The sequence below is a fragment of the Chiloscyllium punctatum genome, chromosome 31 (genome assembly GCF_047496795.1).
Source record: "Chiloscyllium punctatum isolate Juve2018m chromosome 31, sChiPun1.3, whole genome shotgun sequence".
In the NCBI taxonomy this organism is placed as follows: domain Eukaryota; kingdom Metazoa; phylum Chordata; class Chondrichthyes; order Orectolobiformes; family Hemiscylliidae; genus Chiloscyllium; species Chiloscyllium punctatum.
Genome location: NC_092769.1, coordinates 72751277 through 72895455, shown reverse-complemented (window position 1 = coordinate 72895455; position 144179 = coordinate 72751277). Strand labels below are relative to the sequence as shown.

Genomic DNA, 144179 nt, shown 5'->3' with positions numbered 1-144179 from the left:
CCGATACACCCTGGTTTGGCACTGACTGATAATCCCTGGTTTGGCACTGACCGATACCCCCGGTTTGGCACTGACTGATACCCCTGGTTTGGCACTGACCGATACCCCTGTTTTGGCACTGACCAAATCCCCCTGGTTTGGCACTGACCAATACCCCTGGTTTGGTGCAGACCAATACCCCTGGTTTGGCACTGACCAATACCCCTGGTTTGGTGCTGGCCAATACCCCTGGTTTGGCACTGACCAATACCCCTGGTTTGGCGCTGGCCAATACCCCTGGTTTGGCGCTGGCCAATACCCCTGGTTTGGCACTGACCAATACCCCTGGTTTGGCGCTGACCGATACACCTGGTTTGGCACTGACCGATACCCCTGGTTTGGCACTGACTGATATGCCCTGGTATGGCACTGACTGATCAGCCCTGGTTTGGCACTGACCAATACCCCTGGTTTGGCACTGACCGATACCCCTGGTTTGGCACTGACTGATAAGCCCTGGTTTGGCACTGACCAATACCCCTGGTTTGGCACTGACCAATACCCCTGGTTTGGCACTGACTGATAAGCCCTGGTTTGGCACTGACCAATACCCCTGGTTTGGCACTGACCAATACCCCTGGTTTGGCGCTGACCAATACACCTGGTTTGGCACTGACCGATAAGCCCTGGTTTGGCACTGACCAATACCCCTGGTTTGGCATTGACCGATACCCCTGGTTTGGCACTGACCAATACCCCTGGTTTGGCACTGACCAGTACCCCTGGTTTGGCACTGACCAGTACCCCTGGTTTGGCACTGACCAATACCCCTGGTTTGGTGCTGCCCGATACACCTGGTTTGGCACTGACCGATAAGCCCTGGTTTGGCACTGACCAATACCCCTGGTTTGGCACTGACCGATACCCCTGGTTTGGCACTGACCGATACCCCTGGTTTGGCACTGGCCAATACCCCTGGTTTGGCAGTGACCAATACCCCTGGTTTGGCACTGGCCAATACCCCTGGTTTGGCACTGACCGATACCCCTGGTTTGGCACTGACCGATACCCCTGGTTTGGCACTGGCCAATACCCCTGGTTTGGCACTGGCCAATACCCCTGGTTTGGCACTGACCAATACCCCTGGTTTGGCACTGACCGATACCCCTGGTTTGGCACTGACTGATAAGCCCTGGTTTGGCACTGACCAATACCCCTGGTTTGGCGCTGACCGATATGCACTGGTTTGGCACTGACCAATACCCCTGGTTTGGCGCTGACCGATACCCCTGGTTTGGCACTGACCAATACCCCTGGTTTGGCACTGACCGATACCCCTGGTTTGGCGCTGACCGATACCCCTGGTTTGGCACTGACCAATACCCCTGGTTTGGCACTGACCAATACCCCTGGTTTGGCGCTGACCGATACCCCTGGTTTGGCACTGACCAATACCCCTGGTTTGGCACTGACCAATACCCCTGGTTTGGCACTGACTGATAAGCCCTGGTTTGGCACTGACCAATACCCCTGGTTTGGCATTGACCGATACCCCTGGTTTGGCACTGACCAATACCCCTGGTTTGGTGCTGACCGATACACCTGGTTTGGCACTGACCGATAAGCCCTGGTTTGGCACTGACCAATACCCCTGGTTTGGCACTGACCGATACCCCTGGTTTGGCACTGACCGATACCCCTGGATTGGCACTGGCCAATACCCCTGGTTTGGCAGTGACCAATACCCCTGGTTTGGCACTGGCCAATACCCCTGGTTTGGCACTGACCGATACCCCTGGTTTGGCACTGACCGATACCCCTGGTTTGGCACTGAACAATACCCCTGGTTTGGCACTGGCCAATACCCCTGGTTTGGCACTGACCAATACCCCTGGTTTGGCACTGACCGATACCCTTGGTTTGGCACTGACCGATAAGCCCTGGTTTGGCACTGACCAATACCCCTGGTTTGGCACTGACCGATACCCTTGGTTTGGCACTGACCGATAAGCCCTGGTTTGGCACTGACCAATACCCCTGGTTTGGCGCTGACCGATATGCCCTGGTTTGGCACTGACCAATACCCCTGGTTTGGCGCTGACCGATACTCCTGGTTTGGCACTGACCAATACCCCTGGTTTGGCACTGACCAATACCCCTGGTTTGGCGCTGACCGATACCCCTGGTTTGGCACTGACCGATAAGCCCTGGTTTGGCACTGACCAATACCCCTGGTTTGGCGCTGACCGATATGCCCTGGTTTGGCACTGACCAATACCCCTGGTTTGGCGCTGACCGATACTCCTGGTTTGGCACTGACCAATACCCCTGGTTTGGCACTGACCAATACCCCTGGTTTGGCGCTGACCGATACCCCTGGTTTGGCACTGACCAATACCCCTGGTTTGGCACTGACCAATACCCCTGGTTTGGCACTGACTGATAAGCCCTGGTTTGGCACTGACCAATACCCCTGGTTTGGCATTGACCGATACCCCTGGTTTGGCACTGACCAATACCCCTGGTTTGGTGCTGACCGATACACCTGGTTTGGCACTGACCGATAAGTCCTGGTTTGGCACTGACCAATACCCCTGGTTTGGCACTGACCGATACCCCTGGTTTGGCACTGACCGATACCCCTGGATTGGCACTGGCCAATACCCCTGGTTTGGCAGTGACCAATACCCCTGGTTTGGCACTGGCCAATACCCCTGGTTTGGCACTGACCGATACCCCTGGTTTGGCACTGACCGATACCCCTGGTTTGGCACTGAACAATACCCCTGGTTTGGCACTGGCCAATACCCCTGGTTTGGCACTGACCAATACCCCTGGTTTGGCACTGACCGATACCCTTGGTTTGGCACTGACCGATAAGCCCTGGTTTGGCACTGACCAATACCCCTGGTTTGGCACTGACCGATACCCTTGGTTTGGCACTGACCGATAAGCCCTGGTTTGGCACTGACCAATACCCCTGGTTTGGCGCTGACCGATATGCCCTGGTTTGGCACTGACCAATACCCCTGGTTTGGCGCTGACCGATACTCCTGGTTTGGCACTGACCAATACCCCTGGTTTGGCACTGACCAATACCCCTGGTTTGGCGCTGACCGATACCCCTGGTTTGGCACTGACCAATACCCCTGGTTTGGCACTGACCAATACCCCTGGTTTGGCGCTGACCGATACCCCTGGTTTGGCACTGACCGATACCCCTGGTTTGGCACTGACCGATACCCCTGGTTTGGCACTGACTGATAAGCCCTGGTTTGGCACTGACCAATACCCCTGGTTTGGCACTGACCGATACCCTTGGTTTGGCACTGACCGATAAGCCCTGGTTTGGCACTGACCAATACCCCTGGTTTGGCACTGACCAATACCCCTGGTTTGGCGCTGACCGATATGCCCTGGTTTGGCACTGACCAACACTCCTGGTTTGGCGCTGACCGATACCCCTGGTTTGGCACTGACCAATACCCCTGGTTTGGCACTGACCGATACCCCTGGTTTGGCACTGACCAATACCCCTGGTTTGGCACTGACCAATACCCCTGGTTTGGCACTGACCGATACCCCTGGTTTGGCGCTGCCTGCTGCCCAGACTGCGGTACTAACCGATCGGCCGGCTGATGCAATGGCCGTCTTTCACCTTCAGCTTGTTCTTCTTGAAGGTGCCTTTGCGTTTCTTGACGTTCGGTTTCTCGGTGTTCATCTGGTAGATGAGGAGGCTGAGCTCCCGCTCAAAGACATCCCTTTCCCACTGCAACAGGGCATGCTCCCGCTGCCGCAGGGATTCCTCGTGTGACTTCTGCTGGAGAGCCGCCCTCTTCAACTCCTCCTCCTTGCAAAGCAGCTCCTGAAACATCAAACAGAGTCGGGGGCTGGTGGGTGGAGTCGGGCTAGCGGTCGGCGGTTTCGGCTACACTAACCCTATTGCCATCTAACCTCGACGGCGACCCACGTCCCCCAAGCCCCCGATCCTCCGATCTTAAACCTCCCGGCAGAGGCTCCCAATCCCTCTGGGATGCAGCGGGGATATTCGACACCAGGGTGAATCACAGAACGACAAAGCGCAATCCCACAGGACGCCAGGGGTGCCGCCTACAACCTGCTTCCTGCAAATCACAATCTCCCCACGTACCCTTGCCCCCCCCACCCCCTCACTCCCCCCCCTACCCCCTCACTCCCCTCCCCACCCCCTCATTCCCCTCCCAAATCCCTCACTCCCCCACCCAGACCCCTTGCTCCCCTCCACCCCGTCACTCCCCCATCCAGACCCCTCACTCCCCCCTCACTCCCACAGCCCACACACTACCCCCACCCCCTCACTCCCCTCCCCCTCATTCCCCTCCCAGCCCCCTCACTCCCCTCCCCACCCCCTCACTCCCCCAGCCTCCTCACTCCCTTGCCCAGCCCCCTCACTCCCCCAAACCCTTCACTCTTCCCCAGCCCCCTCACACCCCACCCCAGCCCCCCCACTCCCTTATCCAGACCCCTCACTCCCCTCCCCCTCATTCCCCTCCCAGCCCCCTCACTCCCCTCCCCACCCCCTCACTCCCCCAGCCCCCTCACTCCCCCAAACCCTTCACTCTTCCCCAGCCCCCTCACACCCCACCCCAGCCCCCCCACTCCCTTATCCAGACCCCTCACTCCCCCCCACCCCCTCACTCCCACAGCCCACTCACTCCCCCACTCCCTCACTCCCCTCCCCAGCCCCCCCCACACCTCCTCACTCTTTCCCAGCCCCCTCACTCCCCCAACCCCTTCACTCTTTCCCAGCCCCCTCACTCCCCTATCCAGACCCCTCGCTCCCCCCCACCCCCACACTCCCACAGCCCACTCATTCCCCCACACCCTCAGTCCCCTCCCCAGCCCCCCCACACCCCCCCTCCTCACTCCCCCACCCCGTCACTCTTCCCCAGCCCCCTCACTCCACTCCCCACCCCCTCACTCCCCCAGCCCATTCATTCCTCCTACACCCTCACTCCCCTCTCCAGCCCCCCCCACCTCCCCCCACCTCCTCGCTCTTCCCCAGCCCCCTCATTCCCCTCCCCACCCCCCACTCTCCACCCAACCCCCTCACTCCCCTCCCCAGCCCCTCACCCCACCATCCCCTCACTCTTCCCCAGACCCCTCTCTCCCCCCACTCCCTCACTCTTCCCCAGCCCCCTCACTCTCCCCAGCCCTCATTCTCCCCCACCCCTTCACTCCCCTCCCCTGGCCCCTCACTCCCCCCAACCCTCACTCCCCCAGCCCCCTCACTCCCCCCACCCCTCACTCCCCCAGCCCCCTCACTCCCTCCCAGCCCCCTCGCTCTCCCCCACCTGCCTTGCTCTCTCCCACCCCCTCGCTCCCCCACAACTCCTCACTTGCCCCCACCCCCTCACTCTCCCCCACACACTCGCTCCCCCCACCCCCTCACTCTCCCTAGCCCCCTCGCTCTCCCCCACACACTTGCTCCCCCCACACCCCTCACTCCCCTCCACCCCCTCACTTTCCCCCACTACCTCACTCTCCCCCACCACCTCACTCCTCCCCACCCCCTCACTCTCCCACACCCCCTCACTCTCCCACACCCCCTCACTCTCCCCAGCCCCCTCTCTCCCCCCCCACCCCCTCACTCTCGCCCACCCCCTCACTCTCCCCAGCCCCCTCACTCTCCCCCACCCCCTCACTCCCTTCCACCCCCTCACTGTCCCCCACCACCTCACTCCTCCCCACCCCCTCACTCTCCCACACCCTCTCACTCTCCCCCACCCCTTCACTCTCCCCAGCCCCCTCAATCTCCCCCACCCCCTCGCTCCCCCCCACCCCCTCGCTCCCCCCCACCCTCACTCTCCCCCAATCCCTCACTCCCCACCACCCCCTCACTCTCCACCCAGCCCCTCACTCCCCTCCCCACCCCCTCAATCTCCCCCACTCCCTCGCTCTCCCCCACCCCCTCGCTCCCCCCACACCTTCACTCTCCCCCAACCCCTCACTCTCCCAGCCCCCTCACTCCCCCCCACCCCTCACTCTCCCCCCACCCCTCGCTCCCCCATCCCCTCACTCTCCACCACCCCCTTACTCCCTTCCCCACTCGTCTTGCTCCCCCCCCCACCTTCACTCCCTCTCCCTTGAAGCCCATACCTTCTCCTTGGCCCTCAGCTCGTTGAACATGCTCTGGATCTCCAGCTTCCAGTCATCCTGCATGGAGTGGAAGGAATCCCTGAGGGATATCCAGTAGCACCTGCTCCTCAATGGCCATCAGCTGCTCCAGGATCGAGGGTAAACTGAGGCCGGCGATGAGGGTCCTGGTCCCAGCAATCTGTGGGGAAGGGGAGAGGGAGAGAGAGAGACAGAGACAGAGACGGAGATAGAGAGAGACGGAGATAGAGAGAGAGAGAGAGAGATAGAGAGAGACAGAGATAGAGAGACAGAGACAGAGACGGAGATAGAGAGATGGAGAGAGAGAGCGAAAGAGAGAGAGAGAGAGACAGAGATAGAGAGAGAGAGAGAGAGATAGAGAGAGACAGAGATAGAGAGAGAGAGAGAGACAGAGATAGACAGAGAGATGGAGAGAGAGAGCGAAAGAGAGAGAGAGAGAGAGACAGAGATAGAGAGAGAGAGAGAGATAGAGAGAGACAGAGATAGAGAGACAGATGGAGAGAGAGAGCGAAAGAGAGAGAGACAGAGAGAGAGAGAGAGACAGAGATAGAGAGAGACAGAGAGAGAGACAGATGGAGAGACAGCGAAAGAGCGAGAGAGAGGCAGAGATAGAGAGAGAGAGAGACAGAGAGAGAGACAGAGAGAGACAGAGACAGAGACAGAGATAGAGAGAGAGAGAGAGAGACAGAGACAGAGACAGAGAGAGAGAGACAGAGATAGAGAGAGAGACAGATGGAGAGAGAGAGCGAAAGAGAGAGAGAGAGAGAGGCAGAGATAGAGAGAGAGAGAGATAGAGAGAGACAGAGATAGAGAGACAGATGGAGAGAGAGAGCGAAAGAGAGAGAGACAGAGAGAGAGAGAGACAGAGATAGAGAGAGAGAGAGAGAGAGAGACAGAGATACAGAGACAGATGGAGAGAGAGAGCGAAAGAGAGAGAGAGACAGAGAGAGAGACAGAGATAGAGAGAGAGAGAGAGAGAGACAGAGATAGAGAGAGAGAGAGAGAGACAGAGATAGAGAGAGACAGAGATAGAGAGACAGATGGAGAGAGAGAGCGAAAGAGAGAGAGAGAGAGACAGAGATAGAGAGAGACAGATGGAGAGAGAGCGAAAGAGAGAGAGAGAGAGAGATAGAGAGAGACAGAGATAGAGAGAGATGGAGAGAGAGAGCGAAAGAGAGAGAGAGAGAGATAGAGAGACAGAGATAGAGAGAGACAGAGATAGAGAGAGATGGAGAGAGAGAGCGAAAGAGAGAGAGAGAGAGAGACAGAGATAGAGAGAGACAGAGATAGAGAGAGAGAGACAGAGATAGAGAGAGAGAGAGAGATAGAGATAGAGAAAGAGAGAGATAGAGAGAGACAGAGATAGAGAGACAGATGGAGAGAGAGAGTGAAAGAGAGAGAGAGAGAGACAGAGATAGAGAGAGACAGAGATAGAGAGAGAGACAGAGAGAGACAGAGATAGAGATAGAGAGAGACAGATGGAGAGGGAGAGCGCGAAAGAGAGAGAGGGAGAGACAGAGATGGAGAGAGAGAGAGAGGGAGAGAGAGAGAAGCAGAGAGAAAGAAAGATACAGACAGAGAGAGAGAAACAGAGAGAGCAAGAGAGAGAGAGAGAGAGACAGAGATAGAGAGAGAGAGAGAAAGAGAGGCAGCGACAGAGAGACAGAGATGGAGAGAAAGAGAGGCAAAGAGAAAGAAAGATACAGACAAAGAAAGAGACAGAAAGAGAGCGAGAGAGAGACAGAGACAGAGACAGAAAGATAGAGAGATCGAGAGAGAGAGACCAAGAGAGACAGAGACCAAGACAGACAGAGACCGAGGGAGAGAGAGAGAGAGACCAAGAGGGAGAGAGAGACAGAGAGAGACAGAGAGAGAGAGAGACCGAGGGAGAGAGAGACATAGGGGGGAGAGAGAGAGAGAGACAGAGAAAGAAACAGAGAGAGAAGGTGAGTTCTTGTTGGATCTGCGATATCGAAACCGAAAAGACAGCAAGCCTTCCCAGACACCCGCGGCCAAGACCAAATGTTTTGTGATGCTGTGGGGCATGGGACAGCTGACATACGCACAGCAAGATCCCACCAAACAGCACTTCAATAACGAGCCAGATAATTCTTTTCTGGAGGTAATAACAATGACTGCAGATGCTGGAAACCAAATTCTGGATTAGTGGTGCTGGAAGAGCACAGCAGTTCAGGCAGCATCCAACGAGCAGCGAAATCGACGTTTCGGGCAAAAGCCTTTTGCCCGAAACGTCGATTTCGCTGCTCGTTGGATGCTGCCTGAACTGCTGTGCTCTTCCAGCACCACTAATCCAGTAATTCTTTACTGGAGTTGATTTATTTCCAGCATTGAGGGAATAAATCCAGAGTGTCGGAGGCTGAGGGGTGAATGTATGGAGGTTTATAAAACCATGAGGGGGCACGGATGGGATAAATAGACAAGGTCTTTTCCCTGGGGTTGGGGAGTCCAGAACTAGAGGGGCATAGGTTTAGGGTGAGAGGGGGAAGATATAAAAGGGACCTGAGGGGCAACATTTTCACCCAGAGGGTGGTACGTGTGTGGAATGAGCTGCCAGAGGAAGTGGTGGAGGCTGGTACAATTGCAACATTTACAAGGCACCTGGATGGGGACATGAATAGGAAGGGTTTGGAGGGATATGGGTCAAACGCTGGCAAATGGGACTGGATTAGGTTGGGATGTGTGGTCGGCATGGACAGGTTGGACCGAAGGGTTTGTTTCCGTGCTGTCCATCACTATGTATAACCACTCCCCCATCCCGAAAACAAATAAAATGGCGGCCCCAGGGGCACGAAGCAGGCGTTAACGTCTGAAAGTGGCTCTTCTGACAGCGCGGGTATTCCCTCGGCCCAGGGAGTGTCAGCTCTGATGAGTGTGTCTGAAGCCCAGAACTCCCGCCATTCACAGACAATAGGGTCAGACACAGAGCCACATGGAATGCCAACCAGGATCGAAAGAACACAGAGACCTGACCAATGGTCAGATTTCGAGTGGGTCTTAAAGATGGAGAGAGGGAGAGAGAGAGAGTGCGAGAGGTTTAAGGAGGGAATCCCGGGGCTCAGGGCTCCAGGCAGCTGATGGGATGGCCCGCAGTGGTGGAGCAACGGGAATCAGTGTTAGGGAGGGGGGTGTAGGGGCTGGAGGGGATTCCAGAGATAGGGAGGGGGGGTGTAGGGGTTGGAGGGAGGTTACAGAGATAGGGAGGGGGGTATGGGCTGGAGGGGGTGTAGGGGCAGGAGGGAGTGACAGAGATAAGGAGGGGGTGTAGGGGCTGGAGGGGGTTACAGAGATAGGGAGGGGGGTGTAGGGGCTGGAGGGGGTTACAGAGATAGGGAGGGGGGTGTAGGGGCTGGAGGGGATTCCAGAGATAGGGAGGGGGGTGTAGGGGTTGGAGGGAGGTTACAGAGATAGGGAGGGGGGTATGGGCTGGAGGGGGTGTAGGGGCTGGAGGGGGTTACAGAGATAGGGAGGGGGGTGTAGGGGCTGGAGGGGGTTACAGAGATAGGGAGGGGGGTGTAGGGGCTGGAGGGGATTCCAGAGATAGGGAGGGGGGTGTAGGGGCTGGAGGGGGTTACAGAGATAGGGAGGGGGGTGTAGGGGTTGGAGGGGATTCCAGAGATAGGGAGGGGGGTGTAGGGGTTGGAGGGGATTCCAGAGATAGGGAGGGGGGTATGGGCTGGAGGGGGTATAGGGGCTGGAGGGAGTGACAGAGATAGGGAGGGGGTGTAGGGGCTAGTGGGTGACAGAGATAGGGAAGTGGTTTAGGGGCTGGAGGGGGTTACAGAGATAGGGAGGGTGTGTAGGGGCTGGAAGGGGTTACAGAGATAGGGAGGGGGTGTACGGGCTGGAGGGGGTTACAGAGATAGGGAGGGGGTGTAGGGGGCGGAGGGGGTTACAGAGATAGGGAGGGGATGTAGGGGCTGGAGGGTGTTACAGAGATAGGGAAGGGGTGTAGGGGCTGGAGGGTGTTACAGAGATAGGGAGGGGGTGTAGGGGCTGGAGGGAGATACAGAGATAGGGAGGGGGTGTAGGGGCTGGAGGGGGTGACAGAGATAGGGAGGGGGTGTAGGGGCTGGAGGGGGTGACAGAGATAGGGAGTGGGTGTAGCGGCTGGAGGAGGTGACAGAGATAGGGAGGGGGTGTAGGGGCCGGAGGGGGTTACAGAGATAGGGAGGGGGTGTAGGGGCTAGTGGGTGACAGAGATAGGGAAGTGGTTTAGGGGCTGGAGGGGGTTACAGAGATAGGGAGGGTGTGTAGGGGCTGGAAGGGGTTACAGAGATAGGGAGGGGGTGTACGGGCTGGAGGGGGTTACAGAGATAGGGAGGGGGTGTAGGGGGCGGAGGGGGTTACAGAGATAGGGAGGGGATGTAGGGGCTGGAGGGTGTTACAGAGATAGGGAAGGGGTGTAGGGGCTGGAGGGTGTTACAGAGATAGGGAGGGGGTGTAGGGGCTGGAGGGAGATACAGAGATAGGGAGGGGGTGTAGGGGCTGGAGGGGGTGACAGAGATAGGGAGGGGGTGTAGGGGCTGGAGGGGGTGACAGAGATAGGGAGTGGGTGTAGCGGCTGGAGGAGGTGACAGAGATAGGGAGGGGGTGTAGGGGCCGGAGGGGGTTACAGAGATAGGGAGGGGGGTAGGGGTTGGAGGGGGGTTACAGAGATAGGGAGGGGGGGTAGGGGTTGAGGGGGGTTACAGAGATAGGGAGGGGGTTTAGGGGCTGGAGGGGGTTACAGAGATAGGGAGGGGGTGTAGGGGCTGGAGGGGGTTACAGAGATAGGGAGGGGGTGTAGGGGCCGGAGGGGGTGACAGAGATAGGGAGGGGGTGTAGGGGCTAGAGGGGGTGACAGAGATAGGGAGGGGGTGTAGGGGCTGGAGGGGGTTACAGAGATAGGGAGGGGGTGTAGGGGCTGGAGGGGGTGACAGAGATAGGGAGGGGGAGTAGGGGCTGGAGGGGGTTACAGAGATAGGGAGGGGATGTAGGGGCTGGAGGGGATTACAGAGATAGGGAGGGGGTGTAGGGGCTGGAGGGGGTGACAGAGATAGGGAGGGGGAGTAGGGGCTGGAGGGGGTTACAGAGATAGGGAGGGGGTGTAGGGGCTGGAGGGGGTGACAGAGATAGGGAGGGGGTGTAGGGGCTGGAGGGGGTTACAGAGATAGGGAGGGGGTGTAGGGGCTGGAGGGGGTGACAGAGATAGGGAGGGGGAGTAGGGGCTGGAGGGGGTTACAGAGATAGGGAGGGGGTGTAGGGGCTGGAGGGGGTGACAGAGATAGGGAGGGGGTGTAGGGGCTGGAGGGGGTTACAGAGATAGGGAGGGGGTGTAGGGGCTGGAGGGGGTGACAGAGATAGGGTGGGGTATAGGGGCTGGAGGGAGGTACAGAGATAGGGAGGGTGTGTAGGGGCTGGAGGGAGATACAGAGATAGGGAGGGGGTGTAGGGGCCGGAGGGGTTACAGAGATATCGAGGGGGTGTAGGGGCTAGAGGGGTTTACAGAGATAGGGACGGGGTATAGGGGCTGGAGGGGGTGACTGAGATAGGGAGGGAGTGTAGGGGTTGGATGCGGGTTACAGAGATAGGGAGGGGGGGTAGGGGCTGGAGGGGGTTACAGAGATAGGGAGGGGGGATAGGGGCTAGAGGGGTTTACAGAGATAGGGACGGGGTATAGGGGCTGGAGGGGGTGACTGAGATAGGGAGGGAGTGTAGGGGCTGGAGGGGGTTACAGAGACATGGCGGGGGTGTAGGGGCTGGAGGGGGTTACAGAGATGGGAAGGGAGTGTAGGGGCTGGAGGGGGTTACAGAGACATGGCGGGGGTGTAGGGGCTGGAGGGGGTTACAGAGACATGGAGGGGGTATAGGGGCTGGAGGAGGTGACAGAGATAGGGAGGGGGTGTAGGGGCTAGATGGGTTACAGAGATAGGGAGGGGGTGTAGGGGCTGGAGGGGGTGACATAGATAGGGAGGGGGTGTAGGTGCTGGAGGGGGTTACAGAGATAGCGAGGGGGTGTAGGGGCTGGAGGGGGTTACAGAGATAGCGAGGGGGTGTAGGGGCTGGAGGGGGTGACAGAGAAAGGGAGGGGGGTGTAGGGGTTGGAGGGGGGTTACAGAGATAGGGAGGGGGGTAGGGGTTAGAGGGGGGTTACAGAGATAGGGAGGGGGGTAGGGGTTGGAGGGGGGTTACAGAGATAGGGAGGGAGTGTAGGGGCTGGAGGGGGTTACAGAGACATGGCGGGGGTGTAGGGGCTGGAGGGGGTTACAGAGACATGGAGGGGGTATAGGGGCTGGAGGAGGTGACAGAGATAGGGAGGGGGTGTAGGGGCTAGATGGGTTACAGAGATAGGGAGGGGGGTGTAGGGGCTGGAGGGGGTTACAGAGATAGGGAGGGGGTGTAGGTGCTGGAGGGGGTTACAGAGATAGGGAGGGGGTTTAGGGGCTGGAGGGGGTTACAGAGATAGGGAGGGGGTGTAGGGGGCTGGAGGGGGTTACAGAGATAGGGAGGGAGTGTTGGGGTTGGAGGGGGTTACAGAGATAGGGAGGGAGTGTAGGGGCTGGAGGGGGTGACAGAGATAGGGAGGGAGTGTAGGGGCTGGAGGGGGTGACAGAGATAGGGAGGGAGTGTTGGGGCTGGAGTGGGTTACAGAGATAGGGAGGGGGTGTAGGGGCTGTAGGTGGTTACAGAGATAGGGAGGGGGTGTAGGGGCTGGAGGGGGTTACAGAGATAGGGAGGGGGTGTAGGGGCTGTAGGTGGTTACAGAGATAGGGAGGGGGTGTAGGGGCTGGAGGGGGTGACAGAGATAGGGAGGGGGTGTAGGGGCCGGAGGGGGTGACAGAGATAGGGAGGGGGGTGTAGGGGCTGGAGGGGGTGACAGAGATAGGGAGGGGGTGTAGGGGCTGTAGGTGGTTACAGAGATAGGGAGGGGGTGTAGGGGCTGGAGGGGGTTACAGAGATAGGGAGGGGGTGTAGGGGCTGGAGGGGCTTACAGAGATAGGGAGGGGGTGTAGGGGCTGGAGGGGGTGACAGAGATAGGGAGGGGGTGTAGGGGCCGGAGGGGCTTACAGAGATAGGGAGGGGGTGTAGGGGCTGGAGGGGGTTACAGAGATAGGGAGGGGGTGTAGGGGCCGGAGGGGCTTACAGAGATAGGGAGGGGGTGTAGGGGCTGGAGGGGGTGACAGAGATAGGGAGGGGGTGTAGGGGCTGGAGGGGGTTACAGAGATAGGGAGGGGGTGTAGGGGCTGGAGGGGGTGACAGAGATAGGGAGGGGGTGTAGGGGCTGGAGGGGGTTACAAAGATAGGGAGGGGGAGTAGGGGCTGGAGGTGGTTACAGAGATAGGGAGGGTGTGTAGGGGCTGGAGGGGGTTACAGAGATAGGGAGGGGGTGTAGGGGCTGGAGGAGGTGATGGAGACGGGGAGGGGGTTTCGGTGATGAAATGGTGGAGGAATTTGAAAGTGAGGGGGACAGTTTTATAACTTAGGCGTTGCCTGAGCAGGAGCTGCTGCCTATCTGTGGGTATGGCAGGGTGTGTGTGTGTGTGTGTATGTGGGCACAGTGCTGCCAAGCGAGCTGGCATTGAGCTGTGGGTCAGGGAGGTGCCCGACTCTCACTGGCACTGACCTGCCCAAGCGTCTCTCGGTGCTGCTGCCGGTGTTCGGCCTGTATGTTGCTCCCAGGCATGAGTGAGGAGTAGGCCCCAATCCACAGGCCATGATGTAGCATGGGAGAGGAGGCGGGGGGGGGGGGGGTAGGGGAGGGGGGTACAGTTTACCACTCACCAGCCATCAGCTGAGCAAAAGGTTCTGGGCAGGTCGACGGAATCGGGAGTGTCAGTTTATTGACCGCAACTCCGTAGGCCACAGCCAAGCCATCGATCCCCCTGTAAGGGACCTCTCCGGTTAACAGCTCCCACAGCAGCACACCATAACTACGGAAAGAACAGGGATCCCATCAATCCACCGGACACCGCTGGCATTTACATCGCATCTCGGAGCAGACCGACCGACCCACTCAGCAAAGTAAGCGTACAAAACCCCGACACCGAGTCCCGTAAGGAGCTACTGGGCTCGCCCTGTCACCCAGGTCGGTTTCAAGCAACGCCTTAATGGACACGAGAGAGAGAGAGAGAGAGAGAGAGCCCTGAGCTCAGGGTGGCTCAGGCACAGCTGCTGATTCAGGGAGCAGCGATAAGATCGCTCGTTCTCTCTGTAGTAAGAACTCGGAGCGGCAGTATGCCATTCTGCCCCTCTACTTAATACCATTCTGCCTCGGCCTCAACTCCACTACCCTGCCTGCTCCCATAACCCTTTACGAATGAAAAGTCTGTCCATCCCTCCCTCCTTGGTGTCCTGGCATCCACTGCGCTCCGACGGAGTGAATTCCACTGAGCCGTGGTCCTCTGAAAGACCATCAGATACAGGAGCAGAAATTAGGCCATTCGGCCCATTGAGACTGCTCTGCCATTCAATCATGGCTGATAAATTTCTCTACCCCATTCTCCCACCTTCTCCCCGTAACTTTGATCCCCTTGATACTCAAGAACTTATCTATCTCCGTTTTAAGCATACTTAGTGACCAGGCCCCCATAGCCCTCTGTGGCAATGAATTCCGTAATCTCTGGCTGAAGAAGTTTCTCCTTATCTCTGTTCCAAAGGGTCTTCCCTTTAATCTAAGGCTGTGCCCTTGGGTCCTAGTCTCTCCGACCAATGGAAACATCTTCCCCATGTCTGCTCTGTCCAGGCCATTCAGTATTCTATAAGTTTCAATTAGATCCCCCTCATCCTTCTAAACTCCATTCAGTACAGACCCAGAGTCCTCAAACGTTCCTCACATGTTAAGCTTTTCATTCCTGGGACCATTCCCGTGAACCACCTCTGGACCCGCTCCAGGGCCAGTACATCCTTCCTGAGATAGGAGGCCCAAAACTGCGCACAATACTTCAAAGACATCATTCCTCCTCATCTCTGTCTTAAACCTGCTGCCCTTTTATCCTAAAAGTATCACGTCTCGTTCTGGACCATCCCAACCGAGGCAACGTCGGCTCCGTGTCTACTTTGTCGATTCCTTTCAACAGCTTCGAAGATCAATAAGATCTCTCGTTCTTTCCAAAGTCGAGACAGAACAGGCCCCAGTGCCTCCCTTCACAAGGCTCATCCCTGGAGTCAGGCCAGTGAACTTTCTCTGATCTACCTCCATTGCCTTCACCTCCCTCCTCAAGCAAAGAGGCGATGGCCTAGTGGTTAATATAAACACCCAGGAAACGTCTCAGGTTCTGAGTTCAAATCCTGACGGTGGAGTTGGAATTAATTTTTTTTTAAAAATGCCTGGAATCAAGTGACCACAAACACATTGTTGGAAAAACCCCAGCTTGTTAACTTTAGGGAAGGAAATCTGTTGTCCTTACTTGGTCTGGCCTACATGTGACTCCAGACCCACAGTGGTGTGGCTGATTCTGAATTGCCCTCTGGGTAATTAGGGATGGGCAACAAATACTGTCTTAGCCAGTGACACCCACGTCTGGTGTAAATCTAATCTGCTTCAAGTGAGAGATGCCTTTGGTTTGTTTGAATGGAGTCAATCTCCAGTTGGATACGCAACTGTTCAGAACCAAACTGTATCTGTGACTATGCATATAAAAAGCCACTTTTTCATGAATAAGGTATATTTTGAAATAATGTTTTAAAAAATTAACTAAGAAGTTACAGGGCACAAAATTGTAAGCAATTTTTTGCTGTATTAAATTCCCCTACAGTGTGGAAACAGGCCCTTCGGCCTAACAAGTCCACACCAACCCTCTGAAGAGTAACCCACCCAGACCCATTTCCCTCTGACTAATGCACCTAACACTATGGTACAATTTAGCACGGCCAATCCACCCTAACCTGCACATCCCTGGGCACTATGGGACAATTTAGCACGGCCAATCCACCCTAACCTGCACATCCCTGGGCACTATGGGACAATTTAGCACGGCCAATCCACCCTAACCTGCACATCCCTGGGCACTATGGGACAATTTAGCACGGCCAATCCACCCTAACCTGCACATCCCTGGGCACTATGGGACAATTTAGCACGGCCAATCCACCCTAACCTGCACATCCCTGGGCACTATGGTACAATTTAGCACGGCCAATCCACCCTAACCTGCACACCCCTGGGCACTATGGGACAATTTAGCATGGCCAATCCACCCTAACCTGCACATCCCTGGGCACTATGGGACAATTTAGCACGGCCAATCCACCCTAACCTGCACATCCCTGGGCACTATGGGACAATTTAGTTTGGCCAACCCACCCTAACCTGCACATCTTTGGACTGTGGGAGGAAACCCCACGCAGACATGGGGGGAGAATGTGCAAACTCCACACACACAGAGGGTGGGATTGAACCCAGGTTCCTGGGGCTGTGAGGCAGCAGTGCTAACCACTGAGCCACCGTGCTGCCCCAATATTCTAGCGACAGTCTGACTAATGTGTTGCACAGTTCGGCAAGACTTCCTGACTTTTATACTCCAATTTTTTATATAATCTGGGGTTGGGGGGGTTGGGGAGGGTGGGGGGGGGAAACACTAGACACTCCCTCCCAGTAAAATGCTGTGAATAACAGAATGGGCACAATAACAGGTACAAATTCCACCTCCTTTCCCTGACATTGTGTCCATACCCAGGAGCATGCCCGCTGGGTACAGTCTGGTACCATAACCCCCTCCTGCCCAAGGGCACCGGTTGAAGCCACACTTCTGGCTACCTGATAGTGCCACGGCCACACACACCTCCCCCCCCCCCCCCCCCCACCCACCTTGGGCTGCCGCGACCAGCGGGTGGGATCTTGCTGTGTGCTAGAATGGCACTCTGGCCAACGCGGGTGACGCTGACCAATGGAGGAAGGTACCCGTTTTCACCAACCCCCCCCCCACCGGGCGACGGTGGGATTTTACGACCCATGCCCGAGGGGGCTGGGCAAAGGTGAGTCCGCAGCGTGGGCAACCCCCCCCCCCACCCCACCCCACCAAACCGGGATGGAGGCGCCTGGCATCATGGCATCTCACCTCCATACGTCACTGCCCTTGGAGAAAGTGGAGGTCTTGATCACCTCAGGTGCCATCCAGGCGTAGGTGCCCGCGGTGCTCATTTTGGTGGTCTTGTGCCACTCCCTGGCAAGGCCAAAGTCAGTGATCTTCAGCGTGTTGCACTCCATGTTGTCATCGTTGATGGGCTGGGATAGCAAGACTGCAGACACAGAGAGAGAGAGAGAAGTTAAAGAGAGCAGGCAACACTTAATGGTAAGGTCCTGGGCAGTGTTGCTGAACAGAGTGCAGGTTCATAGCTCTTTGAAAGTCACAGGTAGACAGGATGGTGAAGGAGGTACACTTGGCTTTATTGGTCAGCGCATTGAGTATAGGATTTGGGAGGTCATGCTGCAACTGTGCAGGACATTGGTTGGACCACCTTTGGAATATTGCATTCAAGTCTGGTCTCCCTGCTATAGGAAAAGTGTTGTGAAACTTGAAAGGGTGGAGAAGGGATTTATAAGCATGTTGCCTGGGTTTGAGCTGTAGGGAGAGGCTGAATAGTCTGGGGCTATTTTCCCCGGAGCTGAGGGTGGAGGTTTATAAAATCGTGAGGGGCATGGATAGGGAGAATAGCCAAGGTCTTTTCCCTGGGGTGGGGGAGTTCAAGATTACAGGCACCTAGTTAAGGTGAGAGGAAGGTGCTATCTATGAAGAGAGGGTGAGTAGATTAGGATTGTTTTCATTAGATAAAAAGGAGATTGAGGGGGGGGGACCTGATTGAGGTCTACAAAATCATGAAGGGTGTAGACAGGGTGGATAGAGAGAAGCGTTTTCCCAGAGTGAAGGATTCAATAACGAGAGGTCACGCTTTCAAGGTGAGAGGTGAAAAATTTGGAGGGGTTACACGCGGCAAGTACTTTACACAGAGGGTGGTGGGTGTCTGGAACGCGTTGCCAGCAGAGGTGGTAGGGGCAGGCACGGTGGGTTCATTTAAGGTGCATCTGGACAGATGTATGAGTAGGTGGGGTTCAGAGGGATACAGATGGTTAGGAATTGACCGACTGGTTTAGACAGTGGATTTGGATCGGCACAGACTTGGAGGGCCGAAGGGCCTGTTCCTGTACTGGAAATTTTTTTTGTTCTTTATTTTTCTCTGGGGTGGGGGGAGTCCAAAACTAGAGGGTATAGGTTTAGGGTGAGAGGGGGAAAGATTTAAAAGGAACCTGAGGGGCAGCTTTTTCACGCAGAGGGTGGTACGTGTATGGAATGAGCTGCCAGAGGAAGTGGTGGAGGCTGGTACAATGACAACATTTAAAAGGCATCTGGATGGGGACATGAATAGGAAGGGTTTGGAGGGATATGGGTCAAATACTGGCAAATGGGACGAGATTAATTTGGGGATGTCTGGTTGGCATGGAGGGCCGAGTTGGGCCGAAGGGTCTGTTTCTGTGCTGTACATCTCTATGACTCTAGAACAGCGGGAGTGCAGTCCTTGGAGAAAGAGGCATGCCACTAGGATTGACAGGAGGAGGAATCTCTTCACTCAGAGAGCGGTGAATCTTTTAAATTTCCCACCTTAGAATTGTGCACCCTTCATCCTTCAATATATTGAAGATGGTCGCCCTGCTACAGGAAGGATTTTTTAAAAATTAGAATCCCTACAGTGTGGTAACAGGCCCTTCAGTCCAACCCAACCAGACCCATTCCCCTACATTTACCCCCTGACTAATGCACCCAACACGATGGGCAATTTAGCACGGCCAATTCTCCTGACCTGCGCAATATTTCGGATTGTGGGAGGAAACCGGAGCAAACCCACAGAGAATATGTAAACTCCACACAGACATTCGCCCGAGGCAGGAATCAAATCCAGGTCCCTAGTGCTGTGAGGCAGCAGTGCTAACCACTGAACCACTGGGAATATTAATAAGCCGGAGAGGGTTCAGAAGAGATTTACCAGGATGTTGCTGGGTGTGGAAGACTTAAGTTAGAATGAAAGGCTGGGACCTTTTCTCACTGGAGCGTAGGAGGTTGAGAGGTGACCTTTATAGAGGTTTATAAAATCATGAGGGGGATAGATAGGGTGAATAGCCAAGTTGGGGTAGGGGAGTTCAAGACTAGGGGGCACATTTTTAAGGAGAGAGATTTAAAAAGACATGGAGGGGGGGCAACCTTTTACACAGAGGGTGGTTCGTGTGTGGAATGAACTTCCAGAGGAAGTGGTGGATCTGGGTACAAATACAAGATATTTGGATAAGGACATGAATAGAAAAAGGGTTTAGAGGGGTATGGGCCAGGAGCAGGCAGCTGGGACGAGTTTAGTTTGGGATTATGGAGTTTAGTTTGGGCTGAAGGGTCTGTTTCTGTGCTGTATGACTCTATGGAGGTGGTTAGATTGGACCCTCAGGCAATCAGCGGGGGTATAGGGAATGGGCAGGAAGGTTTAGTTGAGTACTTAATAGTGGAGCTGTTACAGGATATTCAACTTTATGCATCACAATCATTTCTGTGCTCTCCCTCGCTGGGCCTGTTTAGCCGCTGCGCTGTTTGTCAAAAGGGGGAACTCCCGAACTTGTCTTTGTTTTTCAATGAAAGTTCACTCCCTCCCTTCCCCTTCCCTCAAACTCCAGTTTCCAGACAGCAGAGTGGATCTGTTCCAGCCCTTGCAGTTCGCAGTCCCGCCACCAGGCGTCACCCTCCCTCGGCCCGGGGCCTCACCAGCTCTGAGCCTGTGGGAGGGAGGAGGGAGAGGGATCCCTGAACTTGCTCCACCAGGATCCCCCTGTCGCTCCCCCTCTCCCTCACTCGACGGGATGAAATCGACGGCTGCGTTTGAACATCAGATGACAGAAATCCCATCCAGCTCCCAAGGCACGGTGCCAAAAGCAGCCATTCGGCCCACACCTAGCCATTCCACACCGGTTACAGCCACCCAACTCTTGTCCAAACAGGTCGTTTCAGTCACCAGGCCGTCCTGAGTCCACGCTCTGATTTCCCCAGTCCCCCATTCTGAGACTCTCATTACAAATGGGCACAGCACGGTGGCTCAGTGGTTAGCACAGCAGCCTCACAGCACAAGGGACCTGGGTTCAATTCCACCCTTGGGCGACTGTCTGTCTGTGTGGAGTTTGCATGTTCTTCCCATGTCTGCATGGGTTTCCTCTGGGTGCTCTGGTTTCCTCCCACAGTCCAGGGATGTGCAGGTTAGGGTGGATTGGCCGTGCTAAATTGTCCCACAGTGCCCAGGGATGTGCAGGTTAGGGTGGATTGGCCGTGCTAAATTGTCCCATAGTGCCCAGGGATGTGCAGGTTTGGGTGGATTGACCGTGCTAAATTGTCCCATAGTGCCCAGGGATGTGCAGGTTAGGGTGGATTGGCCGTGCTAAATTGTCCCACAGTGCCCAGGGATGTGCAGGTTAGGGTGGATTGGCCGTGCTAAATTGTCCCATAGTGCCCAGGGATGTGCAGGTTTGGGTGGATTGACCGTGCTAAATTGTCCCATAGTGGCCAGGGATGTGCAGGTTAGGGTGGGTTGGCCGTGCTAAATTGTCCCATAGTGTCCAGGGATGTGCAGGTTAGGGTGGATTGGCCATGCTAAATTGTCCCATAGTGCCCAGGGATGTACAGGTTAGGGTGGATTGGCCGTGCTAAATTGTCCCATAGTGCCCAGGGATGTGCAGGTTAGGGTGGATTGGCCGTGCTAAATTGTCCCATAGTGCCCAGGGATGTGCAGGTTAGGGTGGATTGGCCGTGCTAAATTGTCCCATAGTGCCCAGGGATGTGCAGGTTAGGGTGGATCAGGCATGGGAAATGGAGGGCTACAGGGAGAGGGTAGGTTGGTGGGTCTGCGTGGGCTGCTCTTCAGAGGGTCAGTGTGCTGTCAACGGGCCGAATGGCCTGCTTCCACACTGTAGAGATTCTATGATTTTGTGCCTTATTTCATGTCTTTCTCTTTCTCCCCAGGGTGGATAAGAAGGCATTTAGCACGTTTGCCTTCATTGCTCAGTGTAGGAGTTGGGACATCATGTTGAGGTTGTACAAGGAGGCCCCTCTGAAATACTGTGCCCAGTTCTGGTCGCCCTGTTATCGGAAGGATGTTAATAAGTTGGAGAGGGTCCTGAAGAGATTTACCAGGAAGTTGTTGGGAATGGAGAGTTTGAGTTATGAGGAAAGGCTGGATAGGCCGGGACTTTTTTCCACTGGAGCGTAGGAGGTTGAGAGGTGACATTATATAAGTTTATAAAATCATGAGAGGTATAGATAGAGTTAATGGCAGGTGTCTTTTTCCCCAGGATGGGCGGTGTCAAGACAAGGGGGCACATTTTTAAGGAGAGAGGAGAGAGATTTAAAAAAGACTTGAGGGACAATTTTTTTTACGGAGGGTAGTTCATGTGTGGAATGAACTTCCAGAGGAAGTGGTGGATTGTGGGTACAGTTACAACATTTAAAAGACATTTGGATAAGGACAAGGATAGGAAGGGGTTTGGAGGGATATGGGCCAGGTGGGATGAGTTCAGAGTTTGGGATTGAGCTCGGCATGGACCGGTTGGACTGAAGGGTCTGTTTCTGTGCTATATGACTCTCTCTCTCTTTCTTCCCCCCCCCCACTTTCTTAGCGTTCCCTGCACTCACAAGGCAACATGTAAATTGACACGGCCAATCCACGTGCTCGATTGGCCAATCGAGAGGCTGGGACATGTAAAAACACGCTCCAGCACAGGTATCTATACAAATGCATCCCAACTTGCCTCTGGAAAAGAAACCAGAGTCAGGAGGAGCTACAGGGTGGTTCTTTCAGTCATTCACGAACGGTGCTGACTGGGTCCAGCATTTACTGCCCGTCCCCTGTTTCCTGAGGGGGCAGTTAGGAGTCAACCACCTGGTCAAGGATCTGGAGTCACGTGCAGGCCAGACACCTAAGAATGGCAGATTTCCTTTCCAAAAGGATATGAGTGACCCAGATGGGTCTTTACGAGCGTCGCCATTTTATTCCAGATTTTGACAGAATTCAAATTTCAGTATTTGACACCTTGTCCCGAAAACATTAGCCTGAGTGACATTACAACTCTTCCGTGATTAGGAGGCTCACCACAGGATTCTGGGGAGAGGGCCCTTCACACAGCCCTCAATACATTCAGACACACAGCAGAGATCTAAGAGACCCTTCAGCCCATCGCGCAGACCTCAGAAACGACCCACCTATTCTAATCCTGGTCCAAGGGTGCGGACACGGCAGGTTTACGTGTACAACAACAGATCTGATAGTTAACCGACCAGTTCAGAGATGCTACGACACACCTCAGAGACAGGAACACTACCACTGCCCCACAAGAGCCCCTTGCTAACAATTCTTATCAGCAGACATCAACTGGAATCCTCTCCCCGTAAGGAGATGGCTGAACCTGTGGAGTGGGGCGGGGGGCAGTGCATCCATCGTTACAAAACTGGGACCTGCAACATTTTTCTCAGGGACAGGCTATTGAGAGAGTTGGGGGCAACGCGCAGTTAAAATGCAGATTAATCTTGATTAAACAGATTGGCAGGAACCAAGCCAAGGGGTCAAACGGCCTCCTTCAGTTGGGGGGAAATAAACTAACGCGTTTCAGGTTTTGAACTGCCTCAGATACTGGAGGAGAGGGCAATTTTCCTCACACACTCTCTCTCCTTCACCTGCCTGCTCAACCCCTCTGCTTCCCCCAGACAGTAGGGACCAGAGGGCAGCGGCGATCGAGGAGGCAGTGCCCGATCCCACAGGACTGGCAAACAACTGCTGCTTGACAGATTTAACCCGACCTGACAGAAGCTGACAGTGCCCGAGTGACAGAGTTTCGGTCAAACCAGCAGAGTGAGTTTCAGGGAGCTGTGAGTGTGCCCTCGGGGGATTCCAGGCTGCACCAACCAATCTGACAAACACTTGTTTCCTGTTTTCCTCACGAGAGGAAGAAGGATTTAAAACGTCACCAGAGAGGAGGGAGAGGCAGAACCTCACAGAATGCCTGTTAAACCGAGTCAGGCCCTGTACAGCATTGAGATGCAGTTTTACTGGGGACAGGCCTGTCGCTGTATAACACTAGGGTATAGTACTGGTAGGGACAGGCCTGTCACTGTATAACACTGGGGTACAGTACTGGTGGGGACAGGTCTATCACTGTATAACACTGGGGTACAGTACTGGGGGGGACAGGTCTGTCCCTGTATAACACTGGGGTACAGTACTGGGGGGGACAGGTCTGTCCCTGTATAACTCTGGGGTACAGTACTGGTGGGGACAGGGCTATCACTGTATAACACTGGGGTACAGTACTGGGGGGGACAGGTCTGTCCCTGTATAACACTGGGGTACAGTACTGAGGGGGGACAGGTCTGTCCCTGTATAACACTGGGGTACAGTACTGGTGGAGACAGGTCTATCCCTGTATAACACTGGGGTACAGTACTGGTGGAGACAGGTCTATCCCTGTACAACACTGGGGTACAGTACTGGTGGAGACAGGTCTATCCCTGTACAACACGGGGTACAGTACTGGTGGGGACAGGTCTGTCCCTGTACAACACTGGGGTACAGAACTGGTGGGGACAGGTCTGTCCCTGTACAACACAGGGATACAGTACTTCTGAGGACAGGTCTGTCACTGTATAAGACTAGGGTACAATACTGGTGGGGACAGGTCTGTCACTGTATAACACTGGGGTACAGTACTGGTGGGGACAGGTCTGTCCCTGTATAACACTGGGGTACAGTACTGGTGGGGACAGGTCTGTCACTGTATAACACTGGGGTACAGTACTGGTGGGGCAGTTCTGTCAATGTATAACTCTGGGGTACAGTACTGGTGGGGACAGGTCTGTCCCTGTACAACACTGGTTTACAGTACAGCTGTGGACAGGTCTGTCACTGTACAACACTAGGGTACAGTACAGCTGGGGACAGGTCTGTCACTGTACAACACTGGTGTACAGTACAGCTGGGGACAGGTCTGTCCCTGTATAACACTGGGGTACCGTACTGGTGGGACAGGTCTGTCACTGTACAACACTGGGGTACAGTACTGGTGGGGACAGGTCTGACACTGTATAACACTGGGGTACAGTTCTGGTGGGGACAGGTCTGTCACTGTATAACACTGGGGTACAGTACTGGTGGGGACAGGTCTGTCACTGTATAACACTGGGGTACAGTACAGCTGGGGACAGGTCTGTCCCTGTATAACACTGGGGTACCGTACTGGTGGGACAGGTCTGTCACTGTACAACACTGGGGTACAGTACTGGTGGGGACAGGTCTGACACTGTATAACACTGGGGTACAGTTCTGGTGGGGACAGGTCTGTCACTGTATAACACTGGGGTACAGTACTGGTGGGGACAGGTCTGTCACTGTATAACACTGGGGTACAGTACTGGTGGGGACGGGTCTGTCCCTGTATAACACTGGGGTACAGTACTGGTGGGGACAGGTCTGTCCCTGTATAACACTGGGGTACAGTACTGGTGAGGGACAGGTCTGTCACTGTATAGGACTAGGGTACAGTACTAATGATGGACAGGTCTGTCACTGTATGATACTGGGGTACAGTACTGGTGGGGGCTGATGCCCGAAACGTCGATTCCCCTGTTCCTGGGATGCTGCCTGACCTGCTGCGCTTTTCCAGCATCACATTTTCAGCTACAGTACTGGTGGGGACTGGTCTGTCACTGTACAACACTAGGGGCCAGTACAGCTGGGGACAGGTCTGTCACTATATAACACAAGGGTACAGTACTGGTTGCGACAGGTCTGTCCCTGTATAACACTGGGGAACAGTACTGGTGGGGACAGGTCTGTCACTGTATAACACTGGGGTACAGTACAGCTGGGGACAGATCTGTCCCTGTATAACACTGGGGTACAGTACTGGTGGGGACAGGCCTGTCACTGTATAACACTGGGGTACAGTACTGGTGGGGACAGGTCTGTCGCTGTATAACACTGGGGTACAGTACGGGTGGGGACAGATGTGTCACTGTATAATACTGGGCTACAGTACTGGTGGGGACAGGTCTGTCACTGTATAACACTGGGGGACAGTACTGGTGGGGACAGGTCTGTCACTGTATAACACTGGGGTACAGTACTGGTGGGGACAGGTCTGTCACTGTATAACACTGGGGGACAGTACTTGTGGGGACAGGTTTGTCACTGTATAACAGTGGGGTACAGAACTGGTGGGGACAGGTCTGTCACTGTATAACACGGGTACAGTACAGCTGGGGACAGGTCTGTCCCTGTATAACACTGGGGTACAGTACTGGTGGGGACAGGTCTGTCACTGTATAACACTGGGGTACAGTACAGCTGGGGACAGGTCTGTCCCTGTATAACACTGGGGTACAGTACTGGTGGGGACAGGTCTGTCACTGTATAACACTGGGGTACAGTACTGGTAGGGACAGGTCTGTCCTTGCATAATACTGGAGTACAGTACTGGGGGGGACAGTTCTGTCAATGTACAACACTGGGGTACAGTACTGGTGGGGTCAGGTCTGTCGCTGTATAACACTGGGGTACAGTACTGGTGGGGACAGGTCTGTTAATGTATAACTCTGGGGTACAGTACTGGTGGGGACAGGTCTGTCACTGTATAACACTGGGGTACAGTACTGGTGGGGTCAGGTCTGTCAATGTATAACACTGGGGTACAGTACTGGTGGGGTCAGGTCTGTCAATGTATAATGCTGGGCTACAGTACTGGCAGGGACAGGTCTGTCACTGTATAACACTGGGGTACAGTACAGCTGGGGACAGGTCTGTCCCTGTATAACACTGGGGTACAGTACTGGTGGGGGCAGGTCTGTCAATGTATAACTCTGGGGTACAGTACTGGTGGGGACAGGTCTGTCACTGTATAACAGTGCTGTATAGTAGTGGTTGGGGCAGGTCTGTCACTGTATAAAACTAGGGGACAGTACTGGTGAGGGACAGGTCTGTCACTGTATAGGACTAGGGTACAGTACGAATGAGGACAGGTCTGTCACTGTATGATACTGGGGTACAGTACTGGTGGGGGCTGATGCCCGAAACGTCGATTCCCCTGTTCCTTGGATGCTGCCTGACCTGCTGCGCTTTTCCAGCATCACATTTTCAGCTACAGTACTGGTGGGGACTGGTCTGTCTCTGTATAACGCTGGGGTACAGTACTGGTGGGGACAGGTCTGGCACTGTATAACACTGGGGTACAGTACTTGTGGGGACAGGTCTGTCACTGTATAACACTGGGGCACAGTACTGGTGGGGACTGGTCTGTCACTGTACAACACTAGGGGCCAGTACAGCTGGGGACAGGTCTGTCACTATATAACGCAAGGATACAGTACTGGTTGCGACAGGTCTGTCCCTGTATAACACTGGGGAACAGTACTGGTGGGGACAGGTCTGTCACTGTATAACACTGGGGTACAGTACTGTTGGGGACAGGTCTGTCGCTGTCTAACACTGGGGTACAGTACAGCTGGGGACAGATCTGTCCCTGTATAACACTGGGGTACAGTACTGGTGGGGTCAGGTCTGTCACTGTATAACACTGGGGTACAGTACTGGTGGGGACAGATCTGTCACTGTATAATACTGGGCTGCAGTACTGGCAGGGACAGGTCTGTCACTGTATAACACTGGGGTCCAGTACAGCTGGGGACAGGTCTGTCCCTGTATAACACTGGGGTACAGTACTGGTGGGGACAGATCTGTCACTGTATAACACTGGGGTACAGTACTGGTGGGGACAGGTCTGTCCCTGTATAACACTGGGGTACAGTACTGGTAGGGACAGGTCTGTCCTTGCATAACACTAGGGTACAGTACTGGTGGGGTCAGGTCTGTCACTGTATAACACTGGGGTACAGTACTGGTGGGGACAGGTCTGTCACTGTATAACACTGGGGTACAGTACTGGTGGGGTCAGGTCTGTCGCTGTATAACACTGGGGTACAGTACTGGTGGGGACAGGTCTGTCACTGTATAACACTGGGGTACAGTACTGGTGGGGACAGGCCTGTCACTGTATAACACTGGGGTACAGTACTGGTGGGGACAGGTCTGTCGCTGTATAACACTGGGGTACAGTACGGGTGGGGACAGATGTGTCACTGTATAATACTGGGCTACAGTACTGGTGGGGACAGGTCTGTCACTGTATAACACTGGGGGACAGTACTGGTGGGGACAGGTCTGTCACTGTATAACACTGGGGTACAGTACTGGTGGGGACAGGTCTGTCACTGTATAACACTGGGGGACAGTACTTGTGGGGACAGGTTTGTCACTGTATAACAGTGGGGTACAGAACTGGTGGGGACAGGTCTGTCACTGTATAACACTGGGGTACAGTACAGCTGGGGACAGGTCTGTCCCTGTATAACACTGGGGTACAGTACTGGTGGGGACAGGTCTGTCACTGTATAACACTGGGGTACAGTACAGCTGGGGACAGGTCTGTCCCTGTATAACACTGGGGTACAGTACTGGTGGGGACAGGTCTGTCACTGTATAACACTGGGGTACAGTACTGGTAGGGACAGGTCTGTCCTTGCATAACACTGGAGTACAGTACTGGGGGGGACAGTTCTGTCAATGTACAACACTGGGGTACAGTACTGGTGGGGTCAGGTCTGTCGCTGTATAACACTGGGGTACAGTACTGGTGGGGACAGGTCTGTTAATGTATAACTCTGGGGTACAGTACTGGTGGGGACAGGTCTGTCACTGTATAACACTGGGGTACAGTACTGGTGGGGTCAGGTCTGTCAATGTATAACACTGGGGTACAGTACTGGTGGGGTCAGGTCTGTCAATGTATAATACTGGGCTACAGTACTGGCAGGGACAGGTCTGTCACTGTATAACACTGGGGTACAGTACAGCTGGGGACAGGTCTGTCCCTGTATAACACTGGGGTACAGTACTGGTGGGGGCAGGTCTGTCAATGTATAACTCTGGGGTACAGTACTGGTGGGGACAGGTCTGTCACTGTATAACACTGGGGTACAGTACTGGTGGGGACAGGTCTGTCACTGTATAACACTGCTGTATAGTAGTGGTTGGGGCAGGTCTGTCACTGTATAAAACTAGGGGACAGTACTGGTGAGGGACAGGTCTGTCACTGTATAGGACTAGGGTACAGTACGAATGAGGACAGGTCTGTCACTGTATGATACTGGGGTACAGTACTGGTGGGGGCTGATGCCCGAAACGTCGATTCCCCTGTTCCTTGGATGCTGCCTGACCTGCTGCGCTTTTCCAGCATCACATTTTCAGCTACAGTACTGGTGGGGACTGGTCTGTCTCTGTATAACGCTGGGGTACAGTACTGGTGGGGACAGGTCTGGCACTGTATAACACTGGGGTACAGTACTTGTGGGGACAGGTCTGTCACTGTATGACACTGGGGCACAGTACTGGTGGGGACTGGTCTGTCACTGTACAACACTAGGGGCCAGTACAGCTGGGGACAGGTCTGTCACTATATAACGCAAGGGTACAGTACTGGTTGCGACAGGTCTGTCCCTGTATAACACTGGGGAACAGTACTGGTGGGGACAGGTCTGTCGCTGTCTAACACTGGGGTACAGTACAGCTGGGGACAGATCTGTCCCTGCATAACACAGGGGTACAGTACTGGTGGGGACAGATCTGTCACTGTATAATACTGGGCTACAGTACTGGTGGGGACAGGTCTGTCACTGTATAACACTGGGGTACAGTACTGGTGGGGACAGATCTGTCACTGTATAATACTGGGCTGCAGTACTGGCAGGGACAGGTCTGTCACTGTATAACACTGGGGTACATTACAGCTGGGGACAGGTCTGTCCCTGTATAACACTGGGGTACAGTACTGGTGGGGACAGGTCTGTCACTGTATAACACTGGGGGACAGTACTTGTGGGGACAGGTTTGTCACTGTATAACAGTGGGGTACAGAACTGGTGGGGACAGGTCTGTCACTGTATAACACTGGGGTACAGTACAGCTGGGGACAGGTCTGTCCCTGTATAACACTGGGGTACAGTACTGGTGGGGACAGGTCTGTCACTGTATAACACTGGGGTACAGTACAGCTGGGGACAGGTCTGTCCCTGTATAACACTGGGGTACAGTACTGGTGGGGACAGGTCTGTCACTGTATAACACTGGGGTACAGTACTGGTAGGGACAGGTCTGTCCTTGCATAACACTGGAGTACAGTACTGGGGGGGACAGTTCTGTCAATGTACAACACTGGGGTACAGTACTGGTGGGGTCAGGTCTGTCGCTGTATAACACTGGGGTACAGTACTGGTGGGGACAGGTCTGTTAATGTATAACTCTGGGGTACAGTACTGGTGGGGACAGGTCTGTCACTGTATAACACTGGGGTACAGTACTGGTGGGGTCAGGTCTGTCAATGTATAACACTGGGGTACAGTACTGGTGGGGTCAGGTCTGTCAATGTATAATACTGGGCTACAGTACTGGCAGGGACAGGTCTGTCACTGTATAACACTGGGGTACAGTACAGCTGGGGACAGGTCTGTCCCTGTATAACACTGGGGTACAGTACTGGTGGGGGCAGGTCTGTCAATGTATAACTCTGGGGTACAGTACTGGTGGGGACAGGTCTGTCACTGTATAACACTGGGGTACAGTACTGGTGGGGACAGGTCTGTCACTGTATAACACTGCTGTATAGTAGTGGTTGGGGCAGGTCTGTCACTGTATAAAACTAGGGGACAGTACTGGTGAGGGACAGGTCTGTCACTGTATAGGACTAGGGTACAGTACGAATGAGGACAGGTCTGTCACTGTATGATACTGGGGTACAGTACTGGTGGGGGCTGATGCCCGAAACGTCGATTCCCCTGTTCCTTGGATGCTGCCTGACCTGCTGCGCTTTTCCAGCATCACATTTTCAGCTACAGTACTGGTGGGGACTGGTCTGTCTCTGTATAACGCTGGGGTACAGTACTGGTGGGGACAGGTCTGGCACTGTATAACACTGGGGTACAGTACTTGTGGGGACAGGTCTGTCACTGTATGACACTGGGGCACAGTACTGGTGGGGACTGGTCTGTCACTGTACAACACTAGGGGCCAGTACAGCTGGGGACAGGTCTGTCACTATATAACGCAAGGGTACAGTACTGGTTGCGACAGGTCTGTCCCTGTATAACACTGGGGAACAGTACTGGTGGGGACAGGTCTGTCGCTGTCTAACACTGGGGTACAGTACAGCTGGGGACAGATCTGTCCCTGCATAACACAGGGGTACAGTACTGGTGGGGACAGATCTGTCACTGTATAATACTGGGCTACAGTACTGGTGGGGACAGGTCTGTCACTGTATAACACTGGGGTACAGTACTGGTGGGGACAGATCTGTCACTGTATAATACTGGGCTGCAGTACTGGCAGGGACAGGTCTGTCACTGTATAACACTGGGGTACATTACAGCTGGGGACAGGTCTGTCCCTGTATAACACTGGGGTACAGTACTGGTGGGGACAGATCTGTCACTGTATAATACTGGGCTACAGTACTGGCAGGGACAGGTCTGTCCCTGTATAACACTGGGGTCCAGTACAGCTGGGGACAGGTCTGTCCCTGTATAACACCGGGGTACAGTACTGGTGGGGTCAGGTCTGTCGCTGTATAACACTGGGGTACAGTACTGGTGGGGACAGGTCTGTCCCTGTATAACACTGGGGTACAGTACTGGTAGGGACAGGTCTGTCCTTGCATAACACTGGGGTACAGTACTGGTGGGGTCAGGTCTGTCACTGTATAACACTGGGGTACAGTACTGGTGGGGACAGGTCTGTCACTGTATAACACTGGGGTACAGTACTGGTGGGGTCAGGTCTGTCGCTGTATAACACTGGGGTACAGTACTGGTGGGGACAGGTCTGTCACTGTATAACACTGGGGTACAGTACTGGTGGGGACAGGTCTGTCACTGTATAACACTGGGGTACAGTACTGGTGGGGTCAGGTTTGTCGCTGTATAACACTGGGGTACAGTACTGGTGGGGACAGGTCTGTCCCTGTATAACACTGGGGTACAGTACTGGTGGGGTCAGGTTTGTCGCTGTATAACACTGGGGTACAGTACTGGTGGGGACAGGTCTGGCACTGTATAACACTGGGGTACAGTACTAATGGGGGCAGGTCTGTCACTGTATAACACTGGGGTACAGTACTAATGGGGACAGGTCTGTCGCTGTATAACACTGGGGTACAGTACTGGTGGGGACAGGTCTGTCACTGTATAACACTGGGGTACAGTACTTGGGACAGGTCTGTCTCTGTATAACATGGGGTACAGTACTGGTGGGTAGGGGTCTGTCCCTGTATAACACTGGGGTACAGTACTAATGGGGACAGGTCTGTCACTGTATAACACTGGGGTACAGTACTAATGGGGACAGGTCTGTCACTGTATAACACTGGGGTACAGTTCTGGTGGGGACAGGTCTGTCACTGTATAACACTGGGGTACAGTTCTGGTGGGGACAGGCCTGTCACTGTATAACATAGGGGTACAGTACTGGTGGGGACAGGTCTGTCGCTGTATAACACTGGGGTACAGTACTGGTGGGGACAGTTGTGTTGTGAGATTCTGCTTTTGAAGTTAATCCATTAAGCATCAGAAGAAAGTGTAATAAAACATTAAGCTGTCTCCTGTCATAACGTGAGAGTGATGCCAAATAAAATCATCTCCACAGCGGCTGTGATACCCAATAATCTGACATTGTGCAAACCAGACACAAGTACATGGCTTATACCCAGACCGTGAGGTTATCTGTAGCCCCCAAACTGTTCTGATCAACCCTGCAGTGACTTGGACAGTGAATCCTGACTGACGCGCCCAGGTTCCAGGACCCTGTTAGGTCTATTATGTCACTCTCTGTCAAGTGGCTGTTAATGGTCCCATTGTGGATAGGGCTGGGACCCAGAAGGGGTTCTGTTCTCTCTGCCCAGCTGGAGCTGATATTCAACCCTGGGCTGACGCTAGGAAGCGAAGCAGACGATCCGGCTCATTCCCGGTCGTGGGAACTTCCGCACAGTCGCAGCTCCCGTGGTCCTTGACAACGTCTCCACGCTTGCCGTGGCTTTCGGGATGCTCTCAGGCGGTGACATACTCCGAGCTGCCGGAATAACAGCGCCCCTTTTGATTCATCTCTGCCCCTCGTGCCAGGGGGTCGCAGGGAGCCATTGGCTACCATGACTTGTTGAGAGAGATAACCCCGGGCTGCGGTATCTGATCTCAGCACATTGACTGCCTCACTCCCCCCCACCCCAACCTCAGCCCGAGCAGGAAATGACACCAATATCAAAAATGAAGGGGAGTTCCTATCCCAACCTTTGGATGGGTGGAGCCTTGGGATATGGAGGGTACGTGCGAATTGGGATCAGGTTCACCTCCGCTGAAAATGTGTTGCTGGAAAAGCGCAGCAGGTCAGGCAGCATCCAAGGAGCAGGAGAATCGACGTTTCGGGCATCAGCCCTTCTTCAGATTCACCTCCCTTCAGGTTTAATGAAGGACCTGCTCTCCCAATCTACCAGAGAGGGGTTTTGGAGCAAATATTCAGCTGCATTCAACAGGATACTAGACAGGTGGGTAGAGTTACAGTGTCAGACTTGGGATTGGAAGGATGGCCTTGCATAAACCCCCCCCCCCCTCCCCCACCGACGCTCAGTTGCAGCAGTGTGTACCATCCACTGTGCCATCGCCCAGTCTCCTTAGACAGCACCTTCCAAACCTCCCAGAAGGCCGAGGGAACACCAACCCCCTGAAATATCGCCTCAGCATCACTACCCCCCCAACACACACACACACAGATACAGACACACACAGACAGACACACACACACACAGACACACACACAGCCAGACACACAGACAGACAGACACACACACACACAGCCAGACACACAGACAGACAGACAGACACACACACACACACACTGACGTGGAGTGTCAGTGGTCATTCCCTGAGCTCACACAATCCTGGAATTAGCTCCCTTGCAGCACTGCGGGTGTTTCCTACGCTGAAATCCGTGGATGTGGGCACAATTATAATGTTTTAAAGACATTCGGATAAGGTTTGGAGGGATATGGCCCAGGAGCAGGGAGGTGGACTCGTTTATTTTGGGATTATATTCGGCATGGACTGGGTCTGTTTCCGTTCTGTGTGAATCTATTAAGAAGGCAGCTCACCACCGCCACCCCCCCCACCTCCCCCCCACCCCCCCACCCCCCCCCCCCTTCTCAGACAGTACAAATAGATGTAACCCACATCCACCAAATAATACATTTTATATACGTTTTAAAAAAGCACTGGTATGGATTGGAGGGGCCGATGGGGGCGTGCAACAGGCTCGTTCCTGTGGTATGAATTCAGTCAGTGAACCAAATGGGTTGGGTTGGTTACCTCAACCAAGGTTGGTTCCCTAGAGATAACCTCAAACCACCAGCGCAACAGGAAGGAGAGCCAAGCTCTCGAGTCCTGCACACCCCTGGCCCTTACGCTGTGACATCTGCAAAGGGCAAAAGGGGGCGCAGTCTCCCCAGAGACGAGTCAATCAAAGCCCCCTAACCAGGCCCATCTCCACAGGGATGCTCTGCTCTGGGACCCTTCTGTCAGTTTGGGGGGAGGAAAGGGGTGGGGGGGGGCAGGCTCCGATTTTTGAAGTGTTTGTTGGAGGCCGAGGGGTACGGAGGGCGGCATTTGGATTGGGGGGGGGGGCGGGGAGCGGTTTGCGGGCAGTTGCTGACGCAGGCAACGTCAGGGACGACTCCCCACCGCCCTTGGGGGCCTCCTGGTGAGCCACACATCAGCCTTCCGTCTGACGGATGGCCTGGGGGGGGGGGCCTCCCACACACACACAGCCGCAGTTCTGAGAGAGATGGATCCACAACAGGAAACAGCGAGGAAACCAAGAAACAAAGTCGGGTTGGGGGAGGGTTCAGGCTACTTCTTTTGTGCAACTCAGCGAGTGAGGGTCGGAGGTCAAAGCCGAACAAAAGCCAGTCCTTCCTGTCATAGTGGTGTGCAACTCAAGACTGGTTGGGTTGTCAGCACTAGTTGTTTTGAGTGTGTGTGTGTCTCTCTCTCTCTCTCTATCTCAATGATACAGACACATTTCCTAAAAGCAGCAATCAAAAAGTCATGTGTTTCAGACAGCCCTCACCCTTCACCCCCTCCAAACAAGCTCCTTCATCAAAGATGCAATATATACACAGCTTCCAGCTGTGCTCCTCTTGTGTTTCTCACAACTCTTTACTCCAAATATCTTCCTGGGCTGTGGCTCTGAAGTCACTCCAGCACTGGAGAGAGGGAAAAAAATTACAGCCAGCGATCCTGCTCCTGCTTGTTATCAGGGAGTGTGTCTGTGTGTAAGCACTGAGAATATTCTGACAAATCACCAGATTCTACATTCCTCTGTATCTCACTCTGCACTTTCCCTGTCCTGGGAGTGTTTGATGGGGGACCGTGTAGAGGGAGCTTTACTCTGTACCTAACCCCGTGCTGTCCCTGTCCTGGGGGTGTTTGATGGGGACAATGTAGAGGAGACTTTACTCTGTATCTAACCCTGTGCTGTCCCTGTCCTGGGGGTGTTTGATGGGGACAATGTAGAGGAGACTTTACTCTGTATCTAACCCTGTGCTGTCCCTGTCCTGGGGGTGTTTGATGGGGACAATGTAGAGGAGACTTTACTCTGTATCTAACCCTGTGCTGTCCCTGTCCTGGGAGTGTTTGATAGAGGGACAGTGTAGAGAGAGCTTTACACTGTATCTAACCCCGTGCTGTCTCTGTCCTGGGAGTGTTTGATGGGGGGACAGTGTAGAGAGAGCTTTACGTTCAGTTTATTTTTAATTCAAAAGAGAGAGAGCTTTAAGGCTTTACTCTGTACCTACACACATGCTGTCCCCATCTGGGAATGTTTGATGAGGGAACAGTGTCGAGGGAACTCTACTCTGTGTCTAACCCTGTGCTGTCCCTGTCCTGGAGTGTTTGTTGGGGACAGTGTAGAGGGAGTTGTACCCTGTGTCTAAACCCTCTGTTGTCCCTGTCCTGCATTTGACGGGACATTCCCTTCCTTCCTTTGTTGAGCGCAAATTACTTAGAGACTGGGAACTGCTAACAGCAAGTTGGGGGATGGTTCGGTCTTTGGTGTCTGGTTGAAAATCGAAATGATCTGCCCTCAATGTCAGAATTTGTTCAGCCGGGCCCATTTTGTCAGTTCAATCCCCGATTGTTGTATTTGGGACTCTATTTATGAACTTGATTTAGACGGGGAATCTTCAAAACAAACAAACCAAAGGTGGTGAATACAAAGGGAACCTTTATTTCCAAGTGTTTTTTGGCTATACTCGACTTCCCTTTTGGAGCACACACGCACTTCCTATCATTGTTATCAATGTGTATCGCAGTTTGGGTTTGACTGCAAGAGTTTTTGTTATTGGCAGTTTCTGGCCAGGATGCCTGCGTTATTGTTTAATTCCCTAGTTTGTCTTTTCCATCGCATTTCTAACATTTCTTGAAAGAAGCAGGGGACACCCTGTAACCCAAAAAGGACCAGGGTGTTCGCCAATGCGACAGGTTGACCTTCTGAGGCCTACAGGAAGGCTTCAGGCCTACCCTCACCTCAGGTATCGCCAGGTCTTGTTTGGTTGCAGGTTCTCTCCCATCACATTTTTTTTACTTGAAAAAAGACGCACGCCCTACAATTTTCCTCCAGGGATTATCTCCCAGTCGTGCCTTGCCTAGCCAGGGTTTCTCAGAACTCAAAAGGGCGGTCTCTGTTTTGTCAAGACTTACCAAGCCTACTTTCTAGGCCCAGACTGAAGCCAGGAAACACCCAGTGTTGCGGTAGGGGGAGGAGAAGGAATTAAAAATGAAAAGACAACTCCTTGTGTGATGGTAAAAGGAAACAAACGTGTAGCACCACAAAGCCTTGGGCTGTGCTGACAAAAGAATTTCATCTGTTGAGAAAGAAGCTACAGCGTGACTGGCCGATGCCAAAAATAGCATCAGTGCAACACCCTCCTGTAAGTGGTCAGAGATTCACAACCTCAACAGCAGCTAAACTGAGGGGAACGGTAACAGACACCCACACAATCTTGTCCGCCTGAACTAGAAAACAGCCCATTGGTTACTCCAAGGACACATGAGGCTGCAACGCCTCATCGCCAATCCCAGTGACCATTGGGGAGCTACCCATTGCAGTCCTTCATTATGATATTTATGTTCTCTTTGACTGCCATCCACTTATTTCCCCAGCACCTTCCAGCACTAAGCCCCAGGTTTTCCATGGCCCTACCTCAACAGTGTTCCTTGATGAAATGGCAGAAGGTGCACACCGAAAAACTGAACGGTTAGAGACAGAATTGCCACTGTATAACACTGGGGTACAGTACTGCTGGGGACGGGTCTGATGCTGTACAACACTGGGGTACAGTACTGTTGCGTACAGGTCTGTCCCTGTATAACACTGGGGTACAGTACTGGTGGGGACAGGTCTGTCCCTGTATAAAACTAGAGTACAGTACTGCTGGGGACAGGTCTGTCCCTGTATAACACTGGGGGATAGTACTGGTGGGGACAGGTCTGTCCCTGTATAACACTGGGGTACAGTACTGGTGGGGACAGGTCTGTCACTGTATAACACTGGGGTACAGTACTGGTGGGGACAGGTCTGTCCCTGTATAACACTGGGGTACAGTACTGTTGCGTACAGGTCTGTCCCTGTATAACACTGGGGTACAGTACTGGTGGGGACAGGTCTGTCCCTGTATAAAACTAGAGTACAGTACTGCTGGGGACAGGTCTGTCCCTGTATAACACTGGGGGATAGTACTGGTGGGGACAGGTCTGTCCCTGTATAACACTGGGGTACAGTACTGGTGGGGACAGGTCTGTCACTGTATAACACTGGGGTACAGTACTGGTGGGGACAGGTCTGTCCCTGTATAACACTGGGGTACAGTACTGTTGCGTACAGGTCTGTCCCTGTATAACACTGGGGTACAGTACTGGTGGGGACAGGTCTGTCCCTGTATAACACTGGGGTACAGTACTGGTGGGGACAGGTCTGCCCCTGTATAAAACTAGAGTACAGTACTGGTGGGGACAGGTCTGTCCCTGTACAACACCGGGGGACAGTACGGGTGGGGACAGGTCTGTCCCTGTATAAAACTAGAGTACAGTACTGCTGGGGACAGGTCTGTCCCTGTATAACACTGGGGTACAGTACTGGTGGGGACAGGTCTGTCACTGTATAACACTGGAGTACAATACTGTTGGGGACAGGTCTGTCCCTGTATAACACTGGGGTACAGTACTGGTGGGGACAGGTCTGTCCCTGTATAACACTGGGGTACAGTACTGGTGGGGACGGGTCTGTCACTGCATAACACTGGGGTACAGTACTGCTGGGGACAGGTCTGTCCCTGTATAACACTGGGGTACAGTACTGGTGGGGACAGGTCTGTCACTGTATAACACTGGAGTACAATACTGTTGGGGACAGGTCTGTCCCTGTATAACACTGGGGTACAGTACTGGTGGGGACAGGTCTGTCACTGTATAACACTGGGGTACAGTACTGGTGGGGACGGGTCTGTCACTGTATAACACTGGGGTACAGTACTGCTGGGGACAGGTCTGTCCCTGTATAACACTGGGGGATAGTACTGGTGGGGACAGGTCTGTCACTGTATAACACTGGGGGATAGTATTGGTGGGGACAGGTCTGTCACAGTATAACACTGTGGTACAGTACTGGTGGGGACAGGTCTGTCCCTGTATAATACTGGGGTATAGTACTGGTGAGGACAGGTCTGTCACTGTATAACGCGAACAATACTGATAGATGCTTAAATTGTTTATGCTCACAGCAGTTAACATATAACATATACATCGTTTACTAATGGCTACTGATCACAACACTCTGTGAACTTTGCCATGCTGTGTCCTACCTGACAATTTTAAGCAGTACGGGCGATCAAGGGTGTATGGGGAACTGGCAGGAAGGTGGAGTTGTGGATAATTTAAAACACTCTAGGCTACGGGCCAGCCACTGGAACTAGTGGGAGGGATTGTAGGTTTAACGATAGCTTTTCTCAGTGCAGACTCGATAGGCCAAAGTGCCTCTTCCGTACCGTTTGATTCTAGGACACTATTATCAGATCAGCCACGACCTCATTGAATGGTGGAGCAGACTTGATGGGCTGAATGGACTACTTCTGTTCCTCCATTGTATGGTCTGACGGGACAGTTAACGCTGTTCTCAGGCAGTCAAAGCTGGTCACAAACGCCCTTTGGGTATGCGTAGAAGTCATGGAGCAAGGGGGAGAGTCAGGGGATTGTAGGATCAAGGTGGGATGTGATGGCCTCTTGCCAATGCTCAGATGCTGCCCAAGATGGCGGCATGGTAGAGAGTGTTACGGATCCTGAGTTTGTATGCTCCAGGCCTGTTGCTTCCTTGTCTCTCGGTCTCCTTTTCCCTATTTTTCTTGCTCTTCTCTTTCATCTTCCGGCGTCGTGGGGAGTCAGAGCTGTTTCAGAGGGTCATTGTTGGCAGCAGCAGTGGCGCTGCCCTGATCAAGGGCTCCTGGCTTCGGTAGGCCCACAGCCTGGACTCGGGATCTCGATGGGCCGTCAAGTGTGGTGGAGCTTCGTGCCTGCAGTGGGTGTGCGGTTGGCCCACAGAGGGCACTCGAGGGGTGGGGGAGGTGATGCCTGGTGTGGTCTGGAGGCAAGGTCTGGCATGGTCTGAGGTGAGGCCTGTTGTGGACTGAGACGAGGCCTGGCGTGGTCTGAGACAAGGCCTGGCGTGGTCTGAGACGAGGCCTGGTGTGGACTGAGGTTTGGCCTGACGTGGTCTGGAGGTGAGGCCTGGCGTGGTCTGGAGGCAAGGCTGGCATGCTCTGGAGGTGAGGCCTGGCGTGGTCTGGAGGCAAGGCCTAGCATAATCTGGAGGTGAGGCCTAGCACAATCAGCCTGAAGGACTGCAATGCGGAACTTTTTATTGATTTATTTTATGATTTATTCTCCAGATATCTTACCTAGGTACCTCGTACCAAAGATGGCACGACGGGCTGTAATGCTGAACTTTTTATTTAGTTTTCTAATTTACTCCTAAGATCCTGTACTTCATTATCTTTGTAGCTAAGACAGCGCTGGTAGTGGCGACTTTGTAAACTTTTCTCTCCACACTTGACAACAAACCGAATTCTAATTCCCAAATGGGCTTATTCCAGGGGGTCCTTCGGTTTAGGCGTCAGACAGAGGCCTACTCTGCACTTCCCTCTTCCTGTTCGATGAGGGACAGTATTGACCCAAGTAGGGTGGCAGCTCTCGGGTGGAGACAGCAGACCTTCCTGGTGTCCCTTGTAGATCCCTGGACCTTCGGTGGTACCCCTCTCAAGCAACTGGGCCCACATATTAGGACAGACGCAACAGCCTTGGAGAGGCCGCCATGTAGATTCATCAGAATGATGGCTGCACTCGATGGGGTTAAATTACGAGGCCGGACCCCTCAAACTAGGGTTGTTCTTGGAATTGTGAAGGTTAAGCGGGTGAGGGTGGTGCGTGTGTGGATTGAGCTGCCAGAGGAAGTGGTGGAATTCAATGGCAATGTCAAAAAGACATTTGGACAGGCACACGGATAGGAAAGGTTTAGAGGGATTGAGCCAAAACGCAGGCAACTGGGGCTAGTTTGGTTTAGGAAGTTGGAGCAAAGGGTCTGTTTCTGTGCTGTCATGACAGTGGAGGCTCTAGATATCAGAGCGGTGATAAGGGAGCTGACATCAGTCTGAACAACATTACGCCCAAGTTGAATAAGCAACAGCTTTCTTCCTGAGGACTGGGCACTTCAACTCGATGGGAAGCCTTCATTCCTGGTGGAGTCTTTCATAGCCTTGGGACCTTCACCCTGACTTTCCTCAAACTCCTTTCCTTAAAAAAAAGCAGGCCTATACAGCAAGGTCCCACAAACGCCAATCTGATCACAACCCAGATCATCTGCTTCCCCCGGTGCTGGTTTGGAAATAAATATTTATCTGGGGTAGAGGTCAGGTGAATTGGCCGTGCTAAATTGCCCGTAGTGTTAGGTGAAGGGGTAAATGTAGGGGAATGGGTCTGGATGGGTTGCGCTTCGGCGGGTCGGTGTGGACTTGTTGGGCCGAAGGGCCTGTTTCCACACTGTAAGTAATCTAATAACTCTCCACTCCCTACTCTGCTCCGACACCCATAGGAAGGGTCCCATAGGTTTAAGGAGTCTCAGAAAGACGAGCACCTCTAACAGCTTAGCCCTTGTCGGTGTAAGTGTGCTAGGGAGCATCAGTCCCGGGGTGTGGAGCTCATTCCTCCCAAATTGGGATGAAACATTAAAAATCCTGATGGGACGGGCGAGAGGAGGGAAGAATGCTCCCGATGTTGAGGAAGTCTCGAACTGGGGAGCGGAGGTCACAGTCCGGGAATAAGTGGGTAAGCCATTCAGCTTACTGAGGTGAGGAAGTATTTCTTCCCTGAGAAAGTTGGGAACCTGTGGAATTCTCTCCCACGGGAAGCTGTGGGGTCTGGCTCGTTGGATATATTCAAGGGAGTGCTGGAAGTGGCGCATGTGGCTAACGGGCGATGGAGGGGACACTGAGATTGCAGGATGAGCCACGATCGTGCTGAATGGTAGTGCAGGCTCGATGGGCCGAATGGCCTAACCCTGCTCATATTTTCTATGATTCAAGCTCAGGATTTATCCTTCGGGGAGAGAGAGGGGGTGTACTCCCTACTGAGCCAAGAACAGATTCCGTTCCCACAATTCCCCAAATCGGAATTCCGATCTTCAATACCTGAGCGCGAGTGGGGAGACGGTCGAAAGGGAACGTGCAAAGGGGGCACAGGCGCTCTGTGTATGCCCTGTACAACATCCCGAAGGGTTAAACCGCGTGAGAAGACTTAGTGTGTAGGCTGACCCTCGAACAAACAGAGCTCTGGTGGGAAGTGGTTGCCAGTGACAACACAGCACTTTTCTGACGTCCACCCACTCCAGGATCTGGGAACACTGCTTCAAATCGGGACTCGCACTTTGGTGAGAAGGTGGAGTGCCCTGTTCAAAGAGCTTGTGGGTGCCAGGCCAGCAAGTGAAGCATCAAACAGAATACTGGCGGTTTTGCAAAACACCCCCCCCCCCCCACCCCACCATGAGACCAACATGATGCAGAAAGGAGATCCCTGCTCGATCGAGCTGGAGTCTGAAATGAAAGGCACCTTGAAAATTTGCCCTGAACCCCAATCCCTGGACATTCCCAGCCCCACTGAAGGTGCTGGTCCCTAGGACTCTCCTGCTGCCTGGAGATAACTTGCAGTTGGTCATTCGACACTTCGGTGTGGGACTATAGGCAAGGAGTGGTCTGCGAGGGCCCCAGTTATCAGCTCAGCCTGACTCAGCGCTCACTGCTCCATATTTAAGAATTCCGAAGGAGGAAGTTGATTTCAACAGCATCGACCTTGTGGAGGAGGACTTGGTGAGGACGTCATCAGAGGCAGTTTCAACACAATTAAACACCAGACTCTCACATCAAAGCACACAACATACCCCTTGGTTTAAGGCTCTCTGGTACACCCACCACTCTGATATACTCCACACCCCTCACTGTAACACTCTCTGATGTACTCCACACCCCTCACTGTAAGTCACTCTGATATACCCCACACTCCTCACTGTAATACTCTCTGATATACCCCACACCCCTCACTGTAACACTCTCTGATATACCCCACACCCCTCACTGTAATACTCTCTGATATACCCCACACCCCTCACTGTGACACTCTCTGATATACCCCACACCCCTCACTCTAACACTCTCTGATATACCCCACACCCCTCACTCTAACACTCTCTGATATACCCCACACCCCTCACTCTAACACTCTCTGATATACCCCACACCCCTCACTGTAACACTCTCAGATATACCCCACACCCCTCACTGTAACACTCTCTGATATACCCCACACCCCTCACTGTAACACTCTCAGATATACCCCACACCCCTCACTGTAACACTCTCAGATATACCCCACACCCCTCACTGTAACACTCTCTGATATACCCCACACCCCTCACTGTAACACTTTCTGATATACACCACACCCCTCACTGTAACACTGTCTGATATACCCCACACCCCTCACTGTAACACTCTCAGATATACCCCACACCCCTCACTGTAACACTCTCTGATATACTCCACACCCCTCACTGTAACACTCTCCGATATACCCCACACCCCTCACTGTAACACTCTCTGATATACCCCACACCCCTCACTGTAACACTCTCTGATATACCCCACACCCCTCACTGTAACACTCTCTGATATACCCCACACCCCTCACTGTAAGTCACTCTGATATACCCCACACTCCTCACTGTAACACTCTCTGATATACCCCACACCCCTCACTGTAACACTCTCTGATATACTCCACACCCTTCACCATAGAACTCTCAGATATACAGTACTACCGCCAATCGTACCTCTGGCCTCAGTCCACTGGGGTGTTGTCTGCACTGGCGTGTGTGTATGTGTGTGTGTGTGGTGTTTGTGTCTGTATTGCTGTGTCTGGTGGAGGCAGTGGTGTTACCAGGATGGAATCTCTGAAGGTGGAGAGCTGATCGTCTCGGGAAGGCAGCCTGACAGGTTAGCTGCCCTATTGCAGAGTGACGGACGGAAAGTTGCTGGGAGGTGTCTGCTGCGTCAGCGCAAACTACACAGCGTCAACTCGAAAGTCCCACAACATCCCTCCCATCGTGTACAGCTGCAGACAGCACAATGAGATTGTTATTGCTGCACACTCTGTCCTTTCTGAGTTTCCTGTTATTTTACAGAAGTGGTGTAAGACTCTTACACACACACACACAGACAGACACAGACACACACGCACACACCGACACAAACAGACACACAGTCACACACATGCACACACATACACACCGACACAAACAGACACACGCACACACACACACATATACACACAGACACGGACACACACATACACAGACATATACACACACAGACACAGACATGCACACATACACAGACACGCACACACATGCACGGACACACACATATACAGGCATATACACACACAGACACAGACACACATACACAGACAGACACACACAGACGCAGACACGCACACACACAAAGACACAGACATGCACACACAGACACACACAGACACAGACATGCACACACACACAGACACGCACAGAGACAGACAGACACAGATGCGCACACAGACACGCACAGAGACACACACAGAGACAGACATGCACACACAGACACGCACACACACAGACACAGATAGACACACACATAGACGCACACATGCACAGAGACACAGACAGACTGATAGACACACAGGCACACACAGACACAGACAGACACACAGACAGACACACAGACAGACACACAGACAGAGACACAGACAGAGACACAGACAGAGACACAGACAGAGACACAGACAGAGACACACACACACACACAGACATGCACACAGAGACACACACACACAGAAACAGACACAGATACACACACCCTTGCGAAAAAATAAAATCACAGATCCGCAACCTCTCCACTTGGGACTCGGGCCAAAGGAACTGATTCTAACAGGATTCCTGACACTTGGAGGGGTGGGGGGCACACTTTGTACTTCAGTGGGTCTTCAGCAGTACTGCGATCAGAATTTCGTAGGAAGCCAGGAGGCCATTCACCAGTTCACAGACGGTTCCTGGCTCATTGATCTAACTCCGGAATTCTGCCATTGCTCTATAACCCTTCTTAAATTTCGATAACGGAAATCAAGTTAAAAATCTCACAACACCAGATTATAATCCAACAGGTGTCTTATGATCGTACACTCCACAACCACCTGATGAAGGAGCAGGGCTCTGAAAGCTAGTGCTTCCAAATAAACCTGTTGGACTATAACCTGGTGCGGTGTGATTTTTAACTTTGTACACCCCAGTCCAACATCATGGCCACATCATGGAGAAGACAAATATTGTTCATCTCACAGACTGAAAACTAATTGACCAAGCATCAACGAGAGTTTGTGAAGATAGAATTTAAATCAGGAAGAAGGAACTAAGAGTTTGGGTCTGACGTTTAGACTTTGCTCCTTAGTGCTGAACTCCACAGCCCAAGCAATTAATTTATTTCAATGACTAATATCGGTTTCCCCTGAAAAACCTAAAACACGGCGGTAAATCAGAATCCCCACTGTGTGAAAGCAGGCCATTTGGCCCATCAAGTCCACACCGACCCTCCAAAGAGATTCCCACTCCCCCACCCATCCCAGTAACTCTGCATTTCCCAGGGCTAACCCACCTAGCCAGCATATCCCTGGACACTATGGATAATTTAGCACGGCCAATCCAGAACTAACCTGCACATCTTTGAACTATGGGAGGAAATGTATGGAGACACAGGAAGACCGTGCAAACTGTACACAGGGTGGACTCGAACCCGGGTCCCTGGTTCTGTGAGGCAGCGGTGCTAACCACTGAGCCACCGTACCACCCCTGAGTTCATGTGAGTTTATGGGGTGAATTTGTTTTTGCAGAATTGCATTTTATTTTGCTCAAAAGTTGCATGAGTCCATGTAAGACTCCGTAAAACTATGCAGAGGGCTTGTCAGTCTGACTAAACATTGGGACACAGACAAACTTCACACCTATTATTAGAAAAACGCGGGGCAGCACGGTGGCTCAGTGGTTAGCACCGCTGCCTCACAGCACCAGGGTCCCAGGTTCGATTCCCAATTGTCTGTGTGGAGTTTGCACGTTCTGCGTGGGTTTCCTCTGGGTGCTCCGGTTTCCTCCCACAATCCAAAGATGTGCAGGATGAATTGGCTGTGCTAAATTGCCCACAGTGTTCGTCAGGGGTAAATATAGGGTAGGGGAATGGGTTTGGGTGAGTTTCTCTTCGGAGGGGTGGTGTGGACTTGTTGGGCCGAAAGGCCTGTTTCCACACTGTAGAGAATCTAATATATTTTGAGAATATAAAATTAGATTCCCTACAGTGTGGAAACAGGCCCTTCGGCACAACAAGTCCTCACCGACCCTCTGAAGAGTAACCTACCCAAACCCATTCCCCTCTGACTAATGCACCTAACACTATGGGGCAATTTAGCATGGCCAATTCACCTGACCTGCTCATCTTTGGACTGTGGGAGAAAACCGGAGCACCCGGAGGAAACCCACGCAGACACGGGGAGAATGTGCAAACTCCACACAGACAGTCACCCGAGGTTGGAATCGAACCTGGGACCCTGGTGCTATGAGGAAGCAGTGCTAACCACTGAGCCACTGTAATTTGAAAGAAGTGCTGGGATTTACATATCAAAGAACAGAAACCAGCACATCCCATTCTAAAAGATGAAAGATTTAATCTAAAATTGTTTACTGTATTACATCTCCTTGACACTGGACTCTTTTGACTATAAATTCTGTGATCATGATCTTATACTCCACAACTACCTGATGAAGGAGCAGTGCTCTGAAAGCTAGTGCTTCCAAATAAACCTGTTGGACTATAACCTGGTGTTGTGTGATTTTTAACTTTGCCCCAAATAGAGTCATACAGCACAGAAATAGACCCTTCAGTCCAACTTGCTCATGCTGACTAGGTTAACTAAACTAAACTAAACTATCCCATTTTCCTGTGTTTGGTCCATATTTCTCTTAGGCTTTCCTATCTGTGTACCTGTCCAAATATCTTTTATATGCTGTAACAGTTCCCATCTCTACCACTTCCTCTGGCAGCTCGTTTTATACATGCACCGCCCTCTGTGTATCACCCACGTAACCTTCTCAATTCCAAGAACAACCCTAGTTTGTGGGACCTAGTCTCGTAATGTAACCCTTTGAGTGCAGCCATCGTTCTGATGAATCTACAGTGCTGCCTCTCCAAGGCTGTTGTGTCTGTCCTAACATGTGGTCCAGGTTGGTTGGGAGGGGTACCACTGATGGTCCAGAGATCCACAAGGGACACAAGGAAACTCTGTCCTCTCTACCTGAGAGCTCCCTCTCCACCTGGGTCGATCCTGTCCCTCAAGAGAGGAAGGGGGAGCCACAGAGTAGGCCTCTGTCTGATGTCTAGACTAAAGGTTGTTCTGCATTTGGGTTGAGTCCCTTTGAGCATTGGCAAGATGGCTTCGTGTCCCACCTGGACTCCACAATCCCCTGACTCTCCCCCTTGCTCCATGACTTCTGTGCGACCCCAAAGGGCAATTGAGACCGGTTTTAACCGCCTGAGAACAGTGTTAACTGTCCTGTCAGACCATACAATGGAAGAACAGAAGTAGGCCATTCAGCCCATTAAGTCTGCTCCACCATTCAATGAGATCGTGACTGATCTGTTAATAGAACCAGAGAATCAAACAGTACAGAAGTTACTATTGGAGGATTGCAAGGATCTGTTTTGGGTCCATTGTTGTTTGTCATTTATATAAGTGACTTAGATGAGGACATAGAAGGATGGGTTAGTAAAGTTGTAGATGACACTAAGGTGGGTAGAGTTGTGGATAGTGACGAAGGATACTGTAGGTTACAGAGGGACATAGGTAAGCTGCAGAGCTGGGCTGAGAGGTGGCAAATGGAGTTTAATGCGGAAAAGTGTGAGGTGACTCACTCTGGAAGGAGCAACAGGAATAAAGAGCATTGGGCTAATGGTAAGATTCTTGGCAGTGTAGATATGCGAGATCTCGGTGTGCAGGTACATAAATCCTTGAAATTTACCACCCAGGCTGATAGGGTTGTTAAGAAGACATACTGTGTGTTAGCTTTTATTGGTAGAGGGATTGACTTTCGGAACCATGAGATCATGCTACAGCTGTACAAAACTCTGGGGTGCAGCTGCATTTGGAGCATTGCGTACAGTTCTGGTCACCGCAATATAGGAAGGATGTGGAAGCTTTGGAAAGGGTGCAGAGGAGATTTACTAGGATGTTGCCTGAGATGGAGGGAAGGTCTTACAAGGAAAGGCTGAGGGACTCGATGCTCTTCTCGTTAGAGAGAAGAAGGTTGAGAGGCAACTTAATTGAGACATATAAGATAATCAGAGGTTGAGATAGGGTGGACAGTGACTGCCTTTTTGCTCAGATGGTGATGGCTAGCATGAGTGGACATAGCTTTAAATTGAGGGATATAGGATAGATGTCGGAGGGAGTTTCTTTACTCAGAGAGTAGTAGGGGCGTGGAACACATTGCCTGCAAAAGTAGTAGACTCGCCAAATTTAAGAGCATTTAGTCATTGGATAGGCATATGTATGAGAATGGAATAGTGTAGGTTAGATGGGCTTCAGGTTAGTTCCACAGGTCAGCGCAACATTGAGGGCCAAAGGACCTGTACTGCGCTGTAACGTTCTATGTTCTAAGAGGCAATTTGGCCCATCAAGTCTGTGCTGACAAAAGCTATTCTTAAACCTACACTTAGTCCCACTAGTTCCAGTGGCTGGACCATACACTTGAACATGTTGAACAGGATAATCCACAACTGCACTTTCCTGCCTTTTCCCCTTGACCCCCGCCCCCCGCCCCCCCCCCCCCACCTCTGGAATATCCTTAATGATTCAGACTCTGTAGCCGTCTACAGTAAAGAATTCCATAGATTCACAACTCTCGATTATAGGAATTGGGGGGCTCATATTGCAGCTGTACAGGACATTGGTGAGGCCACTTTAGGAATACTTCGTTCGGTTCTGGTCTCCCTGTTCTAGGATGTTGTCAAACTCGAAAGGTTGTAGAAAAGATTTACAAGGGCATTGCTGGGGTTGGAGGATTTGAGCTTATTGGGAAGAGGTTGAACAGGCTGGGGCTGTTTTCCCTGGAGCGTTGCAGGCTGAGGTTTATAAAATCACAAGGTGCATGGATAGGGTGAATAGACAAGATCTTTTCCCCAGGGGTGGGGGAAGTCCAAAACTAGACATCACAGGTTTAAGGGAAGAGGGGGAATGATTTAATAGAGACCTAAGGGGCAACTTTTTCACACAGAGGGTGGTACGTGTGTGGAATGAGCTGCCAGAGGAAGTGGTGGAGGCTGGTACAATGACAGCATTTAAAAGGCATCTGGACGGGTATATGATTAGGAAGGGTTTAGAGGGATATGGACTAAATGCTGGCAAAAGGGACTAGATTAATTTAAGATATCTAGTCGGCGTGAACGCGTTTGACTGAAGGGTCTGTTTCCGTGCTGTACAGCTCTATGACTTATAAGACTAGAAATTCTTTTTCATCTGTGTCTTAATTTTGTAACTTCTTATTCTGAGATTTGGCCCTCTTGGTCCTAGACCTACCCACAAGGGGAAACATCCTCTCTATATCTACCCTGTCAAGTCCTCTAAGAGTCTTGTATGCTTCATTCGAGTCACCTCCCATTCTGCTAAACCTGAATGGGTACAGGCCTGACCTATTCAACCTCTCCTCATCAGACAGTCCATCCATCTCTGGCAAACTTTCTCTGGAATGCCTCTAATGTCAGCCCACCTTTTCAAAAATTAATTCACAGGATGAGGCCATCGCTGGCCGAGCTCAGCCCTAATGAGGGCAGTTAAGAGTAATTGCTGGGGGTCTGGAGTCACATGTGGGCCAGACCAGATAAGGCTAGCAGTTTCCTTCCCTAAAGGGAAGGAAATGTTGAGGGCTGAAGGGCCTGCACCACGCTGTAATGTTCTATGTTCTAAGAGGCCCTTTGGCCCATCAAATCTGTGCTGACAAAAGCTATTCTTTTTGGGAAACTGCTGGGAAACTTTTAGCACTGCTGCCACACAGTGCCAGGGACCCGGGTTCGATTCCTGCCTTGGACAATTGTCTGTGTGTCTCCCCGCGTTTGCGTGGGTTTCTTCCGGGTGCTCCGGTTTCCTCCCACAATCCAAAACCGTGCAGGTTAGGTGAATTGGCCATGCTCAATTGCCCATAGTGTTAGGCGCATGAGTCAGTGGTAAATATGGTGAATGGGTCTGGGTGGGTCACTCTTTGGAGGGTCGGTGTGGACTGGTTGGGCCGAAGGGCCTGTTCCCACGCTGTAGGGAATCTAATCTAAAGGGAGAAACCAGATGGGATTTTTCCGACAATGGTTTCCTGGTCTGTATGAGGTTCTCATTTCCAGATTCTTATTGAATTCAAGTTCCCCCATCTGCTGTGGCTGGGTTCAAACCTGCGTTCCCAGAACATCACCTGGGTCTCTGGATTAACAGGCCAGCGATAACACCACCAGGCTGTCACCTCACCATCTCTCCCTGGGATAAGGAGCCCAAAAATGTACACAGTACTCCAGCTGCAACCTGACTGGTACCTGGTATAGTTTGAGCAAAACCTCCTCACCTTTGTGCTTCATTTCTTTTAGAACTAAAGGCCAACGTTCCATTTGCTTTACGGAGTCCCTGACACGGTGAGGGACTCGATTCCACTGCCTGAGCCTTTGGGACTCAGGCGATGGAACCTGTGAAAATGTCAGTGTGATGCTCTTCTGCTGTACCTTCACCAGGTCATGGCTGGCATCAAGGGAAGGCACAACCAGGGCAGGTGGGTGGGGATCAAGAGTGGGAGCAGGGACAGCCTAAGGGCAGAGAGGGCCATTGGGTAAGAGGGAAATAAGGACGGAGAGCTCCTCCAGTCCCTGGGGCTTCTGTTAAAAATAACCTGCCGGCCACAGGAATGAAGGAATGAAAGATCAATGAGTAGCCCACGGTCAAAGAGTCAGACAGCACAGAAACAGACCCTTCCATCCAACCAGTCCATTCGACCAGAATGCCACACTCTACTGGCCCCACTTTCCTGCTCCTTTCCCATATCCCTCCAAACCTTTCCGACTCACATACTTATCCAAATGTCATTTTAAAGTTGTGACTGTGTCCACACCCACCACTTCCTCTGGAAGTTCATCCCACACACGACCCACTCTGTGTAAAACAAATTGCCTCTCTTGTCTTTTTTTAAAAATCTTTCACCTCCCACCTTAAAAATATGTCCTCGAGTCACGAAACCAGAGGGAAAAGACACGTACCTTTCATCTGATCTATGTCCCCCGTTATTTTATAAAGCTCAAGAAAAGGTCACTTCACAACCACCTAGGCTCCAGTAAAACAGTTCCAACCTATCCAGCCTCTCCTTATAAATCAAACACACCATATCTGGCAACCATCTGATGGAGGAGCAGCGCTCTGAAAGCTAGTGCTTCCAATTAAACTGGTTGGACTATAACCTGGTGTTGTGTAATTTTTAAATTTGCACACCACAGTCCAACACCGGCCTCTCCAAATCATGGCCAGTAACAGCCTGGTGAATCTCTTCTGAACCCTCCCCAGCAGAGCATGCAGACTCCACACATTACTCCAGAAGTGCCTCACCAATGTCCTGTACGATCTCAACATAACATCTCAATTCCTAAGTTCAAAAGGTGCGAGCAATGAAAGCGAGAGCTGTATCTGTATGACATTGTCAGTGTGTAACACTGGGGTACAGGTCTGTCCCTGTATAACACTGGGGGACAGTACTGGTGGGGACAGGTCTGTCACTGTATAACACTGGGGGACAGTACTGGTGGGGACAGGTCTGTCGCTGTATAACACTGGGGGACAGTACTGGTGGGCACAGGTCTGTCACTGTATAACACTGGGGTACAGTACTGGTGGGGACAGGTCTGTCCCTGTATAACACTGGGGTACAGTACGGGTGCGGACAGGTCTGTCACTGTATAACACTGGGGTACAGTACTGGGGGGACAGGTCTGTCACTGTATAACACTGGGGTACAGTACTGGGGGGACAGGTCTGTCACTGTAGAACACTGGGGGACAGTACTGGTGGGGACAGGTCTGTCACTGTATAACACTGGGATACAATACTGGTGGGGACATGTCTGTCACTGTATAACACTGGGGTACAGTACTGGTGGGGACAGGTCTGTCACTGTATAACATTGGGGGACAGTACTGGTGGGGACAGGTCTGTCCCTGTATAACACTGGGGGACAGTACTGGTGGGGACAGGTCTGTCACTGTATAACACTGGGATACAATACTGGTGGGGACATGTCTGTCACTGTATAACACTGGGGTACAGTACTGGTGGGGACAGGTCTGTCCCAGTATAACACTGGGGGACAGTACTGGTGGGGACAGGTCTGTCACTGTATAACATTGGGGGACAGTACTGGTGGGGACAGGTCTGTCCCTGTATAACACTGGGGGACAGTACTGGTGGGGACAGGTCTGTCACTGTATAACACTGGGGGACAGTACTGGTGGGGTCAGGTCGAACACTGTATAACACTGGGGGATAGTACTGGTGGGGACAGGTCTGTCACTGAAATAACACTGGGATACAATACTGGTGGGGACATGTCTGTTCCTGTATAACACTGGGGTACAGTACTAGTGGGGACCAGTCTGTCACTGTATAACACTGGGGTACATTACTGGTGGGGACAGGTCTGGCACTGTATAACACTGGGGTACAGTACTGGTGGGGACAGGTCTGTCACTGTATAACACTGGGGTACAGTACTGGTGGGGACAGGTCTGTCCCTGTATAACACTGGGGTACAGTACTGGTGGGGACAGGTCTGTCGCTGTATAACACTGGGGTACAGTACTGGTGGGGACAGGTCTGTCGCTGTATAACACTGGGGTACAGTACTGGTGGGGACAGGTCTGTCACTGTATAACACTGGGGTATAGGACTGGTAGGGACAGGTCTGTCGCTGTATAACACTGGGGTACAGTACGGGAGGGGACAGGTCTGTCCCTGTATAACACTGGGGTACAGTACTGTGTGGGGACAGGTCTGTCACTGTATAACACTGGGGTATAGGACTGGTGGGGACAGGTCTGTCGCTGTATAACACTGGGGTACAGTACGGGTAGGGACAGGTCTGTCGCTGTATAACACTGGCGTACAGTACTGGTGGGGACAGGTCTGTCGCTGTATAACACTGGGATACAGTACTGGTGGGGACAGGTCTGTCGCTGTATAACACTGGGGTACAGTACTGGTGGGGACAGGTCTGTCCCTGTATAACACTGGCGTACAGTACTGGTGGGGACAGGTCTGTCACTGTATAACACTGGGGTACAGTACTGGTGGGGACAGGTCTGTCGCTGTATAACACTGGGATACAGTACTGGTGGGGACAGGTCTGTCGCTGTATAACACTGGGATACAGTACTGGTGGGGACAGGTCTGTCACTGTGTAACACTGGGGTACAGTACTGGTGGGGACAAGTCTGTCCCTGTATAACACTTGGATACAATGCTGATGGGGACAGGTCTGTGACTGTATAACACTGGGATACAGTACTGGTGGGGTTCAGATCGGAAACTGTATAATACTGGGTTACAGTACTGGTGGGAACTGTCGAACACTGATTCCCTGTCTGAGCTCAATGTCTGCTGGGAGACAATCTGTCGTAGGTACCTGCTTGTGGAGCTTATCCTGCACTCTCCACGTGTTCTGTGTGTGCTTTAGTGACTTTGAAAATGCTCAAGGAATCGGCAGTCCCTCTCTCTTGTCAGTCAGCGGCAGCAGTGAAGATGATAGAATCTAAGCCCCTCATTAAACCTGGGCTTCAGAGTACCTGAGCTGGATGGGTGTCTTGGGTTGAGTGCTTGGCTGTGGGGCAGCAATGAATGCCTCAAGTCCCCAAGCTACAATTGACACTATGCACTGGATCCCCTTCCAAATTTACTGATGGTCACCATATAGTGATGGGTGGGAAATTCTTCCCATTGCACCTGTACCAGCCCTTTGGAAGAGTGATCTGCACTGTCCCCTTCCACCCCACAGCCCTGGGTACATTTTTCTGTTGATTAATTCGCAGGAAGCCGGCATCTACTGCTCTATCAGGCCGCACACTGCAAACGACAAGTTGCCAGTCCTACTTGTCAATAGGGCTGATCTCCCAACGAGAGAGATGGTTAGCAGTGGTTTAACGTGAGTGTCACCATGCCTCAGGGAAGATTGAGAAGGAGAATCCTTCACAATGACCTCAGGAGATGTGGGAATTGAACTCCATGCTGTTGACATCACTCTGCATTGCAAACCATCTGAGCTAACTGATCTCCTTTTTGCAAATGATACCAACTCACTGCTAGACGTCCAGCGGGAAGTAAGGAAGGCAAATGGAATTTTAACCCTGCTCACTAAAAGATTGGAGTACTGAAGGAGGGATGTGTTGCTGCAATTTATGGGTGGCACGATGGCACAGTGGTTAGCACTGCTGCCTCACAGCGCCAGAGACCCGGGTTCAATTCCCGCCTCAGGCGACTGACTGTGTGGAGTTTGCACATTCTCCCTGTGTCTGCGTGGGTTTTCTCCCACAGTCCAAAGATGTGCAGGCCAGGTGAATTGGCCTGTAGTGTTAAGTGTAGGGGTATGGGTGGGTTGCGCTTCGGCAGGTCGGTGTGGACTTGTTGGGCCGAAGGGCCTGTTTCCCCACTGTAGGTAATCTAATCTAAACTGCACAAGGCATTAGTGAGACTGCACCTGGAATACTGCATACAATTTTAGTCTCCTTACTAGGGATGTATTGGAGGCAGTTCAGAAAACATTCACTCGATTGATTCCAGAGATGAGGGATCGTTTTTATGAGAGATTGAGAAGTTTCAACTTGAGTTTAGAAAAATTAGAGGAGATTTAATTGAGGTATAAAAGATGCTAAAAGGGGGTTGACAAAGTAGACTTGGAGAGGGTAGTTCCTCAAATGGGGGAAATCACGAATGAGAGGTCATCATGAGGGATTCAAAACAGATGAGGAGGGACTGTAGGATAATATGGGTAGGGTGGGGGTGGGGGATGCTCTTCAGAGGGTTGGTTTTGATTAGATTCCCTCCAGTGTGGAAACAGGCCCTTTGGCCCAACCAATCCACACCGACCCTCCAAAGAGTAACCCACCCAGACCCATTTCCCTCTGACTAATGCACCTAACACTCTGGACAATTTACTATGGCCAATTCACCTGACCTGCATGTCTCTGGACTGTGGGAGGAAACCCACGCAGACACAGGGAGAGTGCGCAAACTCCACACAGCCAGCCACCCGAGGCTAGAATTGAACCTGTGACCCTGGTGCTGTGAGGCAGCAGTGCTAACCACTGAGCCACCGTGCCGCCCCCAAACTTGGTGTAGACTTGCTGGGCTGAATAGCCTATTTCCACTCTGTAGGGATTCTGCAATTCTAGGAATGACTTCACTCATAGGGTCAGAATCTACAGACCAGAATGCTGTGGAAACCGGGACAGACATTGAATAAATTTAAGCAGGCCATAGACAGATTTAATTAGTTAAGGGGTTTCAAGGGTTTTGGGGAGTGGTGCAGGATGGTGGAGCGGAGGGCGAGATGAGATCAGTCATGATCATATTGAATGGCAGAGCAAGAGCGAGACACTGAATTGCCTACTCCAACTCCTAAATTTTATGTTCAACTCCGAGGGTCAGGTCAGCTTGAGAAGGAGGGACATTCAGCCATACTTGCACTGTTGTCATCACTCTGCATCTCAATTCAGCCACCTGGGCAATCCGAGCTGACTTCTCCAAGTAAGCAGGGCCTCTCCTTACTCCATAAGGAGCCTCACCAACCTTTACAGATCCACCACAAAAAGCATTCCATCCAGATGCATCACGGCCTGGTACAGCAACTGCTCCCTCAGAAACTATGGGGAGCTGTGAACACAGCCCAGTCCATCCCACAAACCAACCTTCAATCCACTGACTCCACCTACACTCCCCACTGCCTCATGAAGGCAGCCGACATCATCAAAGACCCCCTCCCACCCCGGTTAGAATCTCTCCCACCCTCTTCCCTCAGGCAGGAGGGACAAAAGCTCAAACACACGAACCGACTGGGTCAAGAACAGCTACTTGCCAGCTGCTATCAGACTGCTGAATGGGCCCCTCAAATTTTCAAATGATCTTATTCCCTGTGCACCTGCTGTGCAGCAGTAGCACTGTAGTCCTCGCTCTCTTCGCTCACTCCACCATCTTTCACTGTACCAAGGTAGATGTGGAAATAATAAGCAAAGTCACATATGTATATGACGGAGGTGGTCGATGATCCTTTCCCCCAGCACCCCTCTGGTTACCCTCATCCCTGGGTCCCTCACTGGGGTAAAGGGTGGGGGAAGTCACTGCTGAATCACACACTCACTCTTACCGTTGTTTGACTTGAGGTCACGGTGGATGACGGGCACGATAGCCCCATCGTGGAGGTACTGCATGCCCTTGCCAATCTGCACAGCCCAGTTGACCAGAACATGCGGCGGGATGCGGCGCCCGGCCAGCGCCCGGTTGAGCGGCCCCCCGGAGGCGTACTCGATGATGAGGCACAGGTTGGGCTCCTGCAGGCACACCCCCAGCAGGGCGATGATGTTGGGGTGCCTCAGCATGGCGAACAGCCGGGCCTCCTGCATCACGTTCTGCGCTGTGGCGCTGATGTCCTCGTCGGGGTCCTGCCGTGCCGCTTTCACCGCCACCAGCCGCCCCCTCCAGGTGCCCCGGTACACCTTGCCGAATCCACCCACCCCTATCACCTCCTGGAGGGTCAGCTCCCGGAAGGCGACCTGGGCCGGGGTGGCCAGTTCCTCGGCCCGGCCCGGGGCCAGCTTGCTGTAGGCCGCCGGCAGTGGTGGCTGCGGCGACACGTAGTTGGCGGGGAAGATGCCCACCTGGTTGCGGAGCTTGCCGGCCCACCAGCCCTCATCGCCAGAGATGGCCGAGTCCCTGGACAACACCTCCACCAGGTCGCCCTTGCGCAGCGTCAACTCGTCCTTGCCATGGGCCTCGTAGTCAAACAACGCTGTCCAGATGGGGTTGGTGAAGGCCCCCTCCGAGTCCAGGGGCTTGGCCGTACCACAGGAAGCCCTGCCAAAAATGGTCTTCCAGTTCGGCTCCACCATGGCCGCGGCCAATCTGTTCCTCCTGGCCTTACCTGGGGAGCAGCATCGTCGTTGGAAAGCCCCTTCCTCACCCCAGCCCACCTGGGCACCAAGAACCCCCTCCAGCCAACAAGGCAAACTCTGGATCCTGGAAAACTCCGGCCCTCTCTCTCTCTCTCTCACCGGCTCAGGGGAGTACAGGGGGTCGAGCTGCAAGAGAGATCCACGAACCACAGGGTTGGGGGGCACCAAATCGGTGCAGTCAGCCAGAGAAAGTTGTGTCTCAGTCTCCTGTTGGGGTGTGTGTGTGTGTGTGTATGTTCAAACGTTCCCGCAAAAAAAAAACAAATCTCACATCCGCACAGTTAAATAAATAATTTACAAAACCGAACTCCAGTGGAGAGAACTTCCAAAGCAGCAAAAAAGTTGGGAGAGAGGGAAGTTAGAACAACATATTGTTGCAGATTTCCAAAGTTGCCTCTCTTATTTGTGTTTTTTTTTTGTTTCGCCTGTGTTTCCTGCGCCTCTTGTTAACTTAAGAGTTCCACTGCACACTGTGGGTGAGTCGCACCCCGAATTCTCTCTCTCTCTCCTGTGTGATTCCCCGGGTCAGTCCCTTGCTCCCTTCTGGGGGGGGGGGGAGCAGTTTCACCCCCTCTGTCTTGCCCTCCGTTGCGAGGTTGGAGCTCAGTTCCCTACTGTGTCCCTTGCGCGACAAGTTCCTCTCAAGCCTGCTTCCGCCAAGAGCTCCTCGAGAAGTTTCACTCCTGGGAAAGTTAGGGGTCCGGAAGACGTCCTTGCCGCCTGCAAGTCATTTCTGGGGGAGTTCACTCTGTGGGGTCCTGTGTGTGTCTCTCTCTCCGCCATGAATAGCACTTGACCCCCTCAGCAATTCTCAGGATCTCTGCACTCCAACCCACACTCCATCATACACCGACCGGGGTGTGGTTTTAATCTCTCTTGTGATTTTTTTTCTCTTGGTTCCGCACACACAGGAAAAGGGGGCCGGCTGACACACAGCGCGACAATTTCGGTCGCCGGACTGAAATTACAGTGTCTGCAATTGCCCCAGTTGGGAAGACTTCAGACAAGGGGGGTGGGGGTCATGTCAGAAATGAGAAAGGCCTGTTTGTTTGCACGCCTGGTTTCTTTCGAGTGCTGCTTTCCAAAAGATCCTGCAAACTTTTTTTTTATGGGAATGAAGTTTTGCTTCAACTGTGTCCTTAAAGGTGGACTGTTGCTGACTGAAGTTTGAAAAGTTTTGGACTATTGGGAAGAGCAGGTACATCCCGCCATCTGCTGGCTGCCACTGGGACTCTCGCAAGACACCAAGGACTTGCATTTTAAGCAGCGCCTTTCATCACCCCCAGGACTGTCCACCAACGCCCACCGCATACAAAAGGGCAACGATGCAGATGTGGGGTGTAGGAAAGGTTGGCAGTTGATCCGTGCAGAGCAAGATCCCACCGATCACCAGCTGTCCCTCAGCATGAGGAGGTCTGAGGGTCGCAGGTTTGGGCTGGGGGGGGGGGTTGTCCGTCGAATCATCACAGCATAGAAGCGGGCCATTTGGCCCATCGAGTGCGCACCGACCCTCCAGAAAGGGCACCCCACCCGAACCTGCTACCCTAACCCTGCATTTCCCCGTGGCTAACCCACCCAGCCTGCACATCCCTGGGCAATTTAGCACAGCCAATCCAATTCACCTAACCTGCACGCCTTTGGACAGTGGGAGGAAACCCATCCAGTCAAGGAGGAAGAACGTGCAAACTCCACACAGTCACCCGAGGGTGGAATCAAACCTGGGTCCCTGGCGCTGTGAGGCAGCAGGGCTAACCACTGAGCCACCGTGCTAACTTTCAGGAGGTTGCCCAGACCAATTCCCAGCTGGTAGACCTTTGGGCACATGTTCAGGGAGGGTTAGGGGAGCCTCAGGGGCATGGAGCTTGCGAGTTGTTCTTCAGTGTGTTTCCTTCTCTCCATCTACACTCTGTCCCCATCCTCGATGTACCTGAGACAACGCAGGGATGCAGACAGGTCATGGCCGTTCCGGACGCCTGGCTACAGGCTTGTCCCGGTCGTTCGGACCAATCCCAGCAGCCCTTCGGGCAGTCTTTGTGGATTTCCTTTGTCCTCCTGTAGAATGCTGCCATTTTGAGATTCGAGCTCACACCACCTGGCAGGGGGGGGAGATGGATTTTGGCCATCATGGGACAGTGCCCGGTCCACCCTGATTGCCTCTCTGAGGGTATGCCTGAAATGGTCGCGGTGTCGGCTCTGAAGAGACAAATGCTTGTTCGACCGTTCTCCCACACAATTTGGAAAGCGTTGTGGAAGCTGAACAAATTTCTCTCTGTGATGTGTTGCTGATGCACAGATCTCACTGGTGACAACAACTACTCTGTCCACTTGGTTTTTTTCATTGACTTTGTTGTCAAATGCTCCCAGCCTTTACTTGTAGAAGACTGACCTGGTACAATGTTGGCCTTTTGAGGGAGGTGAGCTGTCGGAAGGTACAAGGGGGGGCCTGTTTAATACTCCCTTTGAAAGAAGGTGCCTCTGACAGTGTGGCACTCCTTCAGCACTGACCCTTTGACAATGTGGGGCTCCCTCAGCATTGACCCTCCGACATTGCAGAATCCCCTCAGTACTGACCCTCTGATAGTGCAGCACACCGTTAATATTGACCAGCCGACAGTGCAGCACGCCCTCAGTACTGACTTTCTGACAGTGTAGTTCCCCCTTGACAATGACCCTCTGACAAAGCAAAGCTACCTCAGCGTTAGCCCTCCAACAATGCGATGCTCAGCACTGACCCTCTGACAGAGCGGCAGTCCATCAGCATTGATCCTCTGGCAGTGTGGTACTCCCTTAGCACTGACCCTCCGACAGTGCGGCACCCCCTCAGTACTGACCCTCCAACAGTGCGGCACCCCCTCAGCACTGACCCTCCGACAGTGCCCTCTCCCTCAGCACTGACCCTCCGACAGTGCGGCACCCCCTTAGCACTGACCCTCCGACAGTGCCCACTCCCTCAGCACTGACCCTCTGACAGTGTGGCACCCCCTCAGCACTGACCCTCCGACAGTGCCCTCTCCCTCAGCGCTGACCCTCCGACAGTGCCCACTCCCTCAGCACTGACCCTCTGACAGTGTGGCACCCCCTCAGCACTGACCCTCCGACAGTGCCCTCTCCCTCAGCACTGACCCTCTGACAGTGTGGCACCCCCTCAGCACTGACCCTCCGACAGTGCCCTCTCCCTCAGCACTGACCCTCCGACAGTGCGGCACCCCCTCAGCACTGACCCTCCAACAGTGCCCACTCCCTCAGCACTGACCCTCTGACAGTGTGGCACCCCCTCAGCACTGACCCTCCGACAGTGCGGCACTCCCTCAGCACTACCAAGCAGAAAAGTCGAGCCAAATATGATGCTCAAGTTTCTGGGATGGGTCTCAAATGCACAACATGTTGGCTCAGCTGGCGAAGGTGGCATCCACTGAATCATATGCCACCCGGTGACAATGTCTGGCTCCCATGAAAACGTACTAAAATGAAAAGACTCCTTCATCTTCCTGGTGCATGGCCTCACTGGCCCTTTGACCTGAATGAAGGTCGACTATCGAGAACATTGCAGGGAGACCCAGTCTTGGTTCCCCTCTCCTGGGGGGAATGCATTGCCCACCTCACCAATAGGACACTCCCTAACTCTGGGGACTGTTCTCTCTTCCCACCCTGCACCTTCCCCCAGGAAGATACTGCCCCTTTAAATAAAGTTCAGTCAGGTACACTAACCTCACTTCCCGTCTAAAAATACACTCAGGAAACTCCAGGCTAGCTTATGTGGACTAGTGCAAAAGCTGTAATTCAGGAGGACGCTGTTACTGAAGTAAACAGCTAACTAGCTATTTCCAGGGCTAGTTATTACTTCCCATAAAGTGTGGCAACCACCACCCATGTAAGAGGCTGCCTCAGCAGGGCAGAAGTCTATGTGTTTAATCTCAATAACAACGAGGTGATATTCAACTTGTCCTGTTCCTTGTTGGAAAAGCCCCTGTGGGAAGAGAAGACAAAAAACTGACTTGTCTTAAAGAACCTAAGGTTGGGGGTGATGTCAGTGCAGGGTGTTTCTGTTCTATGTGAGCTTCCTCCTCACCCCAGTCCTTTGATTGCATGTTTATCCAGTTCTGCCCTTCAGTGTAACAACATTGTTCACCGCAGGTTAAGAGTTCCAGTCTCTCTGGGTGAAGGGGTTCCCCGGTTAAATTGATTAGTGACTGTCTTACGTTGATGTACGGGCATGAGAGTCAGGAGCAGGAGGAGGCCACTCGGGCCCTCACACTGCTCTGCCTTTCAACAGGACTGCACGATGACTCAGTGGGTTAGCACTGCTGCCTCCCAGCACCAGGGACCTGGGTTCAATTCCAGCAGAAAGCATTCTATCCAGATGCTGTGTGGAGTTCACCCATTCTACCAGTGTCTGATGAGATTCCCTCAACAGGCCCTTCAGCCCAACCAATCCGCACTGACCCTCTGAAGAGTAATCCACCCAGACCCATTTCCCTCTGACTAATACACCTGGCACTATGGGCAATCTACCATGGCAATTCACCTGGCCTGCACATCTTTGGACTGTGGGAGGAAACCGGAGCACCCGGAGGAAACCCACGCAGACACGGGGGCGGGGGGGGGGGGAGAATATGCAATCTCCACACAGACAGTCACCCGAGGGTGGGATCGAACCTGGGTCCCTGGTGCTGTAAGGCAGCAGTGCTAACCACTGAGCCACTGTGTCCGGGGGGGGGGGGGGGGGGGGGGGGGGTTTCTCCGGGTGTTCCAGTTTCCTCCCACATTCCAAAGATGTGCAGGTTAGGGTGGATTGGCCATGCTAAATTGTCCTATAGTGCCCAGGGATTAGTGAGTTTTGAGAAGATTTGTCCAGGGATGTGCAGGTTAGGTGGATTAGTCGGGGGTAAATGTAGGATAATAGGGGAACGGGTCTGGGTGGGTTGCTCTTCGGATGGGTCAATGTAGACTTAGTCATAGAGATGTACAGCTCGTCCATGCCAACCAGATATCCTAACTTAATCTAGTCCTATTTGCCAGCATTTGGGGACTTATTGGACCAAAGGGCCTGTTACCACACTGTAAGGATGCTTTGATTCTATTCTATGATATATTTTGGCCCTTTGAGCCTGCTCCACCATGCAATATGACCATGGCCAATCATCCAACCCATCCTGGTTACCTCTCTTACTCCCATATTCTTTGATCTTTTTAGCCCGACAACTTGAAAACATTTAATATTTTGGCCTCGACCACTTTCTGTGGTAGAGAATCCCACTGGCTCCCCACTACTATCTTTCCCAGAGCAAGCAAGGCACTTGGAATGGGTGGTTGCTACATCGGCAGAGGTGAGGTAGGCCCAGTGGCAAAAGATGGCGCCCGAGGATTGATGGCTTTCTCGTCAGTTGGGTCCGGTGCTGGCCGTGGGGAAGTGATGGCGGAAGGGCATTATGGCAATGTCGATGGGGTGGGCCCAATGGCGGGAGATGTGACTCAGTTGGTCCACTGCAGGCAGTGGCGGTGGAGAAGTGCCCAATGGCTCAAGATGGCACCTGAAAGTTGGCGATGTTTCAGTCCGGCATAGACAGTGGCAGAGCGGTCACAGAAGGATGACAGCGCAGGCATTGTTGACGGTGATGAGCTGTCTCAGGATTGACTAATGCATTCTCTTCAAGCTAAATCTTTCTATATTTTCCGTTAATTTCACATTATTCAAAATGGCATTATATTGTGGCATCAAATGAACACTTTTCACTGCACGTTGTTGTATTCTGAAGTAAAATACATGTGACAATAAAATCAAATCTTTGGGTGAAGAAATTTCACCTCACCTCAGTCCTATCCAGCCACCCCAGGTTCTGGATTCCGTGATCGTCAGGAACACCCTTTCCCATTTACCCTGTCTAGTCTTGTTGGAATTTTACATTTTTCGATGAGATCCCACTGATTCTTCCCCTTTGACGCACAAGGTTCCAAAGACTCACGATCCTCTTTGAGAAAAAAATTCCTTGTTTTAAACAGGCGACACTTTACTATGAAGACGTTGAACCATAGTTCTACCTTCTCCCATAAGAGGAAGCATCCTCTCCCACATCCACCCTGGTCAAGATTCCTGAGGATCTTATATTTTTCAACCAAGTCGCCTCTTCCTCTTCTGAAGCCCAACTTTCCCTCATAAGCCAAACCGCCCATTTCACAGATTAATCTGGTAAACCTTGCCTTAACCACATCGAATGTATCCACACTGTTGTTTAAGTAGGAAGACCAACACTATGTGGTACTGGGCTTCAGATTTGAGGAACGTAAAGGCAGTGGAAGCATTTCAGAGAAGAATTGATAACGATGGTCTCTAGTTCTGGACTCCCCGTTCCATGGGAACATCTTCTTTCGGTTCATACCATCTTCCCTGTCCATCAAACCGCCAATTTTGGTGTCATCTGCAAACTTACTAACCATTCCTTGTATAATCACATCCAAATCATTTATCGAAAAGCAGTGGACCCAGCACAGATCCTAGTGGCACACCACTGGTCATAGGCCTCCAGTCCCAAAAACAAGCCTCCACTACCAGCATCTGTCTCCTACCTTCAAGCCAACTTTATATCCAAATGGCTAGCTCTCCCTGGATTCCATGTGATCTAACCTTGCTAACTAGTCTTCCCTGGGCTACCTTGTCAAACGCCTTGCTGAAGTCCACGTAGACAACATCCACCGCTCTGCTCTATGAGGTTAAACACCTAATTAGGAAACGGGATTTGTCATCCTGGACAAGTACTTCAGTGCCCTGTAGGAAATGGCCGTTCAGTTGTATTCAGCAGAGTGAAGTCCACCTTCTCAGGAAAACTGAGGACAGGCAGAAACACCAGACCATATCCTGACAACAAACCTGAACAATAACCAGAAGTTCTGATATTTCACAAGATTTAGGAGATGAATCTGTAGATGTGACCCCAACTCAGGATATGTTGTGGAACCTTGGACATGTCCAATACTTCCATAAATACTGAAGGAACTGCGGATGTTGTAAATCAACAAAAAGCAGCAATTTGTTTTTGCTCCCAATACTTGCATACTTTCTGAGAGAAGTCAAATTCGAATCCAGGTGAAGGAAAAGCCTTGGGTTGTTGTTCCCAGAATGAATAAATTTCTCTTCAGCTGCTGGATAGCACAAGATCCAATTGTTCACATACACCGGTGACTCTTACCAACTGTTCCATCGACATTATATTTATATATGTTTGAATCACTTGGTCTCTCATACCCATGCTGGCTTTCTGCAAAGGTCACTCACCTGTTCCCCTTCCACTGTCTTTTAGTCAGCCCACTCGTTCAATCCATCATTCAGTTCCTTCTTGAAGGCCGCGATCAAACCTGCCACCACCCCACTCTCAGGCAGTGCAATCCAGACTCCCTTGTCACTAGCCACATGAATCGGACTTCCTCAATTTTCCATCGCTCTGGTTACCATTCATCGTAAATCAGTATCCTCTGGTTCCCCACTCTTCCACCCGTGGGAACAGTTTCGCCCCATCCACTTTGTGAGGACCCTTTATGGCTTTGACGACCTCAATCAAATCTCCTCTCAAACCTCTCCAAGGAGAACAGTCCTAGCTTCTCCAAGCTGTCCATGTCATTGATGCTCCTCATCCTTGGAACCATCGTCGGGAATCTATTCTGCACCCTCTCTAATGCCTTCACATCCTTCCTGAAGTGCAATTCCCAAGTTGCATACATTATTCCAGTTGATGCTAAACCAATGTTATAACATATAGAACATTACAATGCAGTCCGGGCCCTCGATGTTTTATACAGTTTTGTGATAACATCATCTCTCTATGCCGCTATTTATGGAGCCCACGATAGCCATATACATAGCAGTTGGGACTTTATGTCGAGATTGTACAGGACTTTGGTGAAGCAGTATTGTGTCCAGTTCTTGTTGCCCTGGTATAGGAAGATATCATTAGGCTGGAGAGGGTTCAGAGCAAATTTGCCAGGATGCTGCAGAGTACAGCAGGTTTGAACTATAAGGAGAGGCTGGATAGGCTTGGACTTTACTGATTGGAGAGTAAGAGGTTGAGGGGGGAACCTTATACAGGTTCATAAAATCATGAGGGGTATAGATAAGGTGAATGGAAGGTGTCTTTTCCCTTGGATGGATGATCTCAAGACCAGGGGGGTATATCTTTAAGGTGAGAGATTTTTAAAAAGACATGAAAACAGAGTTACGTATGATTAGATTAGATTTCCTACAGTATGTAAACAGGCCCTTCGGCTCAATAGGTCCACACAAACCCTCCAAAGAGTAACCCACCCATACCCATTCCCCTACCCTATATTTACCCCTGACTAATGCACCTAATACAATGAGCAATTTAGCGTGGCCAATTCACCTGAATTGCACATCTTTGGACTGTGGGACGAAACCGGAGCACCCAGAGGAAACCCACACAATTACCCAAGGCAGGAATTGAACCTGGGTCCCTGGCGCTGTGAGGCAGCGTTGCAAACCACTGAGCCAACGTGCCACCCATCCAGAGGGTGATTCACATGTAGAATGAACGTTTTGAGGAAGTGGTGGATGTGGGTAAAAGTACAATGTTTAAAAGACACTTAGACAAGTACATAAGATCATTTAGGGATATCTGGTTGGCACGGCCGAGTTGGACCAAAGGGTCTGTTTCCATGCTATACATCTCTATGGCTTTTCCAATCACCCTACACCATGGTCAAAGACCCTGCCAACACTGGCCATCAAGGCATAGTCATTTATGCAATTTTATTAGAGGACAGAGGAGTGAATTGGGATTCCAGTATGAATGAGTCCTGCAGAAAGGGAAATTTGTCTAAGTGGTGCTGTCAAAGATGGGCCAAATGGCCTCCACGCACAATTTAAGTGCAAGATAAAGGAGAGTAAAATGACTGCATGTGCCAGTGTGGACGAGGAAAGTCATTGCAATGTTATGCAGGTGATGGGGTGTGGGGTTTGAAGGTGGCAGAAACAGGAAAGTCCCCAGTCACCTGTGCCCCCACCTCTGACCATACCAAAGTCGACCCGCTTTAAGAAGCCATTCGCTCAGGTTCGATTAAGTCTGCCTGAGACTCACCCTTTGTCCCACCCTTTTTGTGTCTTAGCAACACTCGCAAAGTGACACGTTTGATGGACGGTTACTCTGACCAATAGGGACCGTGGATCGGCTGACCGGCAGGCATCCGTCCAATTGGCATATGACATTCCGGAGGTGGGGTCCTCCGGTAGCGCACCGGTAACAGCGCCCACAACCAATAGAGAAAGCCCTCCAGGTGGTAGACAGATGGTGCCGACCAATCCCCGAGAGGGCACCGACAGTATTCGCGTCAGTTCAACCAATCAGGCATCGCAAAAGGGCGCCTGAGGGCTACTATTAAATTTCCACTCCAATTTTAACTTTGAAAATAAACACATCCCCAGTTAGAAGACGATGAAAGAAAATCAATCCCCGTCAGTTCCCTGCTAATTTGTTCCTCGACAAAAATAAGCTGCGAGCGACATGCAAACGCAGAGTGCGCTCAGGAGCTGACTAACGGCTATCCGCGTGAGGCGGGCCCACGCTCCAGGGACAAGCACTGTATGCGGCCAATAGATAAACGAGACGAAGTGGATGGACACGGATTATGACCAGTCAGAGCGAAGGGCCCGCCTTACTCGTGGTGCAATACGGCCAGTGAGAGCCGGCCCAGCGGAGTGGGCGGCCCTTGCCTGACGATGAGGTCAGACGAACTGAGAGCCAATGGATAGGGAGCGAACCGGGATGATGGATGTAGGTATCAACCAATGGGCGCCGGTGAGAGGCGGGCATGTCTGTTCTATGAGGTCAGTCAGACAGGGAGCCAATAGAACGGGGGAAATACCGCTGATGATGGACGTGGACGTCGACCAATCAATACCTTCAGCAAGGATTCGCATCCGGCAGTTGAGGTCAGACGATCGGCGAACCAACGGAAAGGGCGGGACGTGGGATGACGGACATTCCTGTTGCCCAATGGACGTGTCGGAATCCGCCACCCTCTCTCGGGCCTGGACCAACGGGTGCGGCCGGGGGCGGCGGTTTCCGGTCAGTGAGGGCAGGGGGGGTGGGTTTTGTAAAGGGTTGTTGGGGGAGGGGTGGGCTTTGGGAAGATGGGTACCCGGAGTCAGTGAGGCCGCGGTGGCGGCGGCCGAGCGGTGTCTGAGCCGCTCCCCCCGCGCCCGCCCGCCCGCCCCCCTCTCCCGGACGGGGGCGCAGGGTGGGGTAAAGGAAGAGGCCCGGGCCCAGGATGGGCTCCCAGGTGCTGCAGATCCTCCGCCAGGGAGTGTGGGCCTCGCTGACCGGCGGCTGGTACTTCGACCCGCACCAGAGCAAGTTCTCCAACTGCTTCCACCTCTACGTCTGGCTTTTCCTGCTCTGCTTCCCCTTCCTGCTCTACATGGTGAGTGGGGCCAGGCCCCATCCAACATCAACACCACACCCCCCACCCCACACACACCCCCCACCCCCACCCCACACACCCCCCCCACCCCCACCCCACACACCCCCCACCCCCACCCCCACCCACCCCCACCCCCACACACCCCCGATCACCCCCCACCCCCGATCACCCCCCCCACACACCCCCCCCACCCCCACCCCACACACCCCCCACCCCCACCCCACACACCCCCCCCACCCCCACCCCACCCACCCCCGATCACCCCCCACCCCCACCCACCCCCGATCACCCCCCCCACACCCACCCACACACCCCCCCCCCACCCACACACCCCCCCCACCCCCACCCCCACCCCCGATCACCCCCCCCACACCCACCCACACACCCCCCCCCCACCCACACACCCCCCCCACCCCCGATCACCCCCACCCCCGATCACCCCCCCCACACACCCCCACCCACACACCCCCCCCACCCCCGATCACCCCCACCCCCGATCACCCCCCCCACACACCCCCACCCACACACCCCCCCCACCCCCACCCCCACCCCCGATCACCCCCCCCACCCCCACCCACACACCCGATCACCCCCCCCACACACCCCCCCCCACCCCCACCCCCGATCACCCCCCCCACCCCCCCCACACACACCCCCCACCCCCATCCCCGATCACCCCACCCCCACACCTTCCCCATCATCCCCCCCTCACCCTCCCCCTGATCATCCCCCCTCACCCTCCCCCTGATCATCCCCCCTCACCCTCCCCCTGATCATCCCCCCTCACCCTCCCCCTGATCATCCCCCCTCACCCTCCCCCTGATCATCCCCCCTCACCCTCCCCCTGATCATTCCCTCCCCCCTCACCCTCCTCCTTGATCATCCCCCCTCACCCTCCCCCTGATCATTCCCCCCCCCCACCCCCTGATCACCCCCCTCACCCTCCCCCTGATCATCCCCCTCACCCTCCCCCGATCATCCCTCCCCCCCGATCATCCCCCCTCACCCTCCCCCTCATTATTCCCCCCCACCCTCCCCCCTGATCATCTCCCCTCACCCTCCCCCTGATCATCCCCCCTCACCCTCCCCCTGATCATCCCCCCTCATCCTCCCCCTGATCATCCCCGCACCCTCCCCCCTGATCATCCCCCCTCTCCCTCCCCCCTGATCATCCCCCCTCATCCTCCCCCTGATCATCCCCCCCCACCCTCCCCCTGATCATCCCCCCCCCACCCTCCCCCAGATCATTCCCCCCCACCCACCCCTCCCAATCATCCCCCACCCACCCCCCCCTCATCATCCCCCTCCTCATCATCCCCCCTCATCATCCCCCTCCTCATCATCCCCCTCCTCATCATCCCCCTCCTCATCATCCCCCCCCCATCATCCCCCCCTCATCATCCCCCCCCCATCATCCCCCCCCCCATCATCCCCCCCCCATCATCCCCCCCTCATCATCCCCCCCTCATCATCCCCCCCCTCATCATCCCCCCCCTCATCATCCCCCCCCTCATCATCCCCCCCCTCATCATCCCCCCCCTCATCATCCCCCCCCTCATCATCCCCCCCTCATCATCCCCCCCCTCATCATCCCCCCCCTCATCATCCCCCCCCTCATCATCCCCCCCCTCATCATCCCCCCCCTCATCATCCCCCCCCTCATCATCCCCCCCCTCATCATCCCCCCCCTCATCATCCCCCCCCTCATCATCCCCCCCCTCATCATCCCCCCCTCATCATCCCCCCCCTCATCATCCCCCCCCTCATCATCCCCCCCCTCATCATCCCCCCCCTCATCATCCCCCCCCTCATCATCCCCCCCCTCATCATCCCCCCCCTCATCATCCCCCCCCTCATCATCCCCCCCCTCATCATCCCCCCCTCATCATCCCCCCCCCATCATCCCCCCCCTCATCATCCCCCCCTCATCATCCCCCCGATCATCTCCCCACCCTCATCATCCCCCCCCCATCATCCCCCCCCCATCATCCCCCCCCTCATCATCCCCCCCTCATCATCCCCCCGATCATCTCCCCACCCTTCCCCTGATCATCCCCTCCACCGTCCCCCCCTCGCTCATCCACCCCACCCTACCCCCGATCATCCCTCCCCCCGATCATCCCCCCACCCTCCCCCCGATCATATCCCCACCCTCCCCTCCCAATCATCCCCCCCACCCTCCCCCGATCATCCCCCCCCACCCTCCCCCCCGATCATCCCCCCACCCTTTCCCCCGATCATCCCCCCACCCTCCCCTCCCAATCATCCCCCCCCACCCTCCCCCCAATCATCACCTCCACCCTCCCCACCGATCATCCCCCGCACCCTCCCCCCGATCATCCCCCCACCCTCCCCTCCCAATCATCCCCCCCACCCTCCCCCCAATCATCACCTCCACCCTCCCCACCGATCATCCCCCGCACCCTCTCACCTGATCATCTACACCCCCCACCATGCCCCCTGATCATCCCACCACACCCCCACCCTTCCCCCCGATCATCCCCCCCACCCTTCCCCCCGATCATCACCCCACCCTCCCCCCGATCATCCCCCCCACCCTCCCCCCCGATCATCCCCCCACCCTCCCCCCGATCATCCCCCCACCCTCCCCTCCCAATCATCCCCCCCACCCTCCCCCCAATCATCCCCCCCACCCTCCCCTCCCAATCATCCCCCCCACCCTCTCCTCCTGATCATCCCCCACCCACTCACCTCCCCCCGACCCTCCCCCCCACCCTCTCCCCTGATCATCTACCCCCCCACCATGCCCCTTGATCATCCCGCCAACCCCCCATCCTTTCCCCTGATCATCCCCCCCACCCTCTCTCCTGATCAGCCCCCCAACACCCTCCTCCCTGATCAGCCCCCCTCGGTTGCAGGTTGCAATGATTCCTTCATTCCTTCCTGTTTCCTGGAAGGTCCATTTGCCCTGATGGCGTATCTCTCCTTATGGTTAATACTGATTAAGTATGTGTCGTGATTTCTTGCTCCTATATGGTCTTGCAGCCAAGTGCTCCCTTTTTTGCCTTCGTTTTTTAGTGCCTTTGCCCAATATTGCTCAGTAGTTTTGAGGCATCTTCTGTAGCTTGTCAACTCTGGTGTCTGTGGCAGCGTGTGGAGATGTATTTGGTTTTGGAATTTCGTATTTCAAGGTTTCTATGGAGGAAATCCTTTCACCTCTCCTTTAGCACAGTCTCGGTGCCTCCCGTGTTTGACGTTTGAGTTCAGCTGGTGACCACATCTGGCAGTGTGCACCCAGCGTAACACGTCATGTTGAATTACTAACAAAAGCAAGCCATTCAGTCCAACCATCCTGTGCTCAGGTTTACCCATCTCGATGTCTGTCGCATCAGTTATTCGCCTTCCCGGTGTGGGCTGTACACATAATACAGCCACAATACCTGGACTATCTCTATCAGAGGGTCAACACTGCAGGAGCACTGCGCGTGGTCAGTGGCGAGGAAACACTGCTTTATCAGACTTGCAATCTTTCAGATGAGATTTAAACCCTGTCCTCATCAGTCACTGCTCAAAGAGGCGCTGTGCAGTTCGGTCAGGTGTCCTAGGACCAATATCTATACTTCAGTTAATGTTACTGGAATCATTTAATTTGTTGTTGTTGGTGGGCTCTTGCTGGGTGGTAATTGGTTGCTATGATTTCTGCATCACAGAGACCACCCTTCCAAAGTACCTGATTGGTTGGCAGGGGCTTTGGGAAGATCTGAGACTGTGGAAGCTGCAATACAAATGCAGGAATTTCTTTCTGTCATCTGTATTGTTATTCAGTCTTGGGTTGGGTGCGTCTCTCTTTTACCCCTACCCACCCCCCTACCCCCATTCTTCCCGCCCCGTTCACGTGAGTGCCTCCCATTTGTACTTTGTAGTTTTTCTCGAAAAGGATGTTGCCAGGAAAGGAGGGTTTGAGCTATAGAGAGAGGTTGAACAGGCGGAGACTGTTTTCCCTGGAGTGTCGGAGGCTGAGGGGTAACCTTATAGTGGTTTATAAAATCATGAGGGGCATTGGATAGGATAAATAGGTAAAGTCTTTTCCCTAGGGTGAGGGAGTCCAGAACTAGAGGGCATAGGTTTAGGGTGAGAGGGGAAAGATATAAAAGAGACCTAAGGGGCAACTTTTTCACACAGAGGGTGGTACGTGTATGGAATGAGCTGCCAGAGGAAGTGGTGGAGGCTGGTACAATTGCAACATTTAAGAGGCATTTGGGTGGGTATATGAATAGGAAGGGTTTGGAGGGATATGGGCCGGGTGCTGGCAGGTGGGACTAGATTGGGTTGGGATATCTAATCGGCATGGATGGGTTGGACTGAAGGGTCTGTTTCAGTGCTGTACATGTCTATGACTCTAAGACATACAGTGTGTTGGCTTATATTGGTAAAAGGATTCCATTTTGGAGCCATGCGGTCATGTTGCAGTTGTACTTGGAGTATTGCATACAATTCTGGTCATCGCATTATAGGAAGGATGTGGAAGCTTTGGAAAAGATTCAGAAGAGGTTTACTAGGATGTTGCCTGGTATGGAGGTAAGGTCTTACGAGGAAAGGCTGAGGGACTTGAGGCTGTTTCTGTTAGAGGGAAGAAGGTTAAGAGGTGACTTGATAGAGACATACAAGATAATCAGAGGGTTAGATCGGGTGGACAGTGAGAGCCTTTTTCCCCAGATGGCGAGCACGAGGGGACGTAGCTTTAAATTGAGGGGTGATAGATAAAGGACAGATGTCAGAGGGAGTTTCTTTACTCAGATAGTAGTCAGGGCGTGGAATGCCCTGCCTGCATCAGTAGTAGACTCGCCAACTTTAAGGGCATTTAAGATCATTGGATAAACATACGGATGATACTGGAATAGTGTAGGATAGCTGGGCTTCTGATTGGTTCCACAGGTCGGCGCAACATCAAGGGCCGAAGGGCGTGTACCGCTCTATGGATCAGTGTGTCAGTAATTCGGTCAGGTTGCTGGAAACTGCTTGCTCCGGGGAGCAGTGAGCCCACACGAAGGGGTCTGAACCCCTCAACAGGAGAGCCGGGCTGCTCATGAATCATGTTCAGAATCCCGGGAAGGAGGGCAGGGATTTAGATCTGGCACTCGCTTCCAGCTCCGCGAGAAACTGAAACTGTCAAGGCCCGGACAGGATTTGGGAACGCTGTGAACTGCATTAGATGGGTAGGGGTGGCACTGCGGATGGATGAGGTGGAGTTCCAATGCAGCCATCCTGATCAAATCAGCTGATTCAAGGCACTGAATGGTATCTGTTTGCCCATAATGTTGCACAGTTATACAGATAGAGAAATAAAGTCTAGTAAACTGTGTGTGGGGTGTATGTTAGGATTGACATTCCTGATGAACAGTGTATGCTCACAAAGTTGATTCTCCTGCTCCTCGGATGCTGCCTCACCTTCTGACTGATGTCCAGTCCTCACTTTCACCGAAGCTAGGATTGTTGCCTTGCATGTGTTGGGTGGTAATTGAGAAACGTGACTTCTGATACCTGACCCATCCTCCATCCCCTCCCTCGGTCTGCAGCTGAAACTCTCACCCGCATCTTGTTTTCAACCTCCCGGAAATCTGCTGCCCCGTATTCTAACTCCCGCTGAAACCTGTGTACACATCACCCCCTCAACTGCCTTCCCCTAAAGTGGCTGACGACAAACTCGATTTTGAAAATTCTCATTCTTTCTTTCACATCCCTCTGCTCTGAAGTACTTGTGTTTCCTCGGGTGTAATCTCTTACACGTCCCAGATTTCCACCGCTCCACACCAGGTGACTGAGACCCTCTGCCTCTGAAATTCGGCCTCTTACCCTGCCCCCCACCTCGGTTGCCCCTCCTTAAAACCTACCTCTTCAACTAAACCGTTGGCTGCCTCTGACGAATATCTCCCACTGTGTCAAATTTTGATCAAACAGCTCGGGACGCTTTGTTATGTTGTGTTAAAAGTGCTAGAGGAATGCAGGGTGTTGTTGTTGCTGGTGCAGTGGTTTCTCGGTGAGGGGTCCCCTTCTGAGGGGAGGGTGGGGGTGTTGTGCGCGGCACGATGGACAGGATTTGCCCGGCACTCACTTGTCTTAAACTCTGCCCGTGCCAGGCTCTGCCACCCAGCACCTCGGTTGCCGGGATCTACTGTGCCATCGTCGCCCTCTTCTTTACCGTGGTCAAGTCCGTCAACTACCGCCTGCATGCCATGTTCGATGAGGGGGAGATCGTGGAGAAGAGGAACCCGCAGCTTGAAGCGGACGGTGCCAAGCTTGAAGAATGCGAGCCAGGAGGTGGCGCAGACAGTACCCTCCGGTGAGTGGGGAGCTGCGGAGAGGGTGGGGGGGAAATCCCAGCCTTTGAGGTGACACCCCTCCTGCTAATGACCTCCTTCCCAGCTCCGTTGGGGGTCAAAGTGCGCGCAGGTCTCCTTTTATTGAGCGGATTGGCCATTCGGGGAAAAGCGGAGGAAGTGAGCTCGCAGCGGCAGCTGCCCAGAGATCGGGTGTGAATGCCTGGGCCTCCCATCTGTGCCCACAGCCCTTAGACTGACTACCCGTGTCCGGGCTGGGCGATCGTACCCATCAGGGAGCCAATTGCAATCTCTGTCGCCCGCCTCCTCCTCCTCCAACCCCCCCCTCAACCTTTAAACCAGGGCGGGCAGTCAATGTGAGCCTACGTCCCACGAGTGAGTTGTTAGAAGAGAGGAGCTAACGGAGGCAATAACCCTTATACTGATTGTATCAGGAGCCCAAAAATACACAGGAGGAGCCCGTTCAACCCATCGTGCCTTTGGTTTCTCTGAGCCAGTCTTCAATTAACCCCACTTTTCCCACAAACCTTCCCGGATTGACCTGCCACATATTTCACCTTAGAGTGTTCATCCCCTTCTCTTTTCGAAGAGTCTGCTTTCACGGCCTGTTCGGGTAGCATCTTCCTGATCAGCGCAGCAAGGTGCTGGTCTTTATCACGGTCTTGATGTGCCGAAGGGCTTTTTTCTATGCTCTAATCTAGGGGGGAAGAAAAACAAGTGACCCCTCACCTACTCCTGTTTTGCCAATTATCTTTAATTGGTGTCCTTCTGGGTAGCATCCCTCCTGGCACTGGGAGCGGTTTCTCCCGAGTCTAACCCTGTCGAAACCCCCTTGTGACTTTGTGGTCCTCTGTCCAAGCTTCTCTGCTCTGGAGATCAGTTCCATTGTCTCCTGTCTCTCCGTGTGGAACAGAGTCCGCGGGGTGGATTTGAGGCACACTGGGGTCTTCAGGTCTCAACGTTGGGTTGCATAGTTCTCAAACGCTCCTCCTCTTCCATCCCACCCCCTCCTACTCCTGTAACTCCCCCCCACAGGGACCCAGGGGGAGGAGTGGAGATGACCGTCTTTCGGAAGAATAACACCACGCCACCCGTGAGATGCAGCTCGCAGCATTCCGTCTTCGGCTTCAACCAAGTGTCGGTGAGTACTTTCATGTGGCGGGGTGGGTGGGGGGCAAGTGTGGCAGAGGAGGGTGTCAGGGACTGTGTCATGGCCGAGGGGCGGGGGCAGCTGTGCTCAGGAGAGGGGGAAGGAGGTGAAGGGGAAACAGAACTGTTTGATGTTCGGCAAGTGACTTCTGCACTGCCGTTCTGTCAACTCCTGCAGTGCTACCAACCCCTGAATGTGGATGTTGTTTTCTTCTGTCTTGTAGGAATTGTTGCCTCACCTGGAAGACAATGGAACCTCTAAAGGTAGGTGGCCCATCCTGTCGGCTCAGTGAGATGGCCGGGCGGTGAAGTGACTGGTCTACTGATGCAGAGTCCCAAATCCCAAGGAATACCCTGGCTCCAAGTCCCGGTCGGCAGGATTTAAATAACACTTGGGATGCTTAGAAAATATCCCGTCCGGTTCAGAGCCATCCTTTTCCAGTCTGACCTCCAGATCCACCCCCACACATGGCCTGGGCCCTCTGACACAAGCCTGCTGCTCCATTTCAGGGGCAGTTAGGGATGGGTAGTAAGTACCAGCCCTGTACGTGACACCCGCACTGACCAAAGAATTTTTTTTTAAAAACAATCTGCCATTCTGCTTCCTTCTCTTGGCGGGGTGGGGTGCATTTCATGAGTTGCCGGATTGTAGCCGATACATTGCCCACCGAAAGGACATAATCGAATTGCGAGTTGGGTTGTGTGGGCATGGGCCAACTCTTGGTTAGTGCCCCATCACCAGATAGTGATCAGCAAAGTTCCCCCGAAACGGCGGGTGTTCGGCTGTTCCCGTGTATCGGTGCGTTGACGTGGATCGTGACGTTGACTTCCGGTTCTGGAAGTTGCTGGCATGCACGGACCTCAGAACCAAAAGCAAAATTGAAGGGAATGCTGGTGACCAGGTACAGAATTCTACCCTGTTCTCAGTGGTACTGAGTCAAGGTTAGAGCGCTGCTGGAAAATCACAGCAGGCCAGGCAGCATCCGAAGAGCAGGAAAATCGACGTTCCGGGCAGGAGCCCTTCATGCTTCCTGATGTCGATTCCCGAAACGTTGATGCTGCCTGACCTGGAGTGCTTTTCCAGCACCACTCTAATCTTGACTCGGATCTCCAGCATCTGCAGCCCTCACTTTCGCCTCTGTGATACTGAGATGAGTTCGCTCCATGCAGACTGAGAGTTTGAAGTGGTGTGTTTTGTGGTGCCTTTACTGCAAATTGTAGGGGCTCTTTTAAGGTTTGGGGGGGAGACGCGGTTGCATTGTCTGAACAGAGCAGTTTTGGCTGTATTTGGACTCTGTTTCTTGTGCGTCAACAGGGATCAGAGACCTGGTCCGTGAACAAGGCAATAAAAATGTAATTGTCACATCAGCTGACAGAGAGTTACTGAAACTGAACATGCTAGATACAGCAGGTGAGTCCTTTTCCTGCCTCTTTGCCACTGTCTAATGCTAGGTTAGTTGGCTTTTGTTGATAGATAGCAAATAAAAGCCACACAAGGGCTAGGCAGTTACCATCTCCTGAGTATCTCTCCTTGATGTTTGACATTGCCATTGGTGAATCCCTCACTAGCCAGCTGAGGGTTAACATTAACCCAGAAACTGAACCAGACCAACTCCTGTCAATACTGGCGTTGTGAGAGCAGCTGGGAATTCTGTGGTGAGGAACTCATCTCCTTCCCGTCGTCTGCAAGGTACACACTGATGGTGTGCTGTCCACTTGCTTGGAGGGATGAGTGCAGCCCTAGCTGTGCTCAGAAAGCTCGATACCATCCAGGGTCAATGACCCTGCTGCCGTGACTCCCAATTCACCATCTTCAGTGTGTAACACTGCCTCCCAGAGTTTGCCCTCTGCACTGCGTGCTACCCCGACCTACATCCGTACCGGCCGTTCCTTCACTGCCGCTGGGTCAAAGTTCTGGAAAATTTGGGCCACAGTGGTTTGCAAAGTCTGCTCACCACCATCACCGTCTCAGGGGGTGGGCAATAAAAAGGTGGCATTATCAGTGGTACTATGGTCCTGTGACTCAGTAAGAAAAATAGTTGTTACCATTAGGCAGCCTGACCAGCCTAGATTCTCCAATCACCTGCCGTATTTGGCATTGCCCATAAAGACACTTGCCAACCTTTACTGACGCACCATAGAAAGTGTTCTGTCCGGATACATCGCGGCTCGGTTCAGCAACTGCTCTGCCCAGGACCGTGAGAAACTCCAGGGAGCTGTGAACACAGCCCAGTCCCATCACACAAACCAGCCTCTGACTTCGCCTACCATTTCCCACTGCATCGGGAAGGCAGTCAACATCATCGAAGACCTCTCCCACCCTCCTCCGTCAGGCAGGAGGGACAAAAGCTTAAACACATGGACCAACAGATTCAAGAACAGCTTCTTCCCCGCTGTTATCAGATCTCTGAATGGACCTTTCAAATTTTAAACCTCACGTTGATCTCGCCCTCTGTGCACCTTCTCTGCAGCCATAACATTGTATTCCTCCCTCTGTTCTATCACCCTGAGGCACTTTGTATGGTATAGTCTACCTGTACTGCATGCAAAACAAAACCTTTCACTGTCCCTAGGTACATGGGACAGTTATAAATCACATCAAATCAAATTGCTACCCTCTCTCTATCTTTCTGTCTCTCCCACATTGAGTGTGAAATAAACCCTATTTGTTTATTCCCTATTCAAATCCACTTACTGGACAAATTCTTCCTCCTGTCTGCCTCATATCATTTTCACCCTTTGCTGAATGTGATAAAGAGCATCAGTTTTCACTGTGTTGGTGCAGGCGATAAATATCAGCAGTAGAACGTCCATAAGAACATGTCTGCTCTTCCATTCATGGCTGTTGGGGTCTCCCACAACCAGCCGAGAGAGCAAACGTTTCAACACTGCTCCTCTGCCAGTACATTTCCCTCTCGGTACCATAGAGTCATAGCGATTTACAGCATGGAAACAGACCTTTCGGTTCAACCCGTCCAGATATGCCAACCCAATCTCATCCCACCTGCCAGCACCCGGCCCATATCCCTCCAAACCCTTCCTATTCATATACCCATCCAAATGCCTTTTAAATGTTGCAATTGTACCAGCCTCCACCACTTCCTCTGGCAGCTCATTCCATACTCATACTGCCCTCTGCATGAAAAAGTTGCCCCTTAGGTCTCTCTTATATCTTTTCCCTCTCACCCTAAACCTATGCCCTCTAGTTCTGGACTCCCAAACCCCAGGGAAAATACTTTGCCTATTTACCCTATCCATGCCCCCTCATGATTGTGTAAACCTCTATAAGGTCACCCCTCACGCCTGAGAATTGGAGTTCAGTCCTCAGGCACGCGGACTTGAACCCAGGGCTGTCTGACTTTGGAGAGAGAGAGAGAGAGAGAGAGAAAGTGTTGCCTGTGAAGCCATGGCTAGTCCCTAATTTATAGAGACACAACTACTTTATCCCAATGTCACAGTGGGAAGGAGACAAAATCAGTGATGAGGCAGATACTTCAATCCTGTGTGCGCGATGTCAATATAAGATTGTCTCCAGTAACTTCAGTGGGGATTTGAGGAAATGTGGAACAAGGAGCAGTGATGGCCTACTGGTATTATCACGGGACGATTAATCCAGAGACCCAAGTAATGTTCTGGGGACCTGGGTTTGAATCCCACCACGGCAGATGGGGTGGAATTCGAATTCAGTAAAACTCAGGAATTAAGAGTTTAATTGTCTATTGTCAGGAAAATCCTATCTGGTTCACTAACGTCCTTTTAGGGAAGGAAACTGCCGTCCCTTACCTGGTCTCTGACTACATGTGACTCCAGACTCCGAGCAATGTGGTTGGCTCTTAACTGGTCATTTAGGGATGCGCAGTTCATGCTGGCCTAGCCTACAACATACCGTGAAGTAATAAAATAAAAAAAAATTATTGTTGATCTGTTGAAGGGGGAAACTGGATGGACAGGAGCAAGGCTTAGAAGGATCGAGTGATGGTGGGGCAGATGATGAAATAGCATCACAGGATGGATGGAACGCACGAGGGCTCTTTGGCTCATTGCGGCTCGATGCTGGCTCTGTGTAGGAGTGACTCCGCCAGCCCCTGGCTTTTCCACACATCGCTCACTAATTCCCTTTCTTCAGATAATTATCCCAATCCCACCTGCATGCAGTGCCTCACTTGAGCCTGCCTCCTGTTCTCCCTCCACCCCCCCAAGCTCCTGGGCAGTTTGTCCCTGACCCTGCCCACTCGCTCAGTCCGCGAAATCAAAAGGTTTCTCACTCTGCCGTCCTTCTGCTTTGCAAACGCAGTGCAGGATGGGGACGGTCTCTCTCTGCTCAGTGTCCAGGCACCTCGTGATTTTGCAGTGCCTCGGTTAAATCCCCTCTTCACCCGCGCTCTCTGTTGGCCATGCCGACTGGTATGGATCAGTGGGGCCTCTGAGCTGTAGATATGACGAGCGAGGGAGCAAGGTCGCTGCCTGACTCAGTGTTTTTATCTCTCATCGTTTCAGATTCACCGGCACTGCATGCCACCAGTGAGGGCCCTCTGCCCTTAGAGACGACCCAGCAGCTGGACACACAGCCTTCGGTGAAGAGACTACCCTCGCTGCCCGTCCAGCAGGTGCTCCCCTCCAGCCGGGGCCTAGCAACGGCCACATCCGCGTCACCCTGCGTCACGGTGGTGCCCGATCTGCGGGTGCACCCCTTGCACCTCGGCCTGTTGGAGCAGCTGGGCGCCTGGCACCCCGGGGAGTCCGAGAGCCTGTGTCACGCCCTGCTGGGCCCCTTGCTGCACGACCGCCCGGTGGGAGACCAGGCAGGGAAGGATGTGGGGGGCAGCGGCAGCGGGCAGGAGGGAGCCCGGGAGCTGCCCCCGCCACCGGAGGACGAGGAGGAGGAGGGCATGCTCCAGGCGATGGGCGCCAAGGCGGCCGGCTCCACCGACAGCTGCTTCAGTGGCACCGACCGGGAGACGCAGAGCACCGTCAGCAGCTACAGGAGCGAGAAGACCAGCTCCACCCGCCTGGAGAGCCCGTCGCTCACCCCGCAGCCGGACCCAGAACCCCCACCGGGGGTCAAGCCAGGCAGCGACACGGACAACCTCTCAGACAGCGAGGCTGTCGCCACCCCGGATGCCGGTCCCTCTGCCGAGGGGGCCCTGCGGTTCGCCTTCACTGGCAGTGAGCGCCTCGCTGGGGCGGGGGACGACCCCTTGAGCTCCTGGCTGAGCGACAAGCTGAGCGCCCCCCAGGCCATAGGCTTGGCCGAGCCTTCCCAGCATGCCCCGCTGCAGGCGGAGAGGGCAGTCCGGCCCAAGGAGCTGAGCCTGCTGGGCCGGGGGCCAGGCCGACGCTCCGGCAGGAGGAAGGGCGCCAGGAGGCACGGTGGCAGCACCGGCAGCTTCGATTACCGGCGGGACTACGCACCGGTCAGGACGGCGCTGGGCGCCAAGGCCTACAGCCAGGGCTTCTTCGAGGACGAGGACTCGAGCGACCAGAGTGACCTGAGCCATGCCTCCAGCCTGCGCTCGCAGCCCAACTACAGCAGCTCCTCCAGCTCCTCCAGTGTCACCTCGCAGTCCTGCTCCTCCCCTGACGCCCAGAGGCCTCCGGGGACCAGGCGGCGCAACGCAGCCCGCTCCGATTCGGAGCCGGGTCCCGCGTCCGCCATCGCCCTGGCACCTCCTCCTCCTCCTCCCCCCTGCGAACCGCCTGCCAGCGCCAAGACCCACGCCCGGATGCTGAGCGTGGGCGGCACCGGGCAGCTGGAGCCCGGCCCGGGCAGCACCCGCACCCTGACCGCCTCCAAGTCTGACCTGGAGGCCCGGGACAGCGAGCAGCGCTGGCGGGAGCGGTTCTCCCGGAGGCTGGAGTCCATTGGCAGCGCCTGGAGCCAGTCGGAGGGGGCAGTCGGCGGAGGTAGGTCACGGGGGATTGGTGATTCCCTGAGTCTGCTGGGAGTGGGGTAGTGGGGGGGGGGGTGGAGACTGCAAACACACACCTGTTTACGATCCTGTCAGAGTGTGATCTCTCTCTGCAGCTCCTCTCACCCGCCATGCACCCCACTTCACTCTCTCTCCCTCCCTCCCTCCACTTGACCTCTTTATTTTCGCCTGTTCTGTCTGATTTCTGTGTAAGTGCCCAGCCCACCCCAGTTCCCTCCTGTTCTTGAAACTCCCATGAGGCTTTGCGAAGAGGCGTCTCTTTCTGTTCTTCCCGCTGTAAGTGCTTGACAAGGCACGTTCCCGTTTCTCAGAATTGGCTGAATAGTCTGATCCCAGAGCTCAGGGCTGCTGGTGTTAGCTGAGGCAGATGGGTTGGTGCGTCACTCTGGATACAGTGCTCACTTGATCTCTCTGGTGATGCTAAGAATGGTTGGCACCTTCACTGATGCTGCTCCTCCATCATAGAAACCCTACAGTGGGGAAACACTTGGCCCATCGAGTCTGCACCAACCCTCTCAACAGTAACCCAACCAGACCGATTCCCCTGCCCTATTACTTTATATTTACCCCTGACTAATGTACCTAACCTGCACATCCCTGGGCACTATGGGGCAATTTAGCACGGCCAATCTACCCTAACCTGCACATCCCTGGGCACTATGGGACATTTTAGCACGGCCAATCCACCCTAACCTGCACATCCCTGGGCACTATGGGACAATTTAGCATGGCCAACCCACCCTAACCTGCACATCCCTGGGCACTATGGGACAATTTAGCACGGCCAATCCACCCTAACCTGCATATCTTTGGAGTGTGGGAGGAAACTGGAGCACCCGGAGGAAACCCATGCAGACACGGTGGGAACTGCAAACTCCACACAGTCTCCTGAGGGTGGGATCGAACCTGGGTCCCTGGCGCCGTGAGGCAGCAGTGCTAACCACTGAGCCATCGTGCTGACCTAAGTATGTGCTGAGGCACGCGATTCCCAAGGGAATGTTGCTTTTTGTTCAGGGTGTCCCTGGAGCGTTTCCTCTGCCATCTTAGTGACGATTACGGAGCAGGGAGTAGAGAGCACTTGCTTCAGAAGTCTTGTAGCAGGCACACGGGCAATATTTGCCATCATTCCCAAATTATGGAATTGCTCCTGTCCTCCAGGCAGCAACAGAGTTTCCCAAAGCGGGGATGGGGTCGAGAGCGCTGGGCCAACCATTGTCACTGTAGAGCTCAGATTGGATCCGAATGGGATGCGGTTTGGGAAGCAGCGGCCTCCAATGTCTGTCAAAGATTGTGATGGTCTTCGTGTTGTCTCAGAGGGAACCCTGTGGGAAATCGTCCTCCGGTCTCGAAGTAGCAGTACGCTGCGCTCTGCTTCCTATCGCTCACCTGTCCTCTATTCGGTGCTGACTCTGTCCCTTTTATTCTCTGGGATTCAGTTTTGCTGATGAGCCTGTAGTTTCAAATTGCTCATACATTTGGTGAAGAGAGAGAGTGGAGAAATCTGGAGGGTCGGCGCTGAGGGAGCTCCGCGCTGTCGGAGGGTCGGCGCTGAGGGAGCTCCGCGCTGTCGGAGGGTCGGCGCTGAGGGAGCTCCGCGCTGTCGGCGCTGAGGGAGCTCCGCGCTGTCGGAGGGTCGGCGCTGAGGGAGCTCCGCGCTGTCGGAGGGTCGGCGCTGTCCACATCAAAAGATTGATGAACCATTGAACTTACTCCAGTGTGTAGTTAAGCACAATCCTATCCATCCTGTGAATGGAGCTTTGGGGGAGGAGGGGATTGTTGAACTGGGTTCAGTTTAAACGCTGCTTGTGACATTGGACTTTGGGTGTGTCCTCCTCCCCTGCCCAGCACCAGCTCCGGAAGAGCCTGGGAGACGGGAACTTACCAGCAGTGTGAAGAGGACACAGGCAATGAGGCGAAGACACAACGCAGGCAGTAATCCAACACCACCTCCCTCCATCATGGGCTCACCGCCAAGGTACCGTAGTCTGTTACAGCATGGTGGGAGGGCTGCTGGATTGTGGGTGGGCTGCTGTTACAGATGCACTCTGGGGGGGAGCGAGTCTATTCAGTAATGCAAGTGTGAAGGGACTGCTATAAGAATTGGCACAATCCTGGGAACACCCCTCACTGGGAGTCCTTGACACACAGGGACAACATAGAGTTAGATACTGAGTATAACTACCGTATGGTAAGCAACAAGAGTAGGCTACTTGACCCTTCACAACTGCTTCATCATTCATTAAAATCACAGCTGATCTGATTTTAACCTCAAATCTATGCTTCCTGCATATTCCCAATAATGGTTCATCCCCTTGGTCATCAAGAATCTATCTACCTCGGCCTTGAAAATATTTACAGCTCCCTCTACTCTTTTAAAACTGAAAGCAAATCTCCCTTTACTCTCTCAAATGAAAATTAAAGATCCTGCCACACTATTGCCACTTAACACTCCCAGGACATGAACAATATAGAACATTCCAGCACAGTACAGGCCCTTTGGCCCTCGATGTTGTGCTGACCTGTGAAACCAATCTGAAGCCCATCTAACCTACACCATTTTCATCTGTATGTTTATCCAATGACCATTTAAATGCCCTTAATGTTGGCGAGTCTACTACTGTTGCAGACAGTGCGTTTCACACCTCTACTACTCTCTGAGTAAAGAAACTACCTCTGACATCTGTCCTATATCTATCACCCCTCAATTTAAAGTTATGTCCCCTCATGCTAGCCATCATCATCTGAGGAAAAAGGCTACCCTATCTAATCGTCTTCTGTCTCTATCAAGTCACCTCTTTACCTTCTTCCTTTTAATGAAAACAGCCTCGCGTCCCTCAGCCTTTCCTTGTAAGACCTTCCCTCCATACCAGGCAACCTCCTAGTAAATCTCCTCTGAACCCTTTCCAATGCTTCCACATCCTCCCTATAATGCGGTGACCAGAACTGTACACGGTACTCCAAGTGTGGCCACACCAGACTTTAGTATAGCTGCCACATGACCTCATGGCTCCAAAATTCAATCCCTCTCCCAATAAAAGACATATCGTAGCCTATCAATCTGGGTGGCAACTTTCAGGGATCTATGCACATAGACACCAAGATCTCTCTGCTCATCTACACTACCAAGAATCTTATCATTAGCCCAGTGCTCCTGTTACTCCTTCTAAAGTGAATCACCTCACACTTTTCCACATTAAATTGCATTTGCCACCTTGCAGCCCAGCTCTGCAGCTTATCTATGTTCCACTGTAACCTGCAACATTCTTCCACACTATCCACAACTCCGCCGACCTTAGTGTCATCTGCAAATTTACTAACCCATCCTTCTACACCCTCATCCAGGTCTTTTATAAAAATGACAAACAGCAGTGGCCCCAAAACGTATCCTTGCGGTACACCACTAGTAACTGAACTCCAGGATGAACATTTCCCATCAGCCATCACCCTCTGTCTTCTTTCAGCTAACCAATTTCTGATCCGAGCCACTAAATCACACTCAATCCCATGCCTCCGTATATTGTACAATAGGCTACCGTGGGGAACCTTATCAAACACTTTACTGAAATCCATATGCACCACATCCACCACTTTACCCTCATCCATCTGTTCGGTCACCTTCTCAAAGAGTTCAATAAGGTTTGTGAGGCACGACCTATCTTTCATGAAACCGTGTTGACTAATCAAATTATTCCTGTCTAGATGATTGTAAATACCATCTCTTATAATCCTTTGCAACACCTTACCCACAACCGGAGTAAGGCTCACTGGTCTATAATTCCCAGGGCTGTCTCTACTCCCCTTCCTGTACAAGGGGACAACATTTGCTATCCTCCAGTCTTCTGGTACTGCTCTTGCAGACAATGACGCCATAAAGGTCAAAGCCAAAGGCTCGGCAGTCTCCTCCCTAGCTTCCCAGAGAATCCTAGGATAAATCCCATTTGGCCCAGGGGACTTTTCTCTTTCCGCACTTTCCAGAATTGCTAACATCTTCTCCTTATGAACCTCAATCCCCTAATAGCCCGTATCTCAGTCTTCTCCTTGACAACATTGTCTTTTCCCTGTGTGAATACTGACGAAAAATATTCGTTTAGCACCTCTCCCATCTCTTCGGACTGTACGCACAACTTCCTGGAACTGTCCTTAACAGGCCATAATCGTACTCTAGTCATTCTTTTATTCCAGACATACCGGAAGAAAGCTTTAGGGTTTTCCTTGATCCTACCTGTCAAAAGACTTTGCATGTTCCCTCATGGCTCCTCTTAGCTCTCTCTTTCGGCCCTTCCTGGCTAACCTGTAACTCTCAACTGCCCTAACTGAGCCTTCACACCTCATCTTTACATAAGCCTCCTTCTTCCTTTCGACAAGGGATGCAACCTCTTCCATAAACCGTGGTTCCCTCACTCGGCCACCTCCTCCCTGCCTGACAGGTACGTACTTATCAAGGAGATGCTGTAGCTGTTCCTTGAACAAGCTCCACATTTCAATGGTGCCCGTCCCCTGCATGGTCTTAGATAGAGAGTAAATCTGTCTCTGTGCTTTTAAAATGGAAGTAAAGCTGCCACATTTACATTGTCCCCATCAAAGAGCCTCAGGGCAGATCCAGCATGGGATTGTGTATAGCATAAAGCTCCCACATCTGTGTTGTCATGTCGGAGAGTTTTGGCCCTCTCTTGTCCTTTTGTCTCATAGCCATACAGCCTGGAAATAAACAGTTTGATCCAACCAGTCCAGGCTGACCATAATCCCAAACTGAACTAGTCCCACCTGCCTGCTCCTGGCCTATATCCCCTCCAAGCCCTTTCCTATTTATGAGCTTATTCCAAATGTCTTTTCAAAGTTGTAACTGTACCCGCATTCACCACTTCCTCTGGCGGTTCATTCCACACACAAACCACTCTGTGTTTAAAAAAAGAAAAGTTATCCCTCATGCCCTTTTTTAAGTCTATCTGCTCTCACCTTAAAAATATGCCCTCTAGTTTTTGAGGTCCTTGCCATTCACCTTATTTAATTAACCTCATTAAAGTCACCCCTCAATCTCCTAGTCTCCAGTGAAAAAAAAAAGTCCCAGCCAATCCAGTCTATTTTTATAACTCAAACCTTACATTCCTGTCAACATCCTGGTAAATCTTTACTGACCCCTCTCCAGGTTAATAATATCCTTCCTATAGCAGGGTGACCAGAACTGCACCCATTATTCCAGAAGAGGCCTCACCAATGTCCTGTACGACCTCAACATTACGTCCCAACTCCTGTACTCAAAGGACTGAGCAATGAGGGCAAGCGTGCTAGATGCCTTCCTTACTTCAAAGAATTATGTCCCTGAGCCCTTAGGTCTCTCTGTTCTCCAACTCTACCCAGGGCCCTCCCATTAATTGTGTTCTCTGCAACTATCTGCATGGGATTGCTGTGAACTGTTGTACTCTGTGGAGGCTTGAACTTTGGGCCCAGACCCACAGATGTGAACCTGCCCTTCATTCTGTATCCTGGCTGACTGGGGAGAATGTGGGTGACTCTGTAACTGCACAGTCCATCACCAGTGCTTCACATTTAAAATCCTCCGTCTTGTTTCCAAAGCTGTCCGTGCTTTGCGTCTCTCCCATTCACCGTGACCTCTTTGCAGTCCAACGGACCCTTTGTGGTTGATGTTGCTCCAATTCTGGCAAACGGTGAATCTCTGAATTACTGTACCCTTGACAGCGGTGCTTTCAGCTTCCTAGACATTAACATCCCCTCCGAAACCCCCTGCTGATATTTAACACACGCCTTCCAACCAATCCCTTTGCCCAAGCTTGATCACTTGACCTGATGTTTCAGCATATAACTCCATTTTAGAATACTTTGTATAATTCTGGTCGCCCTGCTATAAGAAGGATGTTGTTAAACTAGAAAAGATTTGGCACGATGGCTCAGTGGTTAGCCCTGCTGCCTTACAGCTCAAGGGACCCAGATTTGATTCCACCCTCAGTCGACTGTTTGTGTGGAGTGCACATTCTTCCCATTATCTGCCTGGGATTTCCTTCAGGTGCTCCACTTTCTTTTTAGATTATATTCTCTACAGTGTGGAAACAGGCCCTTCGGCCCAACAAGTCCACACTGACCCTCTGAAAGAGTAACCCACCCAGACCCATTCCCCTCTGACTAATGCACCTAGCACTATGGGACAATTTAGAGTGGCCAATTCACCCATCCTGCAAATCTTTGTTTCCTCCCACAGTTCAAAGATGTGCAGGTTAGGGTGGATTGGCCATGGTGTCCAATGATGTGGTGGCTTAACCTTGGGAAGTGCAGGGTTACAGGGATAGGGTCTGGGTGGGATGCTTTTGGAGAGCTGGTGTAGACCAGATGGGCCGAATAGTCTGCTTCCACACTGTAGGGCTTCTATTACACATTTTTTAAAAAAAATTTACAAGTATGTTGCTGGGAGTGGATGGTTTTAGATTAGATTAGATTAGATTACTTACAGTGTGGAAACAGGCCCTTCGGCCCAACAAGTACACACCAACCCGCCGAAGCGCAACCCACCCATTCCCCTACATTTACCCCTTTACCTAACACTACGGGCAATTTAGCATGGCCAATTCACCTGACCTGCACATCTTTGGACTGTGGGAGGAAACCGGAGCACCCGGAGGAAACCCACGCAGACACGGGGAGAATGTGCAAACTCCACACAGTCAGTCGCCTGAGGCGGGAATTGAACCCGGGTCTCTGGCGCTGTGAGGCAGCAGTGCTAACCACTGTGCCACCGTGCCGCCCTAGTCATTAGGAGAGGCTAGATAGACCAGAACCTTATTCCTCAGGACATCACAGGCTGAGGGCTGACCCTATAGAGGTTTATAAAAACATGAGCTAGAAGGCACAGGTTTAAGGTGAGAGGTGTAAGATTTAAAATGGAACTAAGAGACAACTTTTTCACGCAGAGAGTGGTGCATGTCTGGAATGAGGATGTGGTGGAGGATGGTACAATGACAACATTTAAAAGGCATCTGGATGGGGGACATGAACGGGAAGGGTTTAGAGGGATACGGGCCAAATGGGAGTAGATGAATTTAAGGTAGTTGGTCATCATGGACGGGTTTGGACCGAAGGGTTGGTTTCCGTCCTCTGTGACGTTCTGCTAAAACCCCTGGGAAATGTCTCTGATGGGAGATGCTGTCTGTTCGCCGGTTTAATGTTGGGTTGAATTCTCCGTGCAGCCTGCAGGACATCCAGAGGAACCGGACGGCGTCACAGTCACGGACACATGCACTCCCTGCTGCCCTGCACTTTGCCAGCTCGCTGCTGCTCTCTCGGGGCCCTGTGCACGAGGCTTCCAACTTCGACGACACCTCAGACGGAGCAGTTCACTACTTCTATGACGAAGCCGGTAGGTGCTGGCCCGTCTCTCGTGGCTTTTTATTCCCGATCTGCTTTTACGGTACCTGAGAATTGTAAGTGCAGTACACGTTGACTTACTTTTTGATATAAGAGTCACTACGTGGCAGTTTACTCCAGGACCCCTGACTAGGGATGGGGGTTAAATGTATTGGGTTAACGAGTATACAACACAATCTACAGCTTAGAAATGCACCATTTAATCGAATAGGTCTATGTGGGGATTGGTGTACCATACCGAGTACCTCCCAACACCTCTTCAATGCACCTATCAACCTGTCCATTCCTTCCTCTGTTGTGTGTTTATCCATCTTTCCCTTAAATGGATCTATACTGCTCACACCAACCTGGGGTAGTGAGTTCCACATTCTCACCACTGTGTGAACAGGTTACTCCCAGATTGGCCGCCCTGCTATCGCAAGGATATCATTAAGCTGGAGAGGGTTCAGAAGAGTTTGCCCAGGATGTTGACCAGGAATGGAGGGTTTGAATTATAAGGAGAATGTGTTGAAGTGTTCCCTGAAGTGTTGAAGGTTGAGGGCTGACTTTGTAGAGACTTACAAAACCATGATGGGGATAGGTAAGGTGTCTTTTCTCTAGGCTGGGGGATTTCCAGATTGGGGGGTATATTTTTAAAGTGACAGGAGAAAGATTTATAAAGGACATGGGGACAATTTGTTTTATGTAGGATGGTTCATGTGTGGAACGAACTTCCAGAGGAAGTGGTGGATTGTGGGTACAGTTAGAATGTTCAAAGGACATTTGGATAAGGACATGAATAGGAAGGGTTTGGAGGGATAAGGCAGGTGGGACTAGTTTGGTTTGGGATTATGGTCAGCATGGACTGGTTGAGCTGAAGGGTCTGTTCCCCTGCTGTGTGGCTGTATGACTATAATCATTCAGTGACTGTTTGCATCACTGACTGTCAGTCTTGGTCTCCCTCAAAAACCCAACAATTTCTCCAATTCTAGCCCAATGCTTCCCAACCTTGTGCACTCTCCCTCTCTGACTCCAAAGACCCCTCAGTGAGGGTTAACAGAGTGGAAGAGAAGGGAGCAAGACCTTTGGGGGGAGAAATTGCTTCAAAATACAAGCCTAAAATTTCAGCCTCTGACCTTCTTTTGGGCTCCTAACTCCCTCTTTGGGAAGCATTGTTTTGAAATCTATCAGGTCAGCTCCCTGCCTGCGCTTCCCCAGGGGTAAAAAGCCTGAGTCCGTTCAGTATCTCCTGATAGCCGCTCGGTTCGGGAATGATCATGTTAACCCTTTCTCCTGGCTCAGTTTTTTCACGTACTTACCTTAGTCCAACTGAGGCCGAGCAAGTGCTGCCCAAGGGCCAGTCAAGAAGATTGTGACATCTTCTTTATGTTGAACAGCCTGTTGCCTCTTGGTGAGTGGACTCTGCGCTCAAAAGACAGCAGTTTGGATGTGGCGGTGGCGGGTTGTTGCTGTTGCGTGTGGGGGCTGTGCTCACATCCGGCACAAGGTTGGGGAATGGTGGAGAATGTGGTGACTTCGTCAGAGGATTGTCCTGACTCGGTGAGGCAGTGCACCAGTAATTACACCCCACTGTTCCTGGAGTCGTCACAAATGTGAATTCATATAACCCACTGAATAGTCCAATTTTACCTGTCTAATTCAGGTTAAAAGAATGTGCCACACCAGGAGTTTTATCTTCTGAAGAAAATCGCTATTTATTGTCATCAGATTGTTTTTAATCACCTGGTGGGGGGGCATGGTGGCTCAGTGGTTAGCACTGCTGCCTCACAGCACCAGGGACCTGGGTTCAAACTCCCTCTGTTTGTGTACAATTTGCATGATCTCCCCATGTCTGTGTGGGGTTTCCTCCGGGTGCTCCAATTTCCTCCCACACTCCAAAGATGGTCTGTGGGAGGACTGTGGGATGGACTGTGAGATGGTTAAGGTGGAATGGCTAAATTACCCATAGTTTCCAGGGATGTGTAGGCTTAGCTGGATTAGCCATGGGAAATGCAGGGTTACAGTGATTGGGTAGGGGGAGTGGATCAGGATGGGTCAATGTGGATTCGATGGGCCAAATGTCCTGTTTCCACACTGGAGGGATCCTGTGATTCAATAGCAGGTGAGTGAAGTGAATGACTAACTTCTAAGCCTGTAATATAAGCTAACCCCCTTTGTAAAATTCCCTTACATAAACAAACAAGCACGCGTGTTGTATATAGTTTCCTTGGCTTAAAGCAGTGTCCTTTCCCAATTTCCCACGTCCACAGTCCAGAAACGAAACGGGTGGTCTTTCCGAGATGCATGCTGGGTGAATTCCCAATTATTAAAACACTTCTCTCCTCATATTTAAGTCTGCATATACATGCTGGTGAGGTGAAGGCAGCAATTTGAGAGGTACCATGGCAGATGATCGCATTAAGACAGGTCTGCCATGATTGAGTTGAATTGTGGGGCGGGTAGTGAATTGGAGAGGCTGAATGGCCTCCGTTTATTGCTATAGAAAGATACAGCTGGCTTTAGAGCTGTGTCCCTATAAACAAACGCTGGGGCTGTCCCTCTATCTTACTGAGCCACTGATCCTTTGCACTGTTAGTCACAATTTACTGACCGCTGTTCCCCCTTCCTGTCCTCCTGTTGCAGGCGTCCGCAGGTCCTACACCTTTGGCCCGACGGGTGGTGGCTACGAGAATCCAGTGGGCCAGCAAGTGAGCCTGGAGCATATCTCCAACAACGCATGGCAAGTTACACACCGTCTCCTGTGTCCTCCTCCAACATCCCCCACTCAAACCTCCTGTTTCCTGCCACTGTGCCTTGTCCTCAGGAGGTCCTGGAGGATTTCCTGACTGAGGCGCTGTGTTTCAGCCCCTCACGTGTGTGGGCGATTCAGCCCCTCAAGCCTGCTGGGCCGTTGGATTCGGGTGTAACTGATCTGGCTGTGATCCCAGCTCACGTCCTTGGCCATTGCCCAGTCTGCCCTTTGCTTCTTGGCTGACGAGGGGGTAACACCTGTCTCTGTCATAAGTGTGTTCCGCTCACCTCTCTGTTGAAACCCCAATGGACCCAACTTGTCCCATGAGGTGACCTTCCTGCTGTTTCCAACTGCCTCCTTCCCCCAGATATCAGTTGCAGATGCACAGCAGGATCCCACAGCATGGGGGCAGTTCCAGCAGCAGAACTGCTGGCCCTGGGCTCTGCGAGAAAACTCCCTCTCCCCTCCTCCGACAGTTGTGGGATATTTGAAGCTTCAGATGGACACGGGCTCTGTTCAAAGTTCCATCTGACTTGCGGCACCACCAACCCTAGCCCGACGGCCTAGTGACGTTACCGGTGGCCTGTTAATCCAGAGGCCCAGGTGGTGTTCTTAAGGACTCGGGTTCGAATCCCGCCACGGCCAATGTGGAATTTGAATTCAGTAAAAATCTGGAATTAAGAATCTAATGATGACCACGAATCAGTTATCGATTGTCAGGGAGAAACTCATCTGGTCCACTGATGTCCTTTAGGGAAGGAAGCTGTCATCCTTTACCTGGTCTGGGCCTACATGTGACTCCAGACCCACAGCGATGCGGTTGACGCCTAACTGCCCCCCTCTTGGATGGACGGTAAATGCCAGCTCAGCCAAGGACACTGTCACCTGGTGAATGAATGAACGACAGCCCGCCCCCACCCCTCCAACATTTTGACACCATTCATATTCCAGAAATCTGCAGAGTATTAACTGCGATTCCTCTTTTCTGTGCGGTCCAGGGATCATCAGTCCCACTCTTCCAGCTTCACCTCTGCCGACGCTCCAGAGGGAATGCCAGCGCTGTCGCTCCTCCAGCCCCGGCCTGTGGTACTCCAGGGAATGCAGGTCCGTAACGTGCCGTTGGAGATTCCTGAGGTAACTGAGGTTCACTGCAGATTAAAAGTAGCCTCTTTCACATTGCTTTCCTCCTTTGTGTGTCGCAGCGTGATGTGTTGACCTTCTGTGTTTCCGTGTTTTGTGAGCTGGATAGGTTATTTGACTGCAGTGGGCGTTACGCCATGGTATAGATAGTCTCTCCCTTCCACCTTCCTGGTGATCACGTGCTGGCCCCTAGGTAAGGCAAGGACGGTAGCATGTTATTGTGGCAAATGGAGCAACAGTCCCTTTGATCTCCTGCACTTTCCAGTTCAACATAAAGTTGCCGGACGCTGGAGGTCTTGGCATTCCTGAGCAACGTGGCCATCCATCACAGGAGAACGGGAGGGGACCCCGACAACGCCTTCCTCCTGTTCTGCCATTCGGTTTGATCAGAATCTGAATTCCATCCACACGCCTCTGTTCAATAACTCTCAACTTGTCGTCGGGCGAGGCTATTATTTTGTTGAATCTGGGTTCAAATTTTCGGTTGATGGCCACCCCTAGTCACAACGGTGTTTAGGGTGGAGTTTGTGGCAGGTGGGTGGGCCAGTATTCATCGCCCCTTGAGAAGACAGAGAAGTGCTTTCTGACCATACCCCTGCCTCTAACAATTAGGTCACTGCCTCCACTCAACCATGCGCCCATTTTGACTCTCCTCACCAGAGGGGAAATCGCTTCCCCTTTCTCGACCTCTTAAACCTCCGTGTACCTGAGAATCCACGGTCAGTAACGCAACCCCAGTGCAGCTCAGTCGCCTGCTGTCAGATTGAGTGGAGGAGCGTGGCTGGATGTCTCTCTCCCGTTTCCATTTCATCCCAGGATAAATCGCTAAGCACAGACAGCAGCATGTCAAATAATCTCTGCTCCTTGTTTGTTTTTCTTTCTTTCTTGTTTTTTTCTTTATTTTGGGGGAAAAAAATAATTCCCAGTTGGATTTTCTGGATCAGGAATCTCTCCACGAGTCCCAGGAAAACACACTCATGATTGAAGAAAAGAGCAGGAACAAGCAGTACTACAAATTCTGGCTGCTGCCCTGGAAGTGGATGCGAATTCGTTACGACAGACTGGCACTGCAGGCTTTGTTGGACAGGTTTGGTGGGAAAGGGAGGGGAATCGCGATCTGTCCTGAGTGCCTTTGAAACATATAGAACATAGAAAAGTACAGCACAGAACAGGCCCTTTGGCCCACGATGTTGTGCTGAGATTTACTCCTAATGTAAAATGTAGTAACAACCTACACACCCCTCAACTCTCTGCTCTCCATGTGCATGTCCAGTAGTCACTTAAATGTCCCCAATGACTCTGCTTCCACCACCACCACTGGCAACGCATTCCATGCATTCACAACTCTCTGCGTAAAGAACCTACCTCTGACGTCTCCTTTATACCTTCCTCCTAATATCTTCAGACCATGACGTCTCGTACCAGTCAATCCTGCCCTGGGGAAATGTCTCTGGCTATTGAGGACTTGGAGAAGTTGGCGGCCCCAGTAGTTTGTACCCCACGGCCCAGCCGTTGTTGCTAATTTCAACCACCTGCCCTTGCGGGAATTGCGGCTGGATTTCCATCTCTGAATCCCAAATGGAAACCACTTATTTTAGTCACTTTTTCCGATTTAGAAGTGCTGCGTTGGCCTCAACGGCCGATGGAGCATCTTGTGGACGTGAAAGGTGCTTTAGCAATGCACGTCTCGCTCCACATTGGGACGAACCCAGCTCGGAGCCTCTCGATGGAAGACCCGTGCATTTGTGTGGCACTCCTCCAGACCGCCCACGGTGCCTTCGCAGCCAAAGTGGCATTGTGATGTCAGAATCACAGGAGTGCAGCAGCTAAGAGGAGTCCATTTGGCCCACCGTGTGTGTGCTGTCTTTCTGAGTCACTCACTCTGTAACCCTGGATAATCTGTCCTTTTCAAATAACTGTCAAATTCCCCTTTCAAATACCCCACAGTTGAACCAGCCTTCACTAAACCTCCCAACCCTGAACTTATGTGAAAAATATTTTCCTCATATCTTTATTTTTGTTTCTTTCATTAATTAATTTGAAACCGTGCTGTCTTGATCACTGTCACTTAACGAGCGGTAACCTTTCCTCCCTTTTACTTTGTCCCCATGATTTTTTTAATACTTTGATCAGATCTCCTCTCAGCCTTCCGTTGTAACTGAAATTCCTCACTCAGCCATTCCTGTGAACCTCTCCTGCACCCTTTCCACGTCCTTCTTGTATCGGGGCATTCAGAGCTGGATACAGTACTCCAGTGGCCTTTTTCTCCATGGCTATAAAACAGCAGTATGGTGTTGGTTGAGAGATGGATATCAGTGAGTGCACTGGTATGGCTGCAGGAGTGCAGCATTCCCTCATTGCCAACGCACTCCTGCCAGAGTACTCCCCTCCTGCCGTGCAGTAAAGTGCCATCCTGGAGGGGAGAGAGCTGCTGCACTGTTTGAGCGGAGGTTGGCACAACCGCTGAGACTCCTGGTTTCCCACTGCGTGGGTACACTACTTGGGCCTTGAAGCTGTCCGGCTTACCAGTCCGGTGCCGGCTTTCAAAAGCACAATCCCAGCATTTCCCTGCTGACTTCTGGTGCCGGGTAGGAATGGCACTCTACCCCTTGGTGCCCACACTCTGCAGGGCTGGCTGGCACCTCAGGAGTCTGGCTGGTGAGTGCGTCTCGTACACAAGCCTGATCCTGGCACTGTCCCCTCCCCTCACCGCCAGGGAAAGGGGCTGAAGTTCGTTTCCCTTTCTAGCCTGTCCGAGCCTTTCTGTCACCCCCGCCCCCAGCAATTCTCCTTGACCTTCTGTTTGTCTTTCTCTCTCTCTCTCTGCAGAAACCGTCAGGCCCATGAGAACGTGGTCGCTGTCAGCCTGGCTGCCTTGGTGGCTTTCCTGGGCTTCATGCTTCTCCTCGAGGGCTTCTTCAGGGACATCTGGGTGTTCCAGTTCTGCTTGGTCATTGCCAGCTGCCAGTACTCCCTGCTGAAGGTAACGTCCCCAACGCGAGTTGGCTCGCTGCGTAGAGACCGATCCCGACACCCTGACCAGCACCTCTGCCCTTGGCCAGCTTCCTTCCAAGATGGCCGACCTTCCACTCTTGACGCAAGGCAGAAGCATTTCACAGGGCGGGGCAGCAAGGCATCTTGGGATCAGTGACCAAAGGGGCAGAAAGATGGCAACACCGAAGTGGTGAATTCTCGAGAGGAATTCCGGAGCTCGGGACCGTGTAGTTTTAACGCCCCCCAATGGAGGATTGATTGTGTAAACATCCGGAATTGGGGGTGTGCAGAGACCTAGGGGGCTGGGTGAGGTTTCTGAGTATCTGCAATACAGGATGTTCTGCTGTACCACGCACTTTGTCAACACGACTTCGCTGTAACACGATTGACCAATTTCTATAACGTGAGCCTCTAAAAAGCCGTGTTGGCTGTAACGCAATTGCATCAGCAACCCTTTTAGCGCTGTTTCTAAAGTGCGCTTTTTCTATAACGCGGGGTTGTACAAGAACACGACCGTTCGCATTATAGAAGAGCTGACTGTATACGTTTCCAACTTGCCTTTTGAGTTTGCCCTAGTTGTTGAGCTGGTGCCCCTTGAAGAAGGCTGATTTATGTTCCCTTTGTTTTGATTTTGAAAGAGGCAAGGGGGCACTTTTCGTTTGAGTGAGAAGCTGGGGTGGGGGGGGTTACATGAGCAACTTGGATATGAAGTATTTCCAGATTTAAAGTCTGTGAGGAAAGCAGGTGAACAAGATTAGATGCAAGTCAGAATATGGGGCAATACAGATTTATCTGGTCTCCTGTTTGCCAAAGACGAGGGGTTCCACGAAATTCTGACTCCCGTATCCAATGCGATGTTGTTTAGCTCTGTTTATTTCTTCTTTTGTGAGGAAGATTGTGAGGCTCGGTTAGCAGGCAGTCCACAGAGTGACTGATCCAGTCTGGATTCCAAAGGAATTCTAGAATTTGGATTCAGTGATGGAGGAGGAATGGGCACGGTGTTTTACCATGAGCTCATTCGCTGCCGTTATCCTCCTTGTTGGCATCCTGTAGCAGCCATGTTAGATACATTGCCTGTTACGCTGTACGTGGGCCCAGCTTGGATGTGCATCTCATCGTCACTGGGGCAAAGTTCTCCCGTGGACTGCTCACCTCACAGGAGTGACTGGGAAAGATGCTAGACTTGGGCATCACTAGCAACATCCATATCCCCAGTCTGAAAGACCAGAGAAAAAGCTGTCTTGTAGCGTGGAGGTAGAGCTCCACCTCCTTTCTCCTGCAGTAAATCAGTCTGATGAATTGTCAGTGCTGTTGGTTCACTGTTCACTGTTTTATTCAGCACACAAACTGCTGATGTGGGTTTGACCGGTCAGTCTTCTCAATTTCCTATGGCCTCTCTCCCGATTAATTTTATTCTTGATCGAAAAGTGTGGTGCTGGAAAAGCACAGCTGGTCAGGCGGCATCCGAGGGGCAGGAGAGTCGGGGTGAAGAGATTATGCTCGAAATGTCGATTCCTGCTCCTCGGATGCTGCCTGACCTGCTGTGCTTTTCCAGCGCCCCACTCGACTCTGATCTCCAGCGTCTGGAGTCCTCACTTTCTCCCTGTTTATTCTTGGTGGACTGAAAATATATCCTCTCAAGCTGAAGGGGGACCCTGCTCTCCCTCCCTCTCTGTCTGCAAACGTGCCTCAAGGAGTATACCTTTATTTATGTTTAAAACCGATGGTCATGTGCTTTTATCTTTTTTTTCCAGAGTGTTCAGCCTGATGCAGCCTCTCCGATGCATGTGAGTAAATGTGAATCAAACTTGCATTGCTGTGGCGCCTTTCACAGCCCCTCGATGTGCCAGAGCACCTTACAGCCAATGATGTTGGAGTTGTTAACACATGACTGCTGCAATGTAGGAAATGTGGCAGCATGTTCCAACAGACAATAGTGTGATCGTGTCCCATGTCGTCTGCTCTGGATGCTGATTGAGGGATAAATATTCCCGAGGGGAAATTCTCCATTTTTTTTGGAATGCTGGCCAGGACATCTCTCTCACCTACCCGAGAGAGTGGATTACAATCTTCAACATCTCACCTAGAAGACAGTGCCTCTGACAGTGCCATTCTCCCTCAGTGCTGTTTGTCAGCTTCAGTTGCACGCAGAGGTGTCTGGAATGGGACTTGAACTCCGAGCTCGGGGGTGCTACCCTCTGAGCCACAGCTGACCTTCAGGCATGAGTCAGGAATTTGAAATGATTTGAGGAATTGTGCAGCCTTCCCTCAATCCCAGAGTCCTGCACTCCTTTCCCATTGATTGTCCCAGCGCTGTGCTGTTTGCGACCGTTCGTGCTGAACTCTCACCTTGAGCAGCCCACTTGCTGTGCGGCTCAGACTGGCCCCTGGGGTCGGGACACCCAGCGATGTATAACGCGGAGGGTGGGGCTGGTGGAGTTGTCCTGTGATTCGGTGTGTGCACATGAGAGAGAGAGAGAGAGAGAGAGAGAGTGCTGTGATCTGATCTGATCTGTGAATTTCCCACAGGGTCACAACTGGATCATTGCATACAGCCGGCCAGTCTATTTCTGCATGTGCTGCGCCATGATCTGGCTCTTTGACTTTGGCAGCCAGAGCAGTCACCTCCAGCCCATCAGCCTGTACGGGATCACTCTCTTCTCTGCCCAGTCCTTTGCCTGTGCTCGGGACGTGGTGATCGGTGGGTCTATCTCTATTTATTACTGTATTGGGTTTACCGGGTCTTCGGCCCAACCAGTTCATGCTTCCCACGAACCTTCTCATAGTCTTGTTGGTGCTTCCTCCCACTCGTGTTTGTCCAGATTCCAGTTCCTGTCCTTGTCCCTCAGCCTGGGCGATTAACTGCACTGTGGTTTCTGGAGGTGGGTGTTTACACAATCTCTGCCCTCAGGCTGGTATTTGGACCCCCCCTCTTCATTGAGATGAGGAGCAGGGATGCTCAGTGAACAGCTATTGGCAACCTATCCCATAGGTGCCCACTGTAATAACAGGAGCCAGGAGAGGGCAGTCAGCCTGTTGACCTTGTTCCGCCATCGGTTGTGTAAAGGATGATGTACACCTCCCCTCCATTTGACCTACACCTGCCCTTCACATTCCTCAATACACATACCCAATAATGAAAAAAATCAATCCAGCTCCAACTCAAGAGCTCCAAATGATCATTTCCCTCCTCCACCTCCCCCAATTTCAGATTTCCAATCCCTTCTGTTTGAAATGCTCACATTGATTAATTTTCTTATGATCCCAACTTTTATCAGTTTATTGCCTGATCCTTTAAGTCTAGGCTCCCCTGCTCAGAACAGGTTTGTTTCATTTTCTTTAAAATGCTGGGAAATTGGCTGCTAAATGATTGTGTGTACCTCATTAAATACATTGGCAACCACTTTGGGCTTGTCATTGGGGCTCATGATGTAGTGCACTCGAGCATCCTGGGAGCCTGTATGTATTAATGAATAGGGTGCTGTTGTTTGCAGACAGTAAGCTCATGTAGACGCACTTTGCCCGTTTTAACTCTCACCAGTAGGTAACGGCCATTCTCTGGTTAATTCCTCAATACAATGCTTTGATGAACCTGAGTCATTGAGATGTACAGCATGGCAACAGAGTCTTCATTCCAGCTCGTCCATGCCGACCAGATCTCCTAAGTTAATCTAGTCCCATTTGCCAGCATTTGGCCCATATCCCTCTAAAACCTACCTAATCATGTACCCATCCAGATGCCTTTTAAATGTTGTAATTATACCAGCTTGCACCACTTCCTCTGGCAGCTCATTCCACACACTGACCAGTTTTTGCATAAAAGAGTTGCTCCTTAGGTCCCTCTTAAATCTTTTCACTCTCACCTTAAACCTGTAGTTTTGGACTCCCCTACCTTAGGAAGAAGGCCTGAGCCATTTTCCTTATCTATACCCGTCCTAATATTATAAATCTGTGTAAGATGACCCCCTCAGCTCCAGGGAAAACAGCCCAGACCTATTCAGCCTCTCCCTGCACCTCAAACCCTCCAACCCTGGCAACATCCTTGTAAATCCTTCCGAGTTTCACAAAATCCTTCCGAGAGCAGGAGACCAGAATTGAACACAGTATTCCAAAAGTGGCCTAACCAATGTTCTGTACTGCAGTAACATGACCGTCCAACCTCTATACTCAATGCACTGATCTCGTTTAACTTTTAGACTTGCCTAGTTTAAAAAATGAAAGCTTGGCAGTTAACTGTCAGTTATCATCTATCTGGTGCACTCCCAATGCTCCAACCAATCAGATTCCAGTTGCTGACCTATAGCACTTTCCTTTCATGTAGAATGAATGAATTATGTTTCCCCTTCACATCGGTATTTCTTTGGGAATTGTTCTAATGAGTACAGAACAGACATAGACAAAATGTCTTGTTCAGCAATACTATCAAACCATACTCAAACTATGGAGTTCCTCTAGAATTGACAATATAATTCATTTCATAAATGGGGAGCATGTGTGCAACCTTTGATCTCCTCCACCATCTTCCTCACGCTAAATTACTGGTAAAATATTTTCCCATCCCCTCACCAGAGGGAAGTATTACTCTCTGCATCTACTGTCTCTGATATTAGATTAGTGATTCTGCACTGCTCACTCTCGATCCATCCAAGGCCAATATTTACTTTCTGTAACGTGGTGGCCAGAGGTAAACACTGGGCTGTTTAAGCCTTCCACTTGGCCTTTAGGTCCTGCATTAGCTCAAAATAAACTACGCAACATCCCACATCATAAGATCCCTCTATTTCCCACCCTTGCCTTTTTGTTTTGAAGTTTTGCTTTGCTTCTCGATATTAATGATGGTTCTCAGGGTCTTGGAGAGGCCACAGAGGAGACTTAGTAGAGCAGTCCTGGGGTTGAGGGGCTTCTCATGTGGAGAGATGAAAGAATCTTATCTGAGATGAGAAGTTTAAGCGGGAGATTAAATCGAGCTGTTGTAAATCGCGAGGTTGTTGGGGTGGGAGGGCAGGGGTTTCAATTGAGTAATAAGCGAGAAGCCTTTTCCAAAGGCAGGAGGGTCAGTAACCAGAGGGGCCATGGATTGAAGAGAATTGGTGAAAGGGCCAGAGGAGAGGATGACCATTGCTTTCAGGCTGGGAGGGGTTGCGATCTAGAATGCGCTGCCTAGCGGAAGCTGATTGAGTGTGAATTTTCAAATAGGAATTGTGGAAGCACTTGTAAAGGGTATATTTGCAAAGCTGTGAAGCAGGGTGGGTGGGACTAATTGGGCCCGTTTTCAAAGAGCTAGTCAGACTCGAGGCGAAATCGCTGCCTGTGCTTTATGATTTTTTGGCAGGGTCGGGTCGGGGTCATGACGCGCGATTGCCCGATGTTCAGCTGTGTCTGGTTCTCTTTGCAGTTTTCACGCTGTGTTTTCCAGCCATTTTCCTCCTTGGCCTCCTGCCTCAAGTGAACACTTTCTTCATGTACTTGTTAGAACAGCTGGACATGCATGCCTTTGGAGGCACTGGTAAGTCCTGTCACTTTCAAACCCACCCTTTATGTTTCACATCTTGTTTGAGCCCTGCGTGTATTGGCTGAGAGAACAAGGAGAGAGAGATTTGCACAGTCCTTTACCTTGCCCTTCCACCCTGCTGTTTCCCCTTTGAATTTCTCTCTCTTCCTCCGTCGCCGAGATACGAGTGGGATGTCTAATGTCATGACAGAAACGCGCAACTCCGAGGTAGCGCCAAGCCAGCTGGCTGGGAATTGTCACGTGCAACGTTCTGTTCTGTTCTGGAGACAACGCGGGGCAAGTTCCAGAGCTCGGCACCTGACCCTAGTTCACACTCTGTCTCATTCTGTTCACAGCCACGACCAGCCCCACATCTGCTTTCTACAGCTTCGTCCGCAGTCTGCTGGTCGCTGTCCTCCTGTACGGATTCTGCTTCGGGGCTGTGAAGGTAGGTAGATGGGAGGGAACCGGCTGAAGGAAGGGATTGGGGGTGAGCAGTGGGGGAAGCTCGTCCATCACTGGTTGTGTTCATACCCTAGCACAAAGGAAGATGGATGAAATTTTTGGACGTTCTGCAGATAGATTCCTCAGGGCAGATGACCTCTAAGTTAGCTGTTCTCCGATTGCGAATGTTCTGTTTCATTCTCAAGTGCTAAAATATTGAAGCAGCCCCCCTGTCCCTACACTGCAATACTTGAACTGGTGAGAGTCGCGTAATGTGCCCACAAGTGCCGTGCCATGATGTTCTCAAACCAGAAAGAATCTAACCGTTTACCTTCAATGAATCCCTTACCGTCAACTTCCTGCAGGTTACCATTAACCAGAAGCTGAGCGGTGAACCCCCCCTCCCCCATAAAAATATTGTGGTTGTAAAAGCAAGTCAGGGACTGGGAATTCTGTGGTGACTGGCTTTCCTCTTCACTCCCCAAGCCACCTACAAGGCACAGTTCAAGAGCGTAATGGAATGTTCCACTTGTTTGGATGGGTGTGGCTCAAACAACAACTCAAGAAATCCAAGATCAGGCAGACCACTGGGCCCACACCCCACCTTCAGCATCTACTCCCTCCACCACCAGTGCGCAGCAGCAGTGTGTTCTGTCTACAAGATGCACTGCAGTGACTTAACCAGGCCCTTCAGGCAGCTTCTTCCCAACTGGTGGCCTTTATAACCTGGAAGGACTGGCAGCAGATTCACCAAGTGCAGGTTCCCCTCCGAGGCCTGTACCACCCAGATGGTAGCTTGATGAATGTCACTGCTTCCGAATCCTGATGCTGAAACCCAGCTGTGGGTTGATCTCCACTCATGTGAGACAGTGGTTCCCCAGCACCTTCGCAGGGGCAGCTAGGCAAATGCAGCACATGCAGGCCCTGCCAGTGATGCACCTGAAGGAATAAACATAAAGAGGAGATAGGGCATTTGAGAGAACACTGGGGAAGTGGGGTGCCAGCAATGATGATGGGCAGAGCGGCTTCTTTCTGTGGCATCCCATTGTCTGTCTCTGTCTCTTCACCTCCTTGCCCTCCCCTGCACAGGTTCCTTGGGAAGCCCAGCATGTGCCAGTTTTGTTTTCTGTCTTCTGTGGCCTTCTCGTCGCACTTTCGTACCACCTGAGCCGACAGAGTAGTGATCCCACCACCCTCTGGTAAGTGGGCAGCTGGCGAGAGTTCCCTTCGCCAGCGGGATGCGATTGGGGTGCTGTCTGCGACAGGCAAGCTCAGTGGTGTCACCAGTGTAGACTTGCCAAGCCCCCTGGGAGAGCTGCGCTGACGGGAGCTGGCAGCAGGGGGGTGGGGTGGGGGGGGTGGGGTGGGGTGGGGGGGGTGGGGGGGGGGGTGGGGGGGGGGTGGGGGGCGGGGGGTGGAGGGGAGAAGTGAGGGGAGGGGAGGGGAGAGGCCAAGGGGATCTGTTTAAGTTCTTGTGACGGCTGTGAGAGATCTTCCAGCCTCTGTGGGAAGAACAGCAAGAGTGTTCTCAATGTTTATCCCTTGAGCAACACCTTTTGATTTTTCTTTAAAAAAGGCAGTCTGGTCATTAGCTTATTGCTGTTTGTGGGAGTTTTCTGAGCACCAGTGGGGTAGCTGAGCTACCTGTACTGCACAGTGGCTCAGTGGTTAGCACTGCTGCCTCACAGCACAGGGGTACCACGTTCGATTCCAGCCTTGGGTGACTGTCTGTGTGGAGTTTGCACATTCTCCCCGTGTCTGGGTGGGTTTCCTCCGGGTGCTCTGGTTTCCTCCCACAGTCCAAAGATATGCAGGTTAGGTGAATTGTCCATACTAAATTGCCCCATAGTGTTAGGTCAATCAGAGGGAAATAGGTCTGGGTGGGTTACTCTTCGGTGGATCGGTGTGGACTGGTTGGGCTGAAGGGCCGGTTTCCACACTGTAGGGAATCTAACCTAATCTAATGGCAACAATTGGGCAGTGCATCGTTGACTGTAACCCTGAGGGACATCCTGAGGTTGTGTGGGCACTACATAGGTTTAAACACGAGACCTCTGCTTTACTACAGCGCCACAGCTATCGGGAGGGGTGTGATTACAGCATGATCCTGTTTACGTAGACTGCCCTCGTAAGCAAAGACACACAGAGTGTTGGGAAAGCTGCACAAAAGGTCTGAGGGTAAGACATTGCTTTCCCTCACTCGGCGAGGGAGCCCAGGTCATTAACACTCTGCAATCCATCCCATAACTGCAGGGCCCTGATCCGGTCCAGGCTTTCCCCCCAGTTGGACAATCGTAATCCTGAGGATCCGCTGTTGGAAATCCAGGACCCACTGCCAGCGAAGCTCAAGAGCTCAGTGGTAAGTCCCTCAGACTGCAGGATCTTACATGGAGTGGATGTACGCTGCTTGTCTCAGTCCATGACCAGTTGAGTCAGGACACTCTCCCTCTCTCTCAGTCTGGGCTGACCTGTGTCAAGCCTCGAGTGACTACCAAGAGAGATGATTGGAGAAGTATCCCACAGTTCTCTGCCCACAAGTCCGGGCGTGGTTGTGATGCTTCCAGCAGTCGGGCAGCTCCCTGGCCAGTGCTGGCGAGGATCTCCCACTGGGGTGGGCAGGGGGGTGCTGCATGGCTTCTTGTCTAGGAGCAAGTGAGGACTGCAGATGCTGGAGATCAGAGCTGAAAATGTGTTGCTGGAAAAGCGCAGCAGGTCAGGCAGCATCCAAGGAGCAGGAGAATCGACGTTTCGGGCATGAGCCCTTCTTCAGGAATGAGGAAAGTGTGTCCAGCAGGCTAAGATAAAAGGTAGGGAGGAGGGACTTGGGGGAGGGGTGTTGGGAATGCGATAGGTGGAAGGAGGTTGCTGCCTGACCTGCTGCGCTTTTCCAGCGACACATTTTCAGCTCTGGCTTCTTGTCTACCCTGTTCCCTCCACCAACCAATACCATCTCTTCCCACCCACCACTACCCGTTCTCCTGCCCCTGGCCTATAGTGATGAACATTAGCAGAGCTTGTGAGCCATCCCCATTCTGCTCTGGAATTTATTGTCTGTCTCTTCTGCCTCCATTTCTAGAGAGAGATCCTCCATTCAGACCTGGTCATGTGCCCTGTAATCGCCATCATTACCTTCGCAATCAGTGCCAGCACGGTCTTCATTGCACTTCAGGTGGGTGTTCTGTATCTCGGCCCACGCTTGGCTGGACAGAGATCTGATGTGCCTCACTCAGTCAGCACAACAAGCAATACACTCTTCCAAGATTTTATTAGTACTGTATGGCAGATTTATACAGACCAGTACTGTACCCCAGTGTTACACAGTGACAGACCTGTCCCCCCCAGTACTGTACCCCGGTGTTATACGGGGACAGACCTGTCCCCCCCAGTACTGTACCCCAGTGTTATACAGTGACAGACCTGTCCCCACCAGTACTGTACCCCAGTGTTACACAGTGACAGACCTGTCCCCCCCAGTACTGTACCCCGGTGTTATACGGGGACAGACCTGTCCCCACCAGTACTGTACCCCAGTGTTATACAGTGACAGACCTGTCCCCCCCAGTACTGTACCCCGGTGTTATACAGGGACAGACCTGTCCCCACCAGTACTGTACCCCAGTGTTATACAGGGACAGACCTGTCCCCACCAGTACTGTACCCCGGTGTTATACAGGGACAGACCTGTCCCCACCAGTACTGTACCCCAGTGTTATACAGGGACAGACCCGTCCCCACCAGTACTGTACCCCAGTGTTATACAGGGACAGACCTGTCCCCACCAGTGCTATCCCCCAGTGTTATACAGGGACAGACCTGTCCCCACCAGTACTGTACCCCAGTGTTATACAGGGACAGACCCGTCCCCACCAGTACTGTACCCCAGTGTTATACAGGGATAGACCCGTCCCCACCAGTACTGTACCCCAGTGTTATACAGGGACAGACCTGTCCCCACCAGTGCTATCCCCCAGTGTTATACAGGGACAGACCTGTCCCCACCAGTGCTATCCCCCAGTGTTATACAGGGACAGACCTGTCCCCACCAGTACTGTACCCCAGTGTTATACAGGGACAGACCCGTCCCCACCAGTACTGTACCCCAGTGTTATACAGGGACAGACCTGTCCCCACCAGTGCTATCCCCCAGTGTTATACAGGGACAGACCTGTCCCCACCAGTGCTATCCCCCAGTGTTATACAGGGACAGACCTGTCCCCACCAGTGCTGTCCCCCAGTGTTATACAGGGACAGACCTGTCCCCACCAGTGCTGTCCCCCAGTGTTATACAGGGACAGACCTGTCCCCACCAGTACTGTACCCCAGTGTTATACAGGGACAGACCTGTCCCCACCAGTACTGTACCCCAGTGTTATACAGGGACAGACCCGTCCCCACCAGTGCTGTACCCCAGTGTTATACAGGGACAGACCCGTCCCCACCAGTACTGTACCCCAGTGTTATACAGGGACAGACCTGTCCCCACCAGTACTGTACCCCAGTGTTATACAGGGACAGACCCGTCCCCACCAGTACTGTACCCCAGTGTTATACAGGGACAGACCTGTCCCCACCAGTACTGTACCCCAGTGTTATACAGGGACAGACCTGTCCCCACCAGTACTGTACCCCAGTGTTATACAGGGACAGACCCGTCCCCACCAGTACTGTACCCCAGTGTTATACAGTGACAGACCTGTCCCCCCCAGTACTGTACCCCAGTGTTATACAGGGACAGATCTGTCCCCACCCGTACTATACCCCAGTGTTATACAGGGACAGACCTGTCTCCACCAGTACTGTACCCCAGTGTTATACAGGGACAGACCTGTCCCCCCCAGTACTGTACCCCAGTATTATACAGGGACAGACCTGTCCCCCCCAGTACTGTACCCCAGTGTTATACAGTGACAGACCTGTCCCCACCAGTACTGTACCCGGTGTTATACAGGGACAGACCTGTCCCCACCCGTACTATACCCCAGTGTTATACAGGGACAGACCTGTCTCCACCAGTACTGTACCCCAGTGTTATACAGTGACAGACCTGTCCCCCCCAGTACTGTACCCCAGTATTATACAGTGACAGATCTGTCCCCACCCGTACTATACCCCAGTGTTATACAGGGACAGACCTGTCTCCACCAGTACTGTACCCCAGTGTTATACAGGGACAGACCTGTCCCCACCAGTACTGTACCCCAGTGTTATACAGGGACAGACCTGTCCCCACCAGTACTGTACCCCAGTGTTATACAGGGACAGACCTGTCCCCACCAGTACTGTACCCCAGTGTTATACAGGGACAGACCTGTCCCCACCAGTACTGTACCCCAGTGTTATACAGGGACAGACCTGTCCCCACCAGTACTGTACCCCAGTGTTATACAGGGACAGACCCGTCCCCACCAGTACTGTACCCCAGTGTTATACAGGGACAGACCCGTCCCCACCTGTACTGTACCCCAGTGTTATACAGGGACAGACCTGTCCCCACCAGTACTGTACCCCAGTGTTATACAGGGACAGACCCGTCCCCACCAGTACTGTACCCCAGTGTTATACAGGGACAGACCCGTCCCCACCAGTACTGTACCCCAGTGTTATACAGGGACAGACCCGTCCCCACCTGTACTGTACCCCAGTGTTATACAGGGACAGACCCGTCCCCACCAGTACTGTACCCCAGTGTTATACAGGGACAGACCCGTCCCCACCTGTACTGTACCCCAGTGTTATACAGGGACAGACCCGTCCCCACCAGTACTGTACCCCAGTGTTATACAGGGACAGACACGTCCCCACCAGTACTGTACCCCAGTGTTATACAGGGACAGACCCGTCCCCACCAGTACTGTACCCCAGTGTTATACAGGGACAGACCTGTCCCCACCAGTACTGTACCCCAGTGTTATACAGGGACAGACCCGTCCCCACCAGTACTGTACCCCAGTGTTATACAGGGACAGACCCGTCCCCACCTGTACTGTACCCCAGTGTTATACAGGGACAGACCCGTCCCCACCAGTACTGTACCCCAGTGTTATACAGGGACAGACCCGTCCCCACCTGTACTGTACCCCAGTGTTATACAGGGACAGACCCGTCCCCACCAGTACTGTACCCCAGTGTTATACAGGGACAGACCCGTCCCCACCAGTACTGTACCCCAGTGTTATACAGGGACAGACCCGTCCCCACCAGTACTGTACCCCAGTGTTATACAGGGACAGACCCGTCCCCACCAGTACTGTACCCCAGTGTTATACAGGGACAGACCCGTCCCCACCTGTACTGTACCCCAGTGTTATACAGGGACAGACCCGTCCCCACCAGTACTGTACCCCAGTGTTATACAGGGACAGACCCGTCCCCACCAGTACTGTACCCCAGTGTTATACAGGGACAGACCCGTCCCCACCAGTACTGTACCCCAGTGTTATACAGGGACAGACCTGTCCCCACCAGTACTGTCCCCCAGTGTTATACAGTGACAGACCCGTCCCCACCAGTACTGTACACCAGTGTTATACAGGGACAGACCCGTCCCCACCAGTACTGTACACCAGTGTTATACAGGGACAGACCCGTCCCCACCAGTACTGTACACCAGTGTTATACAGGGACAGACCTGTCCCCACCAGTACTGTACACCGGTGTTATACAGGGACAGACCCGTCCCCACCAGTACTGTACCCCAGTGTTATACAGGGACAGACCTGTCCCCACCAGTACTGTCCCCGGTGTTATACAGGGACAGACCCGTCCCCACCAGAACTGTACCCCAGTGTTATACAGGGACAGACCCGTCCCCACCAGTACTGTACCCCAGTATTATACAGGGACAGACCCGTCCCCACCAGAACTGTAACCCAGTGTTATACAGGGACAGACCCGTCCCCACCAGTACTGTACCCCAGTGTTATACAGGGACAGACCTGTCCCCACCAGTACTGTACCCCAGTGTTATACAGGGACAGACCCGTCCCCACCAGTACTGTACCCCAGTGTTATACAGGGACAGACCCGTCCCCACCAGTACTGTACCCCAGTGTTATACAGGGACAGACCCGTCCCCACCTGTACTGTACCCCAGTGTTATACAGGGACAGACCTGTCCCCACCAGTACTGTACCCCAGTGTTATACAGGGACAGACCCGTCCCCACCTGTACTGTACCCCAGTGTTATACAGGGACAGACCTGTCCCCACCAGTACTGTACCCCAGTGTTATACAGGGACAGACCTGTCCCCACCAGTACTGTACCCCAGTGTTATACAGGGACAGACCTGTCCCCACCAGTACTGTACCCCAGTGTTATACAGGGACAGACCCGTCCCCACCTGTACTGTACCCCAGTGTTATACAGGGACAGACCTGTCCCCACCAGTACTGTACCCCAGTGTTATACAGGGACAGACCCGTCCCCACCAGTACTGTACCCCAGTGTTATACAGGGACAGACCCGTCCCCACCAGTACTGTACCCCAGTGTTATACAGGGACAGACCCGTCCCCACCAGTACTGTACCCCAGTGTTATACAGGGACAGACCCGTCCCCACCAGTACTGTACCCCAGTGTTATACAGGGACAGACCCGTCCCCACCAGTACTGTACCCCAGTGTTATACAGGGACAGACCCGTCCCCACCTGTACTGTACCCCAGTGTTATACAGGGACAGACCCGTCCCCACCAGTACTGTACCCCAGTGTTATACAGGGACAGACCCGTCCCCACCTGTACTGTACCCCAGTGTTATACAGGGACAGACCCGTCCCCACCAGTACTGTACCCCAGTGTTATACAGGGACAGACCCGTCCCCACCAGTACTGTACCCCAGTGTTATACAGGGACAGACCCGTCCCCACCAGTACTGTACCCCAGTGTTATACAGGGACAGACCCGTCCCCACCAGTACTGTACCCCAGTGTTATACAGGGACAGACCCGTCCCCACCTGTACTGTACCCCAGTGTTATACAGGGACAGACCTGTCCCCACCAGTACTGTACCCCAGTGTTATACAGGGACAGACCCGTCCCCACCAGTACTGTACCCCAGTGTTATACAGGGACAGACCCGTCCCCACGTGTACTGTACCCCAGTGTTATACAGGGACAGACCCGTCCCCACCGGTACTGTACCCCAGTGTTATACAGGGACAGACCCGTCCCCACCAGTACTGTACCCCAGTGTTATACAGGGACAGACCCGTCCCCACCAGTACTGTACCCCAGTGTTATACAGTGACAGACCTGTCCCCACCTGTACTGTACCCCAGTGTTATACAGTGACAGACCCGTCCCCACCGGTACTGTACCCCAGTGTTATACAGGGACAGACCCGTCCCCACCAGTACTGTACCCCAGTGTTATACAGGGACAGACCCGTCCCCACCAGTACTGTACCCCAGTGTTATACAGGGACAGACCCGTCCCCACCTGTACTGTACCCCAGTGTTATACAGGGACAGACCTGTCCCCACCAGTACTGTACCCCAGTGTTATACAGTGACAGACCTGTCCCCACCAGTACTGTACCCCAGTGTTATACAGGGACAGACCCGTCCCCACCAGTACTGTACCCCAGTGTTATACAGGGACAGACCCGTCCCCACCAGTACTGTCCCCCAGTGTTATACAGGGACAGACCCGTCCCCACCAGTACTGTACCCCAGTGTTATACAGGGACAGACCCGTCCCCACCAGTACTGTCCCCCAGTGTTATACAGGGACAGACCCGTCCCCACCAGTACTGTACCCCAGTGTTATACAGTGACAGACCCGTCCCCACCAGTACTGTACACCAGTGTTATACAGGGACAGACCCGTCCCCACCAGTACTGTACACCAGTGTTATACAGGGACAGACCTGTCCCCACCAGTACTGTCCCCGGTGTTATACAGGGACAGACCCGTCCCCACCAGTACTGTACCCCAGTGTTATACAGGGACAGACCCGTCCCCACCAGTACTGTACCCCAGTGTTATACAGGGACAGACCCGTCCCCACCAGAACTGTAACCCAGTGTTATACAGGGACAGACCCGTCCCCACCAGTACTGTACCCCAGTGTTATACAGGGACAGACCTGTCCCCACCAGTACTGTCCCCGGTGTTATACAGGGACAGACCCGTCCCCACCAGTACTGTACCCCAGTGTTATACAGGGACAGACCCGTCCCCACCAGTACTGTACCCCAGTGTTATACAGGGACAGACCTGTCCCCACCAGTACTGTACCCCAGTGTTATACAGGGACAGACCTGTCCCCACCAGTACTGTACCCCAGTGTTATACAGGGACAGACCCGTCCCCACCAGTACTGTACCCCAGTGTTATACAGGGACAGACCCGTCCCCACCAGTACTGTACCCCAGTGTTATACAGGGACAGACCCGTCCCCACCAGTACTGTACCCCAGTGTTATACAGGGACAGACCGGTCCCCACCGGTGCTGGTAAAATCTCATGTTGGTTGATATGAGGTTTGAGGCTTGAGTTATTGGCTGTGCCTGTGGCTCAGTGTGCTGATGCACATAGAATCCCTACAATGTGGAAAGACGTCATTCAGCCCATCAAGTCCTTCAAAGAACATCCCTCCCAGATCCACCCCTCTGTCCAATGCCTGCAAACCTGCATTCCCCGTGGCTAATCCTGGACACGATGGGGCAATTTAGCATCACCAATCCACCCTGCCCTGCACATCTTTGGACTGTGGGAGGAAACCGGAGCACCCGGAGGAAACTCACGTAGACACGGGGAGAACGTGCAAACTCCACACAGACAGTCGCCTGAGGCTGCAATCGAACCTGGGTCCCTGGCACAGTGTGGCAGCAGCGCTCACCACCGTGCCACCCTAGAACATCAGTCAATATTCTGGCAGAAAACCTTCGCATCTTGTGACATGTAATCCTTCTTAACTATTGCTGATGTGTTTTAGCAGCATGACAGCTGGAAAGCAGTTGGGATCTCCTGTATGCCGTGTTACAGTCCTGCTGAGTGTAAACACAAGAGCTCCTTTACTTTGCCCACTGTGGGGTTTACTTTGGAAGGCAGGAGCCAGCTGTGCTTTCACTGATGCCTCGACTAACCACACCCTCAGCATTATCAACCCTCCACCACACTGCAGGTCTTCCACGTTACAGACTCCTTCAGGCCCTGTCGTAATGTTCAAGATAGTCAAACCCGAAACATTTCCACTGAAACTCGGCTGGGCGTGTTCAATTGAGGCATTCAAAAGGGCACTGGATGTTTATTTGGATAGAAATGGTGTGCTGAGATATCGGGGGGGGTGGGGTAGATTTATACGAGGTGATAGAACCGGTGCTGACGTGATGGGCCAAATATACACTAAGAACTGCAATAACATGTCACTGCCACTGGGTGGGGCCCCAAGCTAGGTCTGGCTCATTGAACTAGAATCTCAAGTGGCTTCTAGCCTCCCATTCACTGGCAGCCTGCCATTTTAACACTTTGGCCCCTGAGACACAGGGGGCAACTGTTCTACCCTCAACTCAAGAGCACACAAGCCATCTGAGGCAAAGTGGTGACATCGCCACTGCTGCAGTAATCCAGAGGTTCTGGGGACTCGGGTTCGAGTCCCACCAGGGAAGATAGTGTAATTCAAATTTGCAAACAGAACTCAAGTTAAAAGCTGTCCATTGATGTCAATTGTCACAAAAACTCATCTGGTTCACCCAGTGCCTTTTCAAGGAGAGAAATCTGCCATCCTTACCCAGTCTGACCTACATATGGCTCCAGGCTCTCAGTGGTGTGATTGACACTTAACTCCCTTTGGAAATGGCCAGCCAGCCATTCTGATGTATCATAGGATGACTACCAACAAGGACCAGGCCATTCAGCCCTTCTAGCCCGCTCTGCCATTTGCATATGGCCGTGGCTGATCTCATCTGTGCCCTCAACTCTACTTTCCTGCCCAATCCCCATAACCCTTCAACCCATTACTAAGGGGTGAAAAAGAAACTGTCTATCTCCTCCTCAAACTGGCTGAATGTCCCAGCGTCCACTGCCCTCTGGGGTTGTGAATGCCACAGATCAAACGACTGAGAAGTCAGTAGAAGGCACTGAAACTGTCTGGGTCGCCCTGCATCAACATTGGAAACCACAAACATTGCAAAGCCCTCTTTATTAATATCACGGGGGCAAATGTTGTAATTGGGAAAGCTATCTCACAGAGAGTAGTCACGAAACAACGGGATGTGATCTTGGAATCTTTCTTTCCACACACTGTCCCGGACAGTAAAGTCACCTTCCCTGTGTTTAATCGTCCCAGAAGAAATGGCGACGCAGTCAAGGGAGCTCCACTGGGATTTCCCAACATTGACTCCAGATTCTGTCAGCTCTTAGAGCATCAGGTCAAACAGGGGGCAAGGAAATATACTGCTTACCACATAAACCCCAGACCCCCCCCCGCCGAAGAAAAGCTGATGAATCAGGACTCCTCTGTGTTGAATTTGACTTGGAGGGAACACTGCAGGTAGTAAGAGCAATGGAACAACTCATCAGTGCTATCAAGCGGCAATATGTTGCTCACTGGCACTCAGTTCAGTTCCACCAGGGCCACTTTGCTCCTGATTTTGGTTCAAACATGGACCAAAGAGCTGAATTCCAGAGGTGATGTCAGAGTGACAGCTCTTGATGTCAAGGGCACTTTTGACTGTGTAGCACTAGCAAAACCAGAGTCAGTGGGAATCGCGAGGGGGGGGGGGGGGATCTCTGATAGTTGGAGTCATACCTGGCACAAAGGAAGATGGTTGGCGGTCAGTCATCCCAGCTGCAAAACATCTCAGCAGGAGTTCCTCAGGGGAGTGTCCTAGACCCAGCCATCTTCAGCTGCTTCATTAATGACTTTCCCTCCATCGTGAGGTCAGAAGTGGGGGGGGTTTTCATCAGTGTTCAGAACCATTTGGGATTCCTCCGATTCTGAAGCAGTCCATGTCCATGGACAATATCCAGGCTTGGGCTGAAAGCAGGCAAGTGCCATTCGTGTTACACATACCAGGCAATGACCATCTTCAAAAAGTAATTTCTCATTGACTTCCAAAGTCACTCCATCGCTGAATCCCTCACTACCTACATCCTGGGAGTAACCATTGGCCTAGAAACTGGACTGATACAGCCAAAATGACTGGATGTAAATTTATTAGTGAGAGTGAGACCGAGAGCTTGGAAAACCGCCTGAACTGTAGCAGTTCACGAAGACAGCTCAGTACCATGTCTGAAGGACATTTCGGGATATACCATACATGCCAGCTCAACCAGCATCATCCGTAATCCTCTAAATGAAGACCATTTCACATGAACCATGCAGCATCACACCCCCAACACAGTGCCTCTGACAGTGCTGCACTCTATTACCAGGGGGAGCAATGGTCTAGTAGTGTTAATGCTGGCCTGTTAATCCAGAGACCCAGGTAATGTCCTGGGGACCTGGGTTCAAATCTCACCATGGCAGACGGTGGAATTTGAATTCAGTAAACTTGTGGAATTCAGAATCGAACGATGACCATGAATCATTTGCCCTTTCGGAAAGGAGACTGCTGTCCTTACCCACTCTGGCCTGCATGTGACTCCAGACCCACAGCGATGGGGTTGACTCTTAAACTGCCCTCTGGCTAATTAGGGATGGCCAACAAATGATGGGCTAGCCAGCGACGTTATCATCCCATGAATGAACATTTCTTAAAAAAGATTCCCCAGACTGTGGGCTCAAGGCTCCAAGATCTGAGCTCAAACCCGTGAGCCTGTGTGGAGGGAAGCAGTTATTTCATTGAAACAAAGCAGCATGATTTTTCTGTAGCTGCAGGCACAGGTTGCCTTCAGTAACCAGTTGTGAGAAGTAGGACCCGCAGCGGTAATCGGTATCCTGCTGTTTCTCCTCTCATTGTTGTTTTCTGTTCCTCCCTCTCGGTCTCGGTCTCTGGTGCAGCCGGTTCTGAGTTACGTGCTCTATGCCCTGGCTGGCCTGGTTGGCTTCCTGACACACTACCTCCTTCCGCAGCTCCGTAAACAGCTCCCGTGGTGCTGCCTGTCCCACCCAATGCTGAAATCCAGGGAGTACAGCCAGTTTGAGGTCCGAGGTAAGTCCGATCATTGTCACTGAGTTTTGTGGTATTGCTGCAGGACCCAGACCTGTACTGGCAGCAGTTTGCCTGCATGGGCTGGGGTGCGTGCAAGTACATTTGGACAAAGGTGGGGTTTTCATTCTTGCATTGATCGCTAGACGGGGTGTGTGGGGAAATTTGAGTCACAGGCTTGTTTGACCTGAAGCCACCAAACCATGTTGTGTATGGAGTGAACAATGAGGTCTCTCCCAGGGCCACTCGCCCTATCAGTGGGCCCTCACTCTCTGGTAGGGTAGGACAGGACTTGGTATCCTCAAAGGATGGTATTTGAGGAGTCTGGAAAGTCTGTCACCTGCCATTGAGTCGGAACCATTCCTCCGTGATGCTGTGATTTGAGCCCGTCTGTGGGGCTGCTGGGAATTCCAGGTTCCACATGTTGGTAAGGAGTTATTTACGGCCGGACCACCCCCACCAGTGACATCACTCCCAGCAGTCTTTGGGGCAGTTGTTCTACAAGTGAACTTAGAGACGTGCGGGAAGGACCAAAACTAGAGGCCCGAAATCTGTTTTAAAAACTCCTAATAAGTGGCATACAGGAGTTCAGGCAAATGGTCGTTGGTCGGGGAGCAGTGAATGATCTATTTAACAGGGAAGTTGGATAAAAATGAGGGAGAAAGATATAGAAGGAAAGAGTGGAATCACCAGAGGATGAGAGGAAGCCGAAATGAACACCAGTATGGAATTGATGGGCTGAATAGCCTGTTTCTGTTCTGGAAATACTCAAGCATGAAGCTCATCTGGTCAGGGGAATTTAATAACCCTAAGTCCAGTTAATCTTTCATGTCCTAACTCTTTTTACTAATTAATTCCTTTTAGGTTTTCAGTTACTCCAATCCCTCGGTTGCCTACCATTCCTGGAAGGTTTCCTGGCTGCTGCTCTGTATTATCAATGGAGCTTGCCCTGGCTCGTTCTTGAAGGGGCCGTTATTTCTGACTTGGTGAGAGGGGTGTGGGTTGCTACACCAGACTCGTACCCGGTCTGACTCTGGGACCTTCTGACTTGTTATTTTTCCCCTTTTTGAGCTATTTTTTGCAGCCTGCTCATACCAAACAACACGCACCCCCCCCCCCCCCACCCAATGCAATCATCACTATCAAACAGTGGCGTCTGCTGACAGATTCGACCCACTGTCCCTGTGATAGTCCTTGATATAATTGTCCACATTGTCCCACCACACCTTCATGGCAGAGGTGATACATTTCAGTCCACCGTCTTGACACTGGATGATGTCCTTGCCATCAGATGCACTGAACCTACTCTAGCTGTGCTTTTAAGTTTTATTTGTAACAGATTTCGCTGTTGGGGTTGTCTGCCCTTAAAAGGGGCAGGTGTACTAAAGTGGCTTGGGTCGGTAGGGTTTCTGCACAATTCCTTGTTCCCATTTTTGGTTGTGGCTATTCCAAGGGCCCGGTCAGTGACTGGCTCAGAGTGAAGAGTGCACTGAAACCACCCTGTGCACCGGCGGGGAGCAGAATTCACCCAAAGAGACTGTGGTGTGAGTTACTTTCCTCTTCTGTGGCCCAGTGCAGGGTGGAGAGGGTGGAAAGTTAGCCCACAGCACGGCTTCATCTTGTGTCTCTGACTGTGTGTTACAGATGAATGGAAGAGGCAATGTGGAATATGATCATTATCCCTGTCAGACAAGTGACTGTTCCCCCTGGAGTGGCAATATCCCACTTGAACCCACTGGGAACAGAGTGGACTGGGATGGTCGGGCCACGTGGGGAGCCTGTTATACTCGAGTGCCGAACATCAGAGTGAATTTGATAATGTTCGGTGTTGGTATGGGGGAGGATGTGCCGGGTTTGTTTTACGCTGAGCTTTTCCACCTCACCACTTTTTTCCCCTCCGTCAGATGCAGCCCAGCTAATGTGGTTTGAGAAAGTCTATGCCTGGCTCCAGTGCATGGAGAAGTACTTCATCTACCCAGCAGTCATCCTCAGCGCCCTCACCACCGACGCCAGTGCAGTCAGCAGCCGCCACAAGCTGGGAAAATAGTGAGTAATGGAGCCCGGCAAGGGTTTAACCGAAGAGAACACCAGTTGGCAGCTCCTGGTGCAGTTTGGAACTGGGGGGGAGGGAATGGGAGCCTTCCCTTTGTGAATGGTGATGAGAGTGACCCAGGGTTCCATCTTTGGAGACATGGACTTCCCTCCCATGATAATCCCACGGGGCGCCTGACATACTCTGTGAACCAGTTCCAAAGTCTCACATCCTGTACCCCATTGGCATTGTGGCCAGCACTCTGTCTCTTGGTTTTACTTGGGAAGTTAAGGGCGTCCCACTCCAGACTTGGTGTGTAGTTCAAGCTGATGACCCATCCCACCCACCCACCCACCCACTTGAGGGGAGGGGGCTGTCAGAATTGCAGTTTTCCAGGTGAGATATTAATCCGAGGCATCTGTCCACCCTTCCAGAGCGGCTGGAAGAGGAACCGGGTCCCATCTGTCCTTAGTTGTCTGAGATTGATTAGTTTTTCTGGCATTTATTCCTCAGGCGGCATAGTTGGACAGAGTAAAAGAGATCATTTGGTGACTGTCGCATTGTGGGATCTTGCTCTGCCGAACTTGGCTTCCGTGTTTGCAGCAGTGCCCTCCCTTCAGGAGTACATCACTGGCTGTACAGTGCCCTATGACACCCTGAAGTGGCGAAGGGAATGACAGAGTGGGAGTTCTGTTCTTGTCGTGTCGTGCTGCTCTCCTGCTGTGCTGACCTCTCAAGGATGCGTTCCCTTTCTGACTCTTGATGCCCACCTCATCCCCCCCCCCCCCCCCCCCCCCCCGCGCCCGTCTTGTTCTCGTTGAAGATTGCAGATGATGTTTGTGACCACCATGCCCTCTGCTCTCTCCCTCTTTCAGTAGCGACCCGCTCTTTATAACGGTGGCCGGGATGAAGCTCCTTCGCTCCTCCTTCTGCTGCCCCTGCCATCAGTACATCACCCTGAGCTTCACCGTCCTCTTCTTCCGCTTCGACTACAGCCACTTCTCCGAGACCTTTCTGCTCGACTATTACTTCATGTCTGTCATCTGCAGCAAGGCAAGTAAGAAGACATACCTGTCAGCCCCGGGCTGTCACCTTCTGTGGCAAATCTCTGATTCCCCGTCTCCCCTGCTAGAGCAGGGTAGAAACGGGGTTGCTAAATGTTGCTGGGATCTGGGGAGAGACCATGGCTGAACTGGATTGCCCTTTTGAAGGGGCAGGCCTAAACCTGGCGGGTTGTTTCAATCTGCAGTCAGGACGATTTTCACACGACTGGACCAAAGGGCATTATTGCATTGTTAGGTCAGGGACCGAGGCGTTCAGAATCCTCAACTTGGTGAGTAGATGCCCAGGGTAAAAAATGCGAAGGGGAAAAGCGAAGGGGTAAAGCGAAACCTGTTTTAACCCCTGGTTAGGCTGGAATGTTGCGTCCAGATCTGGGTCCCAGCTTTAGGGTGGATTTCAAGGCCTTGGACCCGCGAAGGGTTCGTGCTTGGAGGCCCCAGTTATTCCCTATCTTATTGGTGAAAGGGTTTGCTTCCAGGTGACACAAAAATGGGTGGAACTGAGGATTGTGAGGAGGCTGCCAGGAGACATGAAAAGAGGCTATGTGAAAGGGGGAAGAACTTGATGGATGGATTCACTGTGCTACTCCAGGAGTAATTTGACTTCCTGATTCCCTTCCCAAACTATCCTGCAGAAGTTGGTCCAGAGCCTGTGAACCTGCTGGAAAACCAATCAACCTGCTGCCTGGCTCTCCGTGTCTTTCCTGTTAGTTAACGCATTGTCATGTGGGTGATATGTATAACAAGTACGGGAGCTGTTCTGGGCATCTTTCATGAGAAAGTGCAGGAGGAAGTGCTGTATTCCGGCTATAACCCATGTTTCTTTCTACCTTGTTTAATAACTGCCCTCTGGAAGATAATTCCCTACAGGACTCATGAACAAACCTGGTAACTGTTGTAAATAAGAAGATTCTGTGTGTTCTGCCGCACTGTACATGTGGATGCTGACTCTGATTTCCTTGCATCCAGCTCTGGGACCTGCTGTACAAGTTGCGTTTTGTGCTGACCTACATCGCCCCCTGGCAGATCACGTGGGGCTCAGCGTTCCATGCCTTCGCCCAGCCGTTCGCCGTGCCTCGTATCCTTTTCCTGTCCCTCTAGCTTTGTCAAAACGGTTTTCAATTAAGATGCGATCTTTTAGGAGGGGTGGGGGGAGAGAAAACAGACTTTGGAGAAGGGGATTTGGTGGTCATGTTGGTTGGCTAGCAACTCCGAGATGGAGGCTCTGGGTGGGTGAGTTCAATCCCAATGCCTCTGCTGATGGAGTTCAAATGAAGCTGTTGAATCAAGGATCTCCAAAGCTAGTCTTTGGTGTTGTAAACTATTACCAATTGTCACGAAACCCATCAGGTTCAACTAATGTCCCTGAGGGGAGGAAATCTGTCATCCCTGCCCAGTCTGGTCTCCATGCAACTCCAGACGCACAGCGATGAGGTTTCCCTCTGAAATGGCCCTGGCAAATCAAGGGGCTACTAGGGATTGGCAACAAATGCTGGCCTTGGCACGGATACCCTCATCCCATGAAAGGGCAGAGAGAAGAAAGCAAGGATATACAGACACCTGTAAACTGTTGCAGACAGGTCGAAGTTTGGGTTAATGTACCCCAGGTACGTGAATGACTCAATGCTGACACCATTGAGAGCTGTCTCCAGTCAGCATTGGGCCGGTATATGTCCTTTCCTTAACCAGATACAACGTGCAGACTCTGCAATGCTGTTTGTCCAGGCTGTGCTCTCGGCCTTTGTCTCCACCCCTTTGAACCCACTCCTTGGCAGTGCTGTGTTCATCACCTCCTATGCCAGGCCAGTGAAGTTTTGGGAACGAGATTACAAGTAAGGATCTCCACCATCTTAAGTTTCGCTTTGTGAAATCACTTGTTCGTGGTTCGGGGAGTGTTAGTGAAGGAGCACTCTGCTCCTTCTCCTGTCCTGTGCAGAAGCAGCGACGGTGCGAGTCAGGGGGTGAGATCATCCTGGTTCTGTCCTGCAGTCAGGACCTGGGTTAGATTTCAGAAGGTGATGTGTCCTCTGACAGCTGGGTTTGGCATCACACTTGTGTAACTCTGTAACATGCTGCAGTTCACTCGATCTGCAAGGCTGCCTCGACGGTTTATCTTTCAAGGGTGCTTCAAGTCCTCTGTCAAGTTCTTTGGGTCATTCGTTGGGTCTTGTCTGCATTCTATACCATGGCCATGACTTGCTCCTCTCTTTGTCTCCTTCCCTACAGCACCAAGCGGGTTGACCACTCTAACACTCGGCTGGTCACGCAACTGGACAGGAACCCAGGTACCCTTTGCTTAGCTCGGTAGGGCTCTGGGGGTCGTGGGTGAGGGAGCGCTTTGTGGTTGTGTTCTGATTTCCTGCTTTTTTAAAAATTTTTGTTTTGAGGGGTTTGAACGATGTGTGCCGTCCTCCCAGGCCTGACCAAACTGCATGTTGACCCATCCCAGTTTCACTGGCCTTTATTTGGTTCTCCTTCACTTCCTGGACTGGGTTTCATTGCCTGACATTTTTACTGCCCCCCCCGGGTTTTCTCTCCAATCCTGCACCCTTTCCCAGGCGATTCTATGGCTGTAGGAGGAGTGTTCAGTTACTGAGTTTCATCTTGGTCTGGACAGGCTCCATAGGACAGTCTCGGCTGCTGGTTTTGTCTGCTTGGAATTGTCAAACACGAGTCAGTGGCCTGGAGGTTAAGGTGGCTTTTGGACAAAGGGACAGAAGCTGTCCCCATTATCCCGCAAACGTAAGGGAGGGCAGGGGATAGCAAACTCTCCCATCCTCAGCCCCATGATCCTGCACCTCGCTACCTGGGTTTCACAGAACCTGTGTTCCCTCCTGTAGAACAAGGAGGGAGAGAATGTCTTCCACATTCCCACTTGGGAGGTGGAAAGGGGAGGAAGCGAATAAGTGGTTTATCTGAAAATACTTGCATTTCAGGAGCGGACGACAATAATCTCAACTCTATCTTCTACGAGCACCTAACGCGCTCGCTGCAGCACAGCCTGTGTGGGGACTTGCTCCTGGGTCGTTGGGGCAACTACGCCATGGGCGACTGCTTCATCCTGGCCTCGGATTACCTAAACGCACTGGTTCACCTGATCGAGATAGGCAATGGGATTGTTACCTTTCAGCTGCGAGGCCTGGAGTTCCGAGGTACTTCACGCAGTGACTGTTTACATTAAAAATTGCCCTCCTTCCCTGCTGCTGGTGTGCACAGCCAAGGTCTGCGTTATGGCTCACCAGACAGTGTTGGAACTTAACTCCCTCCCAAACACCCATCCCCCGCCCCCCCACCAGATTTCTCACCGATCGCCCTCTTTTGATGTGTGTGTGTGTGTGTGTTTCCCCCCCCCCCCCCCCATTTCAACAGGTACCTATTGCCAGCAGCGGGAGGTGGAGGCCATTACTGAGGGAGTGGAAGAAGACGAGGGCTGCTGCTGCTGTGAGCCTGGTCACCTGCCCCACATGCTGTCGTTCAACGCTGCCTTTGGACAGCGCTGGCTGGCCTGGGAGGTGGCAGCCACCAAGTATGTCCTGGAGGGCTACAGCATCAGTGACAACAACGCAGCTTCCATGCTGCAAGTGTTCGACCTCCGCAAGATCCTCATCACGTACTACGTCAAGGTACTGGGTTTAACCGGGGGTCCTAACATGCTGCCACACAGAAGCAGACCCCCCCCCTCAGCCTCCTGTACCCAGATTGGTCTCTCACCCCAGAGCTGCACTGAAATAATAGAGTGACAATAGATTTTATGAACCTCAAGCTTCCCTTTAGCTTAAAATTGAAAAAGCCCAAGTACACAGTGTACCTCCATCTGACTGAGTGAAAGGATCTATCCATTGGGATTCTTCCTTGTGTGGAGCTTGCTGTTGGGGATGTTGATGGCTACGCTGGTTTGTAAACAGCTTATTTGTTTCCCTGTGCTTGGGTCACACTCCTATGTCAGATACCCAGTCGCAGAATGAAACACATTCGCTGAACATGGTAAGGTGTCACATACATTAGGTGCAGAATTCATATTTTCTCTATTTTAAATAGCAAGTAAAGCTCCTTCTGCACTGTCCCCATCAGATACTTCCAGGACAGGGACAGGACCAGGTTAGTTACAGATCAGGTGTGAAAGCTTGAAGATTATAGAGTCATACTTCAATTATACAAGGCATTAGTGAGACCACTGCAATACACTATACAATGATAGTGGTCATCTTATTAAAGATAATAATAAGGCCCTTCGGCCCAACAAGTCCACACTGACCCGTCGAAGCGCAACCCACCCATTCCCCTACATTTACCCCTTTACCTAACGCTACGGGCAATTTACCATGGCCAATTCACCTGACCTGCACATTTTTTGGACTGTGGGAGGAAACCGGAGCACCCGGAGGAAACCCACGCAGACACGGGGAGAATGTGCAAACTCCACACAGTCAGTCGCCTGAGGCGGGAATTGAACCCGGGTCTCTGGTGCTGTGAGGCAGCAGTGCTAACCACTGTGCCACCATGCCGCCCGTTGAAGCCGTAGAGAGAATAGTTACTTGACTTATATCTGGAATGGACAGGCTGCTTTATGAATAAATGTTAGGAAGTAAGAGGTGACTTTATCGAAACACATAACATCATGAGAGTTGCTGACTGGCCGGGAAGAGATTGCTTCCTCCCATGGGAGAATTTAGAATGAGGGATTACCCTTTCAAAAGCAAGAGTCACCCATTTAAGATAGGCAAGGAGAATATTTTTTTTCAAAGTCTTTGAGATTCTCATCCTGAAAGGGTGGTGGAAACGAACTCCTGGAATATTTTTCAGGCACATGGTCAGCGAGGGGTGAAAGTTGATCGGAGGGAGGTGGGAATGAGGAGTAATCCTGATCTGTCATGGTTTCATTCAGTGGCCTACGCTCCCTCCGACTTACATGTACACTTGTAAATTTTCCTCTATAATGGCCCATCAAGCAGTCCCAAGGACAGGTACAATATCTGAAGGGGTCTTTTACATCCACCTGAAGGGACACAGCTGAGTCGGTCTGAAAGACCGTGAATCCAGCAGTGCAGCTTTGCCTTAGTACTTACACTGGGAATATCAGCCTGGATTCCATCCTGACTTCTTTGGAGTGGGAGCCCCCCTACTGTGTGAGTACAACACAGCAATGGGTAACTTTGAGGTAACAGAAACATTAATGTTTGTCATGTGGTCCTAACTCGCTTTTCTCTTTTTCTCTCTCTCTCTCTCTCTCTCTCTCTCTCTCTCTCTCTCTCTCTCTCTCCTTCCCCATTCTCGAATCTGTTCCACCCTCTGTCCCCTGTTCCCCACCTCCTCTTCCCCAACCTCTCCATCCCTCTTCCCCATCTCCCTGCCCCATGTCTCTCCGCGCCCCCAACCCCGTCCTTCCCACTTACCCCACCCTCTTGTCTCTGCTGGTCCCTCTCTCTGCCAGAGTATTATCTATTACGTGATCCACTCTCCGAAGTTGGAGGAATGGGTGAACAATGATGCGATCCAGGAGGTGCTCCATCCGTGCTCCAGCCCCAGCTATGCCGACAGCGATCCCACCTTCAACCACAACATTGATGATGACTACGACCACCGCATGCAAGGCATCTCCCTGGCCTCCTTCTGCAATGTCTACCTTGACTGGATCCAGTACTGTGCCAGTCGGCGGGACAAGGTGGGCCACAGCAACAACATGGGCACAAAGAGCCCCCTTCTCCACTCTGTCTTTTGTAAGATGCAGCAGGAGGCCAGTCAGTCCCTCCCACTTACTCCACTATTCAGTTACACTATGGAAGAATTAAGAGTCGTGCCGCATGACAATAGACCCTTCAGTCCAACCAGTCCATGCCAACCATAATCCCAATCTAAACTAGTCTCACCTGCTTGCAATTGGCCCATTTCCCTCCAGACCTTTCCTGTTCATGTACAGGACTTCTCAACTCTTCTACTCAAAGTTCTGAGCAATGAAGGCAAGTGTGCTAAACGCTGCCTTAACCACCCAGTCTTTATGTGAGGCAAATTTCAAAGAATTAGGTACCTGAACCCCTCGGTCTCTCTATTCTACAACAATACCCAGGGGCCTACCATTAATTGAAAAGTCCAGCCCTGGTTTGTTTTACTAAAATGCAGTATCTCGCATTTGTCCAAATTAAACTCCATCTGCCGCCCCTCAGCCCATTGACCCAATTGATCAAGATCTCTTTGTAATCTTAGATAACCACCTTCACTGTCCACTATCCCACCAAGTTTGGTGTCATTCGCCAACTTACTAACCATGTCTCCTAAATTCTCATCCAAATCGTTTATGTAAGTGACAGACTAAAGTGGCCAATTTTGTATCCAGTTGGCAAGCTTTCCCTGAATCCCATGTGATCTAACTTTACTAATTAATCCACAGCTTGTTGTCCAAGGCTTTACTAAAGTACATGTTAACAATGTCTATCACTCTACCCTCATCAATCTTTTTCGTTACCTTCTCAAAACCCTTGATCAAGTTCTCAATCAAAAACTCAAATCAGTTCAAATCTTAGTCAGTCCAAGGATGTGCAGGTTAGGGTGGATTGACCATGTTCAATTGCTCTGTAGTGTCCAGGGATGTGCTGGCTGGTTGGGTTAGCCATGGGAAATGCAGGGTTATAGGGATAGGGTAGGTGGATGGATCTGGGTGGCACGCTCTTCCTAGGGGTGTAGTGGACTCATTGGGCCGTATGGCCTGTCTCCACACTGTAGGGATGCTGTGAAGTTTGAGAGACATGACTTCCCTCCCACAAACCTATGCTAACTCTCCTTAATCAGTCCTTTCTCTCTTGACTCCATTTTACCTGGCTTGGTTCTATGTCCCTTAATGTCCAACCTCATCCTATTAAAGTAATACATTGGGTTTACAGCACGGAAACAGGCTAGTGACTGCCTAGTGACTCTTTGTTGATGTGCATGGTTCGTGCAAACAACACAGCCTTTGCAATTTTCACTTCCTCTTTAATGAACCTAACTGCCTCAAGCATTCCCTGTGGTTGCAAGTTCCACATTCTCTGCTCTCTGGGTAAAATACTCTGGACTGTTGAAAAATGGAACCACTGAGCCCCGTCAGCTCAAAGGCGATATTGGCCTTGGAGAGAGTGCAGTGTCACCTTACCAGATTGATACCAGCTCTTTGAGAATTTAATTCAGTGGAGAGAGTGTATGAACTAGAGCTGTGTTTCCTGGAACTTAGTTGAGGGGAGAATTGATCAAAGGTTCCAAGATATTAACTGGAACTGGTAGATTTAGATAGACAGAAACTATTTCCACAAGTTGCGGAGCCTCAGACCAGGGCGCCGATTCTCAAAATTAATCAGGAGTGAAATCCGGGAGCACTTTGACGCACAGAGTGGTTAAGGTTTGGAACTGTCCTCTACAATGGCAACTAATGCTTCACCAGTTGTTTAATATTAAAACTGAGGTTGCTACCTTTGCCTAACAAAAACCTACAATCTGAATGCCCCAGTCTAAGCACCCTATACTCTCACTCACTATGTCCTTGTTTACTATGATCTACCTGCACTGCTTGCAAACCTGTCAGGACAGTACAGTGGCTCAGTGGTTAGTTCTACTGCCTCACAGTGCCAGGGACCCAAGGGTCTGTGTAGAGTTTGTACATTCTGCCCATATCTGCCTGGGTTTCCTTCAGGTGCTCTGGTTTCCTCCCGCAGTCCAAAGATGTGCAGGTTAGGGTGGATTGGCCATACTAAATTGTCCCATAGTGTCCAGGGATGTGCAGGTTAGGGTGGATTGGCCATGAGAAATTGTCCCATAGTGCCCAGGGATGTGCAGGTTAGGGTGGATTGGCCGTGCTAAATTGTCCCATAGTGTCCAGGGATGTGCAGGTTAGTGTGGATTGGCCATGAGAAATTGTCCCATAGTGCCCAGGGATGTGCAGGTTAGGGTGGATTGGCCATGAGAAATTGTCCCATAGTGCCCAGGGATGTGCAGGTTAGGGTGGATTGGCCATGAGAAATTGTCCCATAGTGCCCAGGGATGTGCAGGTTAGGGTGGATTGGCCGTGCTAAATTGTCCCATAGTGCCCAGGGATGTGCAGGTTAGGGTGGATTGGCCGTGCTAAATTGTCCCATAGTGCCCAGGGATGTGCAGGTTAGGGTGGATTGGCCATGAGAAATTGTCCCATAGTGCCCAGGGATGTGCAGGTTAGGGTGGATTGGCCGTGCTAAATTGTCCCATAGTGCCCAGGGATGTGCAGGTTAGGGTGGATTGGCCGTGCTAAATTGTCCCATAGTGTCCAGGGATGTGCAGGTTAGGGTGGATGGGCCATGCTAAATTGTCCCATAGTGCCCAGGGTTGTGCTGGTTAGGGTGGATTGGCCATGAGAAATTGTCCCATATTGTCCAGGGATGTGCAGGTTAGTGTGGATTGGCCATGAGAAATTGTCCCATATTGTCCAGGGATGTGCAGGTTAGGTGGGTTAGCCATGGGAAATGTGGGGTTATAAGGATATGGTAGGGGTCTGGGTGAGTTGCTGTTCGGAAAGTCAGTTTCACTCGATGGGCCGAATGATCTCTTTCTGCACCGAACCGCATGCTTGGGGTGTTGGTCTCGTGAACCTTCTCTGTACTACTTCCAGTGCATTTGTGTCCTTCCTTAAACAGGGTGACCGATACTGTATACAATACTCTCGATGTGATCTCACCAATCTCTGAGGAATAACCGCCCTGCTTGTATATTCATTTCCCTTCATTCTGTTAGTTTTCCTAATTACTTGCTGTACCTTCCCACTCAGACACTCCACTCCTTCTGCTTTTCTCCAAGTCTCTCATCATTTAGATGCTTCCTTTTTATTCTTGATGGACAATTATAGATTTTCCTACATTATATTCCACTTACCACATTTTTGCCCACTTGGTTAACCTAACTCTTTCTCTCTGTTGCCTCACTATGTTCTCCTCACAACTTGCCTTTCTACCTGTCGTTCTGACATCGGTAAATGTGACTTAAACTTTTAGTCCTTTCATCTAAGTCATTTATCTAAATTGTAAAAGTTGATGCCACAGCACTGACTCTGGAGGCCCACCATTCGGAACATCTTGCCAACCATAAAATGACTGTCATGCCTACTCGCTGGCATTAAGCTGCCAATTGTCTATCCACCCAAGATGTTGTCAAACAGCACAAGCCTTGATTTTTCTACAGTAACCTTTGTGGCACCTTATCGAATGCCTTCTGGAAATCGGAACACATTACATCCCTCTTTCGTCCACAGCACGTTACTTTGAAGAATTCCGACAAATTGGTTCAAAATGGTTTCCCTTTCACAAAATCATGTGGTCTCTACTGTGAACTTTTCCATGTGTGAAATGTGTTTAATAATAGTTCCTAACATCCTCCCGATTAGAGATGTTGAGCTAATTGGCCTGTAGTGTCCTGCTTTCTGTCTCCCATCCTTTTCAGAATAGAGGTGTTACACTCACTATGTTCTACGTTCGCTAAGTCTAAAGCAACCATCCCGAGTAAAGGGAGTTTTGGAAACTGAAAGTCACAGCATCAGCTATCTCACTCACTATTTCTTTTAAGACTCTAGGATGAAGCCCATCAGGGCCTGTGCACTTGTCAGTTTGCCCTTACTCTGTACCATTTCCCAGGGGTTCGTAATCCTCTTGAATTCCTCCCCACTTCCGATTTCCTGTTTTACAGCTATTCCTGGGATGTTAATGCTAGCCTTTATCATGAAGATTGATGCCTGCTCCAATCAGAGAGAATATTTTCTCTGTCTCAAATACCTTGAAAAGATCTTTCCTTAATTGTCTACACTTGAGGGAATAAAATTCAATGTAGACTGTCCTTGTTACTTCATCCTTTAGGCCTGGGATTCTGAGATCCCTCCCATTAGGATTCTGTTCATTGTTTTGTCCTTCTATAATTACCCCCGTTGGTTTGTGGATGTATTTAAAGTCACATTCCTGCAATGATGTTGGACTTGTATTTGTGCTGGGCTGTAAGTTGTGTTTTTTACACAAACATCCCAAATTGGTCACCTTGAAAGCAGTCACTTGTTTGACCTCCTCTTCTGTCCTTTCCCCCAGTCACCCCAGTCCCAGCACAGACAGATGTTATGTTTAATGGTACAATGCTGGACACTGTCAAAGTGAAATTCAGTCCTGAGTTTTTGGTCCAACTCAGTTGATTAATGTAACTCTATCTTCCTCTCTGTCTAATTTCCGCCCACCACCATCTTATGAAGTCTGTGGAGAGTGACAGGACCTCTCACCTGGTGACCTTGTGTTTCGGACTCTGCATTCTTGGCCGGAGAGCCCTGGGGACAGCTTCCCACAGCATGTCAGCCAGGTAAGTGAGCGAGCGGAGAGGGTCCAACCACCTTGCCTGCATACGCAGGCTCCTTCATCTCACTGTCCGCAGCTCAGAAGAGCAGAGGGGTGGTGTGAGTTGGGGTGTTGTGTCAGTGGTTACGGAATGCAGTGACAGCAGTTTTAGGGCGAGTGTTGGTGTTGGATGGAGGGAGTGCTTCTTGCTGACCTGTTGAGTTCAGTGTTGATCAGTCAGGTTGGGCCTCACGGTAAATACACAATGAATACTCAAAGCCCGAGTCCACGTCTGGGCCAGAGGCCCTTTGTCCAGAGGATGGGTGAATGTTGAGGTCCCGTGACCGTTCTGGTACGGACTGTCCAGTGCAGTCAGCAAACATTGCAGTGGGACTGCAGCTTTATTGATCTGTCATGAGCTCAGATTACACAGATATTTATGTTTCCCTTCAGCCCAGTGTCAGCTAAGCTCCAGACCGGTGAGGAAGCCAAAGGCTTGGTTAAAGTGGCTGGTTTCAAGGAGGAGAGTGAGAGGGAGGTTTTTTGGGGAGGCCCAGCAGATGAAGGGCTGCCTATGGTGGAGTAATGAGAATTGGGCGATTGTACATTCCCCCATTTCCGGTCCCTTGCACAGAGATCCCAGATGGGCGTAGGACTCTGAGGTAGATACAGAGATAGGAAGGGGATGAGTGGGATTTGAAGATAGGGGTATGAATTTTAATATCAAGGTATTTGTTGGGGCCTGTGTTGGTCACCCTGCTTTTGAGGCGTGTGAGAAATGTTGGTAGGTCAGGGTGAGCCGGAATGAATTGGGATATGGTCCAGGAGAGGTTAGATTAACGGTATTTCATGTATCCGAGTGGGAATTCCGCCACAAGCATCAGGAATCTGGGAATGCTGACCAGGTGTTGGAGGATCTTTGACATTAATCTTACCATGCTGCTGTGTCTCTGCCCTCCCCCTCTTTTCCCCCCCCCCCCCCCCACCCCCCCCGTCTGTTTCTCTCACAGCAGTCTGGAGCCATTCCTGTATGGGCTACACGCCCTGTTCAAAGGTGATTTCCGGATCACCTGCCCCCGGGACGAGTGGGTCTTTGTCGACATGGAGTTACTGCAGAAAGTAGTGGCTCCCGGGGTCCGGATGTCACTGAAGCTGCATCAGGTATGGAGTGGATCTGCAGCAATGAGAGGGTATTAGGTACTGTCAAACAGGGTGCAGGTGGGCAGAAGACTGTGCTATCTGGTCATCTCTGGGCCACAGACCAGTCCCAGTGATTCTGGGTTCTGTCTGATTTGCACTGGCTGTTTTTTCTCTCCCTTCTGGTACACTTGCCTGTATTGGTCAGTGCACTGAGTATGGGAGTTGGGAGGTCAGGACATTGGTTAGGCCACTTTTGGAATACTGCATTCAGTTCTGGTCTCCTTGCTGTAAGAAAGATGTTGTGAACCTTGAAAAGGGTTCAGAAAAGATTTACAAGGATGTTGCCAAGGTTGGAGGGTTTGAGCTACAGGGAGAGACTGAACAGGATGAGGCTATTTTCCCTGGAGCGTCGGAGGCTGAGGGATGACCTTACAGAGGTTTATAAAATTAGATATGGTGAATAGTCAAGATCTTTTCCCCAGGGTAGGGGATTCCATAACTAGAGGGTGTAGGTTTAAGGTGAGAGGGGAAAGATATAAAAGCGACCTAAGGGGCAATTGTTTCATGTAGAGGGTGGTGTGTGTATGGAATGAGCTGGTGGAGGCTGGTACAATGACAACATTTAAAAGGCATCTGGATGGGGACATGAATAGGAAGGGTTTGGAGGGATATGTGCCAAATGCTAGCAAATGGGACTAGATTAAGATTAGATTACTTACAGTGTGGAAACAGGCCCTTCGGCCCAACAAGTCCACACCGACCCGCCAAAGAGCAACCCACCCAGACACATTCCCCTACATTTACCCCTTCACCTAATACTATGGGCAATTAGGCATGGCCAATTCACCTAACCTGCACATCTTTGGATTGTGGGAGGAAACCGGAGCACCCGGAGGAAACCCACGCAGACACAGGGAGAACGTGCAAACTCCACACAGACAGTTGCCTGAGGCGGGAATTGAACCCAGCGCTGTGAGGCAGCAGTGCTAGCCACCATGCCGCCCTTATTAATTTAGGATCTCTGGATAAAATTGGGCCGAAGGGAATGTCTCCGTCTTGTACAGTCCTCTGACTCTATGACTGTTGTTGCCCAGGATCACTTCACGTCCCCCGATGAGTATGATGACCCTGCCGTGCTGTTCGATGCCATCACCAACAATGACGAGAAGATGGTGATCTCCCATGAGGGTGATCCGGCCTGGCGTAATGCCATACTTACCAACACCCAGTCATTGCTGGCACTGCGCCACGTGATGGACGACGGTAGTGATGAGTACAAGATCATCATGCTCAACAAGCGATACCTGAGTTTCCGTGTCATTAAGGTAATGGGTAATGTCATCTTACACAGCATGGGTGGGGGGGGGGGGAGAGGGAGGTGTTCCACAGCTCCCAATGCATTCTGGGAACTTTGCGTCAGGAGGAGCACGTTCAGCTGACATGTGACCTAAATCCAAATTTAACCCCACCTCCTTCGTTCGATGAAAACTTCAGTTTTTATTTTAACTGGCTTCGTTCCCACATTGGTCACTGTTTGCAGAAGAGAGTTCTAAACCTTTGTGCCAGGATGTTTCCTCTCTTCGTTCCCAAAAGGCCAGTCTCTTGTTTTTTTAGTCAGTGCAGCCTAGTCCTAATCTATGCAGTGGGCAGGAATGTTTTCTTTTCACTAACTCTTCTGTTCCCCTTAAAGTTTGACCAAATCATTTTTTGGTGTAACTTTCAGGGGTTAAAAACCTCATTTTTGCCTCAAGTTAACTTTTTGAGTCCACGTATCACTATGCTGCACTTTTCCAAAGCGATAGAGGAATGGGAGTAGGCCATTGAGCCTGTCCTGCCATTCAACATGGTCATTGCATGGATACACTTCACAATATAATCAAATGGACAATGCAGGAGGATTCGGATAGCTTGTTTCCCTTTTATTTCCCCTCTGTTTTGTTTGTCTCGGCTGCAGGTGAACCGGGAGTGCGTGCGCGGCCTGTGGTCAGGGCAACAGCAGGAGCTGGTGTTCCTGCGCAACCGGAACCCAGAGCGTGGCAGCATCCAGAACGCCAAGCAGGCCCTGCGCAACATGATCAACTCATCGTGCGACCAGCCCATCGGCTACCCCATCTACGTCTCGCCGTTGACCACCTCGTACGCGGGCCAGCACACTCAGCTCCGCAGCATCTGGGGAGAGCCGGTCAGCCTGAGGAACATCTCCAGCTGGTTCATCTCCAGCTGGGAGAGGTGAGGCCCCGAATCCACAGGGCGGGGAGCTCAGGGCAGGCCGTTCAGGCCAATCCCGATCTTAGTGCCGCCTTAATTTGTCGGCTCACGTAGCACCATTCCGATCCGGGAATTGCCACCCGAAACAGTGATGAGGCAGAGTAAGGTTGTCAAGGTGATCCACTAACTGTTGTGAAGGTGCTGGCTTAACAGGAAAAGACAAGACTACAAGGCCCGACCCTCTGATGGGGACAGTGGAGGCCTGGGCTTTATGAATAGAAAAGCATTGTGCTTAAACTGGTTTGGTCCCAGTTGGAATCTTGTGGGGAGGGGGTACCACCACATGTTAGAAAGGGTTGCCAAGAGATGGTGCAGGAGAGATTTGCGAGAACGGGAAGGGATGGCCTAGTGATACTTATTGTTGAGAGAGTATTGCTGGAAAAGCACAGCAGGTCAGGCAGCATCCGAGGGGCAGGAAAATTGACATTTCGGGATGGAGCCCTTCATCAGCTCCGGCCTGAAACGTCGATTTTCCTGCTTCTCGGATGCTGTCTGACCTGCTGTGCTTTTCCAGCAACACACTTTCAACTCTGATCTCCAGCATCTGCAGTCCTCACTATCTCCTAATGATATTTATCGCCAGGCTATTCATCCAGAGACCTCGGTTACCTGGGATTTGAATCTATCCTGGCAGTATGTGGAATTGAGTTCAACAAAATATCTGGAATTAAGAGTCTAATGATGACCATGAAACCAGTGTCAATTTTCAGGAAATCCCACCTGCTTCACTAATGTCCCTTAGGGAGGGAAAATCTGCCATCCTTACCTGGTCTGGCCTACATGTGACTCCAGACTCTACGGCAGTGTAGGTGACTCCCTCCTGGGCAATTAGGGTTGGATAATAATTCCCAGCAATGCCTATGTGAATAAATATAGAGACAAATGCCACATCAGAGGGACAGGAGAACTTGGGAATTGTTGTTTTGAGATCAGGGAAGCTGAAGGGGAGGTTTAATCAAGATGTTCCAAGTGTTTTTATGGATTTTTGAATGGGAAGGTTGGTAACCACAGGGACTCCTGCCCAGGTTTTGACTCCTTGTGTCTCGGGGTGACCCTGCCAAGGGAGAGAAAGTGAGTGCAGCTTTGTCGTACCCCTCTTCCCACTCGTGTCTTTGTGTGTTCCTGCTAGGCTGCAGAAAGGATGTGGTGCAGGCTGCAACAGCGGGGGCAACATCGAGGACTCGGACTGCGGAGGGGGCTCTTCATCCATCAGCAACAACCCGACAGTACACGTGATCCACAGCAGCACATCACAGGGTGGAGTTGGAGCTGTCAACCCTCAGGGGCCTGTTGCCACAAGCCAGCCTCAGTCAGGTGAGCTGCTCCTAGCCCCTTTCAAACTGAAAACAATTGGTCTCACTAAACACAGTCTCGCTGCTCTCCTGGCTGGGATCTTCCATAGCTCTCTCCAAATTCAGTTCACCCAAAACTCTGCTGTCCAAAAACCCCAACTCTCAGCTCCACCCATACCATTCCTCATCCTCACTCCCACTCCTTTAATCTATGACCTCTATTGGCTTCCAATGCCTTGAATTTGAAATGGTCAGTTTTGTTCTCGACTTCCCCTGGAGCCTTGCCCCTTCCTGTCATTGTAACCGCCTCCAGCATCTCGAGATCTTTGCACTCCTCCTCAATTTCTAGCCTCTCACGCTTCCCCCAACTCCCATCACTCCATCATCTGTGGGCTGTGCCTGATCCCGAGTTCCAGAATCCCTCCTAAACCTCTCCGTGTCTTTTTGTTTCTTCTTTCTGTCTCTTTCTAAGATGCTCCTGACACCAACCCTCCAAGTTTCCAGTCGCCCGGGCTGGGTTTCTCTTTCATATTTAGTTCCCGTGAAGCACCTTTGGAGTGTTTGCAAGATGCTAAATGAATGCAGGTTGTTGTTGTGTGGATGTCAGCGCCTAATGGAAGTGTTTCCCGCCCTCAGGAAGTGATGCGAACTCTCAGCCTGGACTGGCCTGGTCTACTCGGCCGCAGCCGCTGCAGCTTTCGCTCTTAGCCCAGTCGGACCCTCGGCGGGAGAGCAGCCACTCCTTGCAAAGGACTTCCTCCATCCAGGGGCTCCTCAGTCAGAGGCTGTCCTCCAGCCAGCTCTCCTTCAACAGCTCGCTGGTCTCCACCGCGTCTCAGGCAGACCGCTTCCCGACGGGCACCCAGCTGGACGGATCCGGGCCGGTCCGGGTCCTCCACCGCGCCGGCTTGACCTCCTCCGTCAACTTCACCTACGAGGGGCCACACGGCAAGTGGAGCTTGCCGGGCCGGAGAGGGGTCAACGGATTGCCAGGCGCCGACTGGGACGCCGGTTCTGGGACCCAGTCCAACGGCAGTGCCGTGGGGACGCCAGCCAAAGGAAGCCTGCCACGATCCCAGGTACGGTTAGAATCGTGGAATCCTTGCTGTGTGGAGGCAAGCCATTCAGCCCATCGAGTCCGCTCTGACCCTCCAAAGAGCCTCCCCCGCAACTCCAGTGTTTCCCTTGGCTCATCCGCCCAGCCGACATATCCTTGAACACCATGGCCAATCCACCCTGACCGGCACATCCTGGGACTTTGGGAGGAAACCGGAGCAACCGGAGGAAACCCCACGCAGACATTACAGAAAGGATGTGGAGGCTTTGGAAAGGGTGCAGACGGTGTTTACCAGGATGCTGTCAGGATTAGAGCGAAAGGAGAGGCCAGAAAAAACTCTGGTGGTTTTCTCTGGAGCAGCGGAGGCTGAGGGGAGACTTGATAGAGATCTATAAAACTTATGAGATGCATTGATAGAGTCGACGGTTAGAAGCTTCTTCCCAGAGTTGAAATGTCTAATGCTGGGGAGCATGCACTTAAGGTGAGAGGGGGGAAAGGTCAAAGGAGATGTGAGGGGCAACTTTTCTTTTGAAAGAGTCTGGAATGCACTGCCAGAGGTAGATACGATAAGGGCATTGGAGAGACTTTTAGATAAGCACATGAAGAATGGAGGGATATGGAGCAAGGACAGGCAGGAGGGATTAGTTAAACTTGGCGTCACATTTGGCACAACATGGTGGGCTGAAGGGTCCATTTCTGTGCTGTACTGTTCTATGTTCTCATGTGCAAACTCCACGCAGTTGTCCAAAGGCTGGAACCGAACCAGGATCCCTGGCGCCATGAGGTAGCTGCGCTCAGCACTGAGCCGCTCAGTTGGCAGGAATTGGGTCCCACCGGTCCTGGGAGCAGCAGGAAGGATTGAGTGTCTGCAGAGAGGGTCTCGCGCCCACTGATCCTCAGCTGACCGAGGGGACTGGATCGATGGGAGGGAGGCCTTTCAGCCACTCGAGATTGTACTACCTCGTTAAGTGGAATCATGGCTGACCCGCAACCCATCTCTGAATACACAGCCGCCTGCACTCTGTATTCCTGAAAATATCGGTCACTCTGTTTCACAATTGACTCAGCACCAGTCACTATTTAAAGACAGCCAGGCAGAAAGCGGCCCATCGGCCCACCTGCTCCATGCTGGTATTTATGCTGCACAGAAACCTCCTCCTACAACTTCCACATCTTCACCTATCGGCATTTCCTTCTGTTCTTTCTCCCCTTGGATTTACCCTTTAACTCCGTCTCTGTATAGCCACAGTGAGTTTACCCCTGCCCAGCCAGGTTGTCCTGAAGTTCCTCTTCCAAGTGTCTGTATTCCCAATTAGATTTATTAGTGACCCTGAGTTCCCCTAACCTGATGGATCTTCACAATTTTAAAGAGCTCAGTCAGACAGTTTTTCAGCTCCCTTAGCCGTGATCATGTTAAATAGTCGAGCCAGACTCAAGGGGCTGAATTCCCTACTCCTGCTCCTGGGCCACCGATTACAGAAAGAGATCGTCCCGTCTGCTCAACCTTCATTGTGACTTCGATCCTCTCAGTTCACGGTTCATCCTACACCAGCGCCTCTACATTTCTTATTGGTAATCATTCGATTCAGAGTTCATTGTTATCGCCCTCTCTCTTCTCCCCAAGGTGCCTTGTCATCCACCATGCGACCTCAGTCAAGTCCCTGAAGGGGATGCCTTTACGCTGAGATTGGAGCAGGTGCCCGTGGATGCCATCCCACTGTCCAGAGGAGGGGGCCATGAATCGAAGGAATGGGAGCCAAAGGAGGAGCCAGAGAACACGGCAGTGCAGTCACTACTGGACCACCAGTTCTAACTGAGGAAGCACCATTGAGGTGTGGTAGACCCTCTGGTTTATGTGCTCTCCCTCTCTCTCTCTCTCTCTCTCTTGCTTTCTCTCTCTGTCCATCTCACATATCTTCCTGTGTGTGGCACTTGCGAGCAGTCTTTCAAGATGATATGGTGCTTGGGAGGGTGGCTGGGGAACAGGTTGAGGAGTGTCTTACTGATGGCTGACCAGGCGGTCAGCTCTAGCTCAAGGGATGACGCTCACGTCCAGACATCCAAGTTCCGGAAGAGTCCTGAAGAGTTTGGCCAGCTCGAGGTGTGCCCTACATCTCTTGCAATCCAACCACTGAGTGGATCTAATGGCCTCGTGCCCAAGATGTGTTGAGCCCAGCAAGGTTCGAGGTGGAACAGCCTGAGTTAGGTTGAGGTGGGCATTCTATGTTTCCTTCCTTTATTTCACCTTTTTTATTAATGAGACCTTTTAAACTCTCCCTCCCTCCCTCCCTGGGATTGTCGGTCAGTTAGCACACTCACAGCAGGCCACATACAGCTGGGCTGCGATGTGTGGTTTCAACAGACTGTTGGCAATGTGGGGCAGTTGCTGTTTTAATACCAGCTGTGACGGTCTAACGCTTTCTCTGGTGGTCTCCTGCACTATCTCCTTCCACCTGAAGGCTGACAGAACCTCCTCGAAGCTATAAAACCGTGTGAGATGACCGGCCGCAAGTCTCTGGGACAGTTCTTACCAAACCTTCAGACTAAGCACAATCCTATAGACACTAGCTCTCTTACAATTGCGAATCCACTTGGACCAGAAGCTTTGTAGAAAACTTGCAGGAGACCTTTATCCCTCAGACAGTGTGGAACTACAGTTGAGGGTTGGTCATTCTTCTTGCCACAGATTAAAATCTAACCAGCTCCCTTCATGTTTCCTTTCTCTCTCGAGCAGCTTGTTGGCATGGCCAAGGTGGCTGGCCTTTAACGTTAGCTGATGTGTCACCATATTGGTGCGTCCTGGTGGGGGATGGTCTGAGCTCCATGCGAAGGAGAGGCCAGAGTCCACCCCATTTCTGGGGAGGGGGAAAGGGTTAGTTCATGACCGATTTGAAAGCTCCTTGTCAATGATTCTGGTTTGTTGGCACTGTGGAGGGTCAAACCAAGAGGTGGGGAATGGAGGTGTGGCCCCAGGGTTTTGGGCCCTCTCTCTCATCTGTCAACGTGCTGCGTGGGTGAATATTTCCTGTGGTTAGCGATCTCTTGGAGTAGCAAACACACTGTTGCTGAGTTTATAAGGGTCTGCCAGGCACTCTTTTGGGTTCTTACTTTGGTGCCAGTTTTGATTGTGTGAGTGAGTGAGTGATATATGCCCATGCCCTCGCACATCACAATTGTGCCCATGACTACCCCTGCCTGTAACTGTAGCCCAGGTGAGGAGAGCAAGGGTGCTGAATCCAAGTCCCTCCAGCTGATCAAGAGTAGACCAGACTTCTCAAATATTTGCCCATTTTGAATCTTAAAAAATTGTCCTGACCCCTTGCAAAAAACTAAGAAGCCTGGCGGGGGGAGGGGGTGGGGGGATTGGAGCAGGTGACCTGTGAGAGTGGGGGCAGGTGGCAGGGGGGTGGTGAGGGGGGAGTGGAGCGGGTGACCTGTGAGAGTGGGGGCTGGTGGCCGGGGGGTGGTGAGGGGGGGGAGTGGAGTGGGTGACCTGTGAGAGTGGGGCAGGTGGCCGGGGGGTGGTGAGGGGGGAGTGGAGCAGGTGACCTGTGAGAGTGGGGCAGGTGGCCGGGGGGTGGTGAGGGGGGAGTGGAGCGGGTGACCTGTGAGAGTGGGGGCAGGTGGCCGGGGGCAGGGAGTGAGGGGGGAGTGGAGCAGGTGACCTGTGAGAGTGGGGGCAGGTGGCCGGGGGGTGGTGAGGGGGGAGTGGAGCAGGTGACCTGTGAGAGTGGGGGCAGGTGGCCGGGGGGTGGTGAGGGGGGAGTGGAGCAGGTGACCTGTGAGAGTGGGGGCAGGCGGCCGGGGGGTGGTGAGGGGGGGAGTGGAGTGGGTGACCTGTGAGAGTGGGGGCAGGCGGCCGGGGGCAGGGGGCAGGGAGTGAGGGGGGAGTGGAGTGGGTGACCTGTGAGAGTGGGGCAGGCGGCCGGGGGCAGGGGGCAGGGAGTGAGGGGGGAGTGGAGTGGGTGACCTGTGAGAGTGGGGGCAGGTGGCAGGCGGCCGGGGGCAGGGGGCAGGGAGTGAGGGGGGAGTGGAGTGGGTGACCTGTGAGAGTGGAGCAGGCAATCTGGGTGGGTGGTCCTGAGCCCGCTGCCCCTCCGACCAAACTCTGGAAAGCCTATGAAATTAAACCTGTAACTACCTTCATCAAGCCTGGAGACCTACCTGACCGTTTGAAGATCCAACCTCTCCCTCTTGTCGGATCTGTGATGTTCTGTATCTTCTCCTATCGGTCTGACAGTCTTTGGGATACCTGACATGACTGAAGAGGCCAGCATTGGCTGCTGGTCCGGAGGTGACGGGAGTGCGTTTTGTCTGAAGGGACTTGCTGCCCAGTTGTGTCTCAGAAGTGTTGGTTCATAGCTCCTATGCAGTGTGAGAGGGGGGTGTGGAAGGAGCCCAGAGAGAGCCTGCTGTTTAAGGGCCACCACCTACCACTTACCAACCACATGTGACAGTCTCATTTGCTGTGAATCTTGCACCTTAGCCAACGTTTTAGTTGGGGACTTACGACGGACATTTGATTGAGTATTTTGTTTTAAAGATTGCTTTCTTATCACGCGCAACTTCAGCAGAAGGGGGTTTGGGGTTTTTTTTGAGTTTTTTAAAAAAAAAGACGTTAATTTCTGAAAGCATTTGGTTTATGATTACATCGGAATTGTTGTCGGCTGTTGTTAGTGATCGGCCTTTGCGCTGGCGTCTGAGTCCAGGTCAGTGGCTGCCTTGTAGTGAAAACCTCAGTAAATTGATGGAGGTTTGATCACTGTGAAGGGTGGCGACGGGATGGGGGTATTCGGTGTTTCATCATTTGACTTTGTATGTATTGGGGATCCCAGCTGAGTGTCCCTTGTACAGTCGGCGGCTTTCATTCTTGAAGGTTGACAAACTGGAATCTTAAAAGGGAATGCAAGTCCCGTAGGGGAGCTCTGTACCCTTTTTACCTTTTCTCTTCCACATTAACTAGATGGATGAAAAGTTCTTGTGCAGGGCTGTGCATTCCTGTCCACACCTCCTGGGTCATTTCTTTTTTAAACAGTCTTCTACCATCCCACTAAAACTTGCGTCCAAACTTCCCATGCACTTTTTCTCTAAGACAAAAATCACAAGACACCAGGTTATAGTCCAACAGGTTTAATCGGAAGCACTAGCTTTTGGAGCGCTGCTCCTTCATCAGGTGGTTGTTCAGGTGGTTGTCTACCTGATGAAGGAGCAATGCTCTGAAAGCTCATGCTTCCAATTAAACCTGTTGGACTATAACCTGGTGTCGTGTGATTTTTAACTTTGTCCCACCCCAGTCCAACACCAACCTCTCCAAATCATTTTTCTTGTCAGCTGCAACAGTGTAGTTCTGGGTGTTAGCCACAAAGTGGCCCTGCAGCGTAAATTTCAGAAGGCTCTTCCACAGCCCTGTATCCAGCTGGTGTGTACAGAAAAATTTACTTCTGAGTGCCCCGTGACGACTTATCTGTGTTTTTGAAAACACAGGCACAGTTGAAAGCAACTTCAGCATCACAATTTGAAAGATTCTCCCAAACCCTGTGTTCATGGGGATGGTCTCACTGCTAAGCTCCTCAGTGATGGGATCAGTCAAAACTGTCCTTGAAATCCAACTGATTCTTAAGCATTTTAACAACTGGGAAGATGAAGAGCAGATTGCTTCTGCCTGTTTTTATGTTTGATTTCTCCTTCTTCCTGTCTGCTTATCTAACAGTGACACGGAATAATGTGGTATCCATTGAGCCACTGTGCTTCTGCTTTTCCCAAAAGCTAGAGCATTGATCACGCTCTCTGCTATTCCTTATAGCCCTGCTAATTTCCTCTCGTAAACTGAACTCTGTGTGTGCGGAGCTCTTCAGAGTTCATTTCCACCCTCATGCAGACTCCCAACCAGAAGGAGGTGTTGGGGAATATGCAGTCAGGTCGTCTTCCCCCTAAAGGGTGAGCAGCTGGCCGGGACTTGTCCTTCCGACATTGCAGTTGATCTGCCCCACTCATGGCCTGTTTGTCGATGGCAGTTCGGTTCTGACGTGGGTCCCCCTGCAGCAACATGTCCTTCCATTTGGGAGAGATGTAGGTATTTTTCAGGGCGTGCCCCTCCCCACCACTCAGGAAACGATGCAGCATGGGAGCTTCTGGGACGTGGTCATGTACATCCATTGAGAAACCTCAAGAGGCCCTTCGAGCACTCTGCAGGTCAGAAAGGATAAATCACTTAGTAATGCCACCTCCTTATCAGCTGACAGCTGCTTTCTAGGGCAGGACTTTGTGCTGGAAATGGCAGCCGTGCTTTTTATCAGGCGAGTGCATAGGGCTTCTGAGGTCGTCACTGGTGACCTTGCCCTCCTCGCTGACCTTCCCTGGCAACCATTTCCCAGCAAAAGCACCCACTGCTTTAAACACTACCCTCGGGGCACTGTCGCGAGATAGCGGTGGGTGTGGGGGAGTGGGTGGCACTTGGCTCCAGGTGCAACTGATCATTCACTCCTTCAATTGGAGCTGCCGAGAGAGGGGCTGTTCTTGTCATCCATCCTTGCCCTTGCAAGAGGGGAACACTCGACTCCGTGGGGCTTGGGAAGGAAGCCTGCTATTGGGCGTCTCAATGTCTCGGGGCAGGTATTCCATTCAGATCCAGACAATCTTTTTTTTTCCACAATCTATGTATACGCTATGGGGCTGGGTTTGACCCCTCTGCCTGATCTTGATGCAGAATTCTGCTTTATTTATGTTTCTATTCTGAGGTGAAGAATTTGTTCTGCCTCCTTTTCTGTTGATTTGTAGAAAATGAAGTTTGACAATTTTCTGTACATATCTTTGAAAGAAAAAAATATTGTCCTGTAAACTTTGAAATGACAACTTGTTTTATACGATATCGTAAGGAGAGCTTGTACAATATGAAGCATTGTTCACAGTACTGTAATAAAAGTTGATTTATAAATTTTAAAAATGTTCTCCACTACTCTTGTTTTGTACTTCATGCTTTGAGGATCTGTGGGCCTTTTTTAAACTCCAAGTAAAGCTCTATGAGCACTGTCCCCATCAGACACACTCAGCACTGAGACAGCACAGGGTTCGGTACAGGGCAGGTACTGACGAGGAAGCCCCTGTGTCTGAGAGACTAGAACTTGTGGGCTTTGTGGGTCAACCCACAACACGTGGACTGCAGCGGTTCAAGAAGGCAGCTCCCTCCCACCTTCCCAAGGGGGCTACTAGGAGAGGGCAATACATGCTGTCAGCGAGTGACACCCACTTCCCACATGTGAATAAAAGAAAAACTAGTTAGAAGCAAGGATACTCCAATTTAACACTTTTTAAAAATGATACAGGAGCAAATTACTGCAGATACTGGAATCTACTGAAAACAAAACCAAATGCTGGTGATCACAGTAGGGTCAGGCAACATCCATGGAGAGAGAGAGAGAGAGCAAGCTAACATTTTGAGTCTAGTTGACTCTTCAGAACAGACGTGAAGTGTGGAGGGGGCAGCATTATGCAATAGGTGGGGGGGAGTGGGAAACAAAAGGTGCAGATTAAGTGATTGGAATATAAGAACGGCAGAACTGGAAAGAACAGAGAGTCCCACTGGGGTGGGGGGAGGGGAGAGTTTTTTAAATATGTTGGTTGTTAGTCTGTTGAATTCTCTTTGCTAAAGAGCATTATAGACAGGATCATTAAATAAGGAGATTCTTGATTGGCATGGGGTTAAAAGGACAATCGGGGTGGATAGGAAAGTGAAATTGAAGCCGTAATCTTACTGAATGAGGAGCTAAATGGCCTCCACCTGCTACTGTATCCCTACATGGAGTAAATCTCCATCAACGCTACTGTAATGCTAGTCTCTGGTAATTGTACCCATTCTTGCTTTCCACATTCATCCTTCTGTGGGGTCGAGAGTGAACTGTCCATTCGTATTAACAGACACTTGGAGGCCATTCATGCTGTGGGCCCTGCTCTGACACTAGATGACGGCTGCTCTGTGACTTCACTCCAGAACTTTGGCGCCATGCCATTCAAACCTCTTCCCAAACAAATGCTGGTTTCCAGGTCAGTTTTACTGGCTGGGGCTTCAGGTCACAGGGGTCCTGATGAAGTGCCGAACCTTGGGGAGCCTATAACGGCATTTTCTATCCTACTTGGGCCTGTATTGCTGAATTGCTGGTTGTCTCCACTGCTCATCAAGTTTCTGAGCAGGTTAAGCCAAGGAATGGGGGATATTTGTAACGTGGGAAGTTGCAGGTGCACACTCAGGTAGCTGTGCGTGAGCATCTGCCCTCTCCACAATCACGTGGGCATTTTTCAATTTCTCAACCTTTTATCCTCTTCCCTTAGACTCTTGGCTGCAGTTCAGTAGGTAGTAGTCAGTCAGACGATGATAGATTAGGGCCTCAGCCAAAATGATGGGCATCACCTACACTGACCTTTCCAGTTGGCAGTACTGAGATTGCACAGCACCAGCAGAGTTAGTGTCTTTGAAATGCCAAATCGAAGGCCCGACTTCCCCCTCTCGGTTGTAAATAATCCAGGGGCCATGCGTGAAAGAAGGCCAGACTTTCTCTCGGCAGTGCTTGAGGGCGAATATCTATCCCTGCAAACACATGATCTGGGTTTCTTCTCCCATTACGACTGTCAACCACTTTCTTTGCACTGATCCTCTTGACAGGACACTTCACAGGCATGTGGACTTACAACACCGAGCCACGATTTCTTTTAAAAACTCCCAGGTCAAAGAGGAAGTTTTAATGAGTATCTTAAAGGAGAAGAGTGAGTTGGTAAGGTGGAGGGAGGGAATGCTAGATACCGGGATCAAGGCAGCTGGAACCGAGCTGAGAGCCAGAGTGGAGCGGGAACGCTTGTTGCTCTGGAGTCCGGCGCAGGCACTCACCAGCTTGTGAGTCTAGTCAGACCACATGCGGAAGCCCCTGCACCGATCTGCAATGTACTGTCTATCGATTTATCTGGCTGTAACGTACATCCTTTTAACTAGGAGAAAGTGAGGACTGTAGATGCTGGAGATCAGAGTCAAAAAGTGTGGCGCTGGAAAAGCGCAGCCAGTCGGGCAGCATCAGAGAAGCAGGAGTGTCAACATTTCGGGCAAAAGCCCTTCGGGCCCATTCCTGAAACGTTGACTCTCCTGCTCCTTGGATGTTGCCTGACTTGCTGTGCTTTTCCAGCGCCACACTTTTTAATCCTTTTAACTATGTTGTATTTCTAACTTATAATATGAATCATGATGGTAATGCAACCTTTTATTCTTCTTTTTGTATCCAAGATTTGTACTTTGTACCTAAGTTGGTGCCATGTGAGGTGACATTGAACACCTTTCACTGTCTTTCTGTACTTGAGTACATGTGACAATAAAACACGACTCTAACATTGGAACAGTCAGAATTGGGAAGGCACAAGCAGCCAGAATTAGAACACAGAGATCTTGAAGGGCTGAGAGACTGGAGGTTAAGAGTGTGTATCTGTGGTGCTTGTCTGCATTTGGATGTGTGCAGATTGTCTGTATATGTTTGCATGCACATGTGTGTGTGTGTGTGGGTGCAGCCAGCACTCTTCCTAGGATCTGCGGCATGGTTTGAGCCTGAGTGGATTTGGACACATTTCGTAGACTCCGCTGAGACCAATTCACTTCAATAAGATTAATGTTTAAAACTGCAAATGAAATGCTTTGAACGGGAGCCACAATAATTTGCAGCATCTCTGAGTCTTTTGCTTAGGCTTGAAGATCAGTTCCTTCAAGGGACGGCTGTATATGGCTTCCTTCCCTTATACTGGTCTCTTTCCTTAACTCGCATTTGGTTCACGTTACCGATGTAGCAGCAGCTTGCAGAGAATGGTTGTCAAACAGAAGCAGCTGAGATGCCTCTCGTTTTGCTGCTGCTACTGCTGCTGGTTAAATCAGCTGGGCCTGAAGACATGACACACACTAGAGACCTGAGCACAGGCACAGCCAGGTTAGCACTCGCACAGCTGGTCTGTTGGAATGCTGCACTATCACAGGAGAGCTCGGATGGTGGAGAAAAGGAACATGAAGGCACCTTCTGCTCTTTGCGGTGGATAGGATAGAGCTGATATTCTGAAAAGGTGCAGGGGAGACACACAAACATGACACATCACATGCTCTGACACATACAATCAACAATATCTGCATTTGACTTTAACTCATTTGGAACACTAATTGTTTTTTTAAAATAAATTGGCACTGGCTCAATGTTCCTGATGAAGGGCTTATGCCTGAAATGTCGACTCTCCTGCACCTCGGATGCTGCCTGACCTGCTGTGCTTTTCAGGAACCGCACTTTTTGACTCTGATCTCCAATATCTGCAGTCCTCACCTTCTCGCTGTCTCAGTGTTGTACACCCTGGTAGCTGACAATTTCCAAAGTGATAAGATCTGGTGGTGATAAGCAGGTCTGAGGCTCTGTCTCATATTGCCCCAGAAACTAGAGAGAAACTACAGTAAGGTACTCCACCTACACTTCAACAAGAGAATATTGGCTGAATATTGTTTACATGGAGAAAGATTGCGGAAAGCTGCGGCACAGAGGGATTTGGGGCTCCTCATCCACGAATTAGAAAAAGCTAGCATCCAAGTTGAGTAGTATTATGGACCAGAACTAACCTCCTCCAACTATATTAAGAAGACAATCTAGATACTAACTTCTGCTTATGTTAAAGGTAAATGTAAGGCATTGTGTCCCAGGTGCAATTTGATTGGTCAAACTATCAAGCAAAATACACTTTATTTTAAAATACAAAAAAAAAATTGGCTTCCATGTAATTCCATTGAAATACTTGACAAAGTAATATATATATAAACTACTACTATATATAACATTCCATAAACATACTGTTGGCAAATTCAGTAAAATCGATTATCTCACAGGCAATTCTAGCAGCAGGGAGAGAACCCCAGCTTTCAGCTCTAACAGAGTGAGCAATAAGAGCTTCCACATCCAGCTTCAAGATCCCAGCAACTGCTGAAAGCTAAAACTAGGTTAGAGACAAAACAAAACTGCAGATGCTGGGATCTGAAATACACAGGGAGGAGGCTGGAAGAACACAGCCAGCCAGGCAGCATCAGGAGGTGGAGAAGTTGACATTTCGGGTATAACCCTTCTTCAGGGTTGGGGATGGGTGTGGGGGGCAGGGTGGGGAAGTGGGGATAGGTGAGGATGGGTAGAGGGTACGACCTGGTTGGTCAATACGAGGAATGAATCCGGTTGGTGGCAGGGAGCAGTGGAAGGCACGGGGAGGGGCTGGGAAGGGAGTCGGGGGATGGGATGGGAGGTTATTTGAAATTGGAGAACTCAATGTTGAGTCCTCCAGGCTAAAGGCTGCCCAGGTGGAAAATGAGGAGCTATTTCTCCAATTTGCCCTGTGGTTCATTTTGGCATTGGAGGAGGCCAAGGATAATTTGTTGGGGCTGACTGGACCTCCCAGTCACCACCCATTTTAATCCCCCTTCCCACTCCCTTTCCGACATGACCATTCTTGGCCTCCTCCATTGCCACAATGAACCACAGCACAAATTGGAGGAACAATAACTCATCTTCAGCCTGGGTAGCCTACAGCCTGGCGGACTCAACATTGAGTTCTCCAATTTTGAATACCCTCCCTCCCCATCCCCCAACTCCCTTCCCAGATCCTCCTCATTCCTTCCACTGCTCCCTGCCACCAACCAGATTCGTTACTTCCATTGACTAACCAGGTCATCCCCACTCTGCACCCTGCCATCCCCTTTATCTGCAGCT

At 51.9% G+C, this 144179-nt stretch overlaps 2 protein-coding genes across 5 annotated transcripts in view; one reads left to right on the top strand and one right to left on the bottom strand.

The window, feature by feature from the left end:
• LOC140457068 (mitogen-activated protein kinase kinase kinase 11) overlaps positions 1-57369 on the bottom strand; it is a 67686-nt gene extending 10317 nt beyond the window's left edge. Inside the window, 7 exon segments of the mRNA XM_072551034.1 lie at positions 3604-3844; positions 6118-6195; positions 6197-6253; positions 6255-6295; positions 13918-14066; positions 17193-17373; positions 55396-57369. Coding sequence (XP_072407135.1) covers positions 3604-3844; positions 6118-6195; positions 6197-6253; positions 6255-6295; positions 13918-14066; positions 17193-17373; positions 55396-56137 — 1489 coding nt within the window. The 5' untranslated portion in view covers positions 56138-57369.
• Positions 57370-66337: 8968 nt separating this feature from the next.
• Positions 66338-135796, top strand: LOC140457067 (pecanex-like protein 3). 4 transcript variants are annotated; one of them, XM_072551030.1, is made up of 35 exons: positions 66338-66628; positions 72727-72929; positions 73963-74068; positions 74301-74340; positions 75392-75487; positions 78574-79980; positions 81852-81981; positions 87203-87372; positions 90003-90099; positions 91110-91245; positions 92178-92338; positions 94081-94234; positions 96000-96032; positions 96775-96946; positions 99641-99751; positions 100093-100184; positions 101270-101379; positions 102434-102539; positions 103257-103349; positions 113131-113281; positions 115183-115324; positions 116186-116363; positions 117341-117449; positions 118074-118203; positions 118598-118656; positions 119308-119523; positions 119741-119994; positions 121803-122033; positions 126591-126694; positions 127683-127830; positions 128904-129134; positions 129764-130038; positions 131207-131391; positions 132006-132448; positions 134051-135796. In XM_072551030.1, the coding sequence occupies exons 1-35, from the start codon at positions 66476-66478 to the stop codon at positions 134237-134239; spliced, it is 6615 nt and encodes a 2204-aa protein (XP_072407131.1). In that variant the 5' UTR covers positions 66338-66475; the 3' UTR covers positions 134240-135796. The 4 variants fall into 4 exon arrangements, with proteins under 4 accessions (XP_072407131.1, XP_072407130.1, XP_072407133.1 ...); XM_072551029.1 differs by having other exon boundaries at positions 127680-127830; XM_072551031.1 differs by having other exon boundaries at positions 66339-66628; positions 92196-92338; positions 127680-127830.
• Positions 135797-144179: the final 8383 nt, after the last annotated feature.

Bases quoted from the DNA above. Each gene is read 5' to 3' on its own strand.
- LOC140457067 (XM_072551029.1), top strand. From the start codon at position 66,476: ATGGGCTCCCAGGTGCTGCAGATCCTCCGCCAGGGAGTGTGGGCCTCG. The intron at 74,341-75,391 runs GTAGGTGGCCCA...GTGCGTCAACAG, and splicing joins AGACAATGGAACCTCTAAAG to GGATCAGAGACCTGGTCCGT. The intron at 100,185-101,269 runs GTAGGTAGATGG...TCCCCTGCACAG, and splicing joins TCTGCTTCGGGGCTGTGAAG to GTTCCTTGGGAAGCCCAGCA.